The sequence below is a fragment of the Cydia pomonella genome, unplaced genomic scaffold (genome assembly GCF_033807575.1).
Source record: "Cydia pomonella isolate Wapato2018A unplaced genomic scaffold, ilCydPomo1 PGA_scaffold_77, whole genome shotgun sequence".
Classification (NCBI taxonomy): Eukaryota; Metazoa; Arthropoda; class Insecta; order Lepidoptera; family Tortricidae; genus Cydia; species Cydia pomonella.
In genome coordinates this window covers 1-144,179 of record NW_026907910.1, presented here as the reverse complement: position 1 = coordinate 144,179, position 144,179 = coordinate 1, and the positions used below count along the sequence as shown (strand labels likewise).

Here is a 144,179-nt window from a genome sequence, read left to right as displayed (position 1 = left end):
GAAACATACCAGAAGCTTGGAGTATCTCGACGTTAGTGACAATCATTTAAAGACCCTTTCTGCAAACCTCCCGGTTTCCCTTAAATATGTGTATGCATGTGGAAATGACCGCTATTCCTTTTGGTTGATATCCAAGATTTAATTAATTTAGAGGACTTTGATTGCATAGAAATTACAGTGCAATCTTGATAGCACGAGGTTCAAGGGAAACGCCGAATCATGTTATCTTCCTGTATTATACTTCATGATTTGTTAACGACTTAGAAACCATGGCCTAAACGAAGTTTCGGTTCGTTTAAGATAAGTTCGTGCTACAGAGGTTAAAAAAATAACAAGAAATCGTAATGCAGAGGAATCACAACGTAATATGTTCATTAATGCCAAGTTCAAAAAAGCCAAGAAAAAAATAAAAGTTTTTTTTTTTTTATGAAAACGAGACAGATTTTCCCTGTTTTTTTCAAGTATGAAATATTCCATTGTTATAGGTATGATAACTTGACACTTTGTGAGTAATTTTGATTTTAAATGGAAAAGTAGACTTGTTTAATTGTGATCTTAAGACTCGTTACTTACCTACTAATTTGAAATAAAGCTATACAAATTTCTTAGAGGTGTTTTTTCTATCATAACGATCATTTCTCTGTGGTTGATAATTATAAAATTCATAGGTTGAATATGTCCCATAAGCAGCTTATATATTATATATTATAAGGACATTATTACACAAATAGAGTAGAAAATAGAGTTTGAAATTGTTCCTTGAAAATTAATTAGATAATTTGTCTTGATTTGTTTCATGTCGATTTTTACATATGTATTATTTTACTTAACTATAAATAAGCATATTTTGCAATCAGATAGTTTTACATGATTAATTCATATAACTTTAGCTTAGATTTTTTACCTGTCTAATTTCTTGTGAAAAATGTCAGTAAGATAATTTTACCTAAATTTATTTTTACGATAATTTTACTTAAGCGACACTAAATTCTAAAGAACCCTTCAAAGGTAAAATAACAATTGGATAATAAACACATCACTATAACAATATAAAGTTTTTCATTTAAGAAAATGGTCTTCATTACAAACTTTAATGTTTTTTTAGAAAGTATTGCAGTTTTTGGCTCCCCAGTACTTCAACTTCAACATTTATTCAGGAAAATAGGCCACAAGGGCACGTTTACACGTCAACATGGAATTTACGTACAAGCAAAAAAATATTATTTACTTAATTTACTAATGTTACTGATTAATACAAGTACTTACATCAAAAATTATAAAATACAATTAACAGAAAATATTTAAGTCTCTAAATGTCGAATAACAAAAAAAAACTAAAATAATAATAATAATAAAAAACACATACAGATAAAAATAATCTAACATTATTTAGACTTCTTTTCAATTAGAATTAAAAATTATTGAAAGTTAGCGCGTGTCATTCTTTTTCGAGTCACAGAGGTATGTTACGTAATAAGTTCGAGGTAATAAAAAAACCAGTCAAGTGCGAGGTCATTTTACTCGCGCACCGAGGGTTCCGTAAAAACTTAATTAACTCCTGTGTAACTATAAAGGCGAAAGACATTGATCAGAAGTACCTATACTAAGTTTAATGAGTACAAGCGCCATCTATAGGCAAATTGTCTAACTAATTTGCGCGATGTAATGTACAGTCAGCGTCAAATATTTTGTAGCAGTCAAAGTGGCCAAATAGTTCGGTACACCATACTAAATATATGGTGTACCGAACTATTTGACCACTTGGTTGCTACAAAGTATTTGACGCTGACTGTACATGTTATAAATCGCAGAGTAAGGGACATCCCAGTTTATATTTTATATGCAATCCTACCTACGAGGAAAGTTAATATTGTAATTACTTTTCCTCATTAAGTTAGTCAACTATATTATTGTTAGGTATCAATTCTTGATATAAATATATAAAATTTCTTTGAATTATAATTATTTTCTTGTAATAATTTCATTACAAAAAAAAATCCTTTCTTTACATTGCTTTAAAATCGTTTTCAAATACATTACATTATTTAACAACGCCAAGGAGGCGACTTTACGTTTGAAAAGTGAAATAAAAAATTATGTACGAGTATACCTACTTATTGCTAAATTAACCCTATTTATACCACCAAAGAATTTGATTTTTATGGCACTTCCTAACTTGCCATAGTGATAATCTGATAATAAACATAAAGCTACGAATCCCATAATACGATTGATTGTGACTGTCATACATAAGGTGGCATAGAAAATCAAATTCCCAAAAAAGATCCCGGGGTCAATTTAAAATTAATACCAGATTTTTTTACGAAAGAAACTGCCATATGACCAGAATTATTTCATACTTCGTACATAAGATCAAAGGAACTCAATGGTACCAGGCGGGGCTTGAACCGCCGATCTCCGGTGGGAATCACGCCTTGCCCCCAGGTCATCCGCTCTTGCATTGTACATTCGGCTGCAGATAATTTTCCGGGACACACAATAGTGGGCGCTAATTGCGGCTGCTCGTTAGACGCAAATTAAATTTAATGAACTGGCCAAATTGCAACCGGTAACGAGGTTAAGAATAGCGGGCCGGAGTTCGTATTCCGATCGAGAACTGAACGCTTCGCCTCCGGAAGACATTTTTTTAAGGTACTATTCGGATTCAGTCTACTCCAAGCCACGTAGCCATGTGTAAATCGTTTACGTTCCGTAGCAATCGAAACGCAACTGTCACAGTCGCACTAATATGGAGAGTGATAGAGACACAAAGCGTCTCGTTGTCGAAGCGATAGCGATTGTCACTGGCTAGGCCGCCTGGATTAGTTAGAGCTGCAGTATGGCGGCGCGACATTACTGCCGACCATGGCTCGGAGCCGGTTTATAAAGTACCGGTAAATACCGGTTTATTTCGGTTTTTCTCAGAACTTTTATAAGAACGCGAACGTTCTTAGAACTATATTTTAACCTAAAAAAACCGGTTTATTCGACGAGCGACGAAACGCTGACCGGCCTGGTGGTGTGCCACGTAAAATATAGCCACATAGGAAGAAAACGGTTTTTATGCTCTAAAGCGGTTAATTTATTTATCAAAAAAGAGTATCATAGAATGTAGGCTACTTATTACAATGTCATTAATGTAAATCTAAGAATAACAGGTGTCCCAGTACACTCCCCTGTGGCACTCCATACTTCAGTGTCTATGTTATGATTTATATTTCTTTTCGTCCCTACATACACAGATTTACAGATTTAACACATACACACATACATTTATACAGATTTGTGTTCATTCTGTTTTGTTGTCTATCATCTAGATAGGACTTTAACAGGTAGTATGCATTTCCTCGGATTACCTTTCTGATCTATTTGTATTAAACCTGTATAGCGACTACGGGCGGATTATTTGATCCTGATTGAATCTGATGACTAGTTGATTAGTGACACGTGACAATTTTGAATGATTCACGGTAGTTTCACTACACTTAAATTGGCCGGGATATAAACAGTGATTACTTTTAAATTGTTTTTGAGCGCCCGATATTTCGACGCAGCCACCCGCTATTTCCAGTTACCCGTGAACAAGATGCATGTAACTGCGTCGAACGAAATATCGGGAGCTCAAAAACAATATAAAAGCTAACCGGCCGGTGGTTGTGTCTGCAATGCTGTTCATAGATAAATTAGGACATATGTGATAATGTCTGTAATGCCTAGATGACCTAGGATAAGTTTTCGTTATATCTTTCTATCATGATAAATTTTAACATTGCTGAAACATCGGAAACTCAATAAATTCAATATATATGGTAAACACCTGGTCTTTAATAATAGTTATAAAGAGCTAGTTTTCTCAAGCATCCTCAGATGTAAACGCAAGTGCGGCGGGTGTCCGCCGTGTTATTATAATGCGGTCGGCGTCGACAATCCAATTTACTTCGAGTCCGGCGTAGTGGGTATGGCTTACTACAGAATGGTTACTTGGTGGATAAACCGTTGTGTAATTTAAGCATGTCGTTTTAAAATGAGTCTTTTTTTCCTCACGTTGTCCCGGCATTTTGCCACGGCTCATGGGAACCTAGGGTCCGCTTGACAAACTAATCACTAGAATTGGATTAGGCACTAGTTTTTACGAAAACGACTGCCATCTGACCTTCAAACCCAGAGGGTAAACTAGGACTTATTGGGATTAGTCCGGTTCCTTGCGATGTTTTCCTTCACCGAAAGCGACTGGTATCATATGATATTTCGTACATAAGTTCCGAAAACTTCATTGACACGAGCCAGGGTTTGAACTCGTGGCCTCCGAATTCATAGGATAGTTTTAAAATGAGAGTACAACTTTCGATTGTGTGTGTGATGGCTAGTTTCGTGTGACACTTAAATGACTTTGCTTATTAGTTGCTACCAATGAAAAGAAATTCCTTCGGAATCTTAAGCGAGACTACGAATCTTAAATAAAAAAGCGGCCAAGTGCGAGTCGGACTCGCCCATGAAGGGTTCCTTTATGACGTATAAAAAAAACTACTTAAACTACTAGATCTCGTTCAACATTTTACCACTTTGGACACACATTTTACCACTTTGGTAGTGTCTCTCGCGCAAAACTATTCACTTTAGAAAAAATTATATGTATTAGGAACCTAAATATCATTTTTGAAGACCTATCCATAGATACCCCACACGTATGGTTTGACGAAAAATTTTTTTTTTAATTTTATGACGTATTAACAAAAAACTACTCACTAGATCTCATTCAAACCAATTTTCGTTAGAAGTTTGCATCGTAATGTATATCATATATTTTTTTTAGATTTTTCATTCTGTTATTTTAGAAGTTACGGGGGGGGGGACACACATTTTAAAACTTTGGAAGTGTCTCGCGCGCAAACTATTCATTTTAGAAAAAAATGATATTAAAACCTCAATATCATTTTTGAAGACCTATCCATAGATACCCCACACGTATGGGTTGATGAAAAAGATTTTTTGAGTTTCAGTTCTAAGTATGGGGAACCCCCAAAATTTATTGTTTTTTTTCTATTTTGTGTGAAAATCTTAATGCGGTTCATAGAATACATCCACTTACTAAGTTGAACAGTACAGCTCTTATAGTTCGGAAAAAAGTGGCTGTGACAGAATCGGACAGACAGACGGACGTGACGAATCTATAAGGGTTCCGTTTTTTGCCATTTGGCTACGGAACCCTAAAAAAAACGCTTAAAACGAAAGTGGAGGACTTGCGAGAAATCCTTTTATTTATTTATTTAATCTTTATTGCACAAAAGAAAACCTTATAGTACAAAAGGCGGACTTAATGCCATGAGGCATTCTCTACCAGTCAACCTTTTCATACAAACGTAGTACTAATTTGTCCTCTCTGTATATGAACATTATTGAAAATATTTTGACACAAATCGTTGTATATCAATCACAGCAACGACCTTACATTTGATTTTTTCCGAATTTTGAATTATTATAAGAGTTTGGAGAATTAAAAAATTGTATCAAATCTCTTTTTCGGTCCTAATTTTTGAAATAATCAAAAAATCGAAAAAATGTCAAACGAAAGATATGGTTATACATCGTAAAAGATATTTTGTCAATATCCAGGAAAATCGGGGACTATGTAGATACACATTTTAGAACATTAAAAAGTGCTAAATAAACACAAGTGCAGCGATATACACGCATCAGCTCCAAGAGCTGCTAGTGTATCAAATAAAATATAAATATATAAATATGTTTGTATGGAGAAGAAGAAGAAATAGAAGAAGAAGAAGCAGCCGTCCCATTTCCTCCTAACTATAATTTATTGTAGTCAAGTTAATGCACGTAACGCAAGGTTGTGTGGTGTGGGTGAACGTTCCCCTTCCCCACAATTCCTCGGAACTCATTTGTAAAGTGAACCTTCTTTCACTGTATTCCAGTGATTCCAAGCAAGACTTGTCACTGAGAGCGACCGCCGTTGGGCGACATATAATATGCACTCCCACGGTTCGCTTTCTAAGTATAATATGTACAACTTTATTTCCAATTTATATCTAAGGACGGGCCTTTCGGGCAATAAGAATTGTGGCCAGTACAGCGGTGTCACGCATACGAATTCGAGCCAATCGTGCAGTCTAACGCCACAACGCGATTGGTTGATGAGTTTGCACCACGCACGCATTGGTCGCAACTAGTGGCGTTAGACTGCACGATTTACCCGCATTCGTGAGTGACATCGCTGAACTAGCAACATTCTTGTGTCCGTAAGGCCCGTCATCTTCGGGACATCGCGCCGCATCACACCACCAGACCTCCGGAGAGGTGGGCTCGGGACTTGCCCCGAGCCCTTCTACACCAGCAGTAGCTGACTAGCACTGCACACCACACCACACATCGGATCCAGCACGCCGCACACGCCAGCTAAGCTGCCGGTCGCCTTCTCCGCGGCTCCATAACCTGGCCCCACTCAAACGGTATCACCAGGTTAGGGGCCGTGGGGTTGGATAACGATCGGTAGCGAAGAGCTGGCCTACACCAGCTACCCACACCGTCCCCAAAATGAGCCGTTCGACCACCCCACCAGTCGGTGGGGAAGCGACCCGCGACAGCCGCCGCAGCCGTGAGGCGGTAGCGGCCCCTCATACCCCCTGACGGGGGGTATCGACAGATTACTCACACTAAGGCCCGTCCTTAGATATACGTCAATGTCTCCATTTTCTAATCAAATTCGGAATTACTTGATCTGTGTCGTGTATTGACATATGTAGTTATTTTACCTTTCACTAGCTTTTAATTTTAACCACGACTTTGTTACGTATCAAAACCAAACATATAGTTGAATAGGAATCGAGCTCCAGTTTGATTCGCCCAATTCAGTTATTATAAAATTTTTAGGTATTTGACAAAGTTAAACAGTACTTTTTAAAGTCATCAGACGAAGGATAAAATTATGGATCAGCTCCAGCGTTAATCAAGTTACAAAGTAATCCGGAACCGACACCGATTCGTGGAAGGATACGAACGAATATAATTAGATTGTGTTGGTTTGCAATCGGAATTTTGTTGATATAGGTGTACCATCCAGTTCGATTGGAACAGAAATTGATTGCTTAGACACGTAAGGGTCAGGTTTAAAAAAAATCAGGTGTCTTCTTCAAGATATTATATAACGATCTGTATCCATGTGCCAAAATTCTTTGAAATCCGAGGAAAGAACTTAAATACTTATCCTAAAGCCGAGTCCAGGGGCCCATTTCTCGAACGATACTAGACTAATATTATTAGTATGGAAGGTAGAGTTAAAGAATAGAATCTCCATATACCAAAAAGTGTTTGACAAAAAACCATAAATAGGTGGCGCTACAATATGTAATACTTGCGAAAAAATCTAATCATAGACAGCGCACTTCACTCCGTCAATAACGCCTAGGTTCGTAGCTACTCTAGCGCTACTCTGGAGAGATTTGGAACTATATTATTAATAGCTGACAGCTGGATACTTGCAACAGTTCTGCCTATGCAGATTCTATTCCTTGCCTCTGCCTTCCATAATTATTAGTCCACGAACTGTCAAATCGTATGGATTACTATGCCAACACACTAATAATATTAGACATACCGCTTAAGAAATGGGCCCCAGATGGCATCTATTGTGTAATATATCCTCAACGTGTGGACGGCACTGCAAGCGCCTTTGTATTTACGCTAAAAACTGACAGCCGATAGATCCGGTACGAATGTTCCATGTAATGCTCGTAGTGCCGTCCATACGCAGAATTTCTGTCACATTACATCTGGATGGATTCCATTACACGTTACACTCGTCTGGACCCAGTTCCACATACAAAATTTTTACATTTATACACATACAAAAGCTGCGTAGTTACTTTGTAAACTGCATAAAATAATTATTAAGCATAAAGATATAGAAACGAATTTCATTGTAATATAAATATAAATATAAGAGAGTAGAGACTGCACGATCCCACAGTCAAACCGTGTAAACTGTTTTGTGGGACTGCGTAACTGTTTGAGATGTATCATTTTATTAATAATAAATAATAAAATAAAAATTTAAAATATGAGTAGAATAATATTTCACAAAGCCCAAGCAAGCATTGTAGTGACCGTGCACCTGCATTTTATTACAAATTTTATAATTTTAAATGCTAATTTTGCTGTCTGTACTTTTTGTGTATACAAACAACCAATTTATATTTATGTTAAATGTTAATTGGACGTAGTTAAAGGAAAAGGATTCAATCCACAGCGAGATGAGCAAAAGTTATGGAGGTTTAAAGTTAGAAATGGTATTCCTCATTACTGATTCACTTTTCCCATAATACTTATTTGGATGAAACATGAGTTTTGACGTGTTTTAAGATTCTGTACATAAACGATTTAGTTGAATGTCGTATTTCTTGAGAGATTTAACTAAATGTGGGGTTGGATCCATTTTGAGAAAATACTTTTTTCCATGTAACCTTTTTCATTTTAAATAGGCAATAAGGATTCATCGTAATAAATTGGAAAAAACGAGAAAATCACCAAGAAAAGATAAAAAACTTTATTAAAAAACAATGTAATAGCTTATCAAAGTATTGAGTATTAACGAAATTGAGATCACTTCTTTTTAGCGATAATAAAAGCCTCGTATAATCACTAATCGTTTACATAAAAAATCAGTCTGAATGTTATACACGAGATATGTATTTTAATCTGTATCTATATTAGGTACTATGCATTCTATTATTTATTATTATTTATTTATTATTAACATAAAATCATACATCTCAAACAGGTACGGAGTCCCACAAAACAGTTTACACGGTTTGACTGTGGGATCGTGCAGTCTCTACTCTCTTATATTTATATTACAATGAGATTCGTTTCTATATGCTCAATAATTATTTTATGCAGTTTACAAGGTAAGTACGCAGCTTTTTACCAAACTTAACTTTATTGGCTTCCTGTCTGATGTCTGAGGGCAGGCTGTTAAATATATAGGGTAGGCGTTTATGGAGGCACCTATCGCCGTAATAATTAGAGACCCTCGGTACGACAAACTTGCCCGCAGACACCGACCTGGTTCCACAAACATCGTTACGGTGTAACTGGATGTGCTCTCGACTACTACTTCAGGATCTTCAGTTTCAAAGTCAACAGGCCCTGCATAGCCTTCTATGTCTTCTTCAAACATGGAATTCCCTCGAAGGGAATAGTAAAACGGTAGGCAGTCCCTTGGGATAAGATCGAACATCGATCTTAAATCATCCAACTTTGCTTGAGGTATTTCCTTTCCATTAGGCCACAATACCACCACACCACCACTAGAACCAAGATGATAGTATACCAGACTTGCGTTCTAAGTATACTCTTGTACGGAGCAGAAACCTGGACGACGTATGCAAAACAGGAGCGACGGCTCAACACTTTTCACATGCGCTGTCTACGCAATATTTTAGGCATAACTTGGCAGGACAAAGTGACAAATCAGAGGGTTCTTGAAAAAGCGCAGCTGCCCAGTCTTGCCGCTCTTCTCAAACAGAGACGCTTGCGGTGGCTGGGCATGTGCACCGGATGGAATCCTCTAGAATACCTCGACGTGTCTTGCTTGGTGCAGTTGCGTATGCTAAAAGGAACGTTGGAAGACCGATGCTGCGCTTTAAAGACTGTGTAAAGCGAGACATGTCAGCATTTGAAATCGACCACCATGCTTGGGAAACTTTAGCTGAAGACCGTGATGGATGGCGCAAGCGTGTTGTGGAGGGGAGAAAGCTATGATTATTTTAAGATTATTATTATGTAATGTTTACCCAGGTATTGGCTGTTGTATTTATAAATGTTGTTATGTATTTTTCATGTCACTATATGATGTTACTATAAAATATGTTGTATTGACTTGTAAAAGAGCCCTTGAGGCCTACTTGCAGAATAAATTTTTGAATTTTGAATTTTATGCGACCAAGCCTGGTTTACTACGTTAGATAGCAGAAGGTGTCGCAGAAAGCAAATCGGGACTGGAACCTCAGGTGGCATGAGCTTTCTCTGCCAAAAATGTGGGAGGTCGTGCCGCTCACGCATCGGCCTCCACAGTCACCAAACCCGTTGTCTAAACAGCAATGCTTAAATCGTCTGCAATAGACGCAAAGGCCTGTGATGATGATGAGGCCACAATAGTGAAAAATCAGTTTCAGAGATGGCTAGAGGCCTACCTTTTACCTTTTTCTCAATGTACTTAGTTCTAAAGTTTCAAAATTATAATTACTATAACATTATTAATACCAGCAACGTATAAACAAAATTAATAGTAAAAGTAACTTTTTTATGAACAATATAATTAACATGGATCGTTATTAAAATTTTGCATTGTATTGCCATTTGAAATAAAAAAAATCCCTATAACGTATTCATGTAAACTGGATCTTTTCCGTTGATTAATTTGCCACTTTGAAACTATACCTGGAGTAAATTATCAAAAAAGATCCAAGTAACTTAAATCGACTTTGATGTTTGACGCTGAATATAAGTACAAGTTAATTTAAACCTGCAAAAATGATTCAAACAGTTTGAATTATTTCTGTTATTTTTCCTCATTTATTTCATTTGTTTATGAATTACGATCGAAGTCGACATATAAAGCAAAAAATTCAAAATTAGCCTATCATAGCAGTAAAACTGCCTTTTAGGTTAAGTATAAACTGTTTAAATTTATAAAGTCAGCCTAAAGTAAAGTTAATATATTTAACATGAATCGTTTTTGTTGTTTACTGACACACCAATGCTGGAATAACAAGAATTCCACAAATGTGATCCAAGTTTGCTGAATCGTTTTTGTTGTTTAGCTAAAGTATTTACACATCGTCAAATTAGTTTCTCAAAAACGATCCAAATGGGTTGGATCAGTTTTGTTGATATATATTTAGGACGAAAAGTATTCATTGCATTTTCTCAAAAACATTCCAAGCAGTTTGGATTTTTCTTGTTGAAATTTATATAAACCAGTCCTGTCACTAACCTAATTTTACAACAAGGTACCAAGAGTATTGAATACTTATTGGTGAATATCATTTTAATCTTTCATACATGGGGGATGGTATCCGATGTCGATTAAAATATGAAAACGCTATGTGAGCTCAGTGCTTTTTTGCTGAATGAAAATATACACATTAAAGGCCTGCCTGGTATACTTAACTCATGTTTTGGTATTTTTGTGGATTGGATCCTTTTCCTTTAACTACGTCCAATTATCTGGTCTAACTGTTTATAATCCGTGCGCTGATCCGAAAAAGCTTCCCAAATTGATAATCAGATATGATGAAATTATATCGCGTTAGACCGGTTCTATCTACCAATTAGTAATAGTACATTGTGATACAAGTGTGCTAAGTTGGTCATTACACACGAGGCGATATTGTGCGCGCGAGCTGCAAGCGAGCGCGCAATAAGAAAGCCGATGCGTGTAATGACCATAGCACACGTGTCTCATACGGCGTTTTTCAACACACTTGCGAGGAAAAATCAAACTTATAAATTCGATTTATTTTGTCAAAACAGTAAAAGTACCTACAATTTTCAAAATGGTGGCTTACAGTTTTAACATCGAATAATTGCGTGCGGCTTGTAGGCACTTATTCGCCAGTTCATTGAAGTAAGCTACAAACACGTTTTCCAAGAAAGACTGGGCGTTTTTGCTGATTTTCCATTGAATAAAAGTTTCATATGCCGCCGATTTGATGGTAAAAGGCTATCGTTCTGTATTGGTATTGCCTCTATTAGTATTACTGGCAGCGTCAATTTTATGTGTTCTTCATTTTCAATGCTTGAAAATGACATTTTCGTCAAAATAAAACTAAAACATGCAAAACTATACCAATTTTATGACAAATACGGAAAATGGCTGGCGCGTTATTTTTTTTACGCACGCTTGCAATGCGCGCGCAAGTCAAAAGCGCGAACAAAATCGACAAACAGCGAATTAAAAAAAGCTAATATATTCTTATTTTTATTCGATGGATGGAGATCAAATTGATAAAATGATATGTTTTTCATTACAGAATTTTACGAGATAATTTAATCTCTAAATTATGTTTGGTGTGATAAAACCTCATTGAGCTAACATTTGAAACACCTAATAGTTGGTTAAACAAATGTATTAATCGACCAAATTACGAAGGCTCCGTTTCCATGCATATTATTAGCAATCAGTTACCTTGTTAACTCAGTCGGATGATATAATGAAAAAGCACGAGTGTTATAATATACTGAAAAAGCACGCGTGTTTAATATCTAGGATTATGACCAAAAAATCGGTGGAATAAAAACGTCGTTTTGAGCAAGTGTGTTGAAAATATATTTATATGTACAAGACGCGAGACTTTAAAGTGTTATATTTGAAAACTACTTCGAATTTGGAACCTATTATGCGACAATACGGTACAAATTAGAATAAGCTTCCTAACGGCTGTTAAGCTTGTTATGTTGGTAGCATTACGCATGTACGCAACATACAATCGATGTTCGAATGGCGTGAGTGAACGACTGAGTGAATGATTAGACCGAGAGCTTTTAGTCGACGGGCACGTGTCACACCGTGCTGTCACCGCGACGAGACCGAAAACATATTCCCTACATTGCGGACATAGCAAAAAAACTCTATCTGGTATTGATTCCATACATGTGCCTTACCGCTACTGAGAATCATTATAATACTTAATAAAAAGAATAATTTTCATTGTGCGTGCGAACTTGGGCAATAAGTTATATTGTCCTCGTATTTCACGTATCGGGCGTGACATTTTGCAATTTATAATTTGCTATCTTGTTGCACAAATAACATTTTTTATGAATGACCTACCCAATCATAAATAATAGAAAAAAATAACAGATAAAATCATTAATCTTAGTGGAAGAAACCCAAAAGCAAGTCAAGTAATATACGGCCTGATTCGAAGAATGATAAAACACGTATAAGATCTTGGAAGGATCTTTAAAAGATCGATATTTAAACGACATGTCAAAATTGACGTTTATTTCGATTCCGCTGAGATCAAAATAAGATCTATCTACGATATTTCTAACGTCAAAGCGACATTGGATGCCCGAATCGAGCTGCTTCTGTCAAATATACGACATAAAAACGATATCTAAATGAGAACTTATTTAAACCAGAACTTATCGTTATCGTATTTCATTCTTCGAATCGGGCCGATAGTCTATGAGAAACTTTCCATTACAAGTTATAATTTACAACCTTTCAAACTCTCTTCTAGACAATACTTAAATTCGGGTTCGACACGGTGTAAAACGAGTACTTAACGCGCTAATACGATGCGTGGTTGGATCTTCAGATGTTCCACAGGTATTTCAATATATTAAAACATATATGTTATACATCAAAGTGCTTTTTGTAATTTACAATTTGCATTTAGTCAACTGTAAAGTCCTAATGGCTTTAATAGATTAACTATCACTTATTTTTCTATAGTTAAGTTTCAGGGTGACTAATAATAATAAAAAAAACCGGCCAAGTGCGAGTCGGACTCGCACAAGAAGGGTTCCGTACCATTATCTAAAAAACGGTCACCCATCCAAGTACTGACCCCGCCCGACGTTGCTTAACTTCGGTGATTGGATGAGAACCTCGAGATTGGAAAGAAATATTTATTTTAGTCTGTTTTTAGTATTTGTTGTTATAGCGGCAACAGAAATACGCAATCTGTAGAAATTTCAACTGGCTAACTATCACGGTTCATGAGATACAGCCTGGTGACGGACGGACGGACGGACAGTGGAGTCTCAGTAATAGGGTCCCGTTTGACCCTTTGGGTACGCCTAAAAACTGATATAGGTATTCTTGGAAAGTATGTTTTATTGAATACGGAAATAAATATTAAAATAACTTAACCTTTAGCAATAGTTATTTACGATACAAGTGCGGAAAATAGGAAATTCGCAACGAGTGGTGATAAATTAAAACACGACCGAAGGGAATATTTTAAATCGACACGAGTTTGAATTACCTATTTGCACGTGTATCGTACAACGTTTTACATTACATATGGCTCTTTAAAGTTTCGACATATGCACGGAAATTGCTCTATCCCGCACGTGTGCGGGAAAGTAGCACAACCATATGTGCTGTAATATTACATTACGATACAAGTGCGAAAAATAGGAAATTAGAAACGAGTGGCGATAAATTAAGACACGACCGAAGGGAGTGGTTTAAATCGACACGAGTTGCGTATTACCTATTCGCACATGTATTGTACAACGTTTTACAGTACATATGGCCCTTTAAATGTTCGACACAGTAACGTAATATGCTAATTTTCGCACTAGTGCGGTAAAGTAGCTCCATGTGTACTGTAAATAAATTTAATAACTAGTGTAGGAAATAGTGAAACTTGTGCTATTAAAAAAACAGCCATGCCTGAAGAGCGTAATAATTCGTTTTTTTTAATATCGACCATACTCCATCGTAGTTTTTAACACTGTTTACACTTGCTTCACGCTAAACTTGTAATAAATCATGCACTTCACATAATTACTAAAAATCTATAATAAAAACATAAATTATATCTGTCGTATCCAATAATTTTGACGACCGGTCTGGCCTAGGTGGGAAGTGACCCTATACCTATGAAGCGGTCCTGGGTTCGAAGGGCGTACAGATATTTGTTCCTGTGTCATGGATGTTTTCTATATATTTAAGTATTTGTATATCATACACATATATCGTTGTCTGAGTACCCACAACACAAGCCTTCTTGGCTTACCGTGGGACTTAGTCAATTTGTGTAAGAATGTCCCTATAATATTTATTTATTCATCCCTATGCAAGTTTTGTCATTTAACAGAATTTATTTAGAAATTAACATTTTATTAATAACAATTTTAGTAGCGACAGCCCGACAGGTTTTTTTTAAGCGTTTATTTTTGTAATTAGAATATAACTCCAATAACAATATTATTTATTGTATATAGCGTCATTTTCCCGCCCGCCTGATGGTAAGCAGTCTCCGTAGCCTATGTACGCCTGCAAATCCAGAGGAGTTACATGCGCGTTGCCAACCCTAACATCCCCCCCCCCCTTTTTGAGCTCTGGCAACCTTACTCCCTTAATTAAAATAAAAGTAAACGATGTTAAACAATAGCTGGATAAACTTTTTTCATATTCATTTATACGTGACGTGTAAGCACTCAATACGCCCAATAAGCCCAAAAACAAAAATCAAAGCTGAATGAGACCGTCAGTTTAGGCGCGTTAATATTTATCAGGCGCGCAACCCTGGAAATAATTCAACATGCACTCGCGCGCTAAGTGCCAACCCTGCCATACTACTACTGTAGAACACAACTTTACTTGTCAGACGAATAGACACTGTAAGATAAAAGGAGAAGGTTGAAAATGGAATGAGGGTTTGAGGTGGTTCGGCCGTTTTGAAATGAGGAGAGAATTTCTTTCGGCTGTCTCTTATGCTGCGTTTGAACACGGATTTAGGTAGTTTGCAAGCTGGGTTTTTCATGAAGGATTTATCGAGTTTAAAAATTATAGATGGATTTGTTTAAAAATAAATGAACAGATGAATATAGAGGTAAATTCTTGGAAAATACTAAGGTACAATTTTAGCTAATCTGTGACAAATGCATTTGTTTTGTAAATATTCTGTGAATAAATCCCATTGCTGTCTGGCCAATCTGATATCATGTGTAGGTTATAATAATGCTGGTATTTTATTTAAAGTAGTAGGTACTTAAATTATTGTTGTACTCACCAGCACCAGCATTTCTAATGAAGTTGTAGTGGGAAAAGTCTCCTCCTTAGTACCTATATCATTTGAATGTGTTTCACACTGAGGGTCATAAGATGCAATATCTTCTTCCTTTGAGCCGTCGGTGAATAGTTGGTAATAGTTATGATCATTATTCCTAATAAACTAAATTATTGAGGATTTAGTGTTGGTCATAGCTGCATTTTGGTTCATCCACTTTATTTATATTAAATTTAAGTATTTATGTTAGATCAACTCTGTTAACCCATGGTAATGAAAACATTTCTAATTGTCTACTAGATTGGAAAAACTTATTTCCGCTACTTATAGCGAAAAGTTAGTACGGTTACTGATGGTTACTCAACTATAGCCCGAACACTCACTGATAGTCCCTCGACTATCCTCATTTTAGTCACGATTGTCCAGTTATAATATAACTGGCTCAGTGTAAACATAGCTTTTTTAATCCTAACACGCTGAACCGTCATGTTTTTTTCAAGTAAATTCAAGAAAGAACAAGAAAGTAAGAAAACTAAAAAGTTACAATAATCCACTCAAGTAACTAGCTCAATGTAAACGCGTCTTGTTTATCCCTAACGCGCTGAACCACCGTGCTTCCAAAACCCCACGTCCGGGTCCCAGCTCTATGCGGAGTGCGGTTTAAAAATCTAGCCTCTTACGACAGTTATGATTTAAGGTTCATAGTGATATATGTTTAAACTTTTTGAATAAACGTCTTTATTATTATTATTATTTGTATGTCTCTTACAAATTCTCGGGACCATGGGGTCCCGGACATTTGGAAGGCGTGCGTGGGGCCGAAGCCAACACGTAGAGGCCCCTTGTAATAAGACAATTTACTCTAAATGTAACGTGACACCAACCGACGATTATCCCTGTTCACACTATAGCAGTGCACCCAAGGACAAGCCCCGGTTAGTGTAGGACTATTGTAAAAAAAAGGGTACCAAAATAAACCGGGCTATTGGGTTGAGTTGCAAGTGGACTGGTAACCGGGACTATGGAGAATACTATGGCACCTGCCCTGATCATATTTTTTAAAAACACGACAAAATGGGCAGGTGGTGACTTGCCAACTCACAATATGGGTCCCCGAAAACGGCCGCTCGCACGGAGCGACAAGGGGACAACATTGCGTGAGCGGCTCAGGGTGTGGAGTATTATTATATGAGCAAATTGTGAAGCTGTCACCAAAATCTTTATTATCTTATGGAAATATGACATTCCTATTTTAATTTTTTTAATCCTATGCCTACAAACTGGTCGCTTATATGATATTGGTGGAAGTATAATAATTATTTATTTGCTTATTGAGTAGGTACTATAATTTACGATCTAGTTTCTTCACCCATCGGGCTGCGTTCACATTAGGGCAGAGCAGGTCCAGGGAAAGTCCGGTATATTTCTCTTGGGCAGTCATAGATGATATGTTTAATAGACTGCACTGGAGCTCCACAATCACACGCTAATGAATTTCTCCAGACACACTTAAACATGTAGTCCTCGCAGAGACCATGTTCGGCTATAGGGACCGTGCGCGTTGGAGGGTCTGCCATCTTGTAGCCTGAATCGGAACCATAAACATGTACATATACGTGTCACGTGTTTTCTTGTGCATAGTAGGTTCTGCCATCTTGTGGGCTACATCGGAACAAAAAACATCACATTTACGCCTCGCGCCAAAAATTCTGACGGCTCCTGTGCTGCCTCCTACAGTTCATGCACGTTCCCTATTGGCTGGCACCAATCCTGTCTAGAGTCCGAGAAGTCAAATGGCTTTTGCGTGGGTCATAGATTGTAACATTAGCGTCTTTCCATAAAATCAATGTGGAAAAAACGTTTCTATTGGCTTCCACACTTAGCTGTGTAGTTAGCTAAAACGTAGTCTACGTTGTGCAATAATTTGATAGACGCTGTCCTTATTTATAACGCTAACCTAAGGTAACTGTTCCTGCTGTAGCGCGACGACCCGAAGGGGACCTTGGCCTTCGACACCAAAGACCGCCATTTTTCTCTATTCCAAGCCGTTTCTGTTCAGCAGCGTAGCCAACATGCCAATCATTAACGCTCCGTAGCGTCTCGTAGTCACCTCTCTCTATCACTCTTCCATATAAATGCGACAGTGAGAGTTGCGTTTCGTTCGCTACGGAGCATTAACGATTGGTACGCTGGCTACGCGGGCAGTTGACGGCGCCGAGTTCGCTAAGCTATTTGATTCCAATTACAATAATCCAGTCAAGTAACTAGCTCGATTTCAACGAGGCTTGTGTATCCCTATAAATCCAGCGTACAGGTCCCAGCTCTATGCGGAGTGCGGTTTAGAAATCTAGTCTCTTACGAGCTACAATTATGATTTAAAATGTGTTTATTTCGATAAGTTTTAGCGTGAATTGAGAAGTTTCTTCATCGAATATATGGTAATTTAAAAGAACAGTATATTCTTTTCTAAAATAACGGTTAATAGTAAGTAAGTAAGTAAGTAAGTAAATATTCTTATTGTGCACCATACATTTAAAAATAGACAGGAAATGAAAAACACGTAAAAGTTAGGTAACAACAGGCGGTCTTATCGCTAAGAAGCGATCTCTTCCAGACAACCTTTGGGTAGCAGGAAACTATGAACTTACAACATTGAACGGGTAGTGCGGATATACATATAATTCAACAAAATGAAGACGCAAACCTACATACTAATAAAATAAATACATATATACATACATACATTAATATATATCAATCATAAATAAAGGCAAGTTAAGGCAGTTGCACTGGTAAATATCAAATGACTTATGTACGAAATATCATTTGATATTTACCAGTGCAACTGCCTTAACTTGCCTTTATTTATGATTGTATAATATATAATGTATGTATGTATATATGTATTTATTTTATTAGTATGTAGGTTTGCGTCTTCATTTTGTTGAATTATATGTATATCCGCACTACCCGTTCAATGTTGTAAGTTCATAGTTTCCTGCTACCCAAAGGTTGTCTGGAAGAGATCGCTTCTTAGCGATAAGACCGCCTGTTGTTACCTAACTTTTACGTGTTTTTTCATTTCCTGTCTATTTTTAAATGTATGGTGCACAATAAAGAATATTTACTTACTTACTTACTTACTTACTATTAACCGTTATTTTAGAAAAGAATATACTGTTCTTTTAAATTACCATATATTCGATGAAGAAACTTCTCAATTCACGCTAAAACTTATCGAAATAATCCAAACACATTTTAAATCATAATTGTAGCTCGTAAGAGACTAGATTTCTAAACCGCACTCCGCATAGAGCTGGGACCTGTACGCTGGATTTATAGGGATACACAAGCCTCGTTGAAATCGAGCTAGTTACTTGACTGGATTATTGTAATTGGAATCAAATGCTTAGCGAACTCGGCGCCGTCAAAACTGCCCGCGTAGCCAGCGTACCAATCGTTAATGCTCCGTAGCGAACGAAACGCAACTCTCACTGTCGCATTTATATGGAAGAGTGATAGAGAGAGGTGACTACGAGACGCTACGGAGCGTTAATGATTGGCATGTTGGCTACGCTGCCTGAACAGAAACGGCTTGGAATAGAGAAAAATGGCGGTCTTTGGTGTCGAAGGCCAAGGTCCCCTTCGGGTCGTCGCGCTACAGCAGGAACAGTTACCTTAGGTTAGCGTTATAAATAAGGACAGCGTCTATCAAATTATTGCACAACGTAGACTACGTTTTAGCTAACTACACAGCTAAGTGTGGAAGGGCCAATAGAAACGTTTTTCCACATTGATTTTATGGAAAGACGCTAATGTTACAATCTATGACCCCACGCAAAAGCCATTTGACTTCTCGGACTCTAGACAGGATTGGTGCCAGCCAATAGGGAACGTGCATGAACTGTAGGAGGCAGCACAGGAGCCGTCAGAATTTTTGGCGCGAGGCGTAAATGTGATGTTTTTTGTTCCGATGTAGCCCACAAGATGGCAGAACCTACTATGCACAAGAAAACACGTGACACGTATATGTACATGTTTATGGTTCCGATTCAGGCACAGATGGCAGACCCTCCAACGCGCACGGTCCCTATAGCCGAACATGGTCTCTGCGAGGACTACATGTTTAAGTGTGTCTGGAGAAATTCATTAGCGTGTGATTGTGGAGCTCCAGTGCAGTCTATTAAACATATCATCTATGACTGCCCCAAGAGAAAATATACCGGACTTTCCCTGGACCTGCTCTGCCCTAATGTGAACGCAGCCCGATGGGTGAAGAAACTAGATCGTAAATTATAGTACCTACTCAATAAGCAAATAAATAATTATTATACTTCCACCAATATCATATAAGCGACCAGTTTGTAGGCATAGGATTAAAAAAATTAAAATAGGAATGTCATATTTCCATAAGATAATAAAGATTTTGGTGACAGCTTCACAATTTGCTCATATAATAATACTCCACACCCTGAGCCGCTCACGCAATGTTGTCCCTTGTCGCTCCGTGCGAGCGGCCGTTTTCGGGGACCCATATTGTGAGTTGGCAAGTCACCACCTGCCCATTTTGTCGTGTTTTTAAAAACATATGATCAGGGCAGGTGTCATAGTATTCTCCATAGTCCCGGTTACCAGTCCACTTGCAACTCAACCCAATAGCCCGGTTTATTTTGGTAGCCCTTTTTTTACAATAGTCCTACACTAACCGGGGCTTGTCCTTGGGTGCACTGCTATAGTGTGAACAGGGATAATCGTCGGTTGGTGTCACGTTACATTTAGAGTAAATTGTCTTATTACAAGGGGCCTCTACGTGTTGGCTTCGGCCCCACGCACGCCTTCCAAATGTCCGGGACCCCATGGTCCCGAGAATTTGTAAGAGACATACAAATAATAATAATAATAAAGACGTTTATTCAAAAAGTTTAAACATATATCACTATGAACCTTAAATCATAAACTGTCGTAAGAGGCTAGATTTTTAAACCGCACTCCGCATAGAGCTGGGACCCGGACGTGGGGTTTTGGAAGCACGGTGGTTCAGCGCGTTAGGGATAAACAAGACGCGTTTACATTGAGCTAGTTACTTGAGTGGATTATTGTAACTTTTTAGTTTTCTTACTTTCTTGTTCTTTCTTGAATTTACTTGAAAAAAACATGACGGTTCAGCGTGTTAGGATTAAAAAAGCTATGTTTACACTGAGCCAGTTATATTATAACTGGACAATCGTGACTAAAATGAGGATAGTCGAGGGACTATCAGTGAGTGTTCGGGCTATAGTTGAGTAACCATCAGTAACCGTACTAACTTTTCGCTATAAGTAGCGGAAATAAGTTTTGTCCAATCTAGTAGACAATTAGAAATGTTTTCATTACCATGGGTTAACAGAGTTGATCTAACATAAATACTTAAATTTAATATAAATAAAGTGGATGAACCAAAATGCAGCTATGACCAACAACTAAATCCTCAATAATTTAGTTTATTAGGAATATGATCATAACTATTACCAACTATTCACCGACGGCTCAAGGAAGAAGATATTGCATCTTATGACCCTCAGTGTGAAACACATTCAAATGATATAGGTACTAAGGAGGAGACTTTTCCCACTACAACTTCATTAGAAAGTGCTGGTGCTGGTGAGTACAACAATAATTTAAGTACCTACTACTTTAAATAAAATACCAGCATTATTATAACCTACACATGATATCAGATTGGCCAGACAGCAATGGGATTTATTCACAGAATATTACAAAACAAATGCATTTGTCACAGATTAGCTAAAATTGTACCTTAGTATTTTCCAAGAATTTACCTCTATATTCATCTGTTCATTTATTTTTAAACAAATCCATCTATAATTTTTAAACTCGATAAATCCTTCATGAAAAACCCAGCTTGCAAACTACCTAAATCCGTGTTTCAAACGCAGCATAAGAGACAGCCGAAAGAAATTCTCTCCTCATTTCAAAACGGCCGAACCACCTCAAACCCTCATTCCATTTTCAACCTTCTCCTTTTATCTTACAGTGTCTATTCGTCTGACAAGTAAAGTTGTGTTCTACAGTAGTAGTATGGCAGGGTTGGCACTTAGCGCGCGAGTGCATGTTGAATTATTTCCAGGGTTGCGCGCCTGATAAATATTAACGCGCCTAAACTGACGGTCTCATTCAGCTTTGATTTTTGTTTTTGGGCTTATTGGGCGTATTGAGTGCTTACACGTCACGTATAAATGAATATGAAAAAAGTTTATCCAGCTATTGTTTAACATCGTTTACTTTTATTTTAATTAAGGGAGTAAGGTTGCCAGAGCTCAAAAAGGGGGGGGGGGGATGTTAGGGTTGGCAACGCGCATGTAACTCCTCTGGATTTGCAGGCGTACATAGGCTACGGAGACTGCTTACCATCAGGCGGCGGGAAAATGACGCTATATACAATAAATAATATTGTTATTGGAGTTATATTCTAATTACAAAAATAAACGCTTAAAAAAAAACCTGTCGGGCTGTCGCTACTAAAATTGTTATTAATAAAATGTTAATTTCTAAATAAATTCTGTTAAATGACAAAACTTGCATAGGGATGAATAAATAAATATTATAGGGGACATTCTTACACAAATTGACTAAGTCCCACGGTAAGCCAAGAAGGCTTGTGTTGTGGGTACTCAGACAACGATATATGTGTATGATATACAAATACTTAAATATATAGAAAACATCCATGACACAGGAACAATATCTGTACGCCCTTCGAACCCAGGACCGCTTCATAGGTATAGGGTCACTTCCCACCTAGGCCAGACCGGTCGTCAAAATTATTGGATACGACAGATATAATTTATGTTTTTATTATAGATTTTTAGTAATTATGTGAAGTGCATGATTTATTACAAGTTTAGCGTGAAGCAAGTGTAAACAGTGTTAAAAACTACGATGGAGTATGGTCGATATTAAAAAAAACGAATTATTACGCTCTTCAGGCATGGCTGTTTTTTTAATAGCACAAGTTTCACTATTTCCTACACTAGTTATTAAATTTATTTACAGTACACATGGAGCTACTTTACCGCACTAGTGCGAAAATTAGCATATTACGTTACTGTGTCGAACATTTAAAGGGCCATATGTACTGTAAAACGTTGTACAATACATGTGCGAATAGGTAATACGCAACTCGTTGTCGATTTAACCACTCCCTTCGGTCGTGTCTTAATTTATCGCCACTCGTTTCTAATTTCCTATTTTTCGCACTTGTATCGTAATGTAATATTACAGCACATATGGTTGGTGCTACTTTCCCGCACACGTGCGGATAGAGCAATTTCCGTGCATATGTCGAAACTTTAAAGAGCCATATGTAATGTAAAACGTTGTACGATACACGTGCAAATAGGTAATTCAAACTCGTGTCGATTTAAAATATTCCCTTCGGTCGTGTTTTAATTTATCACCACTCGTTGCGAATTTCCTATTTTCCGCACTTGTATCGTAAATAACTATTGCTAAAGGTTAAGTTATTTAATATTATATTTCCGTATTCAATAAAACATACTTTCCAAGAATACCTATATCAGTTTTTAGGCGTACCCAAAGGGTCAAACGGGACCCTATTACTGAGACTCCACTGTCCGTCCGTCCGTCCGTCACCAGGCTGTATCTCATGAACCGTGATAGTTAGCCAGTTGAAATTTCTACAGATTGCGTATTTCTGTTGCCGCTATAACAACAAATACTAAAAACAGACTAAAATAAATATTTCTTTCCAATCTCGAGGTTCTCATCCAATCACCGAAGTTAAGCAACGTCGGCGGGGTCAGTACTTGGATGGGTGACCGTTTTTTATAGATAATGGTACGGAACCCTTCTTGTGCGAGTCCGACTCGCACTTGGCCGGTTTTTTTATTATTATTAGTCACCCTGAAACTTAACTATAGAAAAATAAGTGATAGTTAATCTATTAAAGCCATTAGGACTTTACAGTTGACTAAATGCAAATTGTAAATTACAAAAAGCACTTGATGTATAACATATATGTTTTAATATATTGAAATACCTGTGGAACATCTGAAGATCCAACCACGCATCGTATTAGCGCGTTAAGTACTCGTTTTACACCGTGTCGAACCCGAATTTAAGTATTGTCTAGAAGAGAGTTTGAAAGGTTGTAAATTATAACTTGTAATGGAAAGTTTCTCATAGACTATCGGCCCGATTCGAAGAATGAAATACGATAACGATAAGTTCTGGTTTAAATAAGTTCTCATTTAGATATCGTTTTTATGTCGTATATTTGACAGAAGCAGCTCGATTCGGGCATCCAATGTCGCTTTGACGTTAGAAATATCGTAGATAGATCTTATTTTGATCTCAGCGGAATCGAAATAAACGTCAATTTTGACATGTCGTTTAAATATCGATCTTTTAAAGATCCTTCCAAGATCTTATACGTGTTTTATCATTCTTCGAATCAGGCCGTATATTACTTGACTTGCTTTTTGGTTTCTTCCACTAAGATTAATGATTTTATCTGTTATTTTTTCTATTATTTATGATTGGGTAGGTCATTCATAAAAAATGTTATTTGTGCAACAAGATAGCAAATTATAAATTGCAAAATGTCACGCCCGATACGTGAGAATACGAGGACAATATAACTTATTGCCCAAGTTCGCACGCACAATGAAAATTATTCTTTTTATTAAGTATTATAATGATTCTCAGTAGCGGTAAGGCACATGTATGGAATCAATACCAGATAGAGTTTTTTTGCTATGTCCGCAATGTAGGGAATATGTTTCGGTCTCGTCGCGGTGACAGCACGGTGTGACACGTGCCCGTCGACTAAAAGCTCTCGGTCTAATCATTCACTCAGTCGTTCACTCACGCCATTCGAACATCGATTGTATGTTGCGTACATGCGTAATGCTACCAACATAACAAGCTTAACAGCCGTTAGGAAGCTTATTCTAATTTGTACCGTATTGTCGCATAATAGGTTCCAAATTCGAAGTAGTTTTCAAATATAACACTTTAAAGTCTCGCGTCTTGTACATATAAATATATTTTCAACACACTTGCTCAAAACGACGTTTTTATTCCACCGATTTTTTGGTCATAATCCTAGATATTAAACACGCGTGCTTTTTCAGTATATTATAACACTCGTGCTTTTTCATTATATCATCCGACTGAGTTAACAAGGTAACTGATTGCTAATAATATGCATGGAAACGGAGCCTTCGTAATTTGGTCGATTAATACATTTGTTTAACCAACTATTAGGTGTTTCAAATGTTAGCTCAATGAGGTTTTATCACACCAAACATAATTTAGAGATTAAATTATCTCGTAAAATTCTGTAATGAAAAAACATATCATTTTATCAATTTGATCTCCATCCATCGAATAAAAATAAGAATATATTAGCTTTTTTTAATTCGCTGTTTGTCGATTTTGTTCGCGCTTTTGACTTGCGCGCGCATTGCAAGCGTGCGTAAAAAAAATAACGCGCCAGCCATTTTCCGTATTTGTCATAAATTGGTATAGTTTTGCATGTTTTTAGTTTATATTTTGACGAAAATGTCATTTTCCAAGCATTGAAAATGAAGAACACATAAAATTGACGCTGCCAGTAATACTAATAGAGCAATACCAATACAGAACGATAGCCTTTTACCATCAAAATCGGCGGCATATGAACTTTTATTCAATGGAAAATCAGCAAAAACGCCCAGTCTTTCTTGGAAAACGTGTTTGTAGCTTACTTCAATGAACTGGCGAATAAGTGCCTACAAGCCCAGCACGCAATTATTCGATGTTAAAACTGTAAGCCACCATTTTGAAAATTGTAGGTACTTTTACTGTTTTGACAAAATAAATCGAATTTATAAGTTTTGATTTTTCCTCGCAAGTGTGTTGAAAAACGCCGTATGAGACACGTGTGCTATGGTCATTACACGCATCGGCTTTCTTATTGCGCGCTCGCTTGCAGCTCGCGCGCACAATATCGCCTCGTGTGTAATGACCAACTTAGCACACTTGTATCACAATGTACTATTACTAATTGTAGATAGAACCGGTCTAACGCGATATAATTTCATCATATCTGATTATCAATTTGGGAAGCTTTTTCGGATCAGCGCACGGATTATAAACAGTTAGACCAGATAATTGGACGTAGTTAAAGGAAAAGGATCCAATCCACAAAAATACCAAAACATGAGTTAAGTATACCAGGCAGGCCTTTAATGTGTATATTTTCATTCAGCAAAAAAGCACTGAGCTCACATAGCGTTTTCATATTTTAAATCGACATCGGATACCATCCCCCATGTATGAAAGATTAAAAATGATATTCACCAATAAGTATTCAATACTCTTGGTACCTTGTTGTAAAATTAGGTTAGTGACAGGACTGGTTTATATAAATTTCAACAAGAAAAATCCAAACTGCTTGGAATCTTTTTGAGAAAATGCAATGAATACTTTTCGTCCTAAATATATATCAACAAAACTGATCCAACCCATTTGGATCGTTTTTGAGAAACTAATTTGACGATGTGTAAATACTTTAGCTAAACAACAAAAACGATTCAGCAAACTTGGATCACATTTGTGGAATTCTTGTTATTCCAGCATTGGTGTGTCAGTAAACAACAAAAACGATTCATGTTAAATATATTAAATTTACTTTAGGCTGACTTTATAAATTTAAACAGTTTTATACTTAACCTAAAAGGCAGTTTTACTGCTATGATAGGCTAATTTTGAATTTTTTGCTTTATATGTCGACTTCGATCGTAATTCATAAACAAATGAAATAAATGAGAAAAAATAACAGAAATAATTCAAACTGTTTGAATCATTTTTGCAGGTTTAAATTAACTTGTACTTATATTCAGCGTCAAACATCAAAGTCGATTTAAGTTACTTGGATCTTTTTTGATAATTTACTCCAGGTATAGTTTCAAAGTGGCAAATTAATCTACGGAAAAGATCCAGTTTACATGAATACGTTATAGGGGTTTTTTTTTATTTCAAATGGCAATACAATGCAAAATTTTAATAACGATCCATGTTAATTATATTGTTCATAAAAAAAGTTACTTTTACTATTAATTTTGTTTATACGTTGCTGGTATTAATAATGTTATAGTAATTATAATTTTGAAACTTTAGAACTAAGTACATTGAGAAAAAGGTAAAAGGTAGGCCTCTAGCCATCTCTGAAACTGATTTTTCACTATTGTGGCCTCATCATCATCACAGGCCTTTGCGTCTATTGCAGACGATTTAAGCATTGCTGTTTAGACAACGGGTTTGGTGACTGTGGAGGCCGATGCGTGAGCGGCACGACCTCCCACATTTTTGGCAGAGAAAGCTCATGCCACCTGAGGTTCCAGTCCCGATTTGCTTTCTGCGACACCTTCTGCTATCTAACGTAGTAAACCAGGCTTGGTCGCATAAAATTCAAAATTCAAAAATTTATTCTGCAAGTAGGCCTCAAGGGCTCTTTTATAAGTCAATACAACATATTTTATAGTAACATCATATAGTGACATGAAAAATACATAACAACATTTATAAATACAACAGCCAATACCTGGGTAAACATTACATAATAATAATCTTAAAATAATCATAGCTTTCTCCCCTCCACAACACGCTTGCGCCATCCATCACGGTCTTCAGCTAAAGTTTCCCAAGCATGGTGGTCGATTTCAAATGCTGACATGTCTCGCTTTACACAGTCTTTAAAGCGCAGCATCGGTCTTCCAACGTTCCTTTTAGCATACGCAACTGCACCAAGCAAGACACGTCGAGGTATTCTAGAGGATTCCATCCGGTGCACATGCCCCAGCCACCGCAAGCGTCTCTGTTTGAGAAGAGCGGCAAGACTGGGCAGCTGCGCTTTTCAAGAACCCTCTGATTTGTCACTTTGTCCTGCCAAGTTATGCCTTAAATATTGCGTAGACAGCGCATGTGAAAAGTGTTGAGCCGTCGCTCCTGTTTTGCATACGTCGTCCAGGTTTCTGCTCCGTACAAGAGTATACTTAGAACGCAAGTCTGGTATACTATCATCTTGGTTCTAGTGGTGGTGTGGTGGTATTGTGGCCTAATGGAAAGGAAATACCTCAAGCAAAGTTGGATGATTTAAGATCGATGTTCGATCTTATCCCAAGGGACTGCCTACCGTTTTACTATTCCCTTCGAGGGAATTCCATGTTTGAAGAAGACATAGAAGGCTATGCAGGGCCTGTTGACTTTGAAACTGAAGATCCTGAAGTAGTAGTCGAGAGCACATCCAGTTACACCGTAACGATGTTTGTGGAACCAGGTCGGTGTCTGCGGGCAAGTTTGTCGTACCGAGGGTCTCTAATTATTACGGCGATAGGTTGCCTCCATAAACGCCTACCCTATATATTTAACAGCCTGCCCTCAGACATCAGACAGGAAGCCAATAAAGTTAAGTTTGGTAAAAAGCTGCGTACTTACCTTGTAAACTGCATAAAATAATTATTGAGCATATAGAAACGAATCTCATTGTAATATAAATATAAGAGAGTAGAGACTGCACGATCCCACAGTCAAACCGTGTAAACTGTTTTGTGGGACTCCGTACCTGTTTGAGATGTATGATTTTATGTTAATAATAAATAAATAATAATAAATAATAGAATGCATAGTACCTAATATAGATACAGATTAAAATACATATCTCGTGTATAACATTCAGACTGATTTTTTATGTAAACGATTAGTGATTATACGAGGCTTTTATTATCGCTAAAAAGAAGTGATCTCAATTTCGTTAATACTCAATACTTTGATAAGCTATTACATTGTTTTTTAATAAAGTTTTTTATCTTTTCTTGGTGATTTTCTCGTTTTTTTCCAATTTATTACGATGAATCCTTATTGCCTATTTAAAATGAAAAAGGTTACATGGAAAAAGTATTTTCTCAAAATGGATCCAACCCCACATTTAGTTAAATATCTCAAGAAATACGACATTCAACTAAATCGTTTATGTACAGAATCTTAAAACACGTCAAAACTCATGTTTCATCCAAATAAGTATTATGGGAAAAGTGAATCAGTAATGAGGAATACCATTTCTAACTTTAAACCTCCATAACTTTTGCTCATCTCGCTGTGGATTGAATCCTTTTCCTTTAACTACGTCCAATTAACATTTAACATAAATATAAATTGGTTGTTTGTATACACAAAAAGTACAGACAGCAAAATTAGCATTTAAATTATAAAATTTTGTAATAAAATGCAGGTGCACGGTCACTACAATGCTTGCTTGGGCTTTGTGAAATATTATTCTACTCATATTTTAAATTTTTATTTTATTATTTATTATTAATATAAAATGATACATCTCAAACAGTTACGCAGTCCCACAAAACAGTTTACACGGTTTGACTGTGGGATCGTGCAGTCTCTACTCTCTTATATTTATATTTATATTACAATGAAATTCGTTTCTATATCTTTATGCTTAATAATTATTTTATGCAGTTTACAAAGTAACTACGCAGCTTTTGTATGTGTATAAATGTAAAAATTTGTATGTGGAACTGGGTCCAGACGAGTGTAACGTGTAATGGAATCCATCCAGATGTAATGTGACAGAAATTCTGCGTATGGACGGCACTACGAGCATTACATGGAACATTCGTACCGGATCTATCGGCTGTCAGTTTTTAGCGTAAATACAAAGGCGCTTGCAGTGCCGTCCACACGTTGAGGATATATTACACAATAGATGCCATCTGGGGCCCATTTCTTAAGCGGTATGTCTAATATTATTAGTGTGTTGGCATAGTAATCCATACGATTTGACAGTTCGTGGACTAATAATTATGGAAGGCAGAGGCAAGGAATAGAATCTGCATAGGCAGAACTGTTGCAAGTATCCAGCTGTCAGCTATTAATAATATAGTTCCAAATCTCTCCAGAGTAGCGCTAGAGTAGCTACGAACCTAGGCGTTATTGACGGAGTGAAGTGCGCTGTCTATGATTAGATTTTTTCGCAAGTATTACATATTGTAGCGCCACCTATTTATGGTTTTTTGTCAAACACTTTTTGGTATATGGAGATTCTATTCTTTAACTCTACCTTCCATACTAATAATATTAGTCTAGTATCGTTCGAGAAATGGGCCCCTGGACTCGGCTTTAGGATAAGTATTTAAGTTCTTTCCTCGGATTTCAAAGAATTTTGGCACATGGATACAGATCGTTATATAATATCTTGAAGAAGACACCTGATTTTTTTTAAACCTGACCCTTACGTGTCTAAGCAATCAATTTCTGTTCCAATCGAACTGGATGGTACACCTATATCAACAAAATTCCGATTGCAAACCAACACAATCTAATTATATTCGTTCGTATCCTTCCACGAATCGGTGTCGGTTCCGGATTACTTTGTAACTTGATTAACGCTGGAGCTGATCCATAATTTTATCCTTCGTCTGATGACTTTAAAAAGTACTGTTTAACTTTGTCAAATACCTAAAAATTTTATAATAACTGAATTGGGCGAATCAAACTGGAGCTCGATTCCTATTCAACTATATGTTTGGTTTTGATACGTAACAAAGTCGTGGTTAAAATTAAAAGCTAGTGAAAGGTAAAATAACTACATATGTCAATACACGACACAGATCAAGTAATTCCGAATTTGATTTAGAAAATGGAGACATTGACGTATATCTAAGGACGGGCCTTAGTGTGAGTAATCTGTCGATACCCCCCGTCAGGGGGGTATGAGGGGCCGCTACCGCCTCACGGCTGCGGCGGCTGTCGCGGGTCGCTTCCCCACCGACTGGTGGGGTGGTCGAACGGCCGTCATTTTGGGGACGGTGTGGGTAGCTGGTGTAGGCCAGCTCTTCGCTACCGATCGTTATCCAACCCCACGGCCCCTAACCTGGTGATACCGTTTGAGTGGGGCCAGGTTATGGAGCCGCGGAGAAGGCGACCGGCAGCTTAGCTGGCGTGTGCGGCGTGCTGGATCCGTTGTGTGGTGTGGTGTGCAGTGCTAGTCAGCTACTGCTGGTGTAGACGGGCTCGGGGCAAGTCCCGAGCCCACCTCTCCGGAGGTCTGGTGGTGTGATGCGGCGCGATGTCCCGAAGATGACGGGCCTTACGGACACAAGAATGTTGCTAGTTCAGCGATGTCACTCACGAATGCGGGTAAATCGTGCAGTCTAACGCCACTAGTTGCGACCAATGCGTGCGTGGTGCAAACTCATCAACCAATCGCGTTGTGGCGTTAGACTGCACGATTGGCTCGAATTCGTATGCGTGACACCGCTGTACTGGCCACAATTCTTATTGCCCGAAAGGCCCGTCCTTAGATATAAATTGGAAATAAAGTTGTACATATTATACTTAGAAAGCGAACCGTGGGAGTGCATATTATATGTCGCCCAACGGCGGTCGCTCTCAGTGACAAGTCTTGCTTGGAATCACTGGAATACAGTGAAAGAAGGTTCACTTTACAAATGAGTTCCGAGGAATTGTGGGGAAGGGGAACGTTCACCCACACCACACACAACCTTGCGTTACGTGCATTAACTTGACTACAATAAATTATAGTTAGGAGGAAATGGGACGGCTGCTTCTTCTTCTTCTATTTCTTCTTCTTCTCCATACAAACATATTTATATATTTATATTTTATTTGATACACTAGCAGCTCTTGGAGCTGATGCGTGTATATCGCTGCACTTGTGTTTATTTAGCACTTTTTAATGTTCTAAAATGTGTATCTACATAGTCCCGATTTTCCTGGATATTGACAGTGTGGTAAATATTTTTACTTAATTTGATGCATAATAACCATATCTAAGCCCCTTCGTTTGACATTTTTTCGATTTTTTGATTATTTCAAAAATTAGGACCGAAAAAGAGATTTGATACAATTTTTTAAATTCTCCAAACTCTTATAATAATTCAAAATTCGGAAAAAATCAAACGTAAGGTCGTTGCTGTGATTGATATACAACGATTTGTGTCAAAATATTTTCAATAATGTTCATATACAGAGAGGACAATTAGTACTACGTTTGTATGAAAAGGTTGACTGGTAGAGAATGCCTCATGGCATTAAGTCCGCCTTTTGTACTATAAGGTTTTCTTTTGTGCAATAAAGATTAAATAAATAAATAAAAGGATTTCTCGCAAGTCCTCCACTTTCGTTTTAAGCGTTTTTTAGGGTTCCGTAGCCAAATGGCAAAAAACGGAACCCTTATAGATTCGTCACGTCCGTCTGTCTGTCCGATTCTGTCACAGCCACTTTTTTCCGAAACTATAAGAGCTGTACTGTTCAAACTTAGTAAGTGGATGTATTCTATGAACCGCATTAAGATTTTCACACAAAAATAGAAAAAAAAACAATAAATTTTGGGGGTTCCCCATACTTAGAACTGAAACTCAAAAAATCTTTTTTCATCAAACCCATACGTGTGGGGTATCTATGGATAGGTCTTCAAAAATGATATTGAGGTTTCTAATATCATTTTTTTCTAAAATGAATAGTTTGCGCGAGAGACACTTCCAAAGTGGTAAAATGTGTGTCCCCCCCCCCGTAACTTCTAAAATAACAGAATGAAAAATCTAAAAAAAATATATGATATACATTACGATGCAAACTTCTAACGAAAATTGGTTTGAATGAGATCTAGTGAGTAGTTTTTTTTAATACGTCATAAAATTAAAAAAAAAAAATTTTTCGTCAAACCCATACGTGTGGGGTATCTATGGATAGGTCTTCAAAAATGATATTTAGGTTCCTAATACATATAATTTTTTTCTAAAGTGAATAGTTTGCGCGAGAGACACTACCAAAGTGGTAAAATGTGTGTCCAAAGTGGTAAAATGTTGAACGAGATCTAGTAGTTTAAGTAGTTTTTTTTTAATACGTCATAAAGGAACCCTTCATGGGCGAGTCCGACTCGCACTTGGCCGCTTTTTTATTTAAGATTCGTATGTCTCGCTTAAGATTCCGAAGGAATTTCTTTTCATTGGTAGCAACTAATAAGCAAAGTCATTTAAGTGTCACACGAAACTAGCCATCACCACCCAATCGAAAGTTGTACTCTCATTTTAAAACTATCCTATGAATTCGGAGGCCACGAGTTCAAACCCTGGCTCGTGTCAATGAAGTTTTCGGAACTTATGTACGAAATATCATATGATACCAGTCGCTTTTCGGTGAAGGAAAACATCGCAAGGAGACCGGACTAATCCCAATAAGTCCTAGTTTACCCTCTGGGTTTGAAGGTCAGATGGCAGTCGTTTTCGTAAAAACTAGTGCCTAATCCAATTCTAGTGATTAGTTGTCAAGCGGACCCTAGGTTCCCATGAGCCGTGGCAAAATGCCGGGACAACGTGAGGAAAAAAAGACTCATTTTAAAACGACATGCTTAAATTACACAACGGTTTATCCACCAAGTAACCATTCTGTAGTAAGCCATACCCACTACGCCGGACTCGAAGTAAATTGGATTGTCGACGCCGACCGCATTATAATAACACGGCGGACACCCGCCGCACTTGCGTTTACATCTGAGGATGCTTGAGAAAACTAGCTCTTTATAACTATTATTAAAGACCAGGTGTTTACCATATATATTGAATTTATTGAGTTTCCGATGTTTCAGCAATGTTGTAAAATTTATCATGATAGAAAGATATAACGAAACTTATCCTAGGTCATCTAGGCATTACAGACATTATCACATATGTCCTAATTTATCTATGAACAGCATTGCAGACACAACCACCGGCCGGTTAGCTTTTATATTGTTTTTGAGCTCCCGATATTTCGTTCGACGCAGTTACATGCATCTTGTTCACGGGTAACTGGAAATAGCGGGTGGCTGCGTCGAAATATCGGGCGCTCAAAAACAATTTAAAAGTAATCACTGTTTATATCCCGGCCAATTTAAGTGTAGTGAAACTAACCGTGAATCATTCAAAATTGTCACGTGTCACTAATCAAACTAGTCATCAGATTCAATCAGGATCAAATAATCCGCCCGTAGTCGCTATACAGGTTTAATACAAATAGATCAGAAAGGTAATCCGAGGAAATGCATACTACCTGTTAAAGTCCTATCTAGATGATAGACAACAAAACAGAATGAACACAAATCTGTATAAATGTATGTGTGTATGTGTGTAAATCTGTAAATCTGTGTATGTAGGGACGAAAAGAAATATAAATCATAACATAGACACGTGAAGTATGGAGTGCCACAGGGGAGTGTACTGGGACACCTGTTATTCTTAGATTTACATTAATGACATTGTAATAAGTAGCCTACATTCTATGATACTCTTTTTTTGATAAATAAATTAACCGCTTTAGAGCATAAAAACCGTTTTCTTCCTATGTGGCTATATTTACGTGGCACACCACCAGGCCGGTCAGCCGTTTCGTCGCTCGTCGAATAAACCGGTTTTTTTAGGTTAAAATATAGTTCTAAGAACGTTCGCGTTCTTATAAAAGTTCTGAGAAAAACCGAAATAAACCGGTATTTACCGGTACTTTATAAACCGGCTCCGAGCCATGGTCGGCAGTAATGTCGCGCCGCCATACTGCAGCTCTAACTAATCCAGGCGGCCTAGCCAGTGACAATCGCTATCGCTTCGACAACGAGACGCTTTGTGTCTCTATCACTCTCCATATTAGTGCGACTGTGACAGTTGCGTTTCGATTGCTACGGAACGTAAACGATTTACACATTGGCTACGTGGCTTGGAGTAGACTGAATCCGAATAGTACCTTAAAAAAATGTCTTCCGGAGGCGAAGCGTTCAGTTCTCGATCGGAATACGAACTCCGGCCCGCTATTCTTAACCTCGTTACCGGTTGCAATTTGGCCAGTTCATTAAATTTAATTTGCGTCTAACGAGCAGCCGCAATTAGCGCCCACTATTGTGTGTCCCGGAAAATTATCTGCAGCCGAATGTACAATGCAAGAGCGGATGACCTGGGGGCAAGGCGTGATTCCCAACCGGAGATCGGCGGTTCAAGCCCCGCCTGGTACCATTGAGTTCCTTTGATCTTATGTACGAAGTATGAAATAATTCTGGTCATATGGCAGTTTCTTTCGTAAAAAAAATCTGGTATTAATTTTAAAATTGACCCCGGGATCTTTTTTGGGAATTTGATTTCTATGCCACCTTATGTATGACAGTCACAATCAATCGTATTATGGGATTCGTAGCTTTTATGTTTATTATCAGATTATCACTATGGCAAGTTAGGAAGTGCCATAAAAATCAAATTCTTTGGTGGTATAAATAGGGTTAATTTAGCAATAAGTAGGGTATACTCGTACATAATTTTTATTTCACTTTTCAAACGTAAAGTCGCCTCCTTGGCGTTGTTAAATAATGTAATGTATTTGAAAACGATTTTTAAAGCAATGTAAAGAAAGGATTTTTTTTTGTAATGAAATTATTACAAGAAAATAATTATAATTCAAAGAAATTTATATATTTATATCAAGAATTGATACCTAACAATAATATAGTTGACTAACTTAATGAGGAAAAGTAATTACAATATTAACTTTCCTCGTAGGTAGGATTGCATATAAAATATAAACTGGGATGTCCCTTACTCTGCGATTTATAACATGTACAGTCAGCGTCAAATACTTTGTAGCAACCAAAGTGGTCAAATAGTTCGGTACACCATATATTTAGTATGGTGTACCGAACTATTTGGCCACTTTGACTGCTACAAAATATTTGACGCTGACTGTACATTACATCGCGCAAATTAGTTAGACAATTTGCCTATAGATGGCGCTGTACTCAATTAAACTTAGTATAGGTACTTCTGATCAAATGTCTTTCGCCTTTATAGTTACACAGGAGTTAATTAAGTTTTTACGGAACCCTCGGTGCGCGAGTAAAATGACCTCGCACTTGACTGGTTTTTTTATTACCTCGAACTTATTACGTAACATACCTCTGTGACTCGAAAAAAGAATGACACGCAGCTAACTTTCAATAATTTTAATTCTAATTGAAAAGAAGTCTAAATAATGTTAGATTATTTTTTGTATCTGTATGTGTTTTATTATTATTATTATTTTAGTTTTTTTTTGTTATTCGACATTTAGAGACTTAAATATTTTCTGTTAATTGTATTTTATAATTTTTGATGTAAGTACTTGTATTAATCAGTAACATTAGTAAATTAAGTAAATAATATATTTTTTGCTTGTACGTAAATTCCATGTTGACGTGTAAACGTGCCCTTGTGGCCTATTTTCTGAATAAATGTTGAAGTTGAAGTTACTGGGGAGCCAAAAAACTGCAATACTTTCTAAAAAAAACATTAAAGTTTGTAATGAAGACCATTTTCTTAAATGAAAAACTTTATATTGTTATAGTGATGTGTTTATTATCCAATTGTTATTTTACCTTTGAAAGGGTTCTTTAGAATTTAGTGTCGCTTAAGTAAAATTATCGTAAAAATAAATTTAGGTAAAATTATCTTACTGACATTTTTCACAAGAAATTAGACAGGTAAAAAATCTAAGCTAAAGTTATATGAATTAATCATGTACAAACTATCTGATTGCAAAATATGCTTATTTTATAGTTAAGTAAAATAATACATATGTAAAAATCGACATGAAACAAATCAAGACAAATTATCTAATTAATTTTCAAGGAACAATTTCAAACTCTATTTTCTACTCTATTTGTGTAATAATGTCCTATAATATATATAATATATAAGCTGCTTATGGGACATATTCAACCTATGAATTTTATAATTATCAACCACAGAGAAATGATCGTTATGATAGAAAAACACCTCTAAGAAATTTGTATAGCTTTATTTCAAATTAGTAGGTAAGTAACGAGTCTTAAGATCACAATTAAACAAGTCTACTTTTTCCATTTAAAATCAAAATTACTCACAAAGTGTCAAGTTATCATACCTATAACAATGGAATATTTCATACTTGAAAACAAAACAGGGGAAAATCTGTCTCGTTTTCATAAAAAAAAAAAAAACTTTTTATTTTTTTCTTGGCTTTTTTGAACTTGGCATTAATGAACATATTACGTTTGTGATTCCTCTGCATTACGATTTCTTGTTATTTTTTTAACCTCTGTAGCACGAAATTATCTTAAACGAACCGAAACTTCGTTTAGGCCATGGTTTCTAAGTCGTTAACAAATCATGAAGTATAATACAGGAAGATAACATGATTCGGCGTTTCCCTTGAACCTCGTGCTATCAAGATTGCACTGTAATTTCTATGCAATCAAAGTCCTCTAAATTAATTAAATCTTGGGATATCAACCAAAAGGAATAGCGGTCATTTCCACATGCATACACATATTTAAGGGAAACCGGGAGGTTTGCAGAAAGGGTCTTTAAATGATTGTCACTAACGTCGAGATACTCCAAGCTTCTGGTATGTTTCAGCAGACCCTCAGGCATGGTTTCCAAGCTATTGTGACTGAGGTCAAGGTACAGCAGCTCCATGGTATTCACTAGAAGATCCCCAGGTATTTCTATTAGATTCCGCAATTGTGTTAACTTCAAACTTTTCAGCGCACTGCATCCTACTAGCCAATGATCTGGGAGTACAGACAACGTCCCATCTATTAAAGCTAGATGCTCTAAGTTTGTGCAGTTGCCAAATAACCTGCCCATCATATAAACTTCTATAAAGGTAGCGTTGCGTAACTGAGGCATTGCAGCTAGTCCAGCATCAGGAGCGTGAAGAACCAGCTCCTCAATACTTGAAGCGTTTAGCTTTTCTGCATTTAGCAAATATGGCTCTCGTAACTCCAGTCGTTTCAAGTTAGGAAATTCTTCTAAATTCATTACTTCTTCGAGACCAGTATCGACTAATGTCAAGCTTGTAATATTGTGTATACTTATAAACTGTTCAATGGTCATTGGAATTCTTCTCAAAGTTAAATGTTCCAAGAAAATTTTAGGCAAATCGGCGGCAGCATCAGTTAGCCAGTTCTTACTTGTAGCTTCATTTTTCATTTTTTCAAGATAATTCGTCGAAAACCATTGGCTGTTTTGGGGTCGTGTCGCGCTTGAACTGATAGTGAGGGTTTTGACGTACTTGCTGTTAATATTTAGGTCCATAAAGAGATCTGCGGAAGAGAGTATTATTCAGCTGTCAATTATTTTTTAATATTAGGGTAGAGCGAGTGTTTTGGATTACACGGGTCACGGGTTACGGGAAGATTAAGACGAGCATTTAACTTAAATTTTAACGCAATGTTACTACCTATGTTAGAGTTAAAACTATGTGTCTTAGGTAAATTCTATGAACCATCAGTTCTTCTATTGGGCTCAAATTTGGTAGGATTAGGTATGAAAGACCGGTGACATTGCAATCCAGCTGACCTGATAATACTCACCGAAAGCGGCATCGGAATGAAGGGAAAAAACGCTACCTCATTGAGTTTGAATTTGATATAAAAAACCTATATCATGATTGTTGCAAGAAATGTGTAGTCTGTGATAAAATTAGGTGAATTTATAAGAAAAAAACACATGGAGATATCGATTCGTTACATACGCGTGTAAGAGGAATCTTGCAGTCAACCTCAACTTCGTAGGCAACGTAAGGCATATTGAACCGTGGCGCGAGATAGTTGGTTGGATTGAAGCCTCCGCATGACCAGCGTATGGTCTAGTTGCTCGTCACTACGGACATGCGCGACTGGAAATAGTGGCGACATTACATACCACTGTAAGAAGAGTCCAAAGCAATATTGCAGTCAACCAGCTCAACTTCGTAGGCGACGTAAGGCAAGTAAGGCATATTGAACCGTGGTGCGAGGTAGCCGGTTGGGTTGAGGCCTCCGCATGACCAGCGTGCGGCGCAGTCGCCGGATCTCGTCGCTACGAACATATGGGCGAGTGGAAATAGTGGCGACATTACATACCACTGTAAGAAGAGTCCAAAGCAATGTTGCAGTCAACCAGCTCAACTTCGTAGGCGACGTAAGGCAAGTAAGGCATATTGAATCTTGGCGCGTGGTAGCTAGTTGGGTTGAGGCCTCCGCATAACCAGCGTACGGCGTAGTCGCCGGATCTCGTCGCTACGGACATGTGCACGCCTGAAAAATGTGGCTACTGTTCTTATGTGGAACATGTTATTGTTTTAAGTAGTTACTTTCAAAACGTAATGAAATAGTATGTTTAATAATTTGACTACATTGTTAAATAAAATCCCCCCTGGATCGTACCTGACTCAAAGGTCCCCATTATTCCCGCTGCGTTTACTCGCTGAACCGCAATGGAGACCTGTTGAACCAGATACGACCCAGCGCGAGGATCGCAGCCCCTCTCTCGCAGGCGACGCCCTAACTCCCTGAAAAAGGAGCGAGCCTCCGAACCCCAAGGCCCCGCTGTCTCAATAGCCACCGGGACAAAGTCATAAGCTGATTCCAACGCAGAGTACTTTGCGTGCTTAGACTTTGCCGCGGACTCCGCTGCTGAGCCAGCACAAAAGTTTCAAAATAAGTCACGTTCTGAAAACGTTACTTTCAATATAGGAGAGGAAGTTACTTTCTGAGGATATCAGATTCTGAGAAATACACTTTCTAAATGTGCAACGTTTATCTTAGTAACTTCAAAAGAATGTTACTTAGGTACTCTGGTTAAAAATCAGAATTTGTTATAGAGTCGATTAATCCAAGCGAATCGATTATAGAATGGAGTAGCCTTACCACGACTGCTTAAAGGGACCCACTGGTTAACAGTCTGCGGGACGATATCGGCCTGTCAGTTAGAATAAAAAGTTCCAAACAACTGACAGCCCGTTACCGTCCGGCGTACGGAAGGTAGAGGCAAGGAACAAAATCTCCATATACCAAAAAGTGTCCGACAAAAAACCATAAATAGGTGGCGTTACAATATCTAGAATACTTGAGAAAAAAATCTAATCATAGACAGCGCACTTCACTTCGTCAAAAACACCTAGGTTCTTAGTTACTCTAGCGCTACTCCGGAGAGTGCTTTATCAATTGTTATTTAAATGGTAAATAATATTGTGAAATATTATTGTGACATAATAAAATATTTGAATATGATATAATTTACATACAATATAATAATTAATTACATACAATATAAAATAATAATTGTATCTGCATGAATTTTATTTGTAAGATTATTGTAATTGATAAACTATTGCAAACTCACACGACACGACATGTAACAATTGTTATTAATAAATATTTCATTTCATTTCATTTCATTTCATTTCATTTCAACGCGAGTCACCTGCTTTACCGACAGCGCCGCGTTCCTTAATGCTTGTTCGGACTAACTACGTTAGTAATTTAGTCAAGTAGCGAGTATTTTAGTTGCTAAACGTCCCAGATCACCAAACCAGGTGCGAAAAATAAAAAAAATCGCAATGAGTTGCGATAAGATTTTAAGTCGACACGAGTTGCGAATTACCTAATCGCAAATGTATCGTACAGTCAGCGTCAAATACTTCGTAGCAGTCAAAGTGGCCAAATAGTTCGGTACACCATACTAAATATATGGTGTACCGAACTATTTGGCTACTTTGACTGCTACAAAGTATTTGACGCTGACTGTACAACGTTTTACAATAGATATGGCCCTTTAAATTTGCGACATAGTTACGTAATGTGCTAATTATCGCACTATCACTATCAGTATTTTTATTTACTATGCGTCTGCTGTAAAATAAAATTAAAGGTACTATAGGCGCTAATAGGGTCTAATAGTAATACTCATACCTATAACATTTTTTATAAAAACAAACACATTTGAAAAAGTAGTCGATAAAACAGTTAAACATCGATAGATTATTAACATGTTGTAACATGACATCACTATTTTTGTTCGCACATAGACAATTTACGCACACACTTAAATTTCATTTTTGGTCACACTTTTGAAGTTTGACAGACGTTCTATACTATCCTATTTATATGTTTGCAACAGTTCTACCATAAGAGATTTCACTCCTTTTAATTCCACACTCCATAGTTAGGCGGACCCCTTTAGCTGTGGAGTGTGGAATAAAAAGGAGTCAAATCTCTTATGGTAGAACTGTTGCAAAAGTGTCCAGCTGTCAGCTATAAATAATAGTTCCAAATCTCTCCAGAGAAGCGCTAGAGAGTAGCTAAGAACCTAGGCGGTATTGATGCAGTGAAGTGCGCTGTCTATGATTTATTTTTCAAGTATACAAGGTATTGTAGCGCCACCTATTTAAGGTTTTTTGATGACACTTTTTGGTATATGGAGATTCCATTCCTTACCTCCACCTTCCATACCTTTAGCAGTGTCAAAATGACAATTCGCTAACGTCTGCCTAACTTACTTTTTTACATCTCGCTCGCACTAATATGCGAGTACGAGCGAGATGCATAGAAAGTAAGTTACCTATAGGTAGCGAATATGTCTGTGTCTAACTGGTGGTAGCCATATAGTTCATGGCGGCACCCGTACCAATTCCTTAAGCAGATATAAACAATCTCACATAACTTTTATATTTGCATTCAATTTATATGATCCTAGGTTCGAATCCTGAAAAGGGCATGTATTTGTGTGATGAGCACAGATATTTGTTCCTGAGCCATGGATGTTTTCTTTGTATTTAAGTATTTGTATATTATATATATCGTTATCTGAGTACCCACAACACAAGCCTTCTTGAGCTTATTATTTATTTATATGTAATGTAATGTGTGACATCTTAGGTAGTTAAATAAAAGTCAACAAACAATTTGTAAATTTTCGGGTACTAGTAACATTTATTGGTTAACCAACCAGATACAAAACCGCCTGGATATGTCACTGAACGACCTGACTTTAACCTATATTATTTGATCATGTAATGTTTTCTACCCTCAACTGGCTTAAAGACATGTTTGAGGGTAGATACAGAGTATACTTAAAACAACACAAATCAAAATATTAATAAAATAATTCGATTAGTTCCCTAGTCCCTCCGGCCTCCGACCGATCGGGCGCCCCAGGTACCGCTGGTGTGATATCGTGGAGGCGGACCTGCGTCGGCTGAATGCCAATTCATGGCAGGAAACCGCGCTGGATCGGGACAGGTGGCGTTCTCTCGTTTCGGAGGCCAAGATTCTTTTTGGATCGCTGAGCCAAAGCAGTTAGTTAGTTAGTTCCCTAGTTGGTTTCACGCTATTGCAAAAATTGTCTTGCCTTCGATGAGATACTCCTTGAAGAGCCAGCCGTCATCGGTGTATCTGGAGTCACGAGAAATGCACGAAGTAGTGGTAGGGTAGGTACACTCCGGCATACGCTCGGCGCGTGCGCAACCAAGCGCGCACAACAGAGCTAGCGCCTTCATTCTTCGGCGATACTATTAAAACTAAAAATTCAAAATAATCATAAGTCTTCTTCCTAGCGTTCGTCTCATGGGAATCTGGGGTCCGCTTGGCAACTAATGCCAAAAATTTATGTAGGCACTAGTTTTCACAAAAGCAACTGCCATCTGACCTCTGACTGACCGAAACTAGGCCTTATTGGGTAATTGAAGCACAATGCTACAATATTTAATTCAATTCAATTCGATATTTTTATTTCGAATAATTCAATCCATAGTTGTGCAAGAACATAACAACATAGCACAGCAAAATTTTTATAACATTATAACATTAATTAATTTTTAATTTAATTTTTTCCTTATTATTTGTTATTATTTTTTCCTGCACCAACATACACAAATGTCTCTGTTTGACCTAATGGTTGACTGGTAGAGAATGCCTTTTGGCATTAAGTTCGCCATTTGTACATTTTTCTTTATGTGTGCAATAAAGTTTAAATAAATAAATAAATCTATGTAATAAATAACAATATGTAGGTATATGATACCGTAAGATAATGAACTCAATGGCCTATTTCTGATTTAAGCTAGTTATAGTATCCTCTGTATATACCCATTATGTAAATAACTATTAACAAAAAAAATTAAACCGTTAGTTTGCAATCTAACGCGGGTAAGGTTAGTTTGTAATCTTCCTACTGGCAATTCATTATTTAAGTACTTACTCAGGGCATAGGTTCTGTCAAAAAGGTTTTGACTGATAAAAAAGCTATAGGTACAGTCAACTGCAAAAATATGTATCGAATAAATCGTCTCATAAATATGGTACTACGCTCTTATTACACTGGAATAAGATGCTATAGGACATATTTTTGAGTAAGATGTGTACACCCATATTTTTACACTTGACTGTACAATCCCGTAGTATTAATATACATGGGTTGAAGGCTTATTAAATTCTGAATTACTTACTATATAATTTAATGTAATTTGCTGTCTCAGTTTTGCATAATTCTATGTTATATTCAAAAAATGTTAAAAAAAAACATGCAAAAACTACTCTACCTGTTCCAGGTGATTTTGATCCCTATTTATTTATTTTTTACATATTTGAATCTTACATAAAACAAAATCTGGACCTTTTATCTTTCTTAAAATATTATATTAATAATATAATATTATATTATATTATTATTGTATTATATTCATGTGTATTGATATTGCCAAAATTGCAACTGTGCGTATTTTACAAAACCTATTTATTGGATGGCACTCAAAAATTAGCTTGAAACTGAAAAGTACCATTAGTTTGAAAGTTTGAATTAGCTGAAGTACAGACTTGTCGGAGAGCTAAATGCTGGTGATAAAATAACGTTCTAATAAAGTAGGTTCATACAAATAAACAATTGTACCTGTTATATTAATGTGACTCTGATTTTTATTTGCGTAGAAGTAGTAAATATAGACGCGATGTAAATTTTAAACTAATTATATTAGGTTTTTCATTAGTATGGAACAAACTTTCAAGTCATGGCAAACTTTTTTTATTAAAAGCTTTGTATTTCATTTTATCAGTCAAAACCTTTGTGACAGAACTTATGGCCTATCTAAGTACGGCTCGGTGGAATTTAATTTTTAAAGTAACAGTTGCTTAATACATACCAGTTATTATGTATCCAATACACGGCAGTTTATAACGTTATCCCTATGAATACTGTTATTAAACGCGCTGACATCCGTCGAATATCATTTTCCTTCCCTGTAGCTTATCTGCTAACCCAATGTTTGATTCTCCCGTTGTTATTATCGTCATGACATCATAGGTCATACCTACTTATTTCACTAAAAATAAAATAAATAAATATTATAGGACATTATTACACAAATTGACTAAGTCCCACAGTAAGCTCAATAAGGCTTGTGTTGAGGGTACTTAGACAACGATATATATAATATATTTATAAATACTTAAATACATAGAAAACACCCATGACTCAGGAACAAATATCCATGCTCATCACACGAATAAATGCCCTTACCAGAATTTGAACCCGGGACCATCAGCTTCATAGGCAGGGTTGATTGATGATTTTTAAATATAGTCTGTCAAGCAAATTTGTCAGTAGAAAAAAGCGCTAAATTCAAATTTTCTATGGGACTATAACCTTTCGCGGCTACTGATTTTTTAATTAACGCTTTATTCTACTGACGGAAATGGCTTCACAGACTATAAAATTAGTTAGTTAACTAAGGGTTAGTTGTACCAAACCGTTTGTCACCGTTAAAACGTTTACTAATTTTCTGTGTACTTAGAAAACTTCATACTTCACGGCTGTGTAGAAAACTTCATACTTCACGAATGTTTAGAAAACTTCATACTTCACGAATGTTTAGAAAACTTTATACTTCACGAATGTTTAGAAAACTTCATACTTCACGAATGTTTAGAAAACTTTATACTTCACGAATGTTTAGAAAACTTTATACTTCACGAATGTTTAGAAAACTTTATACTTCACTGCTGTTTGACGTTAAGAGGATAGGGGACGATCAATTCTCCATACAAACGTTGTCCTCTTCCTCCCTGGATGTTGACATTATGGAAAATATTTTTACACAATTTAATGTATTTCTATCATAACCTATGCCGGACAAATTGAACTTTTGTTTTTTACTTTTTTATAAGAGTTAGAAGCTTTTAAAAATTTGTACATCCTAGCGCGATACACTTGATAATACGCCATGACTATATTAATATCTGTGGCCCTAGTGAAAAAGGGTACAAGTCTCTGGCAGCGCAGGTGTAAAGGGGTGTAAGTTCCACGTAACACTTATGCCCTTATACACCTAAACTGCCAGAGACTTGTACCCTTTTTCACTAGGGCCACAGATATAGGGTCTGTGTTATTTGGCTGCGGTTTTCTGTAAGGTGGAGGTACTTCCCCAGTTGGGCTCTGTTCTAGATGTATAATGACATCCGCTGTTCTGTGCCCTACCACACTAAGCGATATAACATTCACAGTGCCCATGCCTCTTTTCTGGACGTAGTTTAAGGACGTACCCGAGACGTAGTTTAAGGATATACCATATGTTTATTAAATTTTATTTTTATTATTTGTTGTTATGGCGGCAAAAACACATGCTTCGATTTAATTTAAATCTTTTACCTATTATAGTTCTTGAATTACAGACCACTGACAAACAGAAAAACAGCGGCTGCTTAGTAATAGCATTTGTCACTTCGTTACGTATATCAATCATTATTATTTATAGTCTTAAAGACGAATCGTTTAATCTATTATAGAATTTAATCTGCCTAAACGATTGGCTACCCTACACGCTATATAATGGTGTCGGCGTTGCTAGCTCGTCATTCCGCCGTCGCCGCCGCCGCCATGTCGCTGTCGCCGCTCGCCCGCTTGCTGCTTGCGTTCGCCGCGTTGCTCGCCGCGGCAAATGCTAAAATCACTCTCATTGATATAGGATTGGGAGCAAAATGCGTCAAATTTATTATGGGTAAGGTGGTTTAATTTAGACAATGTATATATTGTATTTAGACAGTGACCCTGCCTATGAAACTGGGTTTCTTCCAGTTTCATAGGCAGGGTGAGTGATGCCGTTATGTTTTTGAGGTAACTTTTTCGGATTGTGGAGGTGTAAGATTGATATATATGTAATCGGGAGTTAAGTTTATAGTATAAGTTATATTTGAATGAAGCGATTGTTCACTACCAATCGTAAAAAGAAACTCATACACCCTGCCTATGAAACTGGAGGACACCCAGTTTCATAGGCAGGGTGAATGATGCCGTTATGTTGTTGAGGTAACTTTTTCGGATTGTGGAGGTGTAAGATTGATATATATGTAATCGGGAGTTAAGTTTATAGTATAAGTTATATTTGAATGAACCGATTGTTCACTACCAATCGTAAAAAGAAACTTAAATGTGGACGTCACTAGGGTCAATAGTTATTTGTTTTACAAGGGGGGCAAATTAACCACTCGTGCTAATATGGATACCCGAGCAAGCGAAGGATTCCAAAATTGAACCACGAGCGTAGAGGGAGGTTAAAAAAAATTGAATCTTGAGCGTTGCGAGGGTTTAAAGGTATGAGGGTTAAACCAATTTTGCTGCCAAGTGGTGGTGTGGTGAAACATAAATAATGCATTACTTTCAACCTGCTTCATAGATGAATAATGACTTTTTTCAGAGTACAGAACCTTTAGCCCGATTTAACAATATGTTATGGTTTTGACACGATCTTAACGATCGTCTTGGTGATTGGCGCGTATCTCACGCATGACTTTGACTTCATTTTGCATGCACTAATCGGCGTGAGCGATTTCCAAGGTCGTATCAAAGATAGTTCGGGTAAATTGCAAAAAAAAAATACATAGTTAAGACCCGTATTAGTCTGAAGTTAATTGATTCCATTGTGGTTCGACAGTTAAACCGTTTATATTTAAGTTATATACATGAAAGTATGTTAGCGTATGCTGTAGACTCATATATGTATGAATAAACAGTATTTTTATATTCATAGTAATTCAATATTAATATAATTTGATTTTGAAATAAAATCACAATTAAAAATTACAACTGGAAATTGAAACTAAAGGTTTACACAAACTGCTCCCAGCCGTCCCTGGTGCGAAGGTACCCATGATGCTCGCAGCATTTCCTCGCTGGACTGGATTACCAAGGACAGCCTTTGCACCAGGAACGACTCGAAGCGGGGGCCTTATATTTATTGTGTGTATCATAAATATATCCGATTTATAAAATGTAAGTGCCTCTTTAATTTTGCTCAACCCATTATCATCAAGATGTCTTCTCTTTCTCTTCCCCAATCCAAGTGAACGAGTCTGTACAACACTCTCTTTAGCTTTCGCTTATCCCTGCCACCTCCTAACTAAATTATTGCCAGGTAAGTCATGAAACATTACCAATAACTCTGACATTAATTCAGGTATTTTAGGAATGTTGCCAACGTAAACTTCATATTTGCTTACACTATTTAATATTATTATTAAAAAATCATGACATATGCATGAAATACAATAAATACTTACAATCCAATACAATTTACATACTTAATTTTGGTAACACAATGGATCACTTAACTAAATACTAATTAAAGGGCCTTAACTATGCTTAACGACGTACAATTTTTTTGCCAATCAACCGTTAAAAACATATCAAATTTTAAAACCGGAATCGAGCTCCTTATTTGCGTATGTATCTAATATGTGTGTGTACTATTTACAGAGATTCCTTCAAGAGCTGTGTCTTACCAACCTTCGGACCATGGTCCTAGATTTACGATGAAGTCTCACGGGCACAGTCAACCACTGACATTAATTCCCAACGTAAGTGCACAATTTTATTACAGAGATTTCGTCAAGAGCTGTGTCTTACCAACCTTCGGATCATGGTCCTAGATTTACGATAAAGTCTCACGGGCACAGTCAACCACTGACATTAATTCCCAACGTAAGTGCACAATTTTATTACCACCTACACAATACAGCCTAGTTAATACCTTGAGAGAATGGACGAAGATCGGAACGTAAAAAGAGCGTACCTGGGTCACCTAGCAGGAGGACGTCCTATCGGACGCCTTAGGTATCGCTAGAGCGACATGGTGGATGCGGATCTGCGCGAGCTTCGAGTCGACAATTGGTGAGAGATCGCACAGGACCGAGAAAAGTGGCGCTGTCTTGTGTCGGAGGCCAAGTCTCATTTTGGGTCGCTGAGCGGAGTAAGTAAGTAAGTACACAATACAGCAATGATATCCGACCATTTTCCATAACATTTCCATTCAAGGAGCACTTTCTGTTTTAGTTACTAAATGGTTTTACACACGGGTACATAGATCAGGATACGACTGTCACATTTTTGCTACAAAAAATTTGCCCTCGTAACCGAGCAAAATAGGAAATGGTCGTCATATCAACTACTCAATCATTTTACCGTGTCAATTATCAATGGTTTTCACATCGGCTCTGCCTTCTTACATTCAACACAATACCTCCGCATTATTTATTTCTGTCAAACGTATGCTTTATAGGTATTCATCTTCAGCACATCTTAAATGCTTCTATTTTTTTCTGTATCTGTGTGTGTGTGTTAATTCAAACTTAAATTTTGATATCATAAGCATACTCCAGCCTGTGGCTGTCATGCATCTAAAGACCTTGTTTGCAAAATTTCACTTACCCCTGTCGTTCTACAATGTAAGTACTATACATGCATATATGACATTGACTGTGAAGGTCGTGAAGTTTTTGGAACTTTAGCTTGTAAATATGTCGATGATATGATGATGATGATATGTCGTATACTCGAATTGGCCTCAATAGGTATCCAGATATACGCAAATTTAGATGCATCGTTATTAACACGATTACATTGATTACATACAGAAATGTGCTGCGTACAACGAAGAGATAGCCAGGCAGACGGTGGAGGTATGCAACGAGTTCCCCACCCCTTACGGACCCCAACCCTTACCACCGACAGTCCAGGCCCTCGCTGACAACGTGCTGTCACCCGTGTTCGCGTCCTGCGGCGACGACACTGAGTGTGGACCTCTGCTTTGGAAAATCCAGCAGGATTGCAGAATCCCTGTTAGACCACTCATCTCAAGTCTCTACTAATAGATGGCGCTTTAAAGGCAACTCGGTTCCACACGGTTATGTTTTTATTTGACTTCTTTAAGTATTTTCTTTTTTTGAGTTTTTATTCTTTTTGCAGTTTCGCAGTGCCTTGGTAGGCAGTAATATTGCGCTACAGTAATAATTTAATGGGGACACGGCCGCGGTTTAATTGTGACTACGTTTATGACGTCTATGATGACGTTCATGTAAATTAATAATATCTACTTCCTTCCTAAAGTTACTTCTAGCGGCCTATAATTTTGCGAGAAAAAATAAGCCAACGTTTTGTGAGATCTAGTGTGTATATTTACTTATTATATGTGTGGTCTGTGCCCAGTTAAAATCTGAAGTCCAGTGAGACTAATTCCCAAAATCTTAATATTATATTAAATCATAATTTCTTACTTTTTTTTAATAATAAAAGTGTAAGTTAAATTTTGTCGTTTTATTAACTAAATAAGCCCGAGCCATGAAATGACATTCATGACTCGCGGTAAATGTTTTATTTTTTAGAAGAGTTAGAAGCGTTTTAAAAATTGTATGAAACCTGTTTTTCGCTCCTAACTCTTATAATAATTATGAAATCGAAAAAAACAAACGATAGGGCATAGCTATAATTAAAATACATCAAATTGTGTAAAAATATTTTCAATAATGTCCAGAGAGGAAAATGGGGAATACGTTTGTATGGAAAACTGGTTTCGAAGCGGTCGTCACCATTCGTCTTAAGTTGGTACAAACACTTTAGAGCGTTTAAAAGGTCTCAATAAGTTAACTTTTTAGGGTTCCGTACCCAAAGGGTAAAACGATACCCTATCACTAAGACTCCGCTGTACGTCCGTCTGTCCGTCTGTCACGAGGCTGTATCTCATGAACCGTGATAGCTGGGTACATTTATTTTCACGTATTAGTCAATAAAATCACACATTTTAACAAATAAATCCAGTGACATATGATTTTTCTGAGTCGGACCATTTCGTCAAACAAACGCGTGGCAATTAGAATATGCATTCTACATTGACGGTTTAGCATCGAAAACTATCTGTAGTGTGCTAAGCAACGGCACAATGCATTAAACCGCTAACGACATTCACAATAGCATTATTATTTCTTAGTACGACCGCCAACCGCTCCGCGCCGCGAAATAGAGTGGCGTTCGTGCATAATTGATGTTTGAGCGTTATCGATAAAAATATCTGGATATAGTGTGTATGTAAGTAATTAAGTTTCATGTAAAATTTTAGTATTATTTTGTAGCACCTGATACCTATACCTATTAATTTTAATTAAAAATCGAGTAGGGACGTGAAAGAAAAAACTGTTTTAATTACAATTATTTATTAAATTGTAATTTATACCTGTAATTATACTTTAGTCAGGTACTAAGCAACGATTCGAATAAATGCGCTAGGTATAATCAACAATGTTCATGCTTGCAAAATTATAATGTAACATAATTTGCTTTCGCAGTTCTCTCTATGTAATATTTCGATTCGGACTACAATAAAGTAGGTTCATTAAAAAATACAATTGTTACTATTTTATTAATGCAATCCTAATTTTTACTTCCTTTTGTGAAGTACAATCAAGTCGAGTGCTCGCGTCTAACGACAATCCCAAACAGTAAAGAAAATCATTACTAAAATAAAAGCCAATTGGTTTAATAAATACATATATTACGTTAGCTAGTTAATTGTGTACATGATTCGAAAGCTTGTTTTATACAAGCTTTCGAATCATGTACACATTTTTTTTTATTAAAAGCGTTGTAAAAAAACAGTAAAAACCTTTGTTATAGAACTTATGGATCGACTAATATACCTTACTCGTACCTAAAAAAATCTTAGCTCGCAAATAAGGTCAAATATTAAAAGGAATATAAATTAAGTAAATGGCAATTATTACTTAAAAGAAAACGTTTTCACGTCAAAACATACCATTGTTTATTAAAAGCGTTGTAAAAAAACAGTAAAAACCTTTGTTATAGAACTTATGGATCGACTAATATACCTTACTCGTACCTAAAAAAATCTTAGCTCGCAAATAAGGTCAAATATTAAAAGGAATATAAATTAAGTAAATGGCAATTATTACTTAAAAGAAAACGTTTTCACGTCAAAACAATAAGTTAATGTTCAGAACATATAAAATATCGATAGCTGTTTTAAGTTTATCGCTTGTCCCCCTCTATTGTCACCGCTCTCGTCTCTTACTCCGCGCGGTTTGTCGAAATCACAGCGCGTGAGTTGGTTGTCTGGCCACGCCCTCAATTATGTGGTGGGGAACAGTTGGAGACAACGAGACTTATTGAAATTATGCTTCGTTATAAATCTCCTCCTTCTTATATCTATGCTATACCTTTTTTTTTTTTTTTTTTGTTGACGCAGGGGTGAATGCCTTTACGCATCATCGCCCCCGGGCGAGGGAAGCCCATTGGGGGGGCGGTATGTGGGACTCGCTCCTTCCGTAACCCCCTCTGCTATTCAGAGGGGGAGGAGGAGAATACCCACTAACCTCCCCTGCGGCGTTTCCGTCCATGCCGTTAAGGGGGTGCAGGGGGCTCGCAAGCACGTCACCTCAGCACCCCCCCGATCTATGCTATACCTAAATATTGTATTGACTTGTAAAAGAGCCCTTAGGGCCTAATTGCAGAATATTTTATTAAATTTTTATTTTTGAATTTTGAAAAATAGGCTCGGATCTCTGGTTTCAAAAGCATGATGTCTGCGTCAGTCTTTAAGCATAGATCGCGGAATGGACGGTGAGACCAAACGTCTTCATAATTAAAACGATAAAACGATAAATATAATGATATATTCAAGGAAAAAGATACACAATAATACACGATTATTTTAAAAGAAAACAGAGAAACCATTCATGACTCATTTCTCAAAACCTGATGGTGTATTCGCATCTGTCCCCACCGGGTACAGATGGAAATAGGCGCTACATATAAATCATTCCCATCTGTACCTGCATCTTGTACGGCGGTGGTCACGTGAGGCGGGCACAGATGGGAATACACCAACCTGGTTACTAATCTCTTTAGATGGCCGGTTTTCTGCACTCCTGGTCGATTTTAAAGTAGAGCGGTCCACACTCAGTGTTTTTATAACAGCCTGCGTACACGGGCGACACCACCTCGTCACCAACCGCGAACGCTAGAGGTGGGATCAGCGGGAGCGAAGGGTGGACGTAATCATTGCACACTTCTACTGTTTCCCTCGCAATCTCTTCGTTGAAGTCTGCGCAGTACTGCTCAATGCAACCAATAAACATAATTTTGTGTGAAACACGTAAGGCTATAATGTATCTATCAAATATACAATAGGCCTAGCATTTATGTAAAAGGTTGCTTCACAAGCTGTGAGGCTGAAGGTCTGTTTTTTGCAATTGATATAGGTACATTATTTTGTGAAGCAATATAAAATACTTGAACAAAAATAATTCACCAACGAAGTTATCTACAAGGCTCTGAAAAACGCCGGTCGTTTTGAAAATATAACCATAATTTAGGACCCATTTATGATTAGAAAATGTTCGTTCACAGTCTACGGACGTCATTGGGGCTTATTAAATCGTTGATATTGGTATAAGGAAGTCTGTCGAATGGAAAAGGTTTATGTTTTCAAAATGACGGGCGTTTTTCCGTGCCTTGGTTTTCTACTCAGAGGAACATCACCGAAGTACCGGACGACGGTAATTTATGCCTGCTAATAATATATAAATGAGTGAAGTAGGTATACTTTTTAAGTAAATGATAGGTGTTTAAAGATACATGCTTTTTGACGTGACAACGTCTTATAATTCGATGGAGTCGGCTGCACGCACGAAAAAACATGACTCATGCGGCGTTACCTCGCTCTGAGGCGTTCCATTTAAGGCTTGAAGTGCAAGCCAGAGCGCGCAACGAGCGACAAAGAGGCACAATCGGCCTCCGCGTTCGGCAGCAATTGTATTTATGCGTACAAATAAAATGTAACTTGATCAATTCAATTGTGATTTCCATTTACCTCCTTCTCTATATCCATACAAAATATCTACCAAACAAATAAAATAAAAATTTTCTTTTGAAAAATGAAACCATTCCATCAGCATTTTCTTATGACGTTGTCACGTTCAACTATCGTCAATAAACCGACTTTACAGACAACCGTTTTTATTAGAATTTATTAATTAAGATTAAAGTCATTAAACCAAACAATAATCGGATGATCAGCGCTGGAAGTAGCCAGCAACATGCTGAGATGAGACAATTTCGTGACACTTTCTTCTAACTATGTTCTCTTTTATGTATGTCTATTGACTGTTTGTGTATTTACGAATAAATTCTATTCTATTCAATATATATGTCATGTCAATAGTCATGTAATCAATGTGTATAAACTTACATTTGGGATTGTTTTCAGTGGCGTGCTAGTGTCGTAAGACATCATCGTAAACTTAGGGCGTGCTTGGGGAGTCTTGTAAGGTACCGGCCTGGGAGGAATATCTGCAAAAAAAGTTTACACTATAGAAATAGGTTTGTTGAGTTTAGTAATTTTTTCTACTCGCGGAGTTCTGAATTATAGCCGATGGTCCTGGGTTCGTATCCCGGTAAAGGCATTTTTTGAAATGAAATGAAGACCTTTATTTCAGGCAACTAGAGGCCCATAGATAAATACCTTAAAACTAACATACATATTATAACAATATATTTTTAAACTAAACACAAGTCACATTATTAAAAAAAAATTAAAATTAAAATTCATTTATTTCAGACTATTGACAATCCATAATTTATAAAGTTAATTAATTATGGTTGCGATGCATTACGCAACAACGCAGTGTCAGGGAGCCGACCTCGGAACCACCGAAATGTGACAAACCCACACCCTTCGGCCAAAACTCCTCCTTGTTGGTCGCTAGATTTGTGTGATGAGCACAGATATTTGTTCCTGAGTCATGGATTTTTTCTATGTATTTAAGTATTAGTACTTATATTATACATATCGTTGTCTGAGTACCCACAACACAAGCCTTCATGGCTTATCGTGGGATTTAGTCAATTTGTGTAAGAATTACCCTATAATATTTGTTTATTTATAAAATATTACTTCTCACATTGCGATAGGTATTTGCCAAAGGATGCCCAGTATAGAGTTAGACACATTTTACCCAATAACTAACTCGTTGTGAAACTTTATACTCAATTTCCTCACAACCCAGTAATAAAATGTCTACGTGTCAACCATTTCCTCATTTGTCATACAAGCTCTGCGCAAAAATAGATACTTTAAAAGCCATTAAATAAATAAAAAACATTATTAAAACGGTATTTTTTACGGTAAATACGCCAACCTTGGACCAGTGTATGAATTTGTTCCGGTTGCTGTCGAAACGGCTGGGCCATGGTGCACAGAGGCCAAGAAACTGGTTAGGGGATTGGGCGTCAAATAAAGGGACAGAGGCTGCGACCCCCGGGCTGGCTCTAATCTGGTCCAACAAAATATCTTTGACTATTCAGCGTGGCAACGCAGCTGGCATATTTGGGACGTTAGGCCAGGCATGGAATAGTTCGGGGCTAAAATGTTTTTTTTTGTTTTTGTTTTTTTTTTTGACGAAGCATGTTGTGGATACGAGTATTATTTTTGTGTGTAGCAACCTAGCAACTATGATTAAGCCTGCGCTGTGGATTGATATTGTATTAATTTGCATTATTTGTGTGCCTAGACTTTGAAAATAAAGCAAAATGATTTATTTATTGAAATTTTATTACACAATATATATATAACAATTTATAATTTTGGCGGACTTAATGCCAAATGGGATTCTCTACCAGTCAACCATAGGGCCAAACAGAGATACTTTCAATTAGTGCAGAGAGGGAGAAAAAATCTATGAAATTAAAAGAAAAGCAAACTAATATAAGTTAAGTGAGGCATATAAGGCCCACCTTAATTTATCAATCCATCAATCAATATTTTTATTTGTTAAACAAAGGTACATAGGTCTTTCAATTTATCATTAGTATCACTATATCTTACCAGCATTTTGGAAAGTTTAACAATAAATTCCATGCTTAAATCTTACCTTACTTTAAACACTAACCCCCTTATTCATAAAACTTTACGGACCTGATTTAGTTAAATTATGTTTTATCCCTTTCTTACAAATACATAAGTCAAATGGACAGATAAGGACAAACGATTCATGAGTAATTCAAGCCAGTAACGCATTTATGAATAAGGCCATAAATATTTTTTAAATATTGCATTAATTTAAATTAAAGTAGTCTCTTTTATATTCGTCAATGGAGTTATACGCTTTCATTTTATAAGAATGCAAACAGACGTTTATGAAAAAGTCTAATGTTGTCTGTATTTAAAATACTATTGGCTAAAAATTAAAAAAATTGGAAGCCATTCCAAAAACACTTTGAGATAATAATGCCGTTTTAAATTAGATGGTATTGCTAATCTTCCCTGTAGACGTACACTATTAAAGCTTTGGAATTGATTTATATTTCGCTTAACATGACTACATGCGTATTATGAACATGACTACAATGAAATAAAGAATAACATAACATACAATTTTATAAATCTATAGGCATGGGAAAGTCAGTACACGTAGTCTAATGAAATGTTCTTTACAAGAGTCAGCTGGTGGGATACGGCGCGAATGCATTTTTTCTGACTTTGAAAAACCATCTCACGATAAGAACAATTTCCCCAAAACTACTAGGATATTAAAAATGAAATATTTTTTTAAATAACCTGGATATTATGTTATGACCATGCTTGCGGACAGGGTTGATGGCCTATATTTAAATAACTGCTGCATGACTCATGTGCGCAGGAATAAGTGAGTACCTAGGCGGATTTTCTTGAATCCGCTTATTTATTTATTTATAAGAAACTTAAATATAGTATATAGTTTGCTATAATTAAATACATATTTATATATTAACATTAGCATTAAGATAAAAATTGTCGCTAACACATAATGATCCAAGTTGGTCGTGAATAAATAATTTATTTATTTATTTATTATTTAAACGCAATCAACATAGGTTTCTCATTTGATTAAGTTTCTTCATAGTTATACCAAAATAGGTAAAATATTACGGCACTCTTGTAAAATAGACGTTTTATCAAAGTACTATTTTCGGCCTTATTGAACACTAGCAGAATATTAAGGCCCGCAAAAAAAATATTTTTTTAGATAAATAACATATTTTGATTGTTTTTAACTTTAGAGTTATACAAATAACAATATCTGGTATCTTCAAAACAGGAGGATATTTTTAATTAGTGAAAATAATTCGCTTTAGGCCTTACGATCCTAAAGATATAAGAAAGATGTTTCACACTTTTTTTTTTCTTTTTTTTTTAGTAAACACTCGAAAATAGTAGGCTAAAACTAAAATGACATCTTCATTTTTTACAACTCTTTTAACACAAACTTAAAAAAACCGCATTTTTTTATCACTCAACGTAAATTTTCTGGGCTTTATTGAACTCTCAAAGAATCAAAAAGTCTAATAACATTGAGACACAACACTTTTACTTTTTTAAATCAACAATAATCAAATCAGCCTTGTTCAATCAGACCAGAGCTCGAAAAAAAATCAAAATTCATAATCATCCTTGCCTTATCCCATTTACTTGGAGTCGGCGCATCTAACACTCTGGCGCCATTCTTGGCGGTCTTTTGTCATATCCGGCGTCAAGCCTTGCGTCAGTAGGTCTTTTTTAATGGTCTAAGCCCAGTTTGTCAGCGGTCGGCCTCTTCCCCTTGTGACCCCAGCACCTTCGGTGGTTACACTCTTTGTAATATGGTCATTTCTATGGCGTTAAACATGTCCAAACCATCACAATCTGCCTTCGCTCATTTTGTTCCGAATGTCCAAAATATCTTTAAAAACTCAAATTATCTTAAAATATTTTTGAGATATCCAGGAGCAAAAGGCTCAAATAAGAATGAATGCAGAACATAAAGGATTCGAAACGACCTATGACGACGTATGGAAAGCCAATTGAACTGCCGACCGTAAAAGGAAATACGATCATAATAACGAATTCGGAATATAAATGTAATGCAATAATTGAGGAGATGGTCTAGTTCATTAAGAGATTCTTGTGTGACATTTGTGGTACAGTCACGTCTGAAAATATCGGTACGAAAAATGTGCCAAAAATATGTATACACTACCTTAATATAATGGAAATAAAGTCGTGTAGGTATACGTTTTGGCACTTTCTTCTTATAGATATTTTCAGACGTGTCTGTACACACATCACTTTTTGTGTTTACAGGCAGAAATTTATTAAATTTATAGAGAGTTCTAAGTATTCCTGTGACTTTCCGACTTATATCCGACAGCCGACCAAACCAGGAAAGGGTACACTCTAAGACTAATCCAAGAGCTGACTGCTCAGCGGAATAACAGTATCCTCAAAAAGGATCGTAGCAACAGATACTGAACTCAACCTAGACAGTTGCCGCTGGCTACCTAAAATTGTGGTTTGGCATTTAGCTGGATTCACACAAATTCCTAGCTAGCCACTCGGCAATGATCTGATATTAAGGAGACTACTTTACCTATAATGAATTTTACACAACGTCCACCCACTCCTAGATCGACTTTCGTGACTTTAGCATTTGAGGCGGCAAAGAACGCGGCAAGCGTGAGCAGCGAGCGGGCGAGCGGCGACATGGCGGAGGCGGCGGCGGCGGCGAGAATGGCGCACCGTTAACGCCGACGCCGTTATATAGCGTATCGCAGAATAATAGGTATGGGTAGCGAATCGCTTACAAAGATTAAATTTTATAATTAAACTAAATTTAATTTAATGAATAAAAATATAAAATACGGAAGCACGTGACGGAAGCTACTCAACACCTCGAAGATGTAGGTAGCACGGCTACGGCTACAATGTAAAAAAAAATGTTTTTTTTTCACCAAGCTTATCAAAAAATAAAAATAAAATAGAATTTTAATTTTCGACGCCATTGAATAAAAAAATTTGTGGATATTCAAGATGGTTGCCATTTTTAAACTTTTGACAACAGATTTATGTCTAAGGGCCTTTCAGATCCTCATAATTACATCAATTTTCATTACGGTAGGAACAAAAATTAAGAAGTTCAAGATGGCGGCCATTTTTTACAATTTTGACTTCGAATTCATATGTCAAATTAAATAAAATCCAATTCAAAGGTTGAGTAGCAAAATAATCGAGATCATATTGATTAATGTCTAGGCCATGCTCTCCTGCAGCTTGGCCTTGCATGGAAATGCTACTTGATCGGACGGTTGGGCCTTCGGCCGTTTGTCCGATTCCAAGCTCTGATCTCTCGTGGCCGTAGCTCGACCTTTGGCCTCACACGGAAGCCCTTCGGTCCTTCGTGGAGATCCGTCTTAGGCCTTGCATTTTAAACACTTGGCCATTTTTGTCTGTAACTCGGCCTTAGGCCACGCATAAATGCGCTGCAGGAAAGTTATAGGTCCTACTGAAACATTAAGCCTGGCTTTCGGTCTCACTTACACATGGCCATTGGTTCAATTCCAAGTTATGCTCTTCTGCAGCTCGGCTTCAGATTCGCAAGAAACTTTGCACATTCCGGACTGCCGGCCATATCTTTGCAGGCTTAGCCGTCGGCATCGCTTACTCTGCGATTTCTATTCCAAGCTCTGCTTTCTTGCAGCTCGATCTTCGGCTTCGTACGGAAAGCCATCAACATTTGATGCTCCGGATCTTTTGTCCTAGGTGAAGTTTGGCTTTCTGCCTCGCTTGGCAGTGTAGCAAGACCGAGGGGTCTTGAGAGGACAAATAGCCGTTGGGCCTTCTAAGTTCATCTAGCTCCATAACCCCTTGATCAGTCCTGCTCATGTCAGAACTCAAAAAATATATTACCCTCACCAACAAGTTTACCTAATTTCATTCAAATGTACTAAAGCATTGACTAAGCAATAACTTTAGTACATTGACATATATATCTAAGGACGGGCCTTATGGACAATAAGAATAGGACAAGTACAGCGGTTTCACGCACACGAATTCGAGCCAATCGTGCAGTCTAACGCCGCAACATGATTGGTTGATGAGTTCGCACCACGTACGCGATTGGTCGCAACTAGTTCCGTTAAACTGCACGATTGGCTCGAATTCGTGAGTGACACCACTGAACTATCACCATTTTTAGTGCCCGTAAGGCCCGTCCTTAGATATATATGTCAATGTACTAAAGTTATTGCGTGACAAACTACCCTCTGATAGTTCAGTCAAAAAACATCGAAATGTTAGGTTGTACCCCTATCCAGCCGTGTGCTCTCAGTTCAATGTAAGAACTTTGCTCGCTCGTTCGAATATGTATTAACGAAAACATAGGAAATCAGAAAATCAGAGCAGGAAGAATCAACGAATAAATAATTGAAGTATGGCGTCCAGAAAACTTTTGTTTTTTAGGCTTCTGAGTCAGCTCGATTACATTTATTTTTTGTTAACATTTTTTGTTCCAAATTAACTACTTAGTACTGATACCTACCGTAGGTATGGTCTCGTGGTAGATAACTGGCAACGTTTATTAGAATTCAGAATTATCGCCCTGCTGAAGGAATAAAGATCTGCAGGCGTTTCATTCTGAAAGCGGCAAGCATTAATGGTAGTCGATATTTATGTTATTACTGTTTGAAGAAAAAATAAAATTAAATATTATCAGAAATCTACCTCGAACGTATACATTCCCCACCGCAGATAGACCGTATCCCTTTACAGTACCGTTTAATTGTGTGTGCCACTGTGCTACATGGCTCTCTTTGTATTCGTGTTAGTCTAGTTTCGTTTAAACATTAGGTACGGGGCTAGACTTCACCACACAGATTTTACACTGGCTTGGCAATGAAAATGTATACATATTCCATAGGATTGCAACACAAAGCTCTTCGAAACATATATTGAGATCAGGACTCTGAGCTTATTGATATCAAGATAATTAAAATAAATAAAATCTCTCACTCGATTTTTTATAAACAGTTTATTTCATATTTTCAACCCGCTCTAATTTGCGCGCTTACAACTCTTCAACGCCCGTAGGGGACCATTCTGCACATCTGGGTGATATTCCACGAGAGAGGTCCACACTCGGGAGTCTTTCTCACGGGAAGCGTACGCGGGTGACAGCACGGTGTCGCCGAGGGCCTGCACTTCTGTCGGTGGGAACGTTTGGACCGACGGACAGGCGTATTTGTTGCACACGTCAACTATCTGCTTTGCAATATTTCCCTTGCCGAACGCTGAGCAGTTCTGTATCATAAATAAACAATACATATTTAATTTACCTAGTTATTATTTTTATATAATTATTTTCTGAATATTATAAAAGTTGCATTATGTACGAGTATACCAAGTCATATGTTATACAAGTCAGGAAGATACAATACAATACAAATATACTTTATTGCACACCTCAATACAGAAACAGTACAAATAATACAACACATAAAGAAGAGGTAAACAACAGGCGGTCTTATCGCTAAAAAGCGATCTCTACAAATACTACAAATATTAAAGATAAAAGAGCCATAGAGCAAATAATCCAGTAAGTAATCTTTAAGTTCGGCGTCCTTTAGATCGTTTTCTTTCAGGATGTCTCTACCGAATATATTAACGAACTTGCATTATACCCTACTAATGCAAGCAAGTGCTATGAGTATACGATTGTTCCTTAGGTCAAACAAAGCTGATTTGGCCCGGTACCCACGAGATCGTACCGTGCCTATCCCCTAAAAAGAGGGGGGAAATTGTCGGCTCACCAGGTCCAATCTATGCTATATTTCTTTCTGCTCTTTGCAACTAGGGCAAGTTATATAACATTTCCGTATAATTTAGGAACGTCATTTTAATTTCACACTTAAACTAAATTTACCCATAAAAATCCCAAATTATGAAAAGATTGCTCGATGTTATAGGCGATGAACTTACATCGGGAATATCTTTCAGCACTATGTCCGTCGGTCTCCAGCATAAAGTTAAAGCTACCGCTCACGTGCTTAATCCTTGGAGGAATGTCTGAAAATAGGAACGGCCTTAGAAAAGTAAAATAAAGTTTAAATGTATTTAAAGATATATACTTCAAAGTAAGACCAAAGCTGGATACGGCAAACATAGAAAATATATATCCTTCATATATTATTTTTCCTACTTAAATATCAACTTATTTTTGTGTTCATATTAATATTTGGATAGGCTTCAAGGAAGATAATAATTTTTAATTCCTCTAAGTTATTCTAAATATGTGCGCAAACAACTTAACTTCCCGTAAGCGTTCGTTCAAATTGTGTGCATTTTTTTATAACTTGGATTTTAAATCAGGGGCCATAAAACCACTAGTATAAGTTTTATGTACAACTTAACTAAATAATGTTATTTACATCCAAAATAAACACAAATATAAATGTAGTTTTTTTTTTTTATTCAAGAAAGTAAAACAACAAAAAATTACCTAACAAGAAACGAAAATTTGATATAATTAAGTTTATTTTAAAGTACGACTTCGTTACCCATTGTGAATCCTGAGCATAATCCTCCAAGAAGGTTAGGTGTGGACGTGACAGTAGCATCAGCGGCGGCGAGCACCGCGGCGAGTGCGAGCAGCAAGCAGGCGAGCGGCGACATGGCGGCGGCGGCGCTGTTGCACCAGCGCCGCCGACGCTGTTAGCGTGATGCGGACTAACATGTATTGTATGAGTGACGATTTTTTTACGTTGTTTAATCCTATTAATTATGTCCTTATCGTTTCGTATTTATATGTATGAGCGTTTGTTTATTTTATCGTACGACAATGACATTCAAACGGCATGTTTAAGAAATACTTACACAGGCCTGTACTGTTTGTGTAGTTGCGAATATCAATCTACATTTTCTGGCGCGAAACATGGCATAATCGTAAAATTTTGTGTAATATTTATTTATTATCATACCTTCACACATATTTATTTTTGCATACTTTAATTTTCTTCCTTATCAGTGTGAAGCAGAGCTAATTTGTTCATTTTATATTAAAGATTTTTCACACTTTCTAATTATTTGTGCGTATAGCTATAAAACCTTAACAGGCTGTAGAAAGACCTTACTGCTTTGCAATAAGGTATACAAATAGTTAATTAACAAAGTGAAAGGTGGGAATTATATAGCTGTGGTGGGAGCGCAGTGGTGACATTTTTGCCTCTGACATGTCACCGGCTGCCTCGCTGCTTTCGTTTGCGGCACTTTTCGCTGTCTCCAAAGCCGTCGTTACTCCTGTAGAAGAAAGCGGGCCATGCGCTAAATTCATAATGGGTTAGAACTATTTATATATAATTATAAGATATCTACTGTTCATTGAGACGTTTCGTCTTAAGAATACCAGAGACTTAGCCATCATATAAACGAGCTTACGCTCACATAATAAAACTGTTCGTGGTACTTTTAAATTATTGTGAGTTTAAAAGTTCTCGTGTGTGTGTCTGGATTTAATTCGAGCGTCTTCTTTTTCTTTGCTCCATTCCACTTTAGGTAGGGTCGGCTCTCCAAATTTTTCGGCGCGAAGACTGTCGGTTGTCGGGTCGGGTAAATTCAATTTATTAGTATGCTGGTCCACCATGTCTGCAAAGGGCGTCCGCTGCCTCTCTTACATTCCGGTGGCCGTACCACCTTAAGCGACTCTTTGTTAGTTTTTCATAGATAGGTGCCATTTTTAAGCTACCACGGACTTTCGTATTCATTCCAGGCTTTGTTGATTTTAGTTACTCCTCCTGACCATCTTAAAAATTTCCTTTTTTGCGGTATGTAATTTTTGCGCATGCGACTCTTACCGTCCAGCATGCCGCCCCGTAGAGCATTAGTTTTAATTCTAGCCTATAATTTAAAATTAGATGATTGTATCCAAGTCATATCTAAGGTCCGATCTAATATACTAAATACTACTCTAATATACTAAATACTACTCTAATATACTAAATACTACTCTAATATACTATATAATCATCTACGGCTATAGGTACAGTCAGATTCAAGTGTAAGGCTGTGATCATAGATTTCATCCGGGCTTTTTTTGCCGGCAATTTGGGAGCGGAGGTGGCTACAAGCTTATGTATAAAGATACGAGTCCGTTTTAACTAAATCTTTTATTTGCAGACATTACTTCAGCGAATGGGCGCTTCTATAATGGTATTGACGAGGTCAAGTTCCAGTTTGAAGCAAACAACAATGAAGTACTGCACAGTGTTAGAAACGTAAGCGCCTTTTTAGACAATGCAGCAGTGTTTATTAAGAAGTCTCCGTTCATAATTACGTCCAAGTATTGTATGATCCTTAAAACAATCGAAACAGAAACGCAGAAAAAGAAAATCGAAATTTCTTTATTAACCTCTCTATCGGTCGTCTAGGCAAAAGCAATAGAGATAGAGAGACGGATAACGATATTTCGATTTTCGGGGCTCGGAAGCGATATTGTAATACCTGTTAATATCATTCCGAAACCGTTACATTATTTTGGTCATTCAAAAACCGGTCAATTAACAGAATACAAATTAAAACAATTAATAAAACGAGATTTTGGTTCGTGGAAACGATATAATAGCGATTAAACTCAGAATTTTGAAAGATAGCAATACTTACTCGTTCTGTCTTGCTTCGATATTTTCAATTTAATCGGTTAATTTCATTCCACAAAAACGCAAGACGTACGAATAAGGCATAAAATGGAGTCTCATTACAACAGTTCTTTAATCGCTGCAAACAGAAACGAAATCCTTCCCGGGTAAATGAACGAAAACGATTTGAAAAATAAGACGTTTTCCGAGCCCTGCGTCCGAAACAAATTAAGCTAAATAGGAATAGTATAAAGTCAACGATCCTTTAATAAACGTTCATAAGATGTTACAAACTCACGAACCAAATTCGTAAAAAATAAAAAATATATATGCCGTACAAATTGTAGTTGATTACTTAATTGTTCCGTACCTACCGCTTTTTTCTTTTATGGTGTAACATTCGTTTGAAATCAACATATTCGTAGAGTCTCCTATTTTTAAAAGCGAATAGGCGATTCACTAAATTGGTTATATGTTGCAGACCTGCAAAGAACTAGGCTCAGAAGTGGCCAAGCAGATAGTGGAGGCGTGCAATGAAGACTACCATGTTAAGACAAAGCCAAAACTGGCCCCGCTGGGTGACGAGATTTTGTCACCGGTGTATGCGACCTGTGAGGGCTTAGCAGATTGTGGGCCCATAGTCATCCACGTCACGCAGGTGTGCGATCACCTAATGCTTCTTGCGAAACGTTGATGTATCAGCTCTCATACCGCCAACAAATGGACACGGTCAAAGCACCAACGACATGTTAGATCTTAAAATCTTGATGTTGAAATGGTGTATTGACTATGGCTGAATTTATTTTGTATTTTTTTTAATTTATCATTTTGATAATAAAGGAAGTTTTAGTATGAATTTTTACTAGTTCTTTAAGGCTTATTTACATATGTGTCGGTAGAGTATAAGTGTATGACAAACATGAAATTTTGTATTTAACTTAATTAATAAAAAACACATAGGGAACTTGCCTCCTGAGTATGAAATTATGGCCATGCACATACTTTTATATCGTTCGAAGTTTTTGCATGAATATATTAATGATGGAGGTGGCCAAAATTAGCAAATTGATTAATCGAACATATGTGAGATTCGAAGAGTAGTTTTCTCAGATCAGTGGTGCCTCTGTCTGTCATTGACATGCCACAAGACTAATAGATGAAGTTAGTAGAGGGTCTTAAACGCCACCATACGTCTCTTACAACGAGCTTACGGAGGTTCCTACTGTTGCAATATATACAATTCCTAACTATCAAAAGTCATCAATCACGGGACCTCAGGGTACAGTTCTAATTTTTTTAAAGGTTTCGTAGTCGCCTAGAAACCCTTATAGTTTCGCCATGTCTGTCTGTCCGTCCGTCAGTGGCTTTGTTCCGTAATTGTTAATGCTAGAAAGCTGTAATTTGGCATGAATACACTAACTATACATGGCAACAGAACGGTAAAATAAAAACTAAAATAATTTTTTTTATGGTACAGTCAGCGTCAAATACTTCGTAGCAGTCAAAGTGCCCAAATAGTTCGGTACACCATACTAAATATATGGTGTACCGAATTATTTGGCTACTTTGGATGCTACAAAGTATTTGACGCTGACTGTACCTCCCATACAATTTTTTTTTTTAAACCAAGAGTGTGCAGGTATCGTTGTATAGGTCTATGAAAACGAAAACGGATCTCCAATTTTTTTTTTTATAAAGTTAATATCTTTGAAAATAACCGCTCCGAAAGAAACAAATATGTGCCCCCTCCCCCCTGGAACTTTTGAGCCATGCGTCCAAAAATATGAAAAAAATCGTGAAACAAAAGCATAATAAATACTTTCAATTAAAACTATAGCGAACTAGATCGGTCTAGCCGTTTTTGAGTTATTGCAAAATATCTTCTCTTCTTAGTAAAAAACGTACATAGCGCTGCAAACATGATACTTAATAGCAGTTTAGTCTGTTTTGTTCTGACCGAATGATAAATACGAAACCCTTTTATTTAGCTGTCCTAAGTAGATTTTAATAACTTTGTAGTCGAATATCTTTGTAGCGCAGGGCTCGGATATCGCTTTTTGGTTTTAAAATCATTTTTCCAATCAACCGAGAACGAATGATTCTATTCAGTTTATGCCAAATTCATTCGTCTTGATTTTTGCAAATCCAAAATAGATGTATATTTTTTATCCCATTGTTTTTTTTTATTTCAGGTCTGTCGGCACATATTTATGTTAGCTACAGTTTACTTAAACGTAGATATAATTAAATATAGCATTATAAATTAAATAAAAAGGGTGCTTAATTTAGGACGTTTAGGTATTCGTAAACAATATTCCGTTTCATAACTTATTGATTCATTATTTATTTTCAAAAAACATGAAAATCTTTCACAAAAAACAGTTTTCAACTCCAAATCAATATGATTAGTACACAGACACCGCATAATAAAGCGTTTAAAATGGTCACCACACATAAGTACAAATTTACTAGTAAAATGCTAAAATAAGAGCAGTATAATTGAATTATATTCTACGCCATTTTATAGTATAGCAGCGCAAATACACCTCCAAAGCTTGCAAATGTTTTCAATTAACACGAGACCAGCAGAGGCAGGCACTATGCCTGTCACTTTCGCACTTACATACTTGTTAGAACGTGACAGGCATGGTGACAAATGATAAAGAGCCGACCGTTTAGCCCTACTGGGCTATAACCGCGAAAATCGAAGTTCGTCAATTGCGGGTATTTTTCCCTGTCACTCTAATTACATCTTAGTAAGAGTAAAAGATAAAGATCTCCGCAATTTACTATTTGGATAACGGATATAAGCGCTCGCTCTCCCATACTAATATTTTACGGAAACGCTTATGTGTGGTGACCTCAATTATTTTATGTGCTCCGTCTAGCATAGTTGAGGTAGTCTGTGGGTGACTGGTATGTTCAAAGGTGTGCAATAAGAGGCCTGGGGTTGCATGCCTGGTTAACATGGATCACAAGAGGCCCGCACTCGGCAGCGCCTTCGCAAGACGCATATATTGGTGATAAGGTATTTTCTCCCATATAATTGACTTTAGGTGCTTTTCTTGGTGATGACGTCAGACCTCTGTAAGCGTTGCATACTTCCACTTTCTGGAACTGAACTACGCCACCGATTTTGGAGCAATTCTGAAAAAAGGAGCAATTATTTGTTTATTTTAAATATCGCAAAAAAATAACATTACGAAGGAACTTTAATTAGTACGCTGTAACTATGTATACCTATTAAAAAACATAAGAAATATTAAGTAGGCTGATTAAGTGATTATAACGGAACCCTGCATCAATAGTGTCACTGGAGAGGGTGAATAGTTTTAAATACTTAGGCCATATTGTGACATCTGATATGAAAGATAATGCGTTTCGGGTGTTGGTGGGGCTGCCCCGCTTCTGTAGCGTATCTGGGATGTTTGCGGAGGCGCGTAGGGATTGCTTTCATGCGACCATACGCAAGCGATGCACATCCCTGGTGCGCCGGGTGCGGGACAGCCCCAACCCCATCCTGCGCTCAATTGCGGACAGGTTCGACTGTCCATACTTGAGGCGTTGCTGTGAGATGCATGTGTCTTGCAGCCCATATTATGTTTAATTTATTAATTATATACTAACATTAGATATAAGAATTAATATTGTATTGTATACTAACAAATTGTATGAGTCATGTTACTTGATAAATAAATAAATAAATGAAAGTGAAATGAATAGACCTTACCAAGGCATCACTTTACTAACACGTACGCAAGCAGATAACATTTTCAAAGAGTAAACTTCTTATAACTATAAGTAAATATATAATCCCCTCATTATCAAATCACTGTTCAATTATATCCCTTTCCAAGGAACAAAAAAAGACAAAATAACGAATAAACAATTATTATCAACGGGCTCAACGGCGTGTTACACAAGTGTGAATATGGTCATAAACAGTGATTGGCACGGAGACAAACCGCGGGATTTCTATAGAAATTTTAATATGAACATGAACGGACATGACTCAAATGCCGTGATCTTGTTTGAAAGAGTAATTTTATTGAGTGTTGTGAATTAAAAATAAGAGTTTTTGAATAAGATTTCTACTCCGAATCCCGCGCGGGTGGCACCCTCCGTGCCAATCACTACTTATAAGTTTATGGCAATCGATTTCCATTTATTTATAATTAATCGTTCGAACAGTAGGTACTTGTATACATTTACACATACTCGTACGTAGTACGTACCTACATTGTACATGAACGGATTTAACGGCGGAGTTTAAGTCACCCGGGCCAAAACCGTCCGGGACAGAGTAGTATTAAATTTTACCGTGATTTAAAAAATTGAAACGCTTCAGATCAGAAAAAAAAATAAGAATACTAAAGTACTGATAATCCATCTACCAGAATAAATCTAGAGTAGACAATAATAGATTAAATTTTAAACAAAGTCTACTTACAAGTCGAGTAGCATTTGACAATCTTGTCTAATAAGACTAAAAGGCGGATTAATGTTGATGATGGTAGAAAAACCATAATGATTGCACTTACGTCGGGTATATTGTGTACGTTTTCATTTGTAGGGACTGTTATGTCAAATTTTACTTGCTGCTGGGGCTCGACAGCAACAATAACCGCTGAAAAAGAGAATAGGTACATTTTTACGGCTGAAAACAGTTTAATAAACCTTTAATTCACTTTTGTTTTATGGCGAAAAAATGTGTCTTTTTTTAACGTGATTAACGAGGTAATTAGCATTAGTTTTAACAAAATAAATATTTCAATTTCAATGAACCAATAGTTGAGGATCATTTTCTCCGATCCAGAATACATCATCAATAGCTTTTCAACTTCATCTTAACAGTTTTTCAAAAGATTGAACGGTTCAAGATAAAGGTAATTTATATTGCAATGCGCTTATGAACGTCAAATAAAGCTACGACGCGGGCTCTAACCCTACACCTCTGGCTCGAGACGATTTAATTCCCTCCTAAATTGTAGGAGGGTATCCCAATATGGGACCGGCAATATAACTGTACGCTAAAAGAATAAAATTAAGTACGAATCATCAAAACAGGTTTTATCAAACAATATTTAATACCAATCCCTTTCTTTACCATAATTATTGAAAGTCATAATGTAATAATAGTGATATTATCATTACTTAGTCATAACTCTAAAACCGTCAACTTTTCAGGAATTTCCTTAGGTTATCCTATAGATAGGTTAGGTTACAATCTGAGAAAAACCAAATTATGGCTAACGAAAATGCGGACAAACAATACATTATGACTTAAAACTTTGGGAAACAACCCATTTAATACCAATGTGCATCCCGATTCAACATAAATAAATTCAAACGTCTGGGTAACATTCTATTTTTAAATAACAAAAATGTTTATTTAGTAGGTACGAATTATTAGGTAGGTATTTCTTACCCATGTTAAATCCAGCACAGCCCTGTTCGTGTCCGTAAGGATCCCAGACACTTGTGTCAACGGCGACGAAGAGCGCGGCGAGCGCGAGCAGCAAGCGGGCGAGCGGCGACATGGCGGCGGCGGCGGGGATTGCGCGCTGGCGACGCCGACTCCGTTATATAGCCTGGGAATAGCCAATAATGAGCATGGGTAGCGAATCGTTTATGCTGATTAAAAATAAATAAGTTATAAATATAGAAATTCATATATCGATCAAATTGTCTGAATTTATGTTTGTGCTTACGTAGGCATAACGGACATCATAGTATTATGGGCGTGGTTACGTATATAATTAATGTTATGTGTTAGCGAGACGTACTGTTCAATGTCCATAGTAGATAGATAGAATACTCTTTATTGGCACACCTCAGTAAAAATATACATGAAAAATAAACCATTGATTAAATTTAGAGGCAGACAACAGGCGGTCTTATCGCTAAAAAGCGATCTCTTCCAGACAACCTACTACTATAGTACTGAAAATCTATTCAAGTATTCATATGACAAGTAAACTACCTACTATTATTTGTATTCTGTAATTAATTTCACTTTTAAATAATCATGTGGTAGCCCTATCACCTTTGTATCCCTTGAATAACCTCTCCCAGCTTAATTTCAACGATAAAAGTCTACAAAATATTAGTATTTAGGACCTTACCCATCATCATAATTCTTAAGAGCCTGGCTCTTATCGGTGGAGTAACCGCCATTCCGTTCTACTCTCTGCCACTGTTTTGTGCTCCTGATACGTGACTACGTTGATTTTCTCTTTGGCTTGGTCCAAAAACGCACGTCTCAGTCTTCCCCTGCCTCTCTTTTTTCTATTCTTCCTTCAATTATAGACTTTATATAATAATTGTACAGATTACACTCACGTATTTAAGTCACTCGCCCACCTAAGCACAAGCAAGACCTAAGCTCTCCGAAACATGTCGCGCGAGTGACTAAAATACGTGAGTGTAATCCGTAGATTTATTTTAATGTTAGTATGTCTCACGACAGTTTAAATTCGACTTTATAGAAGTATCGTGCCGTATCAAGTGCCCCAACATGTTTCCTTTTTTGTTTAAATCATTCTCAACAGAGATCTCTTCTCACCTACCAAATCTAATACTTCCCTATTTCTTTCCTCTCTTTTCAGTTTATACCTTCCATTCTTCTCCATGTCACCATTTTAAAAGCGCTCAATCTGTCTCTATCACGCTGGGTTAATGTCCTCTTACCAACCCAAAGTTTAAAATGTTCATATTATTAAATGTTAATGTATGTAGGTAATAGTTTTGCATTAAAAACAGTAAATAGTTAACTAGTGGCTGTGTGAGCCGCTCATCCCGCAAACTCCCTTGGTACTGCCAATTTTAAAATTTTCCAAATTCCTACTGAATCGACAAAAAAGTCTCACGTGGCCGATTTGTCCACCATACCATTTTACATTTTACCAAGGGAAAAAATTAAGGAGATATCAATTTGTTTATATGCATAATATGTGCAATAAAGGTAATAGTCAAATAACATACATAGATATTAGATACTTATCGTAAGTACCTATCTATATAGGTAATGGAACCATACCTACATTATTACACATTACCTGTTTTCAATGGTAGAGCTGAGCGCTTGTTGCCAGTTACTGGGAGAAAGCAGGAGCTTGAATTTTCAAACATAATAAATATATAGGTATATTCTAAAGATGATAAAGGGTTTTTATCTAACCCCTAAAGGGTTATAAGTTTTTAGCAACTTCTACGCGCAGACTAATACTTATAAAGTATTTAAGGCTGGCATCACTAACACAACATTAAATAATAATAATTAATAATATAAATAAAGTAATATAAATAATAATACTAGTGTTATAAGTATATAACATACATTTACTTAAATCCATAGAAAAGATCCATGACTTAGGAACAAATATCCGTGCTCATCACACAAATACATGTCCTTACAGGGATCCGAACCCAGGATCATCGGCTACATAGGCAGGGTCACTACCCACTAGGCCAGACCGGTCGTCAATATGCTTCTATGACGTACGCTTTACTAATGGCATTTACTATATTATTTAACGTAAGATTTACTACTGTTACTACTAAGTAGTGGCTCTGTAAGGTAATAGCTTCACCATTTCAAATAATTTCCATAAACTGAATCTACAAAAATATGTGTTTTTTTTTTATTATAAAATTTCACAAGTGATTTGAGAATACCATCTGTATAGGAGAACTTCCGGATATACAAAATCATTTTTGCCCAAGCTGAAACGGATAGACTACACTCGTACTAAACACTAATCAATATGTTATCATGCCCTAAGGCAAGTGTATACGCTTGTAAGGGCATTATAAGATAAAAATAAATTATTGATTATCTCCGAAATGGAGTTGATTAGAATACCGGTGTCTTAGAGAAAGTTATTTAATTTAAGAATGCACCCTTTAAATTAACGGAAATAAAAAAACACGGTGTATACTTTGAATATACAGTGAAGATTTTAAATGATGTAGGTACGCATTTTATACAAAACAATGACGCGTTGAGAATGCTGAGATGAGACAAACAATGAATCTCACAGGCGCGTCAGCGTGCTGAAGCGGCTGTTGTCTTCCTGTCTTTCTGTCTGTCTTCCGCTGCTAGCTCTCGTAGCTTGTTCAATGCCTACTTGTATTTACATTAATTGTTAAATGAACATGCATTTAAAATATATAATAAAAAAGAACATCAAATTACACGTAAAAACATTGAGAAATCACGTCATTTATTCTTTAAAATCATCCAAATATAAATCTAAAATGTCCGAAATCTAAAAGCTTTATACTAAATTAAGCATGCTTGTTGTGTAACATAGGTCATATTTTTTCTAATTGACAATCAAAGTTTTCCAGTTTTCGTTTTTAAACTAATCTGTTTTACATAATTTTCTTTTATATCAGATTTTTTTTTATGGAGACTACTGACTAGCAGTTACCGGAATCTGCTAAGTATTTATTGTTTCCAGTGCCTAGTCGGTGTTTTAGGTTTGTGCTAAGGTTCGGTTCAAGATACTTTTCACAAGGTCTGAAGATTTAGCACAAGAGGAGAGAGAAACCCCGCGACAGTATCTCGCCCGCGAGATAGACAACGCACCCTTACCTAATTGCAAAATTTAAACATAAACGCATAGTCTATCTCGAACGCGAGATACTTTCGTGGCGCTCCTGTGCTAAACCTACCTACTGCTTTGCTGGAACGCAACCTACGTATATGCTTACACTAAAATTGTTTTAAGTCTAGGAAATAATTTAAATTTTGGGATAATCTTGGAACTAACGGGTGGTTTATGATTTTAAAAAACAGGTACCAAGTTATTAAGAAAAATTATTATAAATAAACAAAACATCACTTTTGATTGCACAACTCACAAATTTTCAATGAAAGTGATCATGAACATCATAAAAAGATATAAGTAGAGGTAACAAAAGATGATTGAATCGTTAGGAAATGATCTTTTTTAGAAAATCTTTGAGTAACTTTATTATAAAATAAGGTTTTAATTACAAAAACTTATTATTTATTTCATATTTATATACATCGTAGATACAATTAAACATTATTATTTGCTATTTTTTGAGTTAGGGGACGCATCTCTGGGTAACATGGAAGACGAGAGGTCCACATTCGATACCCTTACAGGTCGCATACACTGGTGACATGGTGTCTTCGCCCAACGGGCGGACCTTTGGCGGCTTCCGAGGTGCTGACGTAGGGCCTTCGTAATCGTTGCATACTTCCACGCTCTGGTATTCGATTTCTGCACCATATTTTGCGCAGTACTGAAAGGCAGAAACATGCAGTTTTGTTTTATCTAAATATCACTTTTATACTTAAATTCATTTCGATTCATTACTTCGCAGTTTATGTGGGTAGGTATTAATCTCTAGAACGAAATTCAATAATGTTTCAAGGTTTCCAAATGACATTTATTTAAAGATAATTTTAATGGTTCCATGTCTGATAATAATGGATCTTTTTTTTAAATAATATATTGTAAGAAAAACGGAGTAAATTTATCCCACCTCATTTTTCAAAGTGCGGTAAAAATACAGAAAAAGCACAGTCTTGACACACAGTTATGCGCTGGATAACAAGCAATATAAAGCGACAAATAACACCTCAACTTGTGACACAAATTATTCGTATGACATATGTAGGAAAAAATTTCGTGCTGCCATTGGGTTGTTAAGCCATAAGCGAAGTTGCATTAACCGGCACAACTGAAGATAATGACGTTGCAACAATCATCCGACAAGGATGTTGTGGCCATTGATATACGTATGACCCACTAGTATTATATAATATTATATAAAATAATTACAAATGAGTAGAATAATAGCTAGATCTTGCACTTACATCGGGTATGTCATGAAGTGCTCCGCTACCTGTCTTTGTAGCCCTGAGTTCGAAAATGATGTCCTCGATGGGTTTTCCATCGTACCGGCGAGCCGCTGATAGAGGCAAACAAAAGTGAGCAATTTATCGTCGAAACTTTTTGAAAGGCAACCTCAACTTGCTTATTTTTGATAAACTATGATTCAGCCCTGTAAAATTAGGTCAAAAACGTTTGGTATATAATTCTGGCGTTTTTTCTGTGAACAAGAAATTAGGTTTAAAAGTATATTATTGTATGATGTCCACAGCCTGGTAATACATTCAACGCTAACTCGCACAAAAAAGTTTTTGACCTAATTAGATCTAGTTAGAAATTCATTAATTACGTTAAAAAATATTTGTGTATCTGTCGAATAACCTGCCAAATGTATTGTTTGTGAGGGTAGACATTATCCTGCTGAATTTATTTTATTCGTGAATTAAATACAATACAAAAAGATGCCGCAGCCATTTGGCTGCGGCATCTTTTTGTATTGTATTCTTTAGTGTTATTTAACACTAGACCTACTCATAGTGTTTTGTTCCTTCCTACCGGTGAGTAAGGTTGCCAGAACTCAACAAGGGTGCGGAATGATAGCTAGGGCCGACAAAGCGCACGTAACACCTCTGGAGTCACAGGTGTCCATAAGCTACGGAGACTGCTTACCATCAGGCGGGCTGTATACTTGTTTGCCACCGACGTAGTATTAATGAAACCGCTTTAATCTTTTATTCCAAGTTATTAAAATAACATCCAAACGGACTGTATTACCTTACGAAGCTTATAATAATTTATAAGTCAACCTATATAGTTATTATGCTTAAAACACAAATATAAAATACATATTCTGAATCCGGCACAGCCTGGACGGGCGTTTTCCATCACCCAGACATGCGCGTCGGCGGCAGCGAGCATCGCGCCGAGCGCGAGCAGCGAGCGGGCGAGCGGCGACATGGCGGCGGCGGCGGGCAGCGGGAGCGGGCATGACGCGCCCGCGACGCCGACCTCGCTTTATAAGCGCTTCATGCAATAACAAGCATGAGTGGCGAATTATTTACGCAGATTATTGTTTCTTATTGATTAAACTATTTGTAATTATGTATGTAGGCACAACACGACAAGAGCATAGCTAGTATATGTACCAAAGAAAATCAGGATTTCTTAACCTTCTAAGTTCTAAGGGTCGTGTGAAATAACGTCCGTCTAAAATGGCCCAAAAATGGTGTCGATGAAGACTGCTAAATAACAGCAAAATAAAGAAATATCAAGATAGAAAAAAAACAAATACGTATTTTGAAGTGATTTACAAAGTAAAATTATACAATATCGTGCAAAAATAATGCTCAATAATTCTCAAACATTGCTCAACCTTGAAGTAACATTAAAATGTTCAACCAACCACTTGTCACATTTCACATGTTTTTATTTAATTATGCTTAATTAATTGCATAGAGGAAGTCGGGATACCTGAACTAGTTTATGTTTTCAATAATTGAAAACAATAAATGGGTTGTTGATTAACCTATAAAATAAAAATTAAATTAAATACTTTTCATTACTTTGAATTTAATTTCAAGCGTGAAGCGTAGAACGAATGGACGTGGGTGATTGCTAAATTCAATGTAAACAAAACACTATAAAAACTGACCTTTAATATACTAAACACGATTTTAGTTAGATGCAGTACAGGATAAATGAGAATAACCATAAAAAGGTACAGATTTTTTTTTGGTACCACGTCGGTGGCAAACAAGCATACGGCCCGCCTGATGGTAAGCAATCACCGTAGCCTATCGACGCCTGCAACTTCAGAGCTGTTACATGCGCGTTGCAGAGCCTTTAAAAACCTGTACACTCCTTTTTTGAAGAACCCCATACTGTATACCCTCGGGAAAACCTCGGCAGGAAGCTCATTCCGCAGCCGGAGCGTCCGCGGGAGGAAATTCCTCTTAAACCGCACAGTGCGCGACCATTTAGGTTCTAGGGTGTGAGGATGAACACCCTGCCGACGGCGAGAGGTGCGGTGATAGAAAGTGGCCATTGGCATCATGTCAAACAATTCTTCAGAGCACAGCCCATTGTACAAGCGGTAGAACACACACAAGGAGTCTCTCCTTAGACTTAATGGTTCAATGCCGCTTGTGAGTTTGGGATCGTCGACGATTCGTACAGCGCGCCTTTGGACTGAGTCGAAGGGTCCAAGCTGGCATCCAGGTGCTCCTGCCCAAAGGTGACAGCAGTACTCCATGTGGTACAGCTACACCGTTTTTGCGCGCTCCTCCTACTTCCGCTCACAATTATTTATTAACTAAAGTAATATTATAAACGCACGCACATACACAGTAGTTGGTATTATTTGCCTTGATTTATTATGCGTAACGTCTGTAGCTAAGGTAAGAACGATATCCACAAAGAATTTAGTACATTGACAGATAGACTGCATTTAGCACTTTTATTTCTGTACAACCTGCAGCCTGCGCCTGTGCTTTATCGTATACGGGAAACGCCTACCGCAAAAACCGAAATTCGCAAATTGCGGGAATCTTTCTCTTTTACTCTCACTGAGACGTAATTAGAATGACAGAGAAAGATGCCCGCATTTCACGAAGTTCGATTTTCGCGGAAGCCCAGTTTGTCCGTGTGAACGAAACAACGTAAACATAAGCGCCACTGAGCATGGCATTCGATAAAATCGTTTCGGGCATCTCGCATCCTCGGTGGGAAGACCGTACGGTATAGGGTAATAGTACATTACGATACAAGTGCGAAAAATAGGAAATTAGAAACGAGTGGCGATAAATTAAAACACGACCGAAGGGAGTGTTTCAAATCGACACGAGTTGCGAATTACCTATTCGCACATGTATCGTACAACGTTTTACAGTACATATGGCCTTTTAAATATTCGACACAGTAACGTAATATGCTAATTATCGCACTAGTGCGGTAAAGTAGCACCATATGTACTGTAAAAATATAGCATAGACGCCGTGTGAATGATTTTCAAAGTTACCACACAAATTCTGTTGTTACTACGACATTCGCAAAAATCTCACATACGTTATACGAGAAAAATTACGCCGTTTGAACGCAGCCCAATAATATTACTCTCCCTCTAACACAATGACCACCAGCATCATCGTCGATCGGAAATGGCCTGTCAATGTACGAAATTATTCCCGCTTAGCGTCTTTACTTTAGAGATATGCTTACAAATTCGTCCGATAGATAATTGAATCTGGCGCATCAGATCCGATGTTTTTATTTTATGGCTAGATTTCAGCACCGATGTGACGGTTTCCTTTGAATATGGGCATACTTATGTGCTCTAGAGATAGCGTGCAATGTTGAGTATAACAGTTGAGTATAATCCTTATTTGAATTGTTACTTTAAATGGATTCTGTGCAAACAATATTGGAGTGAGGCACACAACACAATGCAATTCACAGCGCGTGTGTATTAAATCTGTTGTATTCCTGTCTGTTTATCTGTCTGTCAGCCTGTCTTCCGCAAGCGCTAACAAACGCATCGTGTTACCTAGGAGAATTATATTAATTTATTGTGGATGGAGGTAATAATTTTATCATTTTTTAAATAATGGGCAGTAATGTTAGATATAGTATTTTTCCAACTGGCTCCAGACATGTAGATGAAGTACTTGCTACCAGTGTTGATCGAATGTTAATTAGAATTGACCATATTGAAAATTAACCATTACAAATTGAACCGTAAATCGTTACCACTACTAACTAATGGTTAATTTTCAATATGGTCAATTATAATTAACGTTCGGCCAACATTGCTTGGTATTCATAATCATAATCATTTATTGTATAATTTTATAAATTACATGTCAATTATTTACATGAGCATTTCCCATAACACCGTTATCAAAATGTGGGATTAATCGGTCTACAAACTCAAACGGTGGAAACTATTACTTTATTAAGGTTGCCAGAGCTCAACGAGGGGTGGGAGGGGGTTAGGGTCGGCAACGCGCATGTAACTCCTCTGGAGTTGCAGGCGTACATAGGCTACGGAAACTGCTTACCATCAGGCGGGCCGTATGCTTGTTTGCCAACGACGTAGTATAAAAAAAACTATATCCTATTTTATTTAAAGCCTTGGGTTTTTGCAATTCAGGGTTTTAAAACTCTTTTTAAAACAGTACCCCTAGTGTAAATTTAGTCGATAGCGAAACGTGACGTACGCGTTTGCGTTAAGTCTCATTTTGTATGGGTTTTTGAACAGCGCGCCAAGCGGGACGTTTTGGAAAGTCAAAAATCTCATACAAAATGACACTTAACGCAAACGCGTACGTCACGTTTCGCTGTCGAAAATATTTACACTAGGGGTACAGAGAATAGGTTTTGTATTTGTAGTATTCGAACTACCGGTAGCAGGTAGTCCGGAGTCAACGCTAGGTATTTGTTTCAATACAAAACGTATTTTGTGTCATTATATTCAAAACGTCCCATTGGTCTATTCACTAAGCACCGACTTATGCTTTAGTTTGGCCAAGGAAAGAAATGTATGTTGAACTGTTTTTTTTTCATACTAAGTCGGTGGCAAACAAGTATACGGCCCGCCTGATAGTTAGCAGTCTCCGTAGCCTATGTACGCCTGCATCTCCATAGGAGTTACATAGGTGTTTTGGAACACTGTTTGCAATTTTATGGTTTTATTTTAAATCAGCCTTGTTTTAGAAGTGATTTCATACCTAACGTAATAAACGCCAAGTTTTAATTGAAATTCGACGTTAATTGGTGACATTTTTACACAGTGTCATTGCAATATATGCAAAGTTAGTTTAGTCAATAAAATTAAATCAATATTCGACATGTAACGTTTACGTAAATGTTTTTTTTCTTGTCTTGACATTCTTTCTCAGTTTCATTTCCAATCTCTAATTAATTGACAATAAATTACATTTTATTTAATTTTTTTAATACTTATTTTTCGATTAATTACTGTAATTGATTTTTATTCTTAATTTATTATTCTTACCTGTTTAGACTATAATTATTAATTTTATTACCAGTGGTGTAATGTTTGATAAAAATTGTATTTGCATGCATAGTATAATGTTTTAATCTGCCAATAGATATTGAGTGATTGAGTCCTATAGTACAGAAAGTTAATTTAATGTGTTTGTATTTGTACAGTTGCCATCAGATATATCGGAGCGGTCGAGGTGCTCAAAAATATCTGGACATGCACTCTAGCGCCTTGAATAGAGGCGTGTTCAGATATTTGTGAGCGCCTTGGCCGCTCCGATATATCTAATGGCGACTACGTATGGATATGCTTGTGGTGCCCTGCGAGATGAAATTCATTCTAATGCTGCTCCACACTACAAACCTCAATCTTCCTCCAATGGAGGGGGGATTTAAATTTTCTCGAGTCAGAGGTTTAGGGTTAGAGCCGGTGTAGCTTTATTTGACGTTCATAAGCGCATTGTAATATGCCTACTTGAATAATAAACTATCTTTATCTTAGGGTCAAACTAAAATAAAAAATACCTCGCAGTCGAGTAGAAAAGTTTAGTGAACAGAATAGAACTGCCCCGAGCATGTCATCCGATCGGATGTTGTTATGCAGCAACGAATCTCTTACTTCCGAAGGATTTAATGGCAGACGTGCTGGTTCAGCCCTAGGCGCATTAAATGTCATCGTTGGGTGGAAAACTGTGAAAATATTTTTGTTACATAATGCGATTTTATTTAAATATTATTTATTTTACGATTTAACTCGCCTATTTTTAGAGTACGAATACGCTTGACATTTTGTTTCGGAAAACCTCAACCTTTATTTAATAAAAAAAAGTATATATATAGGACATTATTACACAAATTGACTAAGTCCCACAGTAAGCTCAATAAGGCTTGTGTTGAGGGTACTTAGATAACGATATATATAATATATAAATATTTATAAATACTTAAATACACAGAAAACACCCATGACTCAGGAACAAAATATAGTTTGTTTGCCAGTGAGTAAGTTCAAATTTTTGAGGAAATTATTATTACAAAATAAAATTAATTAAGCAGCATTATTGATTTGTACAAAATTAAAATAATGCAACCATATTAGGGTATCTATTTGGCTCTTTAGAATCGCTTGATCATGACTGTTGAAAGAATAATATAGTTGCCGAAAAAACCCCCTTATCAGTCTTATTTGAAAATAATGTTTTTATTCGCAATGCTGGAAATTCATAGCGCCATCTTTTGGCGGAACTGTGAATTAACCCGTAACGATATGAAGAGAACGTGTCCTGTTGGACAAGCCAATGCAAAGTTGCTCTGAGTGAATAGATGGCGCAGTTAATTTTAAACTCATCGCATTATGTTTATTGGAATGATGATTTTAAAATAAATTATTTCACACCATGCACGAAATCAAATACATCTAATTATTAGAAAAACATTGGCAGTAAATATTTTCTGAATCATTAATTTTCTGAAAAAACTACTTAAAGTAGACGATTTCACCGTGACGTCACTTGTACACTTTTTATTAATTTTATTATAAATTCCATATTGTCAAACCGTTTTGACAATTGAGAATAAGAAACTGATTTGAATAATGGGAAAGTACCCTATACTTATTAGCAATCTATAATGTGAACATACGGTAAACAGTAGAATGCGTTCTCTGATGGTTGTTACGGCTGTTATGTTTGGTAGGGCAAAAATATTGTCATATCGTGCTGCCATATCATGAGATTTGTCATATGTTTACATCTAGGTATACTTTCTACCAAAGAGCTATTAATGGTAAATAAAATGGAAAGACTAAGAGAGAAGTTACCAAATATAGTACGGAAAAGTGGCATATACTTCAGCTGTTAAATTTGAAGCACGGATTTTTGATCAATAAATTTTTAGTTTTTACTATTGTTAGGATTAATATTTGTATCTAGCTATAGTTGTAGCGTATAGCCTGTTTACGCAGTGTCCATTAGTTTCTATCTATATGTACCTACCTACATACGTATGCATGTATAGCGCATCGCGCGGACCAATGAACGTTAGTTAGCAACCGACCGTGTGCGTGTATCATTCTCTGAGTCCTAACCTCAAACCTAACACTATAAATTATGTATTTATTATTAAGAAAGTCGATATACGCAAACTACCAATTCAATGAAATAATTCTGACGGAAAGTACGTCAAACTGAACGAATTCATCTCATTCATCGCATCATGAACTCGCTTTTTTTTAAATACTACGTCGGTGGCAAACAAGAATACGGCCCGCCTGATGGTAAGCAAGCAAGCGTAGCCTATGTACGCCTGCAACTCCACAGCAGTTACATGCGTGTTGCCGACCCTAGACCCTTCCCCCCTCCCCCCTCGTTAGCTCTGGTAACCTTACTCACCGGCAGGAACAGTGTTGTTTCTATGAGTAGGGTGTAATGTTATTTGGCTTTTTCGCTTATCAAAAAGAATTGATTGTAATAGAGAGGTAAAGAAAGTACCTATACGAAAAAAACGTGCTCCTTATTTTGAAATCCAAAACAGATGGCGCTGTCATATTAAAGAGAAACCAAACAAAGCTTTCTTTGAAAATCCACCTCAATTTCAAATTCTCTTTGGTCATATGTTTTGCGGACACTGATTTCTCAAACGTCAACTTTTGGCAAGTTACTGCAAAATGTATGGAGCTGTACAGCGCCATCTTGTTTACCTGTCTTAGATTTTACGTATCTTTGCGCTAATATAGTTATGACGTAAACAGACCGCATGCGCCGACCACAGCTGATTTCTATTTTGATCGACTGAGAGCTTCCACCTACATCATAGTCGTGCGCTTATTGTAAAGTGCACAATATTGAAACTGTTGTTGTTATCCCTTTCACAATGTGTGTGTGAGAATCGTGGGTTCAAATTTCAGTCGTAATGTACACTTGTACAGTATTCATTCTTAGGACTGCAAAAATTTGACGGAACTAATAACCCACAGCGGTGTGATGTGGCGCAGGATTACTAGGAGGGCTGACCACAAATAAACTGGGACAATATACAGGAAAAAGAAGAAAAGAAGAAGAAACTAAAAAGGTGACTGAAAAAAATAGAAGGTTCCTAGCCTCGTAAGGCCAAAGGTCCTACCTATAGGACTTATTCAGTTCGATGAAATTTAAATCATATTCAATTAGGACAGAGTTGCATTTGTTTTGTTTCGTGCAATTTTCAAACAAAATAAAATCTACTGTATTCCGTGCACTATAGGTTCAAATTCCAGTGGCAAATTTTGGATTTTTCATTTCTATGGCTGGGCCTTAAGAGGCTAGACAAACACTTTTTGGTGTAGCGATGCAAGAACTAAATACGTGTATTCTTATTTTAGTGGAGTTAAAAACGTATAATAAATTCTATAATAATATGCGCAGTAGTGAGATCTAGCGGTGAGTAATTTTCGCCGGCATTCGGGAGGTGCAAAATAGTAAATAGTTATTATAAAGTGTTTGGGGCGAGTGCTTATTTGTTCAATAAGGAAACGAAGGATTTTAAGACTTATAATCAATTTTTTCAGTATCATTCTTAAATCCTCAAAGCCATACATAATATACTCATTATTACTTTATATGTTTCATTCAGCTGACACTCATGTCATGAACACACTATGAATTTCTTATTTGTTATTTAAATTATATATGTAAATAAACTTAATTCAAATCGTAAACAAAAAACGAATTGCGCGTCACATCGCTATCTACTTCAGCTCTCAAAATTGGGCTACAGTATAATGCACAACTTAAACATTTAGGTATCTCTATGCTAGATTCGTGTTGTGGTCTAAATACAATTTCGAGGACAAGTTACATTGCAAGCTAAATAAAGCTTGTAAAACCTTACAGATTTAAAGGCGGACTAACTAAATGTCGGAACGCCAAAAGAAGCCTGCAAATCATGGCCGCAGAAGAGATAGCAACTGACTTATGGCAAACTCACGCACGACTGGACGTAGTGTTGGAACTGGTGTTCCTATGGCTGGGTGGCGTGGAGTTGGCGTGTTGTGGCGCCGCGTGCCGTGCTTGGCGTCAAGCGATCAGGCGTGCGGACGTGTGGAGATGCCTGTTGGTTCAAGCGTCTAGTGCGGATACAGTGCATGCTCTGGCTAGCATTTATGGTGAGTATTCAGTCTGTGCATAACTTTAACGCCGCCCTAACGTTGTATTGTATATGAATATGAAGGTAGTTTTCCATGAACGTTAACTTTTTTCTCAAGCTTTGCGTTGTGATACACACGTTTGACGTCATACTGTAAAAAGGCAGATGACTTTTGGTCACAATGTGCGAGAAGTAGGAAAGTAGCATTTATAGTGTCATGATTTATTTATGTTTACATTTAAGATAGCAGTTAAATAATAATTATACCGTGACAACATTATTATGTTACCCCGATTAATACAGGGGTAGTTGGAAAAATAACATTATACTGAACACGATTTAACATTATGTCAAAACACGGTAGTTTTAGCAGGTGGTGGGGACACGGTAAATGTTGGACAGGCTCGTTCACTTGGGTTGAGGCTGTCAAAGAGGAAGCATCGTAATGAACTGGTTAGGTCAGAGTACCTGCAAGTATCCCGATTGCTGTAGTAGTAATAGTTTAGGGTAACCATGCAATAAGAAGCACTATAAATCAGAAGTGTTAACGTACCACTAACCCACATTGGGATTTTGAGATTTATTTTGATTCCTAAGTTTTATGAAACGTAAGTTATAGAAATAAAAAGTATTTTATTTCATGAGTTTAGGACGATTTACATGCTTCAGATATATGTTTTTGGCGACTGCTTGTAAGTAACTATTATATGTATTAGCAATTTAAAAAAATGCATGATGAAGTTGCAGGTAGCTTTAAAACTCGTGAGTAAAAATAGTCATTAAGAAGTATATCTTACCACTTCTTTGCAAGCAACTGAAAACAATAAATTGGCTGGTAGTTTATTGTGATAGATAATGAATTTATGATAATTTAGACAGATAATATTAAATGATTGTTGTAAATCATATGATGGCCCAAGAAAGTTAATTAAATATATATTATGATAATAAAAGTTCCTTTAAGACATCAGTATATGAGGCATCATGACCAGAAATAAATTAGTTTTGTCATTTTTACACATGGAATAGGTTATGCTTTCCTATATATTTTTTTCTTTGATAAGAATTTTTAAAAGCATTTATGTATTTCATTGTTGTACACGTCATGATTTATGTTCAATGCAGCAGTTTTAGTTAAATCTATACGAAATCAGTGAATTGGTAGTAGTAAAATAGAATACCTCGTTGGACAGCACTAAAATGCGAAATAATAAGTACCTATTTATAGACATATTTTTGTCGAAATAAATACCTACGTTTAATGGTGGCAGTAACAGTGTTATACAGGTGACAGTGTTACACATGTTATCTGTAAATTTTACTCCAATTTAGCTAAAATTGTATGAGACTCATAGTTTATTTATGCTAATGAAAGCCTTACAGTTGAAAGCGGGCTAGCATAAAAATATACCTAAGTAAATACAGATACTTATTTAAAGTAAGCTAGTGTACAACAACGTAAACAAGCGTTTTGTGTAGTATATACTTATGTAGTTTTAATAACATGAGTAATATTAAGAGGGTAATATTAAGAGTTTGGACGTGAAAGATGAGATAAATAGAATAGCAGATTCATAATGTGAGCGTACATTATGGTAAATTTACATGAGCGAATGTAAATTAGATGATAGTACTTCATAATGTGAGCGTACATTATGGTAAATTTACATGAGCGTATGTAAATTAGATGATAGTACTTCATAATGTGAGTGTACATTACGGTAAATTTACATGAGCGTATGTAAATTGGATGATGATAGTTTTTCATAATGTGAGCGTACATTATGGTAAATTTACATGAGCGTATGTAAATTAGATGATGATAGTTTTTCATAATATGAGCGTACATTATGTAAATTTACTTGAGTGTAAGTAAATTAGATGATGATAGTTCTTCATAATGTGAGCGTACATTATGGTAAATTTACATGAGCGTATGTAAATTAGATGATGATAGTTCTTCATAATGTGAGCGTACATTATGGTAAATTTACATGAGCGTATGTAAATTAGAAGATGATAGTTTGACATAACGTTCTGACGTTGCATTATCTTATACCTTTGAACGAGCAATTCTTGTATATATACATAGTTTTCTGTGGTCTCGGAAACGGCTCTGGCGATTTCGCTGAAATTTGGTATATGGGGGTTTTTGGGGGTGTACAGTCGGTCTAGAGTCTTGTGTTTGAGAAGGCGCGTGTTTTCGAGTTTTCATGCGTTTTTCTTTCGACGCAGAATGTGGTCGCTGATTTCGTGTTGCTGGCCACTGTCCGTCTGGTCCGGCGGGTTGGGACGCGGACGGCTAGAAACGAGTGTTACGGGTTCGAATCTCGCCCGGTGACTAACCTTTGTTTTTTTTTATATGTTCAAGTTTATATATAATTTTTAATTTTTATTGTTTTGGACAGGTTTGGTTTGGTAAAAAAATGAGCTATGTAATAAGAGAAATTGGCAATAGATGGCGTTACTCTGTGACAAGTGCTGTAAGGTTGAATTCGATTGTAAATAATAATAATTGTCAGTTCACATTTTACTTTTTAAGTTTATGTAGCTTATCACCTATTATACGCCACCATATTGCAATGTATAGTTGTAGCCGAGCGGAGCTCGGTCGCCCAGGTACTAGTAATTTTAAATGAGCGTATCTAAGAGATCTTAATGAAACATAAAGAGATTTGTTATGGGCTAGAAGCCTGAAATAGACAATCCTTTTTTTATTTTTTATTAATGAGATAATTTAATTGGGTTAAATGACACTATACTTATGTATAATGTGACAATGGATTTTGACAGTGTGTAAATTTAAATGCATTGATTCTAAATCACTTATTTAGTATTAAACGACAATATAGAACTTGGAAAGAAGTTATGATAATTAAACTCATGCAGAGTCTGTGTAAAATTGCTGGTCAATCATATGGTCTACTAGTATAATTTAAAGTTACGCAGGTACACGATATATAATAACAATGTGAGAGAGCATTATGGTAGCTTAACATAAGCGAAGGTAACTTAAGAGAAGTTAACTCAAGTTTTTGTATGACAATAATAAATAATATATTTATTAGCATGAGAGCGAGTATTGAGAGTTTGTTGTATACAGAACTATTCAGTGTCAGTGCCAGATGATAGTTTTGTTAAAGACAACAAAGAGCGAAAGAAATATAATTTATAACGAATTTGTTTGTTTCACTGATGAAAATATTTTATGACGTCAGCAGCTCGAACAAGGGTGATTTGCTGCTTAAAAACAGTGAGCAAAATCACATTTTGCTCACCGAGTGAGACAAAATAACATTCAAGTGACCTTTAGAGTCGAATGTCATTTCAACGAGCGGGGCCTAATACAAGTTCGGAATATTTGAACAAAAAAAAAGTGCATACGTAATTCAACGGTATATTGACGGTTTATAATAGACCCCCGAAATAAGTCAGACCGCATCGTTCCAAAACACCCTACGAGTCTTCATTCGTAATAATTAATTAATGAAATAAAAGATTAAAATTTAATAAAAACACCATATTTTACGTATTTTATTATACAATCAAAACAAGCACTCGAAGAAATATCAAACTTTGCTTTCTTGTTGTATAAATAACTATTGTTCAATCAAGTTATTTAACTTTTGTTGGACGTGAGAGTGCGTCTAAAATTTGATTATCGATTGACGTGAGCATGCGTCATGGAAGTAGGAAATTTTTTGACGTGAGAGTTCGTCTGAAATATGATTTGTGCTTGACGTGAGTGTGCGTCAAGGAAGTTGAAAATTATTTGACGAGAGAGTGCGTCTTAAATTTGATTTTTATTTGATGTGAGCGTGCGTTTTAAATTTGATTTTTGTTTATCGTGAGAGCACGTCAAGGAAATTGTTTTTTATTTGACATGAGCATACGTCAAGGTAGTTAGAAGTTATTTGACGTGAGAGTACATCTGAAATTCGATTTTTGTGTGAAGTGAGCGTGCGTCAAGGAAAGTAAACATTAAAGTACGTGAGAGTACATCTTAATATTTTATTTTTGTTTGACGTGAGGGTTCGTCACGGATGTTGAGAATTAGATGAAATTGTTTGTTTTTTGACGGAAGTGTACACATTGAAATTGCGAATTATAAAATGCGAATGTGCGAATGGTGAATTCTGTATGACTAGTTGCTAAAGATTTGACTATGGTGGTCGCGAGAACGAGACGGATGTTTTTTTTTAGTCCAAATAAGATGACTAATCTTTTCTTTGATTGTTCATAAATTATATTCTAACGTGACATTGCAAGTAATATTTACAGTATTTAGTACGATGACGAGAATGCAACTGGTTATTGATGGAATGATAATAAAAAAAAAGTAATTTGTAGCTTATATTGATTTTTAATTCCAACAAGCATACGTATGTATTGATTAAACGGAGATACAGAATCACAATAGTGACTTGTGAGAGCTGTAAGTGAAATATGAAAAAAACGGAACGTTTGTAGCGAACGTTCGTTCTCTTGAAATGGTTCATATATTTTTTTTATTTTATATATGGTTGAAATTAAAATAACCCTGAGCATACGCCTCAAATTTTGGAGAGATGAATCAAACGAAGGATGAATTAGTGAAATTACACTCTTATGAAGATAAGAATTATAGATTTTTATCGACGCTGGCAGTTTCACGACTGTCGTGTGTGGAGATATACTTACGCGATTTTTTTTAGATATAGAATTTACAGTGGCCTTGTGAGAAGAGAATATAAAGTATAAGTGGGTAAAATGTAAGACAGCGTCTTGATTACAAGTTAGATCGAAATTAAGTTTGATCTCCGTTAAATTCTATAATACAGAGTATCAAATATTTTATTTTATGAAATGAAGTAAAAAAAAAAAGTATAACAAAACCTAATGGTTTACATCTACCTAATGATAGATGGTAAAATGAAAAGAGAGATAAGTTATACATAGAAAACATATTGTATGTGTGTGAGCATTGTCCGATTGAAATGGTTAATACTATTAATAGATGCTAAAATGAAAAGAGAGACAAGTTGTACACAGAGAACAGATACTGTATGTCTGTGACTATTGTTCGATTGAAATGTGTGTTACAATTAATATTTTTTACAAAAAAAAATGTTAGAATTTGGGGAAGTTTTTCTTTTTTTCTAGGAAAAAACAGTTGTTTGAATTTCGGGTGTTGAGCCAGATGAAGAACGTAATTGAACATGAATGCGTTTAATGCTTGAGCATTGATTAAGGCTCTTGAGTTTGATATAGTGATCCAAAACTGAACTGCAGAAATTTATACCGTCGTGAGTAATGATACAGTAGCAAGTACGTAAAGTGACTGAGGTTTAACACAGATCGAGGTTTTCTTTCTTTCTTTCGAGTAAAGAGATTTGCCTTTAAGCAGGAAATTGAAAAGTATCGAGGTACTTAGGTAGGTAAGCAGAAGCCGGTATACTAGAGAAAAAGATATTGAAAGTTTATACGAGATTGATAAATATAACAGAAATTAATTGTCATTTGACGGGATAAAGAGACTTATAATGGATAGACCAGAGCAGTGTGAGTAATCTTTTTGAGAGGTGGACAAAATGCATAGTTAAAATAGAATAGAAATATTTTATTGACAAACTGTGTACAGGTGATGTCATTACAGACTAAAGTATCAAGTTACCCAGTTTGAACATGAAATTAACTACAAGCTAGTAGTATTTTCATAAATGAATTCTGGGTTTTCTTAATGCAACCAATAATTAAGACACGAAACAGTATTGCAAAAGTTTGCTGTAGTTTGTTAGCTTACTTATAGTAGAACAATTCGTGATCTCTTGTGAGTCGATAGTGAAATGAGAAACAGAAACGTAAATAATGACCCAAACAGTTAAAAAAAAAAGAGAGGTGACAAGATAGAGGTATAATAGAAGATTTGAAAATATGATGCCTGAAAAAATTTAACGCATATGTTCGAACAATAGGATAACTAATAAATAAGTGTTGAACGTAGTAAAAGAAAGGAATTATTAAAATTATTGAAAAAAGACAAAAACAATAGAGCAGAGAGATTGGGTATGTTATAACATACAGCTGTTTCTTTATAATTGATATCGAGAGGAATATGGAACAAAATAGGAGTATAGAAAGATGATTGTATCCTATCAAATACTTAAAAGACATGACACGATTGACTGATTCGAGTTAGCTGATGATCAGGAGTTTATCAAATGAAGTGGATGCTAATAAACCTATCCATGTTTAGTTGAGCTTTTGTAAATATTATAGTATACACGTCGCTTTATCGATGTAAAAATAAACTTTTGTTCAATTTAATCCACTCAGAACAACATAGTTGACTAAATGACTACTTATACGCAGTCTTGAGGAAAGATACATGTGTTAGAGTTGTAGCTCCTTTTTAGTATCCAACAAGCTAAATATGATAGTATTAAAAATAGTAAAATGAAATTGTGATAACATTTGACATCTTATATTGGCTATGGATGTTTAGTGTTTTTGACTGAATTTTTGAGTCGCAAACTCTTGTGACAGCGAGTTCGTGAAATTGATTAAACTTTTGGGATAATTAACTCGATGTTGTTGATGATCAGTATTAGAAGAAATATCTTTATATATATATGTGAAATTTTAAATAATTGTTAATTATTTTCATGTTTCGATAGATTAGACGATATTCATATTGCATTTTGAGATATTGTACAGACATTAGACAATAGAGACATTGTTGTATGAGTATATTTTATGCACACGAAGTTCTAACTATCATAATTTTGAAGTAACTTTAATTATTATTCGAATAAAAAGGTGTTAAATGTATAGAAATGCATTAAATAAGAGATCAGAGGTAATTATCATGGATTAAACGAGATATTCCGTTAAATAAAACTAATTATTATTAATAAAACTAATGAATGCAGATGGACGCATAATGTTGAAGTGATAAGTGCTAACAAATAAACAGTAACAGGATAGTGCCTATATAAGCATATGTATACCTACCTATGGAGATTACCAAAATACCAAATGTTATAGTATAATAAATACATTTTACTGTACGACTTAAATATAGAACAAATATAGTATAGAGTAGACTTCAGACAGTACAAGAGTATCTCAGGTAAACAGATTTTGAGTAGTCGAGATTGTAAAGTAAACAACAGATCGGACATATTGCAAACGATTTGTTGTATCCATGGGATTTGTGACAAAGGCTAACAAGTGAAAAAAAGTAGGCACTTGAGTGTAGATGATGATAATTGCCCTAAATATAGATTACGTAGGGAAACAGGGAAGATAAAGGAACAATTATTCAGAAAGATCAATAGAGAGACGAATCTTTTGTTTGCAGATTGAATGGTGATTATCTAGAATTGGTTGGAAGTTATATTTACATAACTAACGTTTGAAACTTAGCAAACGCGGTGTTCAGTTCGAACGATTCAATATAATTTGTACTTGTAGTACCTATGGGAGTATGCGTTGTAACAGCATCAGTTAGTAGCGATGTTAAAGTTAGATAATTACGACGGGACAGATAAGATAATTGAGTTGAACGCAAATGTACATGGTCATATTTCGCAAGTTGAAAGTATAAAAATATGATACAGATATCCAGAAAACGTTTTAAACTGCTACGTAGTTCCTGAAATTCAAAAGTGGAAGTAGTAAAAAACGATGTATAATTTATAAAAAAAAAAAACGAATGAAAAAGAGATGTGTGAGAAAAGAGTGCATAGACGATAGAGATTTGACGTATCTGTAGAGTTATTAGTAGCGTTACAAGGTAAATACGCAATAAATTGTATGTAATAAGCTTAATGAGGATAGTTAGTTAATATAGTATTTACCTGACGATAATAACAAGTAACGCCCAAATAAGCTATAGATATAGGTTTGACAGAACAGTTATTTATTTAATCTTTATTGCACAAAAGAAAACCTTATTTATTAAAAGGCGGACTTAATGCCATGAGGCACATTTGGGGTTATTGTCCTTTTAGTAAAGATATATCTGTTATGATTTGCTAATTATCATAATTTATATTGTTTACAAAAGTAATACAAGATATTGGAAGAAAAAAAAAGCTCGTAGAGGTTTAAGGCAAGATAATATTAATAAAAATGTGAACTTCGATCAATGACATGAACAATATATTACGGCATAGATGTAGTCCTAGAAAAAAATATATATATAAAGAAAAAAATGGATTTTATTGGATATGACAATAATTTGATTTGGTAGTTTCAATCATTGTTTAAATTAAATGAACTTGAGTTTTTAGTATTGACACTTGTCATTTTACATTGATGTCAAAGGCGTATCTAGCAGTGCTTTAGTCACCTTAAAAGCAGTATACGGGAATCTTATGTTAATGTATAAATACAACCAATTATTGAAACTGAAACTTTTGCAAAATGTTTGGCATCCTTTGAAATTTCAAGACACAAAATTTAATTACCTCAAGGACACTTTAGTATCACCCCTAGCAGAGTTGTATAATAGCCTCTGAAAGCGATGTTATTCAAGGTGGCATTTGAATAAAGAAATTGTCGTGTGTTAATGTCATACGAACACCCATTATGAAATGAGTAGTATTATTAACAATCAGAGCAACCTTTTAAATAAAAAAGTACAAAAACTTGAACATTGTTATAGGTATTGTTACCTATAACAATCCAATTATACGTTTATATAAGTTTGACACTTCACGTGCAGATATGGATCCAGAGACATAATATTGTAAATGTGTAAAATTTCAACTGAACTTAATAGTTTTGAGCTGAACACAGGACTAATGACTATAAAGATTGTCACGTCGACTTCAGAGTTAAAGCCATTTAGGGGTTAAATATTATCTCTAACCTATTGCTACGTTACGTAACGATTAATACATGAATGGAGTAAGATGAAGTCTACAGTAACGCAATGTAGTATAATACAATATTGGGTCAAGAAAGGTTTGATTGTTAAATGTAGAACTGAAACAGATGGTGCTGAAGTCGAACCACTTTTGCCTGTAAAACAACGGGTATTGAATTAAATCAAAGACAAGTTTTAACGGACAGAAGTAATGTTTGGTTTTTTGAGAAAACAAAACAAACTTTATACATAATAAAAACTGAGCTTTGTCTGTTTTTTTTTTAGTTATACGAAATTAACAACAGGTATTAAGATTTTTCATTAACGTAGCAAAATGCTAATGTCACGGCATAGTAGTAAGTTATATGAACAAGGGGAAACAGAAGACCGAATGTCATGATATTATTTTCATGTATCTCATTATAATTTTATTTAACACATTTCCTGATTATGTAAATGTATGAATTGTGATAAGTTAAGTTTCAATTTACTTCATTAGAAACTGTTTTGACGCTTTAAATATTTTTTCACGGTTGGTGTAAGATTTAAATCGATCTAGCTTTTAGTGAGAAGGTTCGTGCGCCGGAGTCATGCACGAAGTTGGATGGCCGAATGTCATGATTTATTTATGTTTACATTTAAGATAGCAGTTAAATAATAATTATACCGTGACAACATTATTATGTTACCCCGATTAATACAGGGGTAGTTGGAAAAATAACATTATACTGAACACGATTTAACATTATGTCAAAACACGGTAGTTTTAGCAGGTGGTGGGGACACGGTAAATGTTGGACAGGCTCGTTCACTTGGGTTGAGGCTGTCAAAGAGGAAGCATCGTAATGAACTGGTTAGGTCAGAGTACCTGCAAGTATCCCGATTGCTGTAGTAGTAATAGTTTAGGGTAACCATGCAATAAGAAGCACTATAAAAGCATCGCGTGACGTGTCTTGCACCCGAGCTTCTAGCTAACAACATGACAACAGGACTAATAAATTTATCAATTTTACAGATGGCGCCTGTCCATGGCGCGAGCTGTACGTATCATGTATAGCGCCGTGGCGCCGCGTGACGTGCCTGATGCCAGAGCGGCCAGCTAGACTCGCCGCTGCAGCGCTTAGCTGCGATGGAAACTTGCTTGCTATTGCAGCTGAGGACTGCTCCTTTACCGTGAGTGGTACTGGTATGTCGCGGGATCGGAAAGCAAACAACCGTACTGCTCTGTAGCTAGTTTATTACTGGTTTGACGTGGTTCATGCGCTTACATATATTGCATCCCTCCACCATTAATTCTGAAACCTAGAAACAATACACAAGTATTAATTGTACATATAACAATTGCAGGTAACACTTACTTATAATAAATAATTAACAATAATTAAAAGAAAGGCTTATAATTAACAATCTTTTTGGGCCTTTTGGAACGCCCCACCGGCTCATCTACCCCTGCTGGATGGACGTCCTGCTCAACATCAGTAATTACGTTACTAACCGTACCCCCTTCACCCCCTTCGCAGGCTTCAGCCCACTCCTCATCCTCAGCTTGAAATCCACTACCCCTTTGACCTTCAGAACTTTCTGAAGTCTGCACTGTATTTGACAGCGGCGGAGGAAATAAGTGTGGCGAAGTATCGGCCGAGCTCGCGGCCTCCGACGCTAGCGCCGCCGGGGGGTCGGCCGTGGCCGCCGCCGGGACTTGAACTGCCCTAACCGTGTCCGTTGGACCGTCTAAAACTGCGTGTGGGCTTGGCGGTTCATATGGCACAGTTTGATCCTGATCACTATACGGCGGAGTATATTTACGAATTTGGTCTATATGCCTATAACATTTTTCTTGGAATTCTGTAAATATAACCTCGTACATTCTGTTACCTTTAATTCGAACAATTGTTCCTATCTTCCAAATACCTTTTTTAGCCGTGAACCACCTAGCCCATACGGTTTCTCCCACCTGAAAATGCCGACACGGCCGTTTTAATTCATTGTCAAGAGTACAACTGCCAGCAACCTTATTTTGCGGTAAGACAAGGTCCAATCTAGACCGTAAATTTCTCCCAATCATTAATTGAGCCGGTGTTTGACCTGTTACACAATGAATGGTATTTCTATAGTCAAACAGAGAACCCAGCAATTTTTCCTGTATGGCGTAATGACTTGCACCCATCATTGTTTGCAATACACATTTAAGCATTTTTTTACAAGTCTTTACAGAATTCTCCGCTTGGCCATTACTACAAGGATGATAAATTGGGGCCGTTATATAATCTATACCGTTTACTTTACAAAACATTTTAAATTCCATTGAACAGATCTTTACATCATTATCAGACACTATCGCCTTCGGAATACCGAATATTGAAAATAGATGTTTAAGTTTTAATATAAGGGCAGCAGTCGAAGTACCTTTATCCATGTAAATACATTCCAGCCATTTAGAAAAAGCATCAACCACGATCAAGTAATCCTTTTGCTCAAAAGACATATAATCAATATGTATGCGGTGCCACGGGCCGGGCGGGCGCGGCCAGGGCGCGGGCGGAGCGCGCGGGGGCGCGGGCTGCACGGCGGCGCACGCGCTGCATGCGCCGACCCAGCGCTCGATGTCGCCGTCGATCCCCGGCCACCATATTCTACCGCGAGCTGCGTTCTTTGTTTTTACGATCCCAAAATGTGATGAATGTAATGCATTTAACATTGATTCTCGAAAAACGCCAGGAATTACTATTCTATGACCTCGGAATAAGCATTCGTCTATTACCTCTAAATCGGCCTTACATTGAAAATAAGGTAAAATTGACCTACAAGTGATCTTTCTAGGCCACCCGTGATTCATATATTTAATTACTGTTCTTAACACCTTATCAATGCCCGTCGCTTGTTTTATTTGCTCGAACGTAACCGGTTTTACGTCAGTATCTAAGAACAGAAAAAACCTATTTCCGTCTTGCTCCCGTTCGGTATCGTTCTGCACTTGCAAGGGCGAGCGAGAGAAATAATCTGCCACCTGATTATTTTTCCCGCTTACATACTGAACTGTATAGTTGTAGGCTGATAGCAAAACTGCATATCGCTGCAAACGTAATGCGGCCGTGACCGAGATTCCATTTTTTTTACCAAAAATTGAAACTAATGGCCTGTGGTCGGTCTTTAATATAAACGGAGTTTGCCGTCCATATAAATATTGATGAAAATGTTTTATACCGAAAATCAACGCCGTGGCCTCCTTTTGAATTTGGCTATAATTTCGTTCACTTACCGTTAACGTACGGGAGGCATACGCGATCGGGCGCTCGCGACCTGTGCTGTCCAGGTGAGCCAAGACTGCGCCAAGACCGGCCGGACCAGCATCTACTGAAAGCGATATTTGCGCCGCCGGGTCAAAGTGCGCCAGTACTCGGTCGCTAGCGAGCTCGCGCTTAATGTTGTTGAAGGCGGCTTGCTCGCGTGCTCCCCAATTCCATTCTACGCCGTTCCGCAATAGCTCAATTAATGGACTTAACACTGCCGAAGCGTTCGGTATAAAATTCCTATAATAATTAACTAGGCCAAGAAACCTTTTAATCCCTAATACATTTTCTGGCGCGGGAGCCTTAAGTATCGCTTCTACTTTATTAGGACTCGTTCTTAACCCGTTCTTATCAATTACGTAACCCAAGTAGGTAACATGATCTTGGAAAAATGCACATTTTTCCTTCTGCAAACGTAATCCTGAATCATGTAACCGTTTTAAGACTTCCCGTAACCTCGCTAAATGGATTTCTTTGGTAGGCCCCGTTATACAAACATCATCTAACCACACACTCACCCCTTCCAGTCCGGACAGTAACGTTTCCATGGCCTTTTGAAATATTGCAGGCGCGTTTGCGAGACCATACACAAGACGAGTATATGAAAACAATCCGCGATGAGTATTAATTGTAGTCAATTTTTGAGATGCTTCTGTTAATTTAAATTGATTATATGCGTTGCTTAAATCGATTTTAGTATATTGTAACCCTCCTCCTAACCTCGAAAAAACTTCTTCGATTCTAGGCAACGGATATTTATCAATTTTAAGATCTTTATTGAGCGTACATGAAAAATCACCTGCAATCTTCAATTTTCCATTTTCTTTTAACACTGGAACTATCGGGGTGGCGTATTCTGAATAATTTACCGGTATTAAAATACCTAAAACGACCAACCTATCCAATTCTGCGCTTACTCTATCTTTTAGGGCAAAAGGTACTGATCGTGGCTTAAAAAACTTGGGTTTTGCATTGTCTTTCAAATTTAATTCCACTTCAAATTTGTTAAAACAACCTAATTTGTCTTCCCAAATGTCTGGATACAGATTTAAAAGACTTTGCACTTCGCTTGCGACATTATTTAGTTGATTAATGTTATGGTGCTTCGATGTTACATAAAGATCAAATTTTGACATAAAATCACGGCCCAAAAGCGGCGGCCCTCCATTAGTCACGACATAAAACCGAATCAATTCTGTTTTGTGTTCAAAGGTTACACGTGCAATAAAATATCCTAGTGGCGAAATCTGGTGTCCCGTATAAAAACACATTTTTAAATCATTTTTACATAACTTATATTTATGAAACTTTTCACGATAAAATTCTTCGGATATCACGGAACAACCAGAACCCGTATCTAATTCCATTGATAAGTTTAAATCGCCCACATTGACCGACACTTTAAAAGGCTCATAATTTACATAGTTTACGTACCTCATTTGGAACATTTGGCACTCCTTACAGTTCTCACACTCGTCTACTTCTAACGACTCAGCACCAATACTATGGAGTTTCGACTTGTTATTTCCGCAAACTTTTTTAAGATGCCCCTTCTGACCGCAATTTTGGCACTTGTAATTTCGAAACCTGCACTTCGCCGCGTCGTGGTTCTTCATCCCGCACACTGAACACCGCGGCCCGACGACGTCGTCATCTTTGCGGCCGCTCGCGCCGCCGCCGCCACCGGCGCCCGCGCCGGCGCCGCGGCGCTCCGCGCGGTATACCGGCTCCTCCTTGACGACCACCGTGCGCGCCTGCCTCGCGCACGCCGCCTGCTGTGCTATTTCAAGTGCTTTAGACAGCGTCAACTTCTTCGAATCACTCTCGAATAGACGATCGCGTTCCGGTCCCATATTGAAGCCTAGTACGAAACGATCTCTTAGTAAAATGTCTAATTCCGCACCAAACTCGCAGTTGACGGCTAAGCCTCGTAGCCGCGCTGCCCAATCCTGACTGCTTTCTGAGCCGGACTTAGTTGCTTCAAAAAACTTGGCCCTATCCGCGAAAGTCGATCGTTTCGGCGTGAAATGCCCACTGAGTACTTCAACTAGCTCGTCAAAAGACTTTTCCTCCAGTTTGGTTGGATGCACAAGGTTCCGTACAAGACGGTAAGACTCATCCGATAAATGAGTTAGTAACACTGCACTCTTACTGTCTTCCGAAATCTTGTTCAATTTTATAAACTGCGATAGCCTTCCGTGAAAAACGTCCCATTCTTGCACTTTATGATCAAAAACTCCTATGTTTCCAACGAAATTAGCCATTATCAATTAATCTAATTTTATAAATGCACTATGTAGGTAGAACGACTCGTCGCCAGATGGTATGTCGCGGGATCGGAAAGCAAACAACCGTACTGCTCTGTAGCTAGTTTATTACTGGTTTGACGTGGTTCATGCGCTTACATATATTGCAGGTACCCCTATTTAAGGTAGCTAACCTGGTTTTTATATTGAAAACACTAAAATCAGAGGTAGATTCCCACTTTGTCCCTCTGATCTGTAATGATGCTATGAAATTGGTACAAAACCACGATAGTTAGTAAATTAGAAGTAGTAGAATCTTAATTTTAGCCTTGACCGGTCAACGCCGTAAGCGGCGCATAACGTCATGTTCTACAGAAATGTTGCCATAAATCAATTCAAGATAGTAATACACGCACCGTACATGGCGTACATCGGGCACCAACCTCTTATTTCAATAGCATGGCGTCAGTGGCGAACGTCCAGCCAAGCGTTCGGTTCGTCGGCGCATTGAGAAAGTTCATACATGATTGCATTTTAGTAACTTGCACGTCGCGCAGTATATCCCCCGTCATGTCTTGCTTGAGCTTCGACTTAGGTTGCATGTTAACGTCTGACTTTATCCAGATATGGGTGCTGGCGAATGGAAATTGGGCGCGTGTAGGCGCTGGTTCAGTGGCGTTAGGTTGGACTGGAGTAGTACGAGCAGAATGGGCTCCTGACGCACCACTTCTGTTACTGGCAGGATCCGCTCCGCTCTCAGCTCAAAGAGGAGCGCTCGCTGTACTACGACCCCGAAATGGTAAGGTGCCTTACATCTTCTTTAGATACTACTCTGCTTTCTGCTCTGAAGGAACGATTATGGTTCTTTTTCTTCTTTGTCGTATCCTCATGGCTGAGAGACGTGACGACCCTCTTCACCAGTACTTTCCAAGCCACTCTGTCTTAATCATTGACGACATGATGATCATTCAATTTAATTATAAATTTGAATATGATTAGTAGAATTGCCAGTTAACGCGTTTCACGTACTACATACTTAAACCTACTCGTCATTTGTCTTTCTTTCTGTAATCTTAAGTAGCTTTTAGTATAAAGTGTGGATCATGTGGATGTATTTCTGTGCAGAGGGCTCACTCGAATCGTGGGTAGTGGCCGCACGAGCAAGCGGTGGCGGCGGCTGCTGGGCGGGCGAAGGTTTCCTGTCCTTGGAACTGTCGCGGCTATCAGCACCGGAACACGCGCCTGTCTTCGGCACTGATGTCTGGCTTAACGCTGCTACTCAGGTACAAATCACATAAAGTAGATTTAGATTTCCTCTCCTAGGTGAGCGAGGGTTTCCTGTCCCTGAAGTTCTCATGGCTGATAGTACTGATTAAATGCCTGCCTTCGGCACTGATATCTGGCTAAACGTTGGCCAGCAGTTGCTACACCTTACTTTAAGTACGGATAGCTTAATTTTTTTGTGAAATCCATGTTTCAGTCTGCCGTTTAAGCTAGAATTCAGGGGTCGACAAATCACGGCTCGGGAGCCGCATGTGGCTCTTTGGAGGTACGATTGCAGCTCGTCAATAGACAAACAAAAATAATTTAGAGAACTTAGACCACTGAAAACAAAATTTGCGTCTCTTTGAAATTCCTTAGACGGGTGTTTTCTACTGCGGTTGGCACTTCTTCTCAAAGACGGCCCTAAATTTAGATGAGGATTTGGAATGCCAGTGGAAGTAGAAGCATAATTAGATGCTGGTGAACAGGGATATTTTTTCCAGTCACTAAAGATTTTTAATGCAAAATTTAAAATGCAAATGTTGTGATTATGTCTGTATTCCGTACAGTACAGTTACGCTGTTTATTTCTTATTGTGTGCAGGAGACTGAAGACGAGTTTGCAGGCACGGCCGCGCGTGTTCTCCGAATATACAACGAAAAACGAGCAGCCATCACGTGAGTTGAGAGTGAGTTCTAGCTTGTGACTAACTGCCGTTTTGTAGTAAAAAAGTAAAATAATCTTAGTGAGGAATGGGATTGCCAGTATTGGTAAATATGTTCCATGTTTCCTCGAACCAATTGAAACATTTTTTTTTTAGTTTAGCCCATTCACATCCTGTTAAGATCTGATAATGAAACCTGGGGAATCGACTTGGGTGTTTTTCATTTCGCTTTCAGAAACTGAATTTGTGTAGTGGAACAGTTCCACTACGAGACAAAGATAAAAGATTAGCAGATGAAGACCATTAAATAAAGGCACGTTGTTTTGAGAAGTCGATCTTTTCTGTTAGAGGTTAGGATAATAATCTCTAGTTTTTTGGCAATATCTTGACAGGCAAGCTGTATGCGCAGACGCACCGCTAGACGCCCGCGCGGCACAGGAGTGGGCGGAAGCGGAAGCGACTGCGCGCGCCGAGGACTTGCGTGTAGATGCGTCTGCAGACCCTGCTTATGTACCAGAAGTTGTGAAACTAGAGGAGCTGGGGCCTGATGAAGCGTACTATAGGGTTATATACGATGTAAGATGTTTTTTGCTTAATTTATAATACGCGTAATGTCAATGACATTCTTGAAAGATTTGAAAAGTCCGAACCTCTCACCACAAGTCCCATTTTAAGGCATTTCTTAAGCCTCTCCAAAAAGAATAGAGGTGACCGTTCTATTATGCTATATTTAAAAATATTTTTTCTTGACACCAGTGTGTCCAAAAACTCGCATATATGTGGATTTAAATGCAGGAGTAGTACTTAAATCATGTTCATCCTCACACCCTAGAACCTAAATGGTCACGCACTGTGCGGTTTAAGAGGAACTTCCTCCCGCGCACGCTCCGGTTGTGGAATGAGCTACCTGCCGAGGTTTTCCCGAGGGTCTACAGTATGAGGTTCTTCAAAAAAGGAGTGTACAGATTTTTAAAGGGTCGGCAACGCGCATGTAACACCTCTGGAGTTGCAGGCGTCCATAGGCTACGGTGACTGCTTACCATCAGGCGGGCCGTATGCTTGCTTGCCACCGTCGTGGTATAAAAAAAAAAAAAGAAATTTAATGTCATTTCAAGTAAGCATATCCCTATGTATGCATTCTTAGTGCCAAGTTTGTGCAAAGTAAGCGTGGTCAGAATCTACAACGTATAGGAAAACGTCCTATGTATATCGTAACTATAAGAGTACGTAATGATATTTGTACCGGTCTGCAGAATATTTATAAACATTTAGCATTTCTTCCTCAGCGCGGACGCACGTCCGACACGCCAGCTGCGTGGATACACGTGGTGGTTTTAGCGTGTGGTGGCGTGCTTGGCGTGTGGCCGTTACCGCGCGAACGGCCGCCGCCGCTCCGCGTGCCTGACGACGCGCTGCGGACACGCATGCGGGCGCGCGCTGAACGACGACAACGGGTAATCACAATATCACATTTATCTAGAGCAAATACCTCAAACTCTGATCACGTCCTCGACAAATAAGAACTGAAAAGAGTTTTTGCATTTGTCTCGATTATCAGCTGATTTCTCCAGCTCCAGGTAGTACCAGCTGAACCTGCATTTAACAATCGATAACCCAAGATAAGGTTGGTTGAGCTGGAGCGAGGCCAGAGGACGAGCTGAAGATAGGAAGGCGTGGCGCGAGCTTGTGAAGGCCCTTTGCACCTCTGGGGTGCTTTAGGACAACAACAACAACAACAACAACAACCCAAGATAAATTATTATGTTGAAAATGAACGTTGATCGTAGTTGAAAAAATATAGGTGTAGTGTTTAATTCAGTTCAGGACATATTTTGATTAAAAAAAGTTTTTAGACAAAAAAATCATATTTGGTACAAGCTTATGAAGAGAGGTATGGGCATTGTGAATGTCATCTCGCTCTGTGTGGTAGGGCACAGCACAGCGGATGTCATTCCAGATCTAGAGCAGAGCCCAACTGGGGAAGTACCTCCTTACAGAAAATCGCAGCCAAATAACACTAGACCCTACTCATAGTGTCGTGTTCCTGCCGGTGAGTAAGGTTGCCAGAGCTCAACGAGACGACGGGCGGGAGGGGGTTAGGGTCGGCAACGCGCATGTAACTCCTCTGGAGTTGCAGGCGTACATAGGCTACGGATACTGCTTACCATCAGGCAGGCCGTATGCTTGTTTGCCACCGATGTAGTATAAAAAAAAACTTATAGCGGACTGTACTTTTCTTTCCACAGGAAACTAATACTCATTGAGACACTTCTAAAAGCCCCAAACACGATTAGGTTGAGTTGTTTTATCAGTTCCTATGGTTACCTCATGTTTCCATCATCAGATCAGCTCGATGGTACCATAATATTGCATTGTCACCCGACTTACATATGTATGAAAATTTTCATCTTCATCGGAAACCGCGAAGTGAGTCAAATTTAACTTGCAAGATTTAATTACAGACCGACAGACAACGGACAGACCGACAGACAACGGGACAGATGAAACTAAATAAAAGCTTGTAAAAAGATCGTCATAATGTTGTTCAATTATTGATAATAGAGTAACTAACAAGATGTATAAACCCATTCCAAGAAATTCTAAGTAAGCTAAGTATAAAACATTCCAGGAAGCCGAAGCAGTAGCGGCGGGTGAAGTGGAGGAAGAGGCGCCAGAACCGCCAATAGCTGAACTCCGCGCCCGCTGCGACCCGCCCACAGCACGTCTTCGGTTACCTAGCAATGTGCTCGGCCTTACAGCGCTACAGAAGTTAGCCTTTTTGCTATTCTTATTTGTTCTACCCTTATCCCAAGCGTTATTAAAATCAACCTGAAAGAAGAAGGCCTCTTGCAGAATACATTTTTGAATTTTGTCAATAGGGGATATTACGCAAAACTCGGCGTAGGGGGCGCCACTAGCCCATACTGAGGGCGTGCCGCGAAACACATAGTCAGACCAACATAAATTGGCAGCGATTTTGATAGCCCACATGGTGCAAGTGTCAAGTAAACGTCATAATTTCATAGAAGTTTGACGTTTAAAATAACCCGTGCACTGTCTGGGCCTTAAAAATCGCTGCCAACTTATCTTGGTTTGACTGTAAATCAGAATTTCTTTATCTGCCTCTCTATCATACTCTATCTCTTGCGTATTCGAACGACAAAGATAACGAAACCTCGATTTTCGCGCTTCGCGGTAGGTCTTTATGAACAAATCGCTATGATGCATCAATGTCATATTGAAAACTTCCCAAAAAACTTTAAGGCATAAGTAGTATGTATAAGTTACTCTATGGCTTACAATATGTGATAGTGCTACTCTCTGGCGGCAGAACATTACAATAATACTCCCTATTTAGTCCATCCACCGACTTCGAAGAATGTCACAGGTACGTCTACCGTTTTGACATGATATTTAGGACTTTTTAGAAGTATGCAGAAATGAACATGACAACGACAACCAATAATAACGCTTTCTCTGCTACTTCTACTGAAAGTTCCATAAGACCACCCCGTTTGGTTATTTTCGTCATTTTCCTGGTCATATCCATGAGATACTATACCATGATTCAATTTATATCATCTTTTGGTTACAGCGGACGCGCGGTATGGGCGTGCGTGTCGGGAGGAGCGATTTGCGCTTCGTTGCCAGCTCTTCGAGTGCTACGAATAGTCCTCGCGAAGCCAGGGAATGGGTCACCCCACTATATGCAACCGCATACAGCTGAGGAATATTTTGGCAGGTAGGTACTAATCTCAGATTAAAGGGAAAATTTAGAGACTTCCATCATAAACCTCCATAAGATTTGTATTAGATACACTTACTTCTTATTTCCGATGGCGCTACAACCCTTTGCGGGCCTCCTACACTATCTTCCTCCAGTTGTCGCGATCCTTGGCAACCTTGCTCCAGTTGGTATACTTCTTCATCTTCCTTCAAGATCTTCTTCCACACAGTCCACCCACCTTTTCTTAGGCTTACCACTAGGCCTTCTGTTGTGGCGTCCACCTAGTCATAAGTTTTGGAGCTCTCATATCGGGCATCCTTTCCAGGTGACCCGCCCATCTCAGCCGCTGGGATTTGCAAAACCTAATAATGGTCTCCTGTTTGATCAGAGCTTCAAGTTCATGATTTGTATTACAAGTAACTAGAAAACGTACCTATTCCATTTGGCTACGTTCAATCGGGGAATCTAATTGAACATGTTATATTTCATAATCATTAAAAACGTTTTGTATTTGCGGCGAGAGCGAACGAGCCTTGCATGGGCAAGTATATTTGCTCCAGATTGTGCATTTAATCAACGCAACTAATGTAAGGCTTGCATAAAGCGCTTAGGTAATCTACAGCAAACATGAGTGCACACTCATTAGGTATTTTCTAGATCTGGGCGCATCTTAAAGCTGGCTCAGACTTTTAGTTCTCACGCGTAATGTCAGGTTTTTGAAAACGACGACTGGTGGCATACACAGCTTATTGAACGACAAACTGTTTAATACAGCCCGTGCGGCGGCAGCTCTCCAACTGCCTGCGTATGGAGCCCAGCCGGCGGCGCGGCCAAGCTGAGCGCCGGCGCGCCAGCACTGGCGGTGCTACTGCGTTGCCGTGCGCGACCTGAGGCGTTACTGTTGACAGAGGACTCTCTACAAGTATGACACATCGCTACTATTGTCATATAGTTTACTGACGGCTTGCGTGTAGGGCCCGGCCGGCGCGGGTACAAGGCTGAGCGGCGACGCAGTGCTACTACGTTGCCGTGCGCGACCTGAGGCGTTGCTGTTGACAGAGGACTCACTACAAGTATGATAATACCTTAGTCACGGAATAATTAAGAGTACTACCATACAGAAAGGAAACTTCCTACACAACGGAAGTTTGACAGCGGTTCAGGGACGAATCATGTTGTCTCTTTCTAATGGCACTATTTCTTTCGGCTATTTAGGGTTGTCAAAATTCAAGTTATTTTATAATCTGTTGTTGTGCACGCAAAGGGACGACAAGTTTTGCCAACCCTAAAAATTGCTCGTACCATGTTGAGCCGAACGGACCCGTGAATGCCCGAACGCTGCAGTTTCCCCACTGCCTTAGATTTAAATACTGAGTAACAGAAATAAGCTATTGACTGTTCTGGCGCCTCTATTTAATTCCTATTACGATCAGATTTTGTTTAGGTCTAGAAATTCACATTTTATATCGAAACTAATGTTTGATAGCGGAAGGCCACAAATTCACGTTCATTAATCACACATTCATAGCACGTTCACTTTCTCGCTCTGAGATTGTGCCTTGATTACCGCTTGTATACTTAGCAGTAAGTTATCAACTTGGTGAAAAATACTTTGAACGTTTGTTTTTGTTTACCAGGTGTGGCAGTGCACGGCGCCGCGGGCGCCCCGGCCCGGCGACAACGCCGACAACTCCAGCGACCACAGTGACAATAACTATGACAGTATCAGTAATAACAGCATTGATAGGGACTGGCGGCCATGTGATAGTGACTGACTCTCCACATTTATTTTCCTTTTATGTTGACGTTGTATGCGCCAAGAACGCCTGGCGGAGACTTTAGCGCCAAGAACCCTCAAATGTTATGGCGTACGACGTACTTCTTCCTCGCGTTGTCCTGGCATTTTGCCACGGCTCATGGGAGCCTGGGGTCCGCTTGATAACTAATCCCAAGATTTGGCGTAAGCACTAGTTTTTACGAAAGCGACTGCCATCTGACCTTCCAACTCACAGGGTAAACTAGGCCTTGTTGGGATTAATCCGGTTTCCTCACGATGTTTTCCTCCACCGAAAAGCGACTGGTAAATATCAAATGATATTTCGTACATAATAACTTCGGAAAAACTCATTGGTACGAGCCGGGGTTTGAACCCGCGACCTCCGGTTTGCAAGTCGCACGCTCTTACCGCTAGGCCACCAGCGCTCTTACGGCGTACGACACACATTATCAATTTTTTAAAACAGCTTGGATACCATAATGGCGGTTTTATATTCGCGTGCGGATGGCGAGCAGAGCCGCAAGCTGAACTACGAGACTTGTATGTAAGCCATGGGCTCTTGGCTTGTCCCGAGGCTCGGCTAGCCACTTGCCGGGCTCGCGTCCGGAGCGGTTTTTTGGTCACGAGTCAAAGGGGCTCGCGGGGGACGCGCGCTTTCTGTTTATAGTCGCGTTCGGTTTTTTATTTGGTTACAAACCTTATACCGTGCCTTGTTTAAAACCAATTACCTCGACGAGCTTACGGGCTGTGGCCGAGACACAAGGCGAGCCGCGAGCCAAGCCACGAGGCGAGTGTATACATTAACTCGAGGATCTTACGAACTGTTGCCGAGACACGAGACGAACCGCGAGCCGCGAGTGTAAATCCGCACTATCCGCAGTGACAGATGTCATATCAATACAATTTTGCGAGATTTTGCGTTTTAGGTTATAAATTGTATGGAGATAACATCTGTCACCGTACTAAAGCTGTTTGAAAATTACTATTATAAGTATGATCTTGGCGTATGAGTTGCATTTTGTAATACATAAGTATGGCGTTTAAAAGGTTAGCCTTTAATACCTGAATAATTTCCCGCACATAATGTAGGTATTATTATTTAAATATACATATAAGTTAAAATTGTTGTGTTTAACTATACTACGAGTATAACAATTATTAATAATTTCCTGGCACAATCTATTGAGGTGTAGGTATGTGGCTACTCCGCCATAAATGCCAAACTCCCTGTTGCGACTGCAACTTAATATTATATAAAAATCAATGCAGTAGCTAAACGCAGCCGTCGGGCTCGGCTAGCATTCGGAGGCTTTTTAAAAGCACCAATAGGAGCGCTCCACATAATCTGTATCGCGGCCAATTGGAAGCATTTAAATCTAAACCTTTTGTACTGATCAAGTCAAATATTGCAAATCACTCTTTCATCATCCTCCATACTTTCAACACCTATTTTCTACATTGAACCGTTTTGACAAGAACCCTTGTAAATCAGTACCCCTTTGGAAGATTATACTTCACTTCATTATAAATCGAAGTTTTATTTAAGTCGTCGACATCCTGACCTGCACGGCGGCTACACTCCCTATGATTTTATTTCATTTTTTTTTAATTTTGCATACATAGCATCACTGTAGTGTACCAAAGCGCTTACACACTAGTCATTAAAAACATTTAATAAACAATTTAACACAAAAAATTAATTCAATAGTAATTCCATCATATTTTTTTATAATAAATAATAATACCTATATATTTATTTATTTTTGATTTATTTAACCTTTATTGCACAAAATATATACAACAATGTACAAATGGCGGACTTAATGCCAAATAGCATTCTCTAGCAGTCAACCATAGGGCCAAACAGAGATACCTAGAATTGGAGCAGAGAAAATAAATATTGAATGAATAAAATAAAATAAAAACATACTTATAAACTACATAAATTAATAATAACAATAAACTACCACATATTTATAGAATACATACTATAAATAATAAATAATAATGATGGATCTTATTCGAGCTCTTGTTTTAGCAAATGCTTACGTAACATTCGCTTGAAAGAAAACTTACTTGGAGGTTGTCTAATATTTAGAGGGAGTGAATTCCAAAGACGACTAGCCTGGACGGCGAAATAGTTATAAAATCAGTACGGTGTAAAGGTACGGTAAGTTTGAGAATTCGGGAGGTACGCATATATATATATAGCAGTAATTCATATATTTCATATAATTAGCAATGAAAATTAAAATAATTAATAATATCTCTCAATTTATGACATTATGACTCTTAGGTAAGTAATTGCCATACTGTGTAGCTAAAGAAGCTCTCTACCTCGAATTACCAACACTAGTAGATACCAGAGTAGAGTATAATATATAGGACAGTAGATACCTACCTAAAGACACGCTTACAAAACATTATGAAGCCACAAGATTTATTTACAACTAGTGAATTTATGTACAACAAGAGACATCTGTAGAAAAACATATTAGATAGACTACTACATTTACTTTATTTGCAACCTAATATTTGCTAATATTCAATCATTTCAACCCCCACAAATGGAACGAGCGAAGCCATCTAAACATCCCCGCTCAAGTAGGCCTCGCCTTCAGTCCGTCGCGTCGTTCGCCGCACGCACACGCATCACAAACTAACCGGCCAGCACACGCAACCGTGTGCAACAAACCGCCCAGCACACAACCGCGCCGCACACAAACCGCAGCATGCCCGCACGCCGAGCTTTGCGCTTGTTGCGTCCGTTGTTCACACAGGTAAATAATAATTTGTGCCTTACTGTATATGGCTGGTCATATTGTTATAACGTGGTCATGGCTTTACGAGTATGTTGCAAATTTTTGATATGGCTAGCTAACTAGACTAGAGTCAGACCGAGCTAAATCGGCAGCGTTTTTGATAGTCCAGACGGGGCACGTGTTATTTTAAACTTCAAACTTCTATGAAATCAGGACTTTTAATTAACACTTGCACCGTTTGGGCTATCAAAATTGCTGCCAACTTATGTTGGTCTGACTCTAAAGGCCGCTGGGAAATATCCAAGAATTTACGCTGACATACGATAGATGCTAGCAAACTAATTCTGCATGGTTTTTGCAATGACAAAGTGTGGTTATGTCATTATTTATGTCAATTTTTTAAGAAAGTAATGTTATTTATAATGACACTCCTCTATTTGCTATTTTCAAGTCGCTGCAAGGATAGCTTAGACGAACTCTTACAGAAGGAAAACTAGGCCTCTGGGATTAATCGTAGTTCCTTAGAATATTTTCCTTCACCAATTTCACAATTTAGTCGACGAACGCGTGTACTCGTCACACTGCTAGAGTCTGTGCGGAAAGAGAAGAGTCGTGGAATGTATGGGGCTCAATACATTCCACAACTCTTCTCTTTCCGAACAGACTATCTAATAATTTGTAAACTATTGCGAGGCTATAACGCCTACCGATGGACAGTTAACAGTGTTGCTAAGCACTAAAGCTGTATTAAGCAAATACAAATTTTCTAGACTTAATTTCTTTTTTCCCGTGACGTTTTTACAGTCCCGTCTATGCCACTCGTGCCAACCCCCCGGCGGCGCGCCGCCGTGCCCGCCGTGCGAGGCGGCGCCGCCGCCGCCGTGCCGCGCGCCCGCCGCCGTCGCGGTGCCCGGGCGGCGCGTGGTCTGCTGCCCGCCGCCGCAGGGCAAGCGCCCGCCGTGCCCGGAAAAGGAGCCTATCTGTTCGCTCACTTGTGAACATCAATTGCCGCAGGTAATAAAGACACTTGGCTGAAAATTTTAATCTTATAGTGTTACGGGCTGACAAGGGCATAAATCAAGGCACAATAAATGCTAAAACTACGTTTATTAACCTCTATGTACCTACAATGAAACTTAACTATCCTAAAATTAGTTGGACGCCAGGAGCGTTTAGTCCGATGGTCGACTGGGTGCCGCTGCCTACCCACTGCCTGTCCTTTTAGCTAGCCCAATCTTCGAATATCAATATTTGCCGTGCACCAAAAGGGCGTTTCGTTAAACAAATATACTTTACGTTATTTCACGTTAATTTATGAAAATTACATTAACTTCTTATTGATCGTTTTTCTTATAACTTAGAACTCACCCCTTAGTGTAGTTGAAATGGCACACACAATATAAACAAAATATCATCACTCCAGCTGGTTGGATTTCCAGATTGCACATTTAAACAATTTCGATATAATGAATATTCCATATCACATTTCACAAGAACAGCGGAGGATGTTTACCCGAGTCGCCGTCACGAGCTCAAGTGTCCGTTCAATTTAATTTTTGTTAATTTCTCGTCATGACCGCAACCAAAATTCTAAATCTAAACACTAATGCACAAAATAAACAACTAAACATGGAAAAAGTTCACCCGCTGCGGGGATTGAACGGGGTGCCTCAAGCTTGTTAGTCAAGCCCTCACACCACTGTACCAACTGAGCAGATGGCAAGCAGGCTCAAATAGGTGACCATTTGTAGCGAATAAAATCGATGCACCTTAATGCAATTATACAAGGCACATTATTGCTTACCCCTCACTTAACATTATTGCTTAACACTAGACACTAACATCACAATAGCATTAGAATTTACATAAGTTAATACTTTTACTAATTACTAAGGTATATTCATATATTTCATGGTCAGTCATTGTTAAATTACATTTAAAAAAGGTGTAAATGAGACTGTTTTGCTTATAGGAACCTCCAACAAAGTCAACAGGGCCTAGAAAGCTATGCGGCGCGCAACGCGACGTGGTGGCAGAGCGCATCCGCTGCTACGAGGAACACCATCGGCGCGAATACGAGAACGCCGTAAAAGAGCGCATGGCGCGCCCAAGGACCCCGCCGCAGCCGTTAAAATGCCCGCATCCACCAGAGAAACCCCTCGAACTTGCCACCGACGGACGAATGTATGCTGTCGCATCAGACGGGCCTGTACCGCGATGTTCTCCAACTCCAGTAAAATCTTCTCCTAACTGTCCAACCAGCCGTCCGCCGCATCCTCCTCCACAGCCAGTAACTTTAGAGCCTCTTGGAGATTGTCGCCCAAAAGAACGCCAAGTCGTCGACCCCTGCGCGCACACACCACGCACGATTCTCTCCATCGATCGGGGCGATCCGAAACCTCAACCTCAAATACAAAGTATTAGTCAAACCAAATCGAAAGATCCTAAACCATGCCATGAGAATCCTAAGAACCAAACTGAAAGTAGCTACAAAGGCATCACGTCGCGCATTATGGATTCTTTAAGAAGTAGCCGAACGAGTCCAAGTAAGCCGAAGCCCGAATGGTGCAGCAAACCACCGGCGTTGGCAGCGGCGCCAAAGCGGTGCCGTCAGCCTACACTCACTGAGCGAATGCGCCGAGGTTCCCCTTCACGTAATAAACGGCAACTGCATACTTCAGTCACTAATTTGGCAGATAAAGAGGCTCCAAAAGCATCAGGACGTGAAGCGGCGTTAGCCGCATCTAAAAAACTGGCAGCTGCGTTAAGCGAGCGGGATTCTCTAAAAGAGGCAGGTCGCGGTCGCGCCGTACGCGCGCCTTCGTGCGCGCCGCCGACGCCGCCGCCGCCGCCGCGCCCGACCGGCGGAGCTATGGAGTTCAGCGTCCCCGCCGACGCCGATACCGTCTGCGTACGTGTATCTATGGGCAAACGTCCCATCCCTCAAGGTCAACCAGGTACACCAACACCAAAACCTCACCCGGGTCCATCCAAGCCTTCCCCGCCGCCTCCGAGCTCCGGCATCCCCTGTCCCCCGCAATCTGCAAGCGATTCCTGGCTTTCCATCAAAAAACTTCAGCAGAAGATCTCGAGCTGCGGCCGCGATGCCCCCGCTTCCCCTAAACCATCCGCCCCGCCGCGTCCACTGCCCCCGTGCTCCCCTCAAGGCCGCGCTAAGATGATAGACGTGCTTCCTCATACTATTTTCATTAAATAAATAGGTGCATTATTGTGTGCGTGTGTTAATAAATTCTTGCGTGTATGTAACGATACATTGTTGTTTTATTCGGTTTCCTTATGATTGTCCCATACTGGCTGTTATATATCACGTTATATAACATTGTAGACGTAGACATATAATTTTATATTCAACATCACATGAAATGGTAGAGTTAACTGACAGTGAAATTTAATACAAATAAGACTTATATTTAGACTTAAAAACTAAGAAATTGAGTTGTAAATCTAAGGGAGAAATATTCACGAGTGTTAAATAGGAGTTTGCCTCAGCATAATGTTGCAGTGTATTTACTACAACGCTGGTTTTCAGATAGACCCTTGATATATTATCCCTTAATCTGAGTATTACTGCAGTGTTCTGCCGCCAGAGTGTAGCACTAGCACCTATCGTAAACCATAGAGTAACTTATACATACTGTGCCTTAAACTGTTTTTTGACAACTTTTCACAGATTATAAAATATGACATTGATACATCAAGGCGGTTTGTTTAAAAAGGGCCTACCGAGAAACGCGATAATGGAAATTTAGTCTTCCTCTTTATCGCGCAAATATGCAAGAGTGATAGAGAGGTTAGATAACTATATTTCGATTTTCTTGTTTCGCGGTAAACCCTCAGATTGTGATGGGTTGTGGTAGTGGCGCCCCCTACGCAGAGTTTCGTGTAATATTCCTTATTGGAAAAGTACTCTTCCCTATCGAAAACAAAATAAATTCAACCTTATTTATTTTGCTTTTTTTTAAATCGAATTCCAGGTTGTTGCATGATGGGCTTTAGTAGTTAGGAGGTTAAATAAAAGCATTATTTTATATTCTAAAAAGTATTTCATTTATTTATAAATAGTCAATTAATCATATAGTTTTATTAACAATAAAATAAAATAAAATGAGTAACGAGTGAGGCGGGCGTGGCTCATACCACAGAGTCTTTGCGGTTCCTGCAACAAACACGCTTATTACTATACGTATAAGGTCGATTCCCAAGTAACAGAACACTTCTTAAGTTAAAATAGAAATAAAATAAAAGGGGTCATCCATTAATTACATCACACGAATTTCTAAGTTTTTTGACCCCTCTCCCCCTCCTTGTCACACTTGGTCACATTTGGCAAAACCCCTCCCCCCTGGTGTGAATTGATGTGATGTGAATTTTTCAAATTAGGTATTATTTATATTTTATCAAAAGTATTTTGATAGCATTTTTGCGGTGGGGGGGTAAAGGGTCGGCGGGAGGGCTCACCAGATGTAGTGGTGGTCGTGGTGCGGCGCGCGCATGACGCCGACGCCGCCGCCGAGGCGCCGGTAGTTCATGGCGCCGCACAGGCGCCACTGGTTCGATTCCGGGTCGAACACCTGCAAAAAAAATTATACTCATCACTCATCTTGCTACAACCCTCGGCATACAACATTATAGTATTTTATGCAACAGTTGTATAAGAAGGGTCAAAAAAGGCGAGTGGCGTGAGTTACAGTGTGAGCCGGAGCCGAAGGCGTAGGCGAACATTGTAAAGGAATACGCCACGAGCATTTTTTGACCTACTTATACAACGTTGCATACAATATTTTTCCTACGACTCAACAAAAATAAATCTTAATTTAGGTAAACAAAGCAAAAGTATATAGCCAAGACGCGCGAGCATACCTTGTTACGCGCCCGGCCCGCCCCGGGCCGCGGCCGGCCGGTCGGCGACACCTCCTCGTAACTCATGAGGCCCTGGTACTTGCTACTTGCTAAATTAAATTTTTGGACAGTTTTTTCTCAATTTTGGCCACCGTAGCCTACGGAGACTAACAAGCAACGCTAAGCGGTCTTCGTAGTCTATGGGTGTTGCTATATTACGGGTGTCACATGCGTGTTTCTGACTTATGAAGTAATTATTTTTACTATGCAACCAAATGAATATTTTGTAAGTTGGCAGCAATGCACTTAGTTTAAAACTGTATTCGTTTTGGTTTGTTAGGTTGGTAGCCATTAATCGCAGTAACGTTATAGCGTTTAAAAGCACAAGAGCTTTTATGAGGAATAGACAATATATACTTTTCTTGAAACCTTTTATGTATGTTCTTATATTCGTGTTAATGAATGCATAAATGACAGATAACAGTAGAGGAGTAGGAAAAAAATAATAAAAATTATTTTTGTAAGTTGGCAGCAATAGCAATCATATCAACCCTTTACCACCCACCGCTGAGCACAGGCCTCTCTTCTATAACGCCACTTGGCCCGGTCCTGAGCTAATCTAATCCAGAAGTGACCCGCAATCTTCCGAATGTCGTCCGCCCAACGAGCCTACGCATTTGTTAATTTTGATTTTGGTATTTTGTTTGCGATTACAGAACACAAGTGCTGTTATGAGGAATAGACAATATACTTTCCTTCAAACCTATTATGTATGTTCATAAATGAGTGTTCATGAATGTATAAATGACAGATAACAGTAGAGGAGTAGAAAAAGTACTTGAGGTACAGATACAGACCTCGATGGACTTGAGGTACGCGGTGCCGTCGAACCCTCCGACGGCGTACAGCTGCCCGTTGACGACGGCGAGGCCGACGCCGCTCTCTCTACACTATACAGACCTCGATGGACTTGAGGTACGCGGTGCCGTCGAACCCTCCGACGGCGTACAGCTGCCCGTTGACGACGGCGAGGCCGACGCCGGTCTCTACACTATACAGACCTCGATGGACTTGAGGTACGCGGTGCCGTCGAACCCTCCGACGGCGTACAGCTGCCCGTTGACGACGGCGAGGCCGACGCCGCTCTCTACACTATACAGACCTCGATGGACTTGAGGTACGCGGTGCCGTCGAACCCTCCGACGGCGTACAGCTGCCCGTTGACGACGGCGAGGCCGACGCCGCTCTCTACACTATACAGACCTCGATGGACTTGAGGTACGCGGTGCCGTCGAACCCTCCGACGGCGTACAGCTGCCCGTTGACGACGGCGAGGCCGACGCCGCTCTCTCTACACTATACAGACCTCGATGGACTTGAGGTACGCGGTGCCGTCGAACCCTCCGACGGCGTACAGCTGCCCGTTGACGACGGCGAGGCCGACGCCGCTCTCTACACTATACAGACCTCGATGGACTTGAGGTACGCGGTGCCGTCGAACCCTCCGACGGCGTACAGCTGCCCGTTGACGACGGCGAGGCCGACGCCGCTCTCTCTACACTATACAGACCTCGATGGACTTGAGGTACGCGGTGCCGTCGAACCCTCCGACGGCGTACAGCTGTCCGTTGACGACGGCGAGGCCGACGCCGCTCTCTCTACACTATACAGACCTCGATGGACTTGAGGTACGCGGTGCCGTCGAACCCTCCGACGGCGTACAGCTGTCCGTTGACGACGGCGAGGCCGACGCCGCTCTCTCTACACTATACAGACCTCGATGGACTTGAGGTACGCGGTGCCGTCGAACCCTCCGACGGCGTAACAGCTGCCCGTTGACGACGGCGAGGCCGACGCCGCTCTCTCATACCACTATACAGACCTCGATGGACTTGAGGTACGCGGTGCCGTCGAACCCTCCGACGGCGTACAGCTGCCCGTTGACGACGGCGAGGCCGACGCCGCTCTCTCTACACTATACAGACCTCGATGGACTTGAGGTACGCGGTGCCGTCGAACCCTCCGACGGCGTACAGCTGCCCGTTGACGACGGCGAGGCCGACGCCGCTCTCTCTACACTATACAGACCTCGATGGACTTGAGGTACGCGGTGCCGTCGAACCCTCCGACGGCGTACAGCTGCCCGTTGACGACGGCGAGGCCGACGCCGCTCCTCTCTACACTATACAGACCTCGATGGACTTGAGGTACGCGGTGCCGTCGAACCCCTCCGACGGCGTACAGCTGCCCGTTGACGACGGCGAGGCCCGACGCCGCTCTCTCTACACTATACAGACCTCGATGGACTTGAGGTACGCGGTGCCGTCGAACCCTCCGACGGCGTACAGCTGCCCGTTGACGACGGCGAGGCCGACGCCACTCTCTCTACACTATACAGACCTCGATGGACTTGAGGTACGCGGTGCCGTCGAACCCTCCGACGGCGTACAGCTGCCCGTTGACGACGGCGAGGCCGACGCCGCTCTCTCTACACTATACAGACCTCGATGGACTTGAGGTACGCGGTGCCGTCGAACCCTCCGACGGCGTACAGCTGCCCGTTGACGACGGCGAGGCCGACGCCGCTCTCTCTACACTATACAGACCTCGATGGACTTGAGGTACGCGGTGCCGTCGAACCCTCCGACGGCGTACAGCTGCCCGTTGACGACGGCGAGGCCGACGCCGCTCTCTCTACACTATACAGACCTCGATGGACTTGAGGTACGCGGTGCCGTCGAACCCTCCGACGGCGTACAGCTGTCCGTTGACGACGGCGAGGCCGACGCCGCTCTCTCTACACTATACAGACCTCGATGGACTTGAGGTACGCGGTGCCGTCGAACCCTCCGACGGCGTACAGCTGCCCGTTGACGACGGCGAGGCCGACGCCGCTCTCTCTACACTATACAGACCTCGATGGACTTGAGGTACGCGGTGCCGTCGAACCCTCCGACGGCGTACAGCTGCCCGTTGACGACGGCGAGGCCGACGCCGCTCTCTCTACACTATACAGACCTCGATGGACTTGAGGTACGCGGTGCCGTCGAACCCTCCGACGGCGTACAGCTGCCCGTTGACGACGGCGAGGCCGACGCCGCTCTCTCTACACTATACAGACCTCGATGGACTTGAGGTACGCGGTGCCGTCGAACCCTCCGACGGCGTACAGCTGCCCGTTGACGACGGCGAGGCCGACGCCGCTCTCTCTACACTATACAGACCTCGATGGACTTGAGGTACGCGGTGCCGTCGAACCCTCCGACGGCGTACAGCTGCCCGTTGACGACGGCGAGGCCGACGCCGCTCTCTCTACACTATACAGACCTCGATGGACTTGAGGTACGCGGTGCCGTCGAACCCTCCGACGGCGTACAGCTGCCCGTTGACGACGGCGAGGCCGACGCCGCTCTCTCTACACTATACAGACCTCGATGGACTTGAGGTACGCGGTGCCGTCGAACCCTCCGACGGCGTACAGCTGCCCGTTGACGACGGCGAGGCCGACGCCGCTCTCTCTACACTATACAGACCTCGATGGACTTGAGGTACGCGGTGCCGTCGAACCCTCCGACGGCGTACAGCTGCCCGTTGACGACGGCGAGGCCGACGCCGCTCTCTCTACACTATACAGACCTCGATGGACTTGAGGTACGCGGTGCCGTCGAACCCTCCGACGGCGTACAGCTGCCCGTTGACGACGGCGAGGCCGACGCCACTCTCTCTACACTATACAGACCTCGATGGACTTGAGGTACGCGGTGCCGTCGAACCCTCCGACGGCGTACAGCTGCCCGTTGACGACGGCGAGGCCGACGCCGCTCTCTCTACACTATACAGACCTCGATGGACTTGAGGTACGCGGTGCCGTCGAACCCTCCGACGGCGTACAGCTGCCCGTTGACGACGGCGAGGCCGACGCCGCTCTCTCTACACTATACAGACCTCGATGGACTTGAGGTACGCGGTGCCGTCGAACCCTCCGACGGCGTACAGCTGCCCGTTGACGACGGCGAGGCCGACGCCGCTCTCTCTACACTATACAGACCTCGATGGACTTGAGGTACGCGGTGCCGTCGAACCCTCCGACGGCGTACAGCTGCCCGTTGACGACGGCGAGGCCGACGCCGCTCTCTCTACACTATACAGACCTCGATGGACTTGAGGTACGCGGTGCCGTCGAACCCTCCGACGGCGTACAGCTGCCCGTTGACGACGGCGAGGCCGACGCCGCTCTCTCTACACTATACAGACCTCGATGGACTTGAGGTACGCGGTGCCGTCGAACCCTCCGACGGCGTACAGCTGCCCGTTGACGACGGCGAGGCCGACGCCGCTCTCTCTACACTATACAGACCTCGATGGACTTGAGGTACGCGGTGCCGTCGAACCCTCCGACGGCGTACAGCTGCCCGTTGACGACGGCGAGGCCGACGCCGCTCTCTCTACACTATACAGACCTCGATGGACTTGAGGTACGCGGTGCCGTCGAACCCTCCGACGGCGTACAGCTGCCCGTTGACGACGGCGAGGCCGACGCCGCTCTCTCTACACTATACAGACCTCGATGGACTTGAGGTACGCGGTGCCGTCGAACCCTCCGACGGCGTACAGCTGCCCGTTGACGACGGCGAGGCCGACGCCGCTCTCTCTACACTATACAGACCTCGATGGACTTGAGGTACGCGGTGCCGTCGAACCCTCCGACGGCGTACAGCTGCCCGTTGACGACGGCGAGGCCGACGCCGCTCTCTCTACACTATACAGACCTCGATGGACTTGAGGTACGCGGTGCCGTCGAACCCTCCGACGGCGTACAGCTGCCCGTTGACGACGGCGAGGCCGACGCCGCTCTCTCTACACTATACAGACCTCGATGGACTTGAGGTACGCGGTGCCGTCGAACCCTCCGACGGCGTACAGCTGCCCGTTGACGACGGCGAGGCCGACGCCGCTCTCTCTACACTATACAGACCTCGATGGACTTGAGGTACGCGGTGCCGTCGAACCCTCCGACGGCGTACAGCTGCCCGTTGACGACGGCGAGGCCGACGCCGCTCTCTCTACACTATACAGACCTCGATGGACTTGAGGTACGCGGTGCCGTCGAACCCTCCGACGGCGTACAGCTGCCCGTTGACGACGGCGAGGCCGACGCCGCTCTCTCTACACTATACAGACCTCGATGGACTTGAGGTACGCGGTGCCGTCGAACCCTCCGACGGCGTACAGCTGCCCGTTGACGACGGCGAGGCCGACGCCGCTCTCTCTACACTATACAGACCTCGATGGACTTGAGGTACGCGGTGCCGTCGAACCCTCCGACGGCGTACAGCTGCCCGTTGACGACGGCGAGGCCGACGCCGCTCTCTCTACACTATACAGACCTCGATGGACTTGAGGTACGCGGTGCCGTCGAACCCTCCGACGGCGTACAGCTGCCCGTTGACGACGGCGAGGCCGACGCCGCTCTCTCTACACTATACAGACCTCGATGGACTTGAGGTACGCGGTGCCGTCGAACCCTCCGACGGCGTACAGCTGCCCGTTGACGACGGCGAGGCCGACGCCGCTCTCTCTACACTATACAGACCTCGATGGACTTGAGGTACGCGGTGCCGTCGAACCCTCCGACGGCGTACAGCTGCCCGTTGACGACGGCGAGGCCGACGCCGCTCTCTCTACACTATACAGACCTCGATGGACTTGAGGTACGCGGTGCCGTCGAACCCTCCGACGGCGTACAGCTGCCCGTTGACGACGGCGAGGCCGACGCCGCTGCGGCGCGACGTCATGGCCACTACGGGGGACCACGCATCTGCTGCTGGGTCGTATCTAAAATATAAATAAATTACATTTGAGCCCACAAATCACGCGGATCACAGATTACCAACCAGATGGGAACATGATGTAAAAGATTGCAGACCCACTCTGGTAAAGAAAAAGGAAGACGGTGGGAGAGAGAGAGGGAGCAGGGGAGGGGGTGGAAGGAGACGGGAAGAGAGTATGCCATACAGCGGACGCCTACTCGTTAAAATGGGAAATATTGATTAGTATCATTCTTTGCCTTGTCTAGTCTCAGATATCTCGCGTAGATGTGTCCATCGGACATAGCGCAGCCCAAGTGTTTGCTTGTATAAAGATAAGATAAAAAGATACCTTTCTGCAGATGACAGCTCGGTGCAGTCATCTCTGCCGCCGACCGCGTATATCTGTCCGTCGAACACGGCGCAGCCGAGGTGTTTGCGTCGCGTCGACATGGGCGCAACGGGCGTCCATTTGTTTGCTCTGAAATAAATACATATTAAATGTTCATATCACGAAACTGTAAACAATGAATGGTTGAAAGTATAACAAAGTATTTAATCGTTAGAATGACAAGAATAACCAAATAAAAGTGTCTTTGGTAATCATAAATCTAAACCATAAAACATAAAAATGAGATGGCTTGTAACATTGTTAGAATTTTTTAATATGCACTGTGTTGAGACCAATACAAGTTCTATAATAACTACTTAATATGCTACTCTCCTAAGGGGCGCAAGTGTCAATCATACTTGTTTGCCACCATTGCTTTGTTCCATAATTAACTCCCTGAATATAAAGAAAAAATCTGTAAGATAAATTCAGAATAATCAAGTTACAATTTGGTGCCGTGACCAGGATTATAATTTGGTTATAATGATTATAATGGAATTTGGGTAAAGATTGTAACTAATCTGATAAGCTAAATAATGAGTAAAAAATGATTTAGTAGTAATTTTATGATGTGATATTACCTGGGGTCGTACCGCTCCACGGTGTTGAGCGGGCTCTGTCCGTCCGAGCCGCCCACGGCGTACAGCGCGCCGCCCAGCACCGCCACCGCCACGCCCAGCCGCCGCGTCGTCATGGCGGCCACCTGCACCACGGGTGCTCACAAGAGGAACTTCACTTCCAAAGTGACAAGGTAAGCTACATTTACGAGTCATTTTTTATGAAAGATATAAAGCCTGATCAGTAATATATGATCACGCGCCATGTTGCGGAATTTCTTTGGAACTAAATGGAACTGTCACCCGATATATTAGAATAACAGCGCCCTCTTGATAAAGATCGTCGTGTGAATGTTTTGTCGGTCGGTCGGGCTTTACGCCTTAAAATAATATTAAAAATATCTCAATAACTTAATACTTTTTTAATCGTTTTTTTTTTAACATGTTTGTAAAGGAAAGTTTTGTCGCCGAGAAACTCGAGCCATTTTGTTTATCTATTTGTTGTAACATTGTGTAGCTTGAAATTGTGATATCAGAAAGCGTACGAAAGCAAGAGCGAAAAGAATTTGTTTGGGTAGATATTGTTCCTATCTAAAGTAATTGTTACTAATAAGCAATAGTACATTACGATACAAGTGCGAAAAATAGGAAATTCGAAACGAATGGCGAAATATTAAAACACGACCGAAGGGAGTGTTTTAAATCGACACGAGTTGCGAATTACCTATTCGCACATATATCGTACAACGTTTTACAGTACATATGGCCCTTTAAATATTCGACACAGTAACGTAATATGCTAATTTTCGCACTAGTGCGGTAAAGTAGTACCATATGTACTGTAATAGTACATTACGATACAAGTGCGAAAAATAGGAAATTCGAAACGAGTGGCGATAAATTAAAACACGACCGAAGGGAGTGTTTTAAATCGACACGAGTTGCGAATTACCTATTCGCACATGTATCGTACAACGTTTTACAGTACATATGGCCCTTTAAATGTTCGACACTGTAACGTAATATGCTACTTCTCGCACTAGTGCTATAAAGTAGCCCCATATGTACTGTAAATAATAGTTATAAACGTTATTGCAAAGACGTTAGGTACAGCACTGGTAAGTTAAGAGTACTTTTTAGGGTTCCATACCCAAAGGGTAAAAAGGAACCCTATTGCTAAGACTACGGTGTCCGTCCGTCTGTCACCAGGCTATATCTCATGAACCGTGTATATATATATATATATATATATATAATAGACAGTTGACATTTTCACAGATGATGTCATTCTGGTGCCACTATAACAACAAATACTAAAAAACAGAATAAAATAAATATTTAAAGGGACTCCCTTACGACAGACGTGATTTTTTTTGCCGTTTTTATAGATAATGGTATGTAACTCGCCTTGCGCGGCTCCGACTCGCACTTGGCCGGTTTTTTATATTATAGGCGGCAGACGAGCTGACGAATCGCCTGATAATTAGCAATCACCGTCACCCATGGACACCCGCAACACCAGAGGGGTCGTAAGTGCGTTGCCGGCCTTTAAGATGGGAGTACCCTTCTTTCTTGAAGGCTTGAAGGTCGTTTCAGTCCAGAAATACCGCGAGCGACACTTCATACAGTTAGCTGTGCGAGGCAGGAAGTTTGTCGAGAAACCATCCTCACCACTTAGATGGTTGGCAGTCCTCAACAACGCGTTTCTCCAGAAAGTTCCTCGCACAGCTGAACTGTGGAATGAACTGTCGCCTGCGGTATTTCCGGACCGATACGACCTCCAAACCTTCAAGAGCGTACTCCTAACTTAAAGGCCGACAACTCACAACCGCTCTGGTGTTGCAGGTGTCCATGGGCGGCGGTAATCGCTTACCATTAGGTGACCCGTCTGCTCGTTTGCCTCCTATATCATAAAATCGAAACGCACAGTTGAAGACTGCCAATCGTCTAAGTGTGATGTGATGTGTTATGTGATGTGTTGTGATGTGTTATGTGATGTGTTGTGATGTGTTATGTGATGTGATGTGATGTGCGATGTGATGTGTGATGTGATGTGTTATGTGATGTGATGTGATGTGCGATGTGATGTGTGATGTGATGTGTTATGTGATGTGATGTGATGTGTTATGTGATGTGTGACGTGAAGATGTAAATACACACTTTGGTCCACCGGTTCTCCTTGGGCTCGTATCTCTCCACGTGGTTGAGGCACTGGACGCCATCCTGGCCTCCTACAGCGTACAATGCTCCGTCGAGGACTGCCACGCCCACGGAAGTTCGGCAAGAGGATGTCGGGGCTACTGCGCCACACCACTGCGAAACAATACAGAATTACAGATAATTAAATAATAACTCAAAGCTAACTACAATCTGCAAATACTACCGAAGCAGGAGAAGTATAGAGCACTTTATTCACTTCTTCTTCCTCAGCCCAACTTATCCTTTGTCCCCCAAATTGAATTTTTTTTTTTGACGGAGTGGGAATGCATTTACGCACGGTGTGTGGGACTCGTCGCTCCTTTCCCCTCTCCTGGCAAGAGGGGGGAGGGGGGGAGAATTTGGCCCTACCCACTAAACCCACTCCGGCGTTTCACCCACTTTGCCGTTTATGAGGGCGCACTGGGATCGATGACATTCCACCACGGCGCCCTCCGACCCCCCAATGACTTGAGTCTGTCGAACATGATCACGAATCTTATCTTGAAAATAACGGTGGAAATGAAATACTCTAGAATGAAATATTAGTCGAAAATGTATACAGATTGAACATTTATTTAAAAGTGCGTGTTGCTCGCGCTCGTCTCTGATCAGAACTAGGAGTCTTTCAGATCCGTAATACTTGATTAGAGTTATGTATGTAATCATAATTCTATTATTTTGAAGCAATACAAAAAATACATGACAGTTACATATTGATGCTTTTCGAAGACCCATGCGGAAACCATTAAGAATTAAATTTAGCATTATTTATTCCTGATAAACATACACAAGTATAATATAATATAGGGAAATTTATAACGTAAATACGTAAGTTAAAGGGTCTCGCCTCAGCATAATGATAGCCCAAAAATTAGCGCTGACCTTTTTTTGTTGGCCATCGCCATCAGATATATCGGAGCGGCCAAGGTGCTCACAAATATCTGAACACGCTTCTATAGTCAGGGCGTTCAAGTGCTTGTTCAGATATTTTTGAGCGCCACGCCCGATTCGATATATCTAATGGCGACTGTACGACACGCCCCTATCATAAAACTGAACGCGACCAATTCGAATCAGCGCCAGCGCCATCTATCTAGTCTGCCGCTTAGACGTCATTACTGACACATTACTAACGTGATTAGTCTGAGGATCATCTCTAATTAGTAATTACTGTTAAGGTACTCTGTCCACCATAGCTACCACGGCAATATTGCAACTTCTACTGCTCTTGTACAGTAATGTATTACGTATGTCGGCGGCCGATCGTAAAATCGGGCAGATCGAAAAAATCCTGTGTACTGATTTGACGGTAGTTACATTAAACCAACAGTTAGGTAGGATAGGTACGTTAGGTTGCTTCAGATGCCCGAAGGGAATGATTTTCACGATTTCACGATATGCCTACGAATTTTATTATCTGTCTGATTTTGCGATCGGCAATCGACACATATATAACAAAATTCTATTATATTGGCCTTTAGAGTTACAATTGGTGCCATGACCAGGATTTACAATCCCGAAGCATTTTATTTTGTTTTTAATATTATAGGATATTATTACACAAATTGACTAAGTCTCACAGTAAGCTCAATAAGGCTTGTGTTGAGGGTACTTAGACAACGATATATACAATATATGAATATTTATAAATACTTAAATACATAGAAAACATCCATGACTCAGGAACAAATATCCATGCTCATCACACGAATAAATGCCCTTACCTGGATTTGAACCCGGGACCATCAGCTTCGTAGGCAGGGTTACTACCCAGTAGGCCAAGCCGGTCACTGACCTGGTTGGTCTGCGGGTCGTAGCGCTCGATGCTGTTGAGGTAGCTCTGGCCGTCGTGGCCGCCCACGGCGTACAGCAGCCACACACAGACACTGACCTGGTTGGTCTGCGGGTCGTAGCGCTCGATGCTGTTGAGGTAGCTCTGGCCGTCGTGGCCGCCCACGGCGTACAGCAGGTCGTGCAGCACGGCCACGCCCACGCCGCAGCGCCGCTTGGACATGGGCGCCACCATCTTCCACTCCGCGCTCTGCGGCTCGAAGCGCTCCACGGACGCGATGGCGTCGCCCGAGCACCAGCCGCCCACCGCGAACAGCACTTCGCCTGGAAACGTTGGATATCTTCATTAGTCTGTACAAAGCTTCGTCCATAATAATCAAAATAGAAGTTGACTTTTTTGCAGTCCGATCCTCAGAAATCGTTCTCAAGCCTGAACGGTTCCATACTGACCTTTCGCCGAAAAATATAAGAAAGTAAAAATAGTGGTAAAAGTTTCGTTACAATGTTGATCACAGATACATATTTAGGGACAGTTTGAATCCCGAAACTTGATGCGGCACCGGGTAGTCCAGGAGTGTGGTCGGTCCCGGTGTACTGACCTCGCCTGGTGGGCTTCCTGGGCCTGGTCCTGGGGCCCTGCATGAGCGGCCGCTCCTGCGGCAGCAGCAGGTAGTTCTTGGCCTCGTCCAGCAGGTCCCGGTGTACTGACCTCGCCTGGTGGGCTTCCTGGGCCTGGTCCTGGGGCCCTGCATGAGCGGGCGCTCCTGCGGCAGCAGCAGGTAGTTCTTGGCCTCGTCCAGCAGGTCCCGGTGTACTGACCTCGCCTGGTGGGCTTCCTGGGCCTGGTCCTGGGGCCCTGCATGAGCGGGCGCTCCTGCGGCAGCAGCAGGTAGTTCTTGGCCTCGTCCAGCAGGTCCCGGTGTACTGACCTCGCCTGGTGGGCTTCCTGGGCCTGGTCCTGGGGCCCTGCATGAGCGGGCGCTCCTGCGGCAGCAGCAGGTAGTTCTTGGCCTCGTCCAGCAGGTCCCGGTGTACTGACCTCGCCTGGTGGGCTTCCTGGGCCTGGTCCTGGGGCCCTGCATGAGCGGGCGCTCCTGCGGCAGCAGCAGGTAGTTCTTGGCCTCGTCCAGCAGGTCCCGGTGTACTGACCTCGCCTGGTGGGCTTCCTGGGCCTGGTCCTGGGGCCCTGCATGAGCGGGCGCTCCTGCGGCAGCAGCAGGTAGTTCTTGGCCTCGTCCAGCAGGTCTCGGCACGCGTCGTCGGAGCGGATGAGCAGCTCGGAGGACACCGTGCCCACCAGGAACTTGGGGCTCAGCAGCGGCAGCCGGACGTGTTGGAGAACCTGGGGATGTTGTCTATCTAGTAAACATTTGCAAGATTATCGCAGTCATACAGTTTACTACGTAGCTTTCTGATGCGACATGACCTTTCGTCTAGGCCTTGGTTTCCTTCGAATTGCACTTCTACAAAAGTCTTGGTACATTTATTCAGGGGTGCAAATCTGTTATTTATGCCACACGTAAAATTTTAATGACATTGCCACAAACCTGGGCTAGATGCTGCCGTCTCTCAGCCACATTATACTTGACCCAGGACATGACGGCCTGGAAGGTCTGTTCCTCAGAGCGAACGTTCAACTCATCAGAAGACACGATGTCGATGAGCTGAGCTGCCGGCAGGAGCAGGAACTCTTCGCTCTCCATAACCTGAATGTGAAGAGTTAACATTGCACTGATAAAATAATAGAGAAAATTTGAGCACACAGCACACTATTGGGTAATTCAAAGGTAGCATTTCCCCTTTCATAAAATTATGGGGAGGTTTCAAAAGAGACATTATGATGAAAAGGGTTTATAAAGAAAGGGTGCTTTACAAAAATTTAAACATTTAGCGAACATTTTGTGTCTAGATATAAAAATGCAATTCTTCCCCAACACGCATTATAGCTATTTGAAAACTACGAGTAATCAATTGTTTAAAATTCCAGTTTCGAACGAGTTTTCCAATGTCTGCCAACTGTGATGTGTAGTGGGACAGTTTTTTTTTCGAAATGAATTTGATCTTAGAAAAATACTTGGGGCATTAAAAGACTGGCTGATGACTGACCTCTGGAAAGTTTTGTTGTGTGAACTTATCAGCTATACGAAGGAGTTCACGACAAGAATGGGTGTCGGCGAAGGCCCTGATGCCGAGGCAGTTGGAGCAGTCCAGCTGCCGCTTGAGGAACTCGCAGCAAACGTCCTGGATCTCTTGGAGCTGAAGGAGGCAGGCGGCTGGCAGCAACGCCTGGCACAGATAATAGAAACGATGTAGTTGACGAAGTACAACTTGCATCGATTCACAGTGAATTTGCACCGATCATTCGAACAGAATTCAAATTATACTTCGTAAATTGTATAAATTCGTAGAACATTTGTTAAGAAAATAAGTAGAATTTATTAAAATTTAAATCTCTTTAAATAATATTTCTTCCTTAACACCATGACTCACATGTATGCAATATCTTGAAATGGAAACACGATGTTCGACCAAATTTAAATTACAACCAAATTAAATTCTAAATTTAAAATCCCGAAGTCGTTTTTGCCTAGCTAATTTATACGAGTATGTACTCCAGAGGTTATGAAAGCATTTAAATTTATTGCGGAAACGTGTTGTCAATAGTCATTGCATGCTTTGCTTCTACGCTTTTTAATTTTTAAGATTGACTGATTTTCGGATGGGGACAAAAATATTTTCTCAAGCCTCATTGATATGAATACCAATTAGTTTGATTAACACTATTTGTCTTTATAAGTAATTAAAACAAGATATACAGTGTGACCCTAGCCATTGGACAAAGCCGAAAGGTACATATGCATTAGGGTATTTAGAACCAGTGTACAAAGTATCATAACAGCCGGTGTAGCGGTTTGGAAGAAATTAACAAATTACCAATTTTTACTTTGGAGCAGCCTGTATGTGTTAGTAGCTCCTAAGGTAATATCCTTGGAACCTTCTTCAACCTTTTTGATTCTCTGTTTTTATTTATGACACTAATAAGCTTCTGACTTTTGAAAAATGTCATAATTATCAAATATTTCGAGCCTGCCAAAGATTAACACAGTGTGTTTCTTTTTGCTGTCGATTATTGCAAATAACTTTTGTTCGAAAAAAAATATTTTTTTATCTTTTGTTCTAATTAAAGCTAAAGTAACCCTACGTGGGATTTCAGGGGTTGTCCAATGGCTAAGGTCAACCTGTATATATTATTGATTTTTAGAATGAATTCTACCTATTTTTCGTATGCGTAAACTTACATATTGTTGAAAGAAACGTGTTACAATTTTGAACTTAACACTATTCTGGACACTACGCCGAACACAATAGAAAGAACAGTGGGATTACGCCTATAGGCGTCTAGTGTCCACCAAGGTGTTAACCGAGAGTTAACAAACACAACTAAAAGCCACAAGGACCGAAAACATTTTGCACACATTACTGCTATATCAAAATAATAAGGTCACCGTAAGCAACCGATTACTACATTACATTATGTAAATTTGTAAATGCGTAATCGCAAAATTTATAAATAACTTAATTAAATGTATTGTATCGACTGAAAGCAACTTTGTTAGGGCAGTAGGTATTCAGGTTTACCTAATTTAAGAGATTATAATTAACTTACATTCTTATGCATATTATAATTAGTTAATTAAATGTCTTACTCTGTCAAAATGACAGAGTAAGACAAACGAATATATAGCTAATTGAGGCTTGTTAGCGCGTTTATGATTAACGCCATAAGTCTCGGAAAAAAAACCTTCATATATACTACAGTCAAATAAGTCTTGGATAATAGGGTTGTTTCCATCTATAAATCTTAGGGCAGAATTGTATCCCAATAAATTCTTTTGGATTATAAGAACATGTTAAACTACTTTTAGGGGGCCTGTAATGACCAGATTTTTGTAAATATTGAATTTAAAATATCTTTTGGCACACGTCACGTGACCAAACTCGAAACGTCATTGAAGATTCTGATGACGTCACAACTGTCGGATTGACACTGTTGACAGTTAGGCGATAAACAACAAATGTAAGTTGACAGTTTGTATCTTCTACGTGCGTATGTAGTTATGTGTCAAACCGTAAACTGTGACGTCACACAATTTTCAAAGAGCGTTTTGGGCGCGAAAGCATCTGTCAAAATATATTTTGTTAATTTAACATATTTAAAGCCGTATTTAGGGCAACTTTTAGTTAATATAGAACGTAATACAAGCGTTTAAAAAAATTGGAAACAACCCTATTATTTATAGTACAGTCGATCCGGATTGTTTTGAGAATCATATGTCTATATGGGACCCCGTGCATTAAAGCAATACAGGAAAGAAAAACAGCCAAGTCTGACAATCATACTCTACGCACGAAACGGCCCGTACTAAACGGTACTTGGTTGTGACGTGACGTCACGCTTGAGTTGAAGGTGTCTTGAAGTATGGATAACAGAAAATTGGTATTTGACGGTCAAATATTGCGTTTATATATAGTATAGCTCCCATACAATCTATTGTTTAATAAAATGTAAGGAGTCAATTGGTACGTTCAACTGGGCACAACCGTGTCAGATACTACACATACCTGGGGCTGTTTTTATCACTTGTCACTATGCCTGTCACATTCGCACTTACATACTTCTTAGAACGTGATAGGCATAGTGACAACTGATAAAATGTGACTGTGCTACAGCCGCAGGACGTGACTCTTCTCCACAACAATATGGGCCATATAGGGAGCGTGCATGAACTGTAGGAGGCAGCACAGGAGCCGTCAAATTTTTGGCGCGAAGCGTAAATGTGATGTTTATTGTTTCGATGTAGCCCACAAGATGGCAGAACCTACTATGCACAAGAAAACACGTGACGTGTAAATGTACATGTTTATGGTTCCGATTCAGGCCACAAGATGGCAGACCCTCCAACGCGCACGGTCCCTATAGCAAAATTAAACTAGATGCACAATGGCGTGCTCACCTACGTCGCGTATGGTCACATCCGGGGCGTCATTACCGCGGCATATACGTAGACGTCTGGACGTTCTCTACTGTCACAGGTGTCTCAGTCTTCAAGACCTAATTTGGCCTGACCAGCCACACAAAAGTAAAAAAAAGTCACAATGAACCGCTAGGATCACCAGCAACGAAATGGTGGTGGAGAAGTACAAACCTGGACATTACTCTCTTCAACTACAATGTGCGCGGTGTAGCAGAACTCGACTAGCTGTTCCATGGCTTGTTCGTCCACGTCGCGGATGGTCACCTCCGTGGCTCGCGACTCGGCGAGTTCGCCGGTGAACATCGCGCGGAAGTACGGGCTGCATGCTGATAGGATCACCCTGTGATAAAATAAGGTTACAATTTGAACAATAAATCTTGAAGACATTGTTTTACATCAGTTCTCATGACTTCTCAAATTTCGGTCCGAATCGACTATCCTGATAAATATGTGGTCTTCAAACCTGCTAAATACTTGTCCTCGAAACTGTGAGCGAACATCTTCCGATTGGCGAATTTGGCGAAGTTGACCACAAAACCGCACAGCTCCCGATGCCGTCGGTGAGCGCAGAGCCCGCCGAGCATGGCGTGCGGGTGTTTCTCCGACGTCTATGACTCGGCCACCCAGATAAATACCTGTGAGCGAACAGCTTCCGATTGGCGACGTGGAGCACAACATCGCACAGCTCTCGATGCCGTCGAAAAGCGAAAAGCCCGCCGCGCGGATGCTTTTCCGACATCTATGACTCGGCCAGCGGCCACCCTGACAAATATAAGTCCTCTAACTCTGCCATCCTGCTGAACACTCGTCCTCTAACCTGTGAGCGAACAGCTTCCGATTGGCGACGTTGAGCACGACATCGCACAGCTCTCGATGCCGTCGGAGAGCAGAGAGCTCGCCGAGCACAGCGCGCGGGTGCTTCTCCGAGGTGTGCGACAGCCGCGCGCCGCCGCCCGGCGACCCGCCCTCGCCCATCCTGCATAAACCACGGATATTATTTAACTAGATAACGAATTAACTTCCAAAGAATGAGCAGAGTTAGATAGCTTGTGGGATATATTTAGTCTAGAGCGAAAATAAACCCTACAATAACTGTAATAAGGTTCATATTACTTAGCCCTTAATTAAGCAATGTTCATTCTGACGGGTATAGCCTTTGAGCTATTTTTGTATTATTTTCCTACCAAGAACGATTAGAACTATTGAGGGCTAAGCTTGAACACTCTACTTGGACTTTTTTGAGAGTGGTATATTAACCAATAATCAAATGACCAAGTAATACCAGCCATAATATGGCTTTAATACAATACGAGAGTCAGACCAAGCTAATTCGGCAGCAATTTTGGTAGTATAGACGGTGCAAGTGTTGTTTTAAACGTCATAATTTCAGAGAAGTTGCACAATATATGAGATTGAATGCAGTAGTAAATTATCGTGGAGTTTGTTGTCAACGGAAAAGTATAGTGCAAATCGTAATTCGTCGTAATCGACAGAATGTGCGCAAGAAAACATTTCCAATTTCAGTTCCTACGTAAAGTTAACGCAACGTTTTGCATCTCGAATCGATTTCTTATCGTAATTATATTTGTGATTACTGAATAACTTACGCATAGATACGAAAACGATTCATGCACGTTCTCTTATTCTAAAAATAAACATATTACATTCACATATTCATTAAACATATTCATTCGTTTCAGGGTATAAATCTATTGCAATATGTAGAATAAGGTGTAGAATTATTAACATATTTACGAGCTAGTTAAATTATAAAGGCTAATTAACCTTTGAAATACGCATATTCTTTTAACATTCTCAGTGTAATGTTTAAAACAGAAAGTATTAACAACAATGGTCTGATCCCTGGTGGACCTTATGTCAATGCAATAAGGCTTAAGAATCGTCAGTTAATGTACACGATCGTACCTTGAACAGCTTAAGAGTTACACGAACCCGTCGCCAAAAAGCCGCTGCCATACAATCGAAGTTACGCTCTCATTTTACAAGGACAAGAAGTATTTCAAACGAATATTTTAAAATTACAAGCTAAAAGTAAAGAATTTCAATTTCAAATTTACTACAGTAAAATAGCAAATGTCAAAATAAATAAATAACAAATGATATATATTAGCGATAAGACCACCTGTTGTCTGCCACTACATTTAATCAAATGTTTCTTTTCTTTTTTTGTATCTTTTTACTGAGGTATGCCAATAAAGACTATTCTATCTATCTATCTATTTTGGAGGCAAAATATGTACATCAATGAAACTTGTTTATAACCTCTCTTCTTACCATTCTTGACCCCCACTATAAATGTATACTCTACGGCAAAAGTCCTGACGGTTAGACAACTCTTTATATTACATTCAGTCCTAAAATATCATTCGACTCTGACTTATAACAATCAACACCTATCAAGTACCCGGAGACCATATGCAGTCGGAATAAGGACCACAAAGTTTTATACTTCTTTCAGTAGAAAATTCTTTACATTCAATGGTTCATATGTGTACAGTAAAGTCAATAAGGAATTAAACGTTTATCATATGACTAAAAGGCAATGCAAGCATACTGTAACAGACTGGCTTTTAACAAAAAATTACGAAGAGACAGAGAATATTCTCAACATAATAACATGACACAACTCGGACACACACACACACACACGCACACTCACACACGCACACATACACGCACACACACACACACACAATCAAAGCTGTAAGCTTTGTCAGCATGCTAACTTAATTTAATAGCTTGATTTAAACTTTATCTTATTCTTGAAATATTTATTGTTGTTCCTTTTTCTAAATTGTATGCTGTTTTACTTTGTTATAACATAACCTCATTATCTTTGATCATGAATCTCTTACCTTGTTATTGTAATTAATAATTATATTTAAGGGGAGGGGCACTGTTTATCCTAAATCACAGGTTCGCCTACTTAGGAAACAGACCTTCTGGTTTACTTTTAAGAATCCTTTTGTACAAGTTTTTGCTTATGAAATTAGTTTTTTTTAAGAATTCTTTTGTACAAGTTTGTTTATGAATTAAATTGTTAAATTGTTCAAAAAAAAAAAAATAAGATGTATGTAAAAAAAAAATGTAAGTACTTCTTTATAATTTTAGAAAGACATAAATAAACTAATTTGAATTTAAAAAAAAAAAGGGTCTTACCCCATTTTACGGGGGGTAAGGGCGGGGGGGTTTAATTTTGTTAGGACTCGGCAGATCCTCATTTCTAATGCCAATGCCAAGATGACGGTTATCATTGTTATAATCAAAGTTTAATTGATGTATAGTCAGCTGCAGAGAAAAGTGACCCCCTTGCATAGAAGTTTGTATGCGAATAGTATTGCTGACTGTACATATTTTGTCGCCAAATTGTCATATTTAACTAGTCTAGCAACGAAATCTAGTGCTACACATAGCTATAATATATTATTTTAATTTCATGTCAAATTCCGTGTTATTTCAAAATGTCTTTTTTGTTACGGACGGTTAAAGAATGGAATGCGCTCCCGCCATCTGTATTCCCTGACCTTGGTCTCTTTAAAGCAAGAGTGAATAGGCTACTACTGAACCGGTGAGCTCCATCTTATGCCCTGTCTTCACTTTCCATCAGGTGTGACTAGAGCCAATCGCCGATCAGTTTTTAATAATAAAAAAAAATGTCGTTTAAAAATGATAGTGTAACTTGGATTACATGGCGGCGGCTAAGTTCGTGTGACTCTTAATAGTCTAGACGATGATACCTTGAACAGCTTATGTAAAGTCGTGTCGAAAAGTGTTTCACAACAGCAATTCTGATTCAAGAAGTGAGTACATACTACGATTTTTCACAATTGGGGTTACGTCATATGTGTTACAAATATTACGGTCGCTTGGTGTTGTCAAGATTGCACTAAGATTTTTGTTATTTTTGAATTGAAATTGTTTTTTGGTTTGGCTTATTCCAAAAAAGCGTCAATATATGGCAATATATTTTAGTTTTTTTTTAAACTCGCTCGAGGCTTGGGTTCAAGAAAAATGTTCAATATAACGTCAACTGGCGCGCAGGCTACAGTAATATCAACCTTCGTGCATTCCGTTAAGGTTGAAGATGACGCGCCACACTCAATTGGCGTTCAAAGGGTTAAGCTATATAGTTGTATAAAACGACAATTACTTACTGATATAAATGAAAATCAAAAGAATACCATTAGAAGTACTAGAACAAATTAAATTATTATCTTAGTATATAACATTTATTTCAGTTTATAATACTAACGTGTTAGTACAATTTTATATTCATAATACTCTTAAATATTTAACAAGTGTCAATTAAATAATATTGTCAAATAATAAATAAATAAATATTATAGTGACATTCTTACACAGATTGACTAATTCCCAAGGTAAGCCAAGAAGGCTTGTGTTTTGGCAACGATATATAATAATATCCAAATACTTAACAGTGAACATAGAAAACATCCACAACTCCTCACACAACTAAATGCCTTTAACGGGATTAGATCCCAGGACCATCTGCCTCATAATCAAATAAATATGCAAGAAACAATAAATGTATACTGGGTACTTTGCATGTTAATGTGTAGAAAGGATTTAATTCTTACTGTGTCCAATGTGAATAAGAAATCAATCGTGTTAAAAAGTGCCAAAGTCTCGAGAATTATAAATGAATGAAACAGTTACATGCATGCTACCAAAGCATTTTCCTCTTTCCCTTATTTATTTATTTATTTATTCAAAATTTGATTCAGGCAACAAGGCCCATATTACAAATACCTTACAGACTAACATACATATACATTTTATAAAATTACAACGAAACACTATTTAGGCGACAAAACGGCGTGGCTCCGTTGAATCGGCTGCTCTTGTGTCGGATTCGGCAGTTTGCCCCGGAACCTCCGAAACACGACACCCTTCGGCCCGAAGTCGGCGCATTCGATGGTCCCCTGCAGCGGTCGCGGCACGCGCACAACAAAAGAGTTGAAATGCACTTATGATGTTCATGCTAGGCTACTTGATAAATTCAAGGAAAATTGAGGTTCTAGAATATTGCTACTGTTGGTTATCTCAAGAAAAAGTCAGTAGCAGAGATTAACACATTCACTGCCAAGAACATGTGTTCATTTTTAACTGGAAAGGGGCACCCAGCAACAAGTGTTAAATGTCTACTGCTATGCTAGCGCATCATTCCCATGGTAGTCTTACTAAACTACCATTTTACTAGCCTATTTAATTACTACATTCCACTTTGTATTAAAATAAGCATTGGCTAGTTATTCTATGTTAATAGCTTTTATAACCTTGAAAGCCTGACCCGGTGAGATTTTGACGTCGGAAACTTGAATTGACAAACACTTGAAAAACTATACAATTTCCAAAGGTTCCGTAGCCAAATGGCAACAAACGGAACCCTTATAGATTCGTCATGTCCGTCTGTCTGTCCGATTTTTTTCTTACAATTTTACCTACTAAGTGCTTATGTTAAGACAAAAGTCACAAAGGAAAGTTTAATACTGACTAAATTTACATCAAAAAGAGTCTGATTTTATCTACATAGACCAAGCTTTTAAAAGTCCAGGTGACCATAATCATAGCAATGAGTGACAAGAAAACCTCATAAGAAGACCTAATAGAGACGTACAAAATACTATCCGGGCACTATGACCTCAAGGATTTCCAAGAGATGTTCAAGCGCAACAACAACAGTCTGAGAGGTCATCATTTAAAGCTGGAAAGGCATAGGGCTCACAGTAACCCATACAAACACTTTTTCAGCAATCGAGTGGTGAGGGCTTGGAACAAACTCCCAGAAGATGTGGTTTCAGCACAAAATGTGAACCAGTTTAAAAATTAATTAGACAAGCATTATATCTACTACTCGTTCATGATAACCATCTTTATGAATATTGGATACAGGTCATATCAGTTGCCAAACTGCCTGCCTGCTTATTAAATAATTGCTTATTAACATCTGGATGAATGATGATGATGGTCGAAAACTATTAGTGATCTTGCACTATCTAGGCTTAAAGGTGAATGTCAATAATAAACCTAAATGGTAATATGTCTCTGGTGCTGTAAGTCTTTAGAGAATTGTTTCACCACCAGATCGGGCCCCATTCAGATACAACAAAAGTATTCTTGAGCATTAATGAGATAGGATTTAGCATAACAAAGATTTAAACTTTCACAATTTGTACACATTATTATTCTTTAAAACCAGATATAATTTTAAAGCTTTTTATATAAAATAAAGCCAGTTTAAGTAAATAATAATGGATAACTAAGCCTTGATGACCGGTTTGGCCTAGTGGGTAGTGACCCTACCTATGAAGCTGATGGTCCCGGGTTCAAATCCTGGTAAGGGCATTTATTCGTGTGATGAGCATGGATATTTGTTTCTGAGTCATGGGTGTTTTCTATCTAAGTATTTAAGTATTTATAAATATTTATATTTTATTTATTTATTATTTATATATTGTTGTCTAAGTACCCTCAACACAAGCCTTATTGAGCTTACTGTGGGACTTAGTCAATTTGTGTAATAATGTTGTATAATATTTATTTATTATATTATTATATTTACACATTTGTGTCTATCACTAGCATAATTTGATGGTTTACATTGAATTTAAACATAATAAAGTCCAGCAGCAGTTTAGTCATATCAGTTCATGTTTTTAGAAGGTATTATTTTGTTGATGTTGTTACTTGATTACTGAATTAATTAACTTTAATTTGCATGATTGCATATTTATGAAGTTATTTTAAAATTTATTTTTTTATTTAGTGAACTTTCTAGTATTAGTTAGATGAAATAGAAGACATGGCTGGAAGGACTAAAACATGGACCAGATTAGTGCAAAATAAGGAAGAGTGGAGAAGATTGGGGGAGACCTTTGCCCAAAGGCACACAGAATTGGTTATTGTAGATTAAGGAAAACTATAGATACAGTATAAAAATTTCTGATATGAGGCTATAAATAAATAAACAAAAATAAATAAATAAATCTAGTATTATATAATTGTAATATGTCTCGACATGTTATAATATTCATTCTTTTAGTGATTATTATATTAGAGTGATTCATATAACTCATTTGTGAATTTCACTTCTAATTATTATATTGTTTTCTTTTAATGAGATGAGCAATATATAATAATGTTGTTGTTGGTTGTTTTGTTTACTTCACAGTGCAGAGCAATAAACTATTTGTAAACAAAAATGTGAAAACTTTGAATAAAGATTTGTTCTGAACCTAATTCTTACATTTAAACATTTGTTAGAGACCGACCAAGCTAAGTTAGCAGTGATTTTGATCGGCCAGCCTGTACAAGTGTTAAGTAAACATCATAATTTCATAGAAGTTTGATGTATAAAATAACACTTGGACTATCTGGGCATCTTATATTGGTCTGACTCTAACACTTAAAATAACAGGTCATGTTTTATTCACAAAACATTAGTTGAAACTAGGTGACCTATTTAACACCCACACCAGAATTCACTGAATATTTTAGTTAGAATAACAAGGAATGTGCAGAAACTATGACAAGACTGATTTTCTGAATACAATTACAAATTGTAGATACAAGGAAACCAGTTCAGGGCAATATTACTAATCCTGCTCTGATAACAGAATTGCAACACAACATACATGATATGAGTATGTTAGTGTTAAAATTCGATTATTATCTACGGGTTTCCGTCATATGTACGAGACATATATAAGAAATATATACAGTAAGTATAATAGAAGTGTCATTTGTTTTATTTCAATAGACAAGGTTCACTCACCTCTTGTGCCCTCGCGAGTTTCCCAGCTGCAACCGCAGCGGGGGCGAAGCCCAACCCCACACGGAGTCAATCTGGAACACACAAAACCCGATCCAGAACACCTATTTACAAACCAAACCAGTTGTGCTGCACTATTATGCAAATGTCAGGCGCCCTCGCCCTCGCTCATACCTTTGAGGATTGCCTTCACTGGACACGAAACACCACTCCAGGGAGCGCCAAACGACCGCAGAGCGCCCCGTGGATGGAAACTCTTATACAGTTAACGGCACATTGATTTTATAATCACAGATGTTTTTATGTTTACTATTGATAAAAAATGATAGGCATTGTAATTTTGTCCACTATTCAAAGCGCGTTCTGAAGATACTCTACGCCGTTTTGATTAGCAATGAACACACTTGTGTCAATGTCAAATAATTTACTATTATTAATAATAATAAAAAAAACATATCATAGGTAGTTTTAAATAAGTATTTTAATATTACTAAAAGAATCATTATTTCCTTTTATTTTTGTTTCAAGTTAACAATACAATTTTAAAGGAACCATAAATTTCAGATTCTGGCAGAGAAATAGATATGATATTTGAATTTTCCTAGCCAATGCTTGCCAGCATGAAACATTTCTCGTTTATTATAGCACAGCTACTAGCTACTAGCAAAAATTCTATTTATGTTAAATTTAAGGTAAATATTAATGCATCACTACTCAGCTTTTGCTTATTAATTATATAACTATTTGTGTTTGATTCCAAAGGCAATAAATCTTGGCAATAATAGCTTCCAAATGTCAGCTGTCAACAACGCCATCTTTGTCTGTCAAGATTGTCAATGTCAACACTCAACAATGTCAAACTAAAATTTGGCTTCGTGTCGTCAATAAACCATTCCTGCCTGTTTTTCGGTTTTTAGTTTATTCCTCTGTAAATCGACATAATGTCGTTAAGTCTTCTTTTAGAGAAATACGATGTTTCTAGTGAAGAAGGTTTAAAAAAAGCGCTTCATGAAATCGAACAGGAAGAAGTAAGTTAATTCTAAACATTGCATTGTGTCACTATTTAATGTTTTGGTAATTTTATTATTCCTTCTGAAGTACAGAAATCTACAAATTAATTTCTTACCTACTACTATTCTCTTTACCTACACACATATTAACATAAGTGATACAGCATAGTTCTATACTATAATGCGAAGCTGATTTTAATTCCTATTGGTACTCAAACATTTAAAGCACGTATTTACGACTTCAGCTTATTAGTAACCTCATCTGAGAACTCTGTTAGTACTATTCTGCTACTGATAATGAAGTTGTATAATCCCCAAGGTATTTAAATAGAAGTTCGCGAACTTTTGGTAGCAAGATCGGCTACATCAGTCACTTGCGAGCACACCAGAGACAGCAACGGAGTTGATAGCAGTCGCCGTGGCCGAATCGGCCGTGGAGTTATTATTATTATTAAATAGAAGTATTTATAATTTGTGTTGTCCTTCCTTTTCTAGACGGAGGTAGATGAAGCACTTTCCAATGTCTTATCAAAGGCGTGCTCGTTGGAAGGGCGGCTGCGGACCGCAAGCCAAGCGTATGCTAAGCTTGGTGAGGTGAAAGCAGATACACAGATTGCGGCAGATATGGTAGACAAGACGGCAATGTTGGCTAGAGACGTCAGCGCAAAAGTACGTCAGCTGGACTTAGCTAGGGTAAGTGTAGCAAAGCTGTATTAAGATGAGGTCTATCAAAATTCAGTTGGTCTAAACCTGTGTTTACAATTACTTATTTGAATGAAATGAAATAGCTTTTATTTTAGACAAGTATTTTATAAGTACATTTTGTTGTTAACATAATCATCTCATTTCCATCTGTATGCCTTTTGTAGGCAAAAATTACTTCTTTACAATGATAATATTTTGATGACAGTGATGGCACAAGACCAAAATTTGATGTAGGCAAGAGACATTTTGCGAGGCCATCTGGTGGCAGAATTATGTGTAATTATGGGGTGCGAGGCTTAGACTTGAGATTTGGACCACCTATCGTCTAAGCTTAACGCTGACCCTGCTTGAACATGTCTCAGCTGAGGTGGCGCACACGTTTTCCTGGCCTGAACGTACCGCCTTAACCGAGGCATGTCTACACTGGCCGGTTTATACGTGAGAAAATTGCCTCACATATGCTCACTCCGTGTGGACCCGGCTATTGTTTGATATCTTAGCCCGTAAGGCTCAAGGTCCTACCTATAGGACTTATTCACTTCAATAAAATTTTAATCATGTTCAATTAGAACAGAGTTGCTTTTATTTGGTTTCCTTCAATTTTCAAACAAACTAAAATCAACTGTATTTCCTATAGGTTCAAATTTCGGTGGCAAATTTTGGTTTTTTCATTTGTATAGACATATAAGGGCTTTAGGAGATTAGGCACTACCAGTTGTTTTTATTGCTTGCTTTAAAAATGCGTACTGCATGAGTATAACCATTTATAATAAGTTACCGGACATGTTTAGAATGAGAATGTAATTTTAATAAATTTAGAACTTGTTAAGAAATGTCTCATACAAAAATGTTATTACAGTATAAACGATTTTCTAAATGACTCAGTTTAATATTTTCAAAATGTTAACTATGACATGTTAATTTAAATGATTTGAATGGAGGCAATGCCGCCAGTATTTTTGGCACTTTTGGTCCGGGTGAAAATCAGAGTGGGGGGTAGGTTTCTATTTGTTTATTGCTTTTTGTTATATAGATACTAGGTAGGCCGTTGACTCTAAATCTTATGTATTGAAATATTTTCGATCACATTGTAATTCGCTTTGGACAACACGATCGAAGTGTCATTTATGCGTTTTGTCTATAGCTACAAATCTTACAATTGTGGTTTTAATAATTTAAGTAACATCTTGCTACTTCTTTGAATATTTTATTTTATGAATATTATTGTGACTTTATTAAGTGTATTAAGGATTAAAAATTACTTAGTTGAATAGAAGTAACATTCAACTATTTTTGACGACCGGTTTGGCCTAGTGGGTAGTGACCCTGCCTACAAAGCTGAAGGTCCCGGGTTCAAATCCTGGTAAGGGCATTTATTCGTGTGATGAGCATGGATATTTGTTCCTGAGTCATGGGTGTTTTCTATGTATTTAAGTATTTATATATTATATATATCGTTGTCTAAGTGCCCTCAACACAAGCCTTATTGAGCTTACTGTGGGACTTAGTCAATTTGTGTAATAATGTCCTATAATATTTATTTATTTATTTATTTATTTATTTATTTCCAATTAAGACATTTAAATTTTATTTCATTTTATTTAAATAGTTCTTATTTTAGTTATAGGATTAAATTATTTTTAATTGATTTTATATAATGTGATTGTGTGTGTGTCATCCTGAAATCTTACTCCTGAAAAGGTAAAGTTTGGTGAAACTACTAGAATAGCAATTTTAGCTAAATTATTTCAATTGATTGCCTGTAATGATAGCAATGTAACCTTTTTGAAGCTGCTTTTTACTTATTTTATGTTTTATTTCAGTCCCGAGTCGCAGAGTGTCAGCGGCGTGTCAATGACCTCATAGATCTGCAAGTGTGCAGTGCAGGAGTTGAGGCGGCCATTAAAGCACATGATTATGAAACAGGTCCGTTATTATTTACATAGTACTAGCCTTAGTCTGCAAAGAAGGTATTAAAACTGTTAAAAAACTTTCAACTCCATCTCCAACCTCCTGTTTAATAAAAAAAATCGTTTGTTATAACAGGCGCGGCACACGTGGCTCGCTTCCTGAGCATGGACCCCGGGTCGGTGGCGGCGGCGCGCGCGCGCGGCGAGCTCGACCCGCGCGCCGCCATGGCCGCCGCGCAGGCCACGCTGCGCGACCAGCTTGTACGCAAGTATGTAATAACGGCCAAGAATACTCAGCGAAGTTTTTTATATTCTTCATTCATATACTATAACCGATTTGAGACTGGAAGGTCCAAATTGAATTAATTTTAAATTATTTTTATTTAACAAGCAGAAACGTCTGCAAACGATGCAATTAAGCTTACAATAAATTTCTACAATGATTAAGAAAGCCAGAACCATGATTTACCTCATTAGAAAAGCCTTCAAGACCTTAACACCGTATATGATGCTAAAAATATGCAAAACATATGTCAGACCCGTACTGGAGTATGCTTTTCAAGCCTGGAGTCCTTACTTTGCCAAGGACATTGAGATGCTCGAGAAAGTACAACGCAGTTTCACGAAACTGCCAAGGCAACTTAAAAACAAGCCATATGAAGAGAGAATAAAGGAACTGAACCTCACTACTCTAATGCACCGCAGAGAACGTGGCGACCTAATAGAGACGTACAAAATACTATCTGGGCACTATGACCTCAAGGATTTCCAAGAGATGTTCAAGCGCAACAACAACAACCGTCTTAGAGGTCATCATTTAAAGTTGGAAAGGCATAGGGCTCACAGGAACCCATACAAACACTTTTTCAGCAATCGAGTGGTGAGGACTTGGAACAGACTCCCAGAAGATGTGGTTTCAGCACCAAATGTGAACCAGTTTAAAAATAAATTAGACAAGCACATTATATCTACTACTCGTTCATGATAACTATCTTTATGAATATTGGATACAGGTCATATCAGTTGTCAAACTGCCTGCCTGCTTATTAAATAATAATAAATTTAAAAGTGGAAAAATTACTGGGGTGAGACTTGAACTCACAGCCTCTGGATCGATACTCCGGCGCTCTGCCATCTGAGCCACTGAGACCTCATCCATAGGCAGCAAATTTTCCCACCATATAGGTCTAGGGGACCCTAGCGACATCTACCGTAAGAACATTACACTTCTTAGACTACCGGAGTTCCAAGTCATATTGGAAATTCACCAGTACCGATGTGCTACCCATACTAAATTATTTATAAATAATTGCACATGCTTAGCGTGAATTAATTTTGCTGTTATTCGTAATTTATTCATCTAACAAGCCGTTGTTTACCTCTATCTGTCATTTTATTTTTTTTGTTTGTTAGAATGAGATCAAACTTATTAAGTCTTGATGTGTAGGCCTTAGTTGATAATAAATGATATATAATTTAATTTAATTAAGCTTTATAAATGAGTTTGACTCCAAATGTCTTGCTTTAACCACAAGTTGAGCTTAATGCGAATCATATAATTATTTTAACTTATTTGAATCAACATGAAACATGAGAGAAGAACTTATTTGAATCCATTCCTGTCAGGTTTGAAGAAGCGGCGCGCAAGGATGATGAAGCGGCTGTGGAGCGGCTCTTTAAGTTGTTCCCGCAGATCGGCCGAGCTGACGAGGGCGTTGACCTTCTAGCCAAATATCTCGCTAATAAGGTACAAATATACTACATTAAACTCTAAATCTGACGATACGCAACGAACACGGCATTTGCAGGTTAAAAAGGTATTTTCTAATCCTGAGTGAATGTGAAAAGTGTGTTGGATTTACGAATAGGAGGAGGTATATTGTTGCAGCACTTCGTGGCAGAGTAGCGAAAACTGTCACGAAATGTTGCTTAACTGCCGTGTCTCTGACATATTAGTCGAATGGCTTCTCTAATCGGGTGAGTGGAAAACATGAGTAGAAATTATTCGACTTTTTACGTATTTCTGCCTTGTATGACCCAAAACTTAGTGTTACGCACGCTTAATTTTATTTCCCATATTAATTTTCAATTATTTGACAGACGGAGTCCGCAATCCGTCGTGCTTGCGCCGTATCGGACCCGACGTCCGACGCGGCAGTGTTCGCGGACGCATTTACGCGATTACTGGAAGCAGGAGGGCGCAGCGTGGAGCGCGCGCGCTTACTTGCAGCTTCACGTGCTCCCGGGCGGCTGCCGCGAGCGCTGGCAACAATACAACCAGTGGTAATACGGTTGTTTCCAATTTATCGAAACGCTTGTATTACGTTCTATATTAACTAAAATTCAACTTTTATACTAAAAACGGCTTTAAATATGTTAATTTAACAAAATATATTTTGACAGATGCTTTCGCGCCCAAAACGCTCTTTGAAAATTGTGTGACGTCACAGTTTACGGTTTGACACATAACTACATACGCACGTAGAAGATACGAACTGTCAACTGACATTTGTCATTTGTTGTTTATCGCCTAACTGTCAACAGTGTCAATCCGAGAGTTGTGACGTCATCAGAATCTTCAATGACGTTTCGAGTTTGGTCACGTGACGTGTGCCAAAAGATATTTTAAATTAAATATTTACAAAAACATGGTCATTACAGGTCCCCTAAAAGTAGTTTGACATGTTCTTATAATACAAAAGAATTTATTGGGATACAATTCTGCCCTGAGACTTGTAGATGGAAACAACCCTATTATTTATAATATATATTTTTAAATCTGATTCTAATTGAGGCTTTGGACACTCTAGATGAACATGAGAATAAATTATTGGAGCTTGGAGCCTTCAGGGGCTTTAGATCACTTTCTTCATATTAGTTGTAAAGATTTTTTTATTTGTGGCCGTTCCCCCCGAGCTGTCACCGCAGACGCTTGCTATTATACAACCAGTGGTAAGATTCCGTGTCTAGGCTATATATCTTGCTTTGTCACTCTAATTACGCCTTAATTGAGTAAAAGAGAAAGATCTTCGCAATTTGCGAACTTTGGTGTTCACGGTAGGCCCTCTGATTTGTGCAAAATCCGACGTCAGAGGTGGCAGTTTTCGCGAACACATTTTATCGGAGGGAGGGCGATGTGTGGTCTATATTTCTTTATCTATTTGTTAGTTTCAAATTCACAGTTTCCTCAAAAAAATGTAAAGCATAATATATATATATTTCTTTATAATACTTATTTTATTCTGTATTTATTCATTGAAAAAAAAAACTTAAAGACCGCGAGCCAGGAACAGATTTACATGACCAATCGCCTTCCGGATGATAACTCGTTTAGTGGTTAACGGCTTAACGGTTATGTATGATGAACCCTCGTGGACGTTAGCTGTCGCTCCATTGGTGAGTGGGTAATATACACGTAAAAAAAATTTTTTGTCATCGCCTCCCGTTTGATAGATGATAGTTTAGATGCTATACCAAACTTTCATGATTTTGTTATTACTATCATAAAAACGTAAAGCGCTTATTTTTTAAATGTTCATGCAACCAGCTGACGTTCTTTCCACCGCGGTACAACCGGCTGACTATTTTTTTAATTCATGTTAGCATCTAAACTACCATGTGACAAAATATCAACCGGGAGGCGATGACTGACGACTTATGCTCCTGGCCCGCGGTCTATTAAGACTAGGTATATATTTTCGCCAAACTTAACAAAATTATTGCCAATAATACAAGCACAATACTTTGGAGGTAAAATCTTTTTGAAGCTACGTATTTTTTATATTTTATATTTATTTATTGAACACAATGTAAGTTTACAGTGTCAGACCAATTCACTTACATGCTAGGAAAACATAAATTATCAAGAATAATAAATTAATAAAGCTGAATCAAAGACATACAAAAATATAAAAATCATGCGCATAAAAATGTCAAAACTAATTAAAATTGTCATTTTACTTACACTCTAAGAAAACAAGAAAATAAAATAAAATCAAAATCAGGAATATGGTAAAACAATATAAATAAAATAAATTAAATTAAATGTCAAAACAGATTACATAATTACCTTATACAATGTCAGTCAATCAAATTTATGAAAATTTAAAAATATTCTACCAATTTTGCACAAGTGTGCTAATCGATCGGCGAACATGTCATGTCATGATAAAGCACGCGTGGTAGGTGCGTGCCTCGCGAAACACGTTCGAGCGGACGGCCGCAGCAACACACACGGCCGGCGGCGCGGAGCAACCGCCCCGTCCACATCCCGCGGTACCCTCCTAGGAACCAACAACCCTATCTTCTCTAACACTGGGCTATCAACTTGGTGGTGAATGATTGAGAGATAGTGCACCAGGAGCAACAACTTCCGCCTCAATGCGAGCGTGTCAAGCCCAACCATCCCCGAGACAAAAATGGGAGGGTAGAGGTACGGGTAATATCCATAGGCTTTTTTATACAACCAGCGTGCAAATCATTAATTAATTCATTAGGCCTCTTTAAAAGAGCAGTATATTCTTTTCTAAAATAACGGTTAAAAGTTGCAGCAACCTGATAATAGGTACCTGGAATTTAAGTATTTTCTCAGTTCTCTACATATATATTTTTTTATATATTTTTTATATTTTATTTATATTTATTATTCATTAAATATGTACAGCAAAATTTTCACTATATCTAATTATACATTTGAATTGAAACCAGCGTTTAAAGACATAGTGTGCAGTAACAGCCCAAAAAGACCGAGGCCTGTGCTAGGGCTAGTTACAATATATGTGACCCAAGTTTAGAGAGCGATCGGATTTTGGATAAGTAATTTTCCTATACCTAATATAAAATGTATTCAGTCTAAGAAAAAAGCTCGATTATTTAATTAACCATGCATTACTGGCTATATACAGTGTAGTTTTCTTATTATTTTATTACATATATATATATAGCATACTGCATACGTATATTGGGTATTAAAATTATGTAAGTAGATATATATAGTATTTGTTATACAATACAGAGACATATATATATATATATATATATTATGGAAGAAAGGAGAAATACTTATGACACAGAGTTACGTAGCAATCTATTTATTGGGGAAATA

General features: G+C 38.8%; 11 protein-coding genes and 2 long non-coding RNA genes across 16 annotated transcripts; 6 read left to right on the top strand and 7 right to left on the bottom strand.

Moving 5' to 3' along the window:
* Window positions 1–36,640: 36,640 nt before the first annotated feature.
* On the bottom strand, window positions 36,641–45,565 carry LOC133534279 (protein toll-like). Of its 2 annotated transcripts, XM_061873377.1 has the most exons (5): window positions 45,475–45,565; window positions 43,800–43,979; window positions 42,014–42,182; window positions 38,746–38,919; window positions 36,641–37,944 (listed from the first exon to the last, which is right to left on the bottom strand). In XM_061873377.1, exons 3-5 carry the CDS (start codon window positions 42,159–42,161, stop codon window positions 37,064–37,066), a joined length of 1,203 nt encoding a protein of 400 aa, XP_061729361.1. In that variant the 5' UTR covers window positions 42,162–42,182; window positions 43,800–43,979; window positions 45,475–45,565; the 3' UTR covers window positions 36,641–37,063. The 2 variants fall into 2 exon arrangements, with proteins under 2 accessions (XP_061729361.1, XP_061729362.1); XM_061873378.1 differs by lacking the exon at window positions 38,746–38,919.
* On the top strand, window positions 45,281–49,233 carry LOC133534280 (uncharacterized). Its single transcript, XM_061873379.1, has 3 exons — window positions 45,281–45,653; window positions 47,408–47,508; window positions 48,565–49,233. The coding sequence occupies exons 1-3, from the start codon at window positions 45,485–45,487 to the stop codon at window positions 48,796–48,798; spliced, it is 504 nt and encodes a 167-aa protein (XP_061729363.1). The 5' UTR covers window positions 45,281–45,484; the 3' UTR covers window positions 48,799–49,233.
* A 2,363-nt stretch (window positions 49,234–51,596) lies between these two features.
* Window positions 51,597–57,536, bottom strand: LOC133534281 (uncharacterized). The gene is made up of 3 exons (XM_061873380.1): window positions 57,385–57,536; window positions 53,190–53,290; window positions 51,597–52,053 (listed from the first exon to the last, which is right to left on the bottom strand). The coding sequence occupies exons 1-3, from the start codon at window positions 57,497–57,499 to the stop codon at window positions 51,844–51,846; spliced, it is 426 nt and encodes a 141-aa protein (XP_061729364.1). The 5' UTR covers window positions 57,500–57,536; the 3' UTR covers window positions 51,597–51,843.
* LOC133534282 (uncharacterized) lies at window positions 53,212–54,537 on the top strand. The gene is made up of 2 exons (XR_009802002.1): window positions 53,212–53,320; window positions 53,559–54,537. It is a non-coding gene; the product is annotated as an uncharacterized LOC133534282 (long non-coding RNA).
* A 2,265-nt stretch (window positions 57,537–59,801) lies between the features above and the next one.
* Window positions 59,802–61,850, bottom strand: LOC133534277 (uncharacterized). The gene is made up of 4 exons (XR_009802001.1): window positions 61,662–61,850; window positions 61,346–61,514; window positions 60,768–60,854; window positions 59,802–60,089 (listed from the first exon to the last, which is right to left on the bottom strand). It is a non-coding gene; the product is annotated as an uncharacterized LOC133534277 (long non-coding RNA).
* Window positions 61,851–61,985: 135 nt separating this feature from the next.
* Window positions 61,986–64,274, top strand: LOC133534275 (uncharacterized). The gene is made up of 3 exons (XM_061873375.1): window positions 61,986–62,123; window positions 62,961–63,058; window positions 63,900–64,274. Exons 1-3 carry the CDS (start codon window positions 62,018–62,020, stop codon window positions 64,110–64,112), a joined length of 417 nt encoding a protein of 138 aa, XP_061729359.1. The 5' UTR covers window positions 61,986–62,017; the 3' UTR covers window positions 64,113–64,274.
* Window positions 64,275–65,732: 1,458 nt separating this feature from the next.
* LOC133534274 (uncharacterized) lies at window positions 65,733–68,992 on the bottom strand. The gene is made up of 3 exons (XM_061873374.1): window positions 68,847–68,992; window positions 67,960–68,045; window positions 65,733–66,565 (listed from the first exon to the last, which is right to left on the bottom strand). Exons 1-3 carry the CDS (start codon window positions 68,956–68,958, stop codon window positions 66,341–66,343), a joined length of 423 nt encoding a protein of 140 aa, XP_061729358.1. The 5' UTR covers window positions 68,959–68,992; the 3' UTR covers window positions 65,733–66,340.
* A 3,420-nt stretch (window positions 68,993–72,412) lies between these two features.
* LOC133534276 (uncharacterized) lies at window positions 72,413–74,291 on the bottom strand. The gene is made up of 3 exons (XM_061873376.1): window positions 74,136–74,291; window positions 73,275–73,369; window positions 72,413–72,697 (listed from the first exon to the last, which is right to left on the bottom strand). Exons 1-3 carry the CDS (start codon window positions 74,245–74,247, stop codon window positions 72,497–72,499), a joined length of 408 nt encoding a protein of 135 aa, XP_061729360.1. The 5' UTR covers window positions 74,248–74,291; the 3' UTR covers window positions 72,413–72,496.
* A 6,848-nt stretch (window positions 74,292–81,139) lies between these two features.
* On the top strand, window positions 81,140–105,391 carry LOC133534273 (uncharacterized). The gene is made up of 12 exons (XM_061873373.1): window positions 81,140–81,360; window positions 82,161–82,432; window positions 92,283–92,440; window positions 97,428–97,602; window positions 97,929–98,086; window positions 98,670–98,743; window positions 99,123–99,306; window positions 100,017–100,184; window positions 101,360–101,499; window positions 102,326–102,472; window positions 103,232–103,379; window positions 104,095–105,391. Exons 2-12 carry the CDS (start codon window positions 82,213–82,215, stop codon window positions 104,230–104,232), a joined length of 1,710 nt encoding a protein of 569 aa, XP_061729357.1. The 5' UTR covers window positions 81,140–81,360; window positions 82,161–82,212; the 3' UTR covers window positions 104,233–105,391.
* Window positions 92,467–96,976, bottom strand: LOC133534283 (uncharacterized). The gene is made up of 2 exons (XM_061873382.1): window positions 95,992–96,976; window positions 92,467–92,569 (listed from the first exon to the last, which is right to left on the bottom strand). Exons 1-2 carry the CDS (start codon window positions 96,819–96,821, stop codon window positions 92,557–92,559), a joined length of 843 nt encoding a protein of 280 aa, XP_061729366.1. The 5' UTR covers window positions 96,822–96,976; the 3' UTR covers window positions 92,467–92,556.
* Window positions 105,392–106,842: 1,451 nt separating the features above from the next.
* On the top strand, window positions 106,843–110,268 carry LOC133534285 (nascent polypeptide-associated complex subunit alpha, muscle-specific form-like). The gene is made up of 3 exons (XM_061873386.1): window positions 106,843–107,014; window positions 107,801–108,010; window positions 108,969–110,268. The coding sequence occupies exons 1-3, from the start codon at window positions 106,967–106,969 to the stop codon at window positions 110,211–110,213; spliced, it is 1,503 nt and encodes a 500-aa protein (XP_061729370.1). The 5' UTR covers window positions 106,843–106,966; the 3' UTR covers window positions 110,214–110,268.
* Window positions 110,269–111,037: 769 nt separating this feature from the next.
* On the bottom strand, window positions 111,038–135,805 carry LOC133534284 (kelch-like protein diablo). Of its 3 annotated transcripts, XM_061873385.1 has the most exons (14): window positions 135,625–135,805; window positions 135,454–135,524; window positions 128,455–128,613; window positions 127,809–127,977; window positions 124,708–124,887; window positions 124,149–124,307; window positions 123,751–123,943; window positions 122,702–122,925; window positions 120,772–120,924; window positions 118,636–118,757; window positions 118,016–118,144; window positions 117,553–117,691; window positions 111,476–111,588; window positions 111,038–111,173 (listed from the first exon to the last, which is right to left on the bottom strand). In XM_061873385.1, exons 3-14 carry the CDS (start codon window positions 128,610–128,612, stop codon window positions 111,149–111,151), a joined length of 1,764 nt encoding a protein of 587 aa, XP_061729369.1. In that variant the 5' UTR covers window position 128,613; window positions 135,454–135,524; window positions 135,625–135,805; the 3' UTR covers window positions 111,038–111,148. The 3 variants fall into 3 exon arrangements, with proteins under 3 accessions (XP_061729369.1, XP_061729367.1, XP_061729368.1); XM_061873383.1 differs by lacking the exons at window positions 111,038–111,173; window positions 111,476–111,588; window positions 117,553–117,691; window positions 118,016–118,144; window positions 118,636–118,757 and having other exon boundaries at window positions 120,762–120,924; window positions 123,311–123,943; XM_061873384.1 differs by lacking the exons at window positions 111,038–111,173; window positions 111,476–111,588; window positions 117,553–117,691; ... (3 more) ...; window positions 135,454–135,524; window positions 135,625–135,805 and adding an exon at window positions 128,273–128,391 and having other exon boundaries at window positions 120,762–120,924; window positions 123,311–123,943.
* Window positions 135,806–136,089: 284 nt separating this feature from the next.
* On the top strand, window positions 136,090–141,546 carry LOC133534286 (conserved oligomeric Golgi complex subunit 4). Its single transcript, XM_061873387.1, has 6 exons — window positions 136,090–136,478; window positions 136,956–137,153; window positions 138,989–139,091; window positions 139,212–139,344; window positions 140,702–140,822; window positions 141,176–141,546. Exons 1-6 carry the CDS (start codon window positions 136,392–136,394, stop codon window positions 141,413–141,415), a joined length of 882 nt encoding a protein of 293 aa, XP_061729371.1. The 5' UTR covers window positions 136,090–136,391; the 3' UTR covers window positions 141,416–141,546.
* The last annotated feature ends 2,633 nt before the right edge of the window (window positions 141,547–144,179 follow it).

Coding starts and splice junctions, on each gene's coding strand:
- LOC133534279 (XM_061873377.1), bottom strand. CDS start 42,161: ATGAAGGCGCTAGCTCTGTTGTGCGCGCTTGGTTGCGCACGCGCCGAG. Junction 38,920..42,013: donor CAAGGAGTATCTCATCGAAG/GCAAGACAATTT, acceptor CACATTTTTCAG/GCGTGCACATGTCCGTAGCG. Junction 37,945..38,745: donor TTTGGACTCTTCTTACAGTG/GTATGTAATGTC, acceptor TCTCTTCCGCAG/ATCTCTTTATGGACCTAAAT.
- LOC133534280 (XM_061873379.1), top strand. CDS start 45,485: ATGGTGTCGGCGTTGCTAGCTCGTCATTCCGCCGTCGCCGCCGCCGCC. Junction 45,654..47,407: donor ATGCGTCAAATTTATTATGG/GTAAGGTGGTTT, acceptor TACTATTTACAG/AGATTCCTTCAAGAGCTGTG. Junction 47,509..48,564: donor CACTGACATTAATTCCCAAC/GTAAGTGCACAA, acceptor GATTACATACAG/AAATGTGCTGCGTACAACGA.
- LOC133534281 (XM_061873380.1), bottom strand. CDS start 57,499: ATGTCGCCGCTCGCCCGCTCGCTGCTCACGCTTGCCGCGTTCTTTGCC. Junction 53,291..57,384: donor TTGTGTAAAATTCATTATAG/GTAAAGTAGTCT, acceptor CTTTTTTTGCAG/ATATTCCTCCCAGGCCGGTA. Junction 52,054..53,189: donor CACTGAAAACAATCCCAAAT/GTAAGTTTATAC, acceptor TGCATTGAGCAG/TACTGCGCAGACTTCAACGA.
- LOC133534275 (XM_061873375.1), top strand. CDS start 62,018: ATGTCACCGGCTGCCTCGCTGCTTTCGTTTGCGGCACTTTTCGCTGTC. Junction 62,124..62,960: donor ATGCGCTAAATTCATAATGG/GTTAGAACTATT, acceptor TTTTATTTGCAG/ACATTACTTCAGCGAATGGG. Junction 63,059..63,899: donor TACTGCACAGTGTTAGAAAC/GTAAGCGCCTTT, acceptor TATATGTTGCAG/ACCTGCAAAGAACTAGGCTC.
- LOC133534274 (XM_061873374.1), bottom strand. CDS start 68,958: ATGTCGCCGCTCGCCCGCTTGCTGCTCGCGCTCGCCGCGCTCTTCGTC. Junction 68,046..68,846: donor CTGTGCTGGATTTAACATGG/GTAAGAAATACC, acceptor TCTCTTTTTCAG/CGGTTATTGTTGCTGTCGAG. Junction 66,566..67,959: donor ACGTACACAATATACCCGAC/GTAAGTGCAATC, acceptor TCCTTTTTTCAG/AATTGCTCCAAAATCGGTGG.
- LOC133534276 (XM_061873376.1), bottom strand. CDS start 74,247: ATGTCGCCGCTCGCCCGCTCGCTGCTCGCGCTCGGCGCGATGCTCGCT. Junction 73,370..74,135: donor CTGTGCCGGATTCAGAATAT/GTATTTTATATT, acceptor TGCCTCTATCAG/CGGCTCGCCGGTACGATGGA. Junction 72,698..73,274: donor CACTTCATGACATACCCGAT/GTAAGTGCAAGA, acceptor TCTGCCTTTCAG/TACTGCGCAAAATATGGTGC.
- LOC133534273 (XM_061873373.1), top strand. CDS start 82,213: ATGGCCGCAGAAGAGATAGCAACTGACTTATGGCAAACTCACGCACGA. Junction 102,473..103,231: donor GCTGAGGAATATTTTGGCAG/GTAGGTACTAAT, acceptor TGTTTAATACAG/CCCGTGCGGCGGCAGCTCTC. Junction 103,380..104,094: donor TGACAGAGGACTCTCTACAA/GTATGACACATC, acceptor TTTGTTTACCAG/GTGTGGCAGTGCACGGCGCC.
- LOC133534283 (XM_061873382.1), bottom strand. CDS start 96,821: ATGGCTAATTTCGTTGGAAACATAGGAGTTTTTGATCATAAAGTGCAA.
- LOC133534285 (XM_061873386.1), top strand. CDS start 106,967: ATGCCCGCACGCCGAGCTTTGCGCTTGTTGCGTCCGTTGTTCACACAG. Junction 107,015..107,800: donor TGCGTCCGTTGTTCACACAG/GTAAATAATAAT, acceptor ACGTTTTTACAG/TCCCGTCTATGCCACTCGTG. Junction 108,011..108,968: donor GTGAACATCAATTGCCGCAG/GTAATAAAGACA, acceptor TTTTGCTTATAG/GAACCTCCAACAAAGTCAAC.
- LOC133534284 (XM_061873385.1), bottom strand. CDS start 128,612: ATGGGCGAGGGCGGGTCGCCGGGCGGCGGCGCGCGGCTGTCGCACACC. Junction 120,925..122,701: donor ACGACCCGCAGACCAACCAG/GTCAGTGTCTGT, acceptor ATTGTTTCGCAG/TGGTGTGGCGCAGTAGCCCC. Junction 117,692..118,015: donor GAGCTGTCATCTGCAGAAAG/GTATCTTTTTAT, acceptor TTTATATTTTAG/ATACGACCCAGCAGCAGATG.
- LOC133534286 (XM_061873387.1), top strand. CDS start 136,392: ATGTCGTTAAGTCTTCTTTTAGAGAAATACGATGTTTCTAGTGAAGAA. Junction 137,154..138,988: donor GTCAGCTGGACTTAGCTAGG/GTAAGTGTAGCA, acceptor GTTTTATTTCAG/TCCCGAGTCGCAGAGTGTCA. Junction 139,345..140,701: donor CGCGACCAGCTTGTACGCAA/GTATGTAATAAC, acceptor CATTCCTGTCAG/GTTTGAAGAAGCGGCGCGCA.